At 42.5% G+C, this 102,120-nt stretch overlaps 3 protein-coding genes and 2 long non-coding RNA genes across 20 annotated transcripts; 3 read left to right on the forward strand and 2 right to left on the reverse strand.

Moving 5' to 3' along the window:
- Window positions 1–4,027: 4,027 nt before the first annotated feature.
- On the forward strand, window positions 4,028–11,362 carry LOC105495560 (zinc finger protein 302). Of its 5 annotated transcripts, none has more exons than XM_024797208.2 (4): window positions 4,028–4,712; window positions 8,705–8,825; window positions 9,080–9,166; window positions 10,135–11,362. In XM_024797208.2, the coding sequence occupies exons 1-4, from the start codon at window positions 4,704–4,706 to the stop codon at window positions 11,118–11,120; spliced, it is 1,203 nt and encodes a 400-aa protein (XP_024652976.2). In that variant the 5' UTR covers window positions 4,028–4,703; the 3' UTR covers window positions 11,121–11,362. The 5 variants fall into 5 exon arrangements, with proteins under 5 accessions (XP_024652976.2, XP_024652975.2, XP_024652977.2 ...); XM_024797207.2 differs by having other exon boundaries at window positions 4,033–4,712; window positions 9,080–9,178; XM_024797209.2 differs by having other exon boundaries at window positions 4,033–4,712; window positions 9,083–9,166.
- Window positions 11,363–34,007: 22,645 nt separating this feature from the next.
- LOC105495561 (zinc finger protein 181) lies at window positions 34,008–43,187 on the forward strand. 11 transcript variants are annotated; one of them, XM_011765277.3, is made up of 5 exons: window positions 34,008–34,280; window positions 34,916–34,993; window positions 39,059–39,179; window positions 39,424–39,522; window positions 40,843–43,185. In XM_011765277.3, exons 2-5 carry the CDS (start codon window positions 34,985–34,987, stop codon window positions 42,306–42,308), a joined length of 1,695 nt encoding a protein of 564 aa, XP_011763579.1. In that variant the 5' UTR covers window positions 34,008–34,280; window positions 34,916–34,984; the 3' UTR covers window positions 42,309–43,185. The 11 variants fall into 11 exon arrangements, with proteins under 11 accessions (XP_011763579.1, XP_070942361.1, XP_011763580.1 ...); XM_071086260.1 differs by having other exon boundaries at window positions 34,008–34,270; XM_011765278.3 differs by lacking the exon at window positions 34,008–34,280 and adding an exon at window positions 34,319–34,337.
- Window positions 43,188–58,411: 15,224 nt separating this feature from the next.
- Window positions 58,412–73,720, reverse strand: LOC105495563 (zinc finger protein 599). Its single transcript, XM_011765283.2, has 4 exons — window positions 73,431–73,720; window positions 70,033–70,159; window positions 67,955–68,050; window positions 58,412–60,911 (listed from the first exon to the last, which is right to left on the reverse strand). The coding sequence occupies exons 1-4, from the start codon at window positions 73,446–73,448 to the stop codon at window positions 59,386–59,388; spliced, it is 1,767 nt and encodes a 588-aa protein (XP_011763585.2). The 5' UTR covers window positions 73,449–73,720; the 3' UTR covers window positions 58,412–59,385.
- Window positions 73,550–95,832, forward strand: LOC139360210 (uncharacterized). 2 transcript variants are annotated; one of them, XR_011617408.1, is made up of 5 exons: window positions 73,550–73,688; window positions 90,225–90,340; window positions 92,819–92,967; window positions 93,553–93,682; window positions 95,121–95,832. It is a non-coding gene; the product is annotated as an uncharacterized lncRNA (long non-coding RNA). The 2 variants fall into 2 exon arrangements; XR_011617407.1 differs by having other exon boundaries at window positions 92,819–92,910.
- LOC105495565 (uncharacterized) lies at window positions 93,691–98,099 on the reverse strand. Its single transcript, XR_011617410.1, has 3 exons — window positions 97,889–98,099; window positions 96,848–96,886; window positions 93,691–94,221 (listed from the first exon to the last, which is right to left on the reverse strand). It is a non-coding gene; the product is annotated as an uncharacterized lncRNA (long non-coding RNA).
- Between the last annotated feature and the right edge of the window lie 4,021 nt (window positions 98,100–102,120).

Genomic DNA, 102,120 nt, shown 5'->3' on the forward strand with positions numbered 1-102,120 from the left:
ATTTCTCAGATTGGCCAACACTTAGGGAAAATAGAAAGAACTTACGTTGAAATATTGGGGATGGGTTCCCCTGATACAACATAAATATTAATGGAGAAAATCCCATGGAATCTACAAACAAAAATGTAGAATAAATGAAATTATAGTTTCCAGGGCAGACAATGATTTTTATAAAAATTGTACTTCTATGTATGATGATCAATTTGAAACTGAAATTTAAAAAGTACTTTTATTTTTGAGAAGGATTTTCACTGTTGTTGCCTAAACTGGAGTACAATGGCATGATCTCGGCTCACTGCAACCTCCACCTCCCGGTTCAAGTGATTCTCCTGCTTCAGCCTCCCGAGTAGCTGGGATTACAGGCTCACACCACCATTCCTGGGTAATTTTTTGTATTTTTAGTAGAAATGGGGTTTCACCATGTTAGCCAGCCTGATCTTGAACTCCTGACCTCAGGTGATGTGCCTGCCTCAGCTTCCCAAAGTGCTGGCTTTTTACAAGAGCATACAACATAAACTTGAGACATATAAGATGTGCAACTGAAATACATATAAGATGTACACTGGAAACTACAAAATATTGTGGAAGAAAATTAAAGATCTAAATAAATGGAGAGATACACCACATTTATGGATTAGAACACAAAGGCTTCCCTTTGTGGGTAACCCAACAATGTTTTAAACTCATTAATGTTTTAATTACTTAATTGAAAATAAATGCGACCAGGTGTGGTGGCTCACGCCTGTAATCCCAGCCCCAGCACTTTGGGAGGCTGAGGCGGGTGGATCACGAGGTCAGGAGATCGAAACCATCCTGGCTAATGTGGTGAAACCCCGTCTCTACTAAAAATACAAAAAAATTAGCTGGGTGTGGTGGCAGGCGCCTGTAGTCACAGCTACTCAGGAGGCTGAGGCAGGAGAATGGCATGAACCCAGGAGGCGGAGCTTGCAGTGAGCTGAGATCCAGCCACTGCACTCCAGCTTGGGTGACAGAGCGAGACTCTGTCTCAAAAAAAAAAAAAATGCAACTTTAAGCCACAATGGGTTACTATTTCACACCTCCTATTTCACACCTAGTAGATTATCAAACTTAAAGTTTCACAAAGAGAGTGTTGGCAGTAAGAGTTGGCAACCAAAATAACCATAAACTCTGGTAGGAGTGAAAATTGGTACAACTTTGGAAAACAATTCATCATTGTACAGTAAAGTCATAGATGGGAATATACTTTGCACAAGCCAGTCTTTCCTTATTACATACTCTAAGCCTTTAGAGGAAGCCAGCTGATGCCACAGTGTTTTGTAAAACTGTAGCTGCTATAGGAATTCACCACCACACCCACAGGACACACCAAGGTAGAAGTGTCAGAGGTGTTTAAACCAGAGCAACTCCATCTTGAATACGGCCTGGGTAAAATAAGGCTGAGACCAACTTCCCAGACACTTACCACATTCTAAGTCACAGGATAACATTGGAGGTCGGCACAAGATACATGTCAGATCATAAAGGCCTTGCTGGTTAAACAGGTTGCAGTAAAGAAGCCAGCCAAAACCCACCAAAATCAAGATGGCGAGGAGACTGACCTTTGGTGTCCTCACTGCTCCTTATGTGTCCAGAATGGGTTCCTTCCGGTGGGTTTGTGGTCCCACTGGTGTCAGGAGTGAAGCTGCAGACCTTCACAGTGACTGTTACAGCTCATAAAGGTGGCACGTCTGGAGTTGTTCATTCCTCCCAGTGGGTTGGTGGTCTCGCTGGCTTCAAGAGTGAAGCTGCATCTAGACCTTTGCAGTGTTACAGCTAATAAAAATAGTGCAGACCCAAAGAGCAAAAGAACAAAAACACTCCACACTGTGGAAGGGGAAACCAGGGGCTTGCAGCTGCCGCTCCGGTGGCCAGTTTTTAATTCCCTTATTTGGCCCCGCCCACATCCCACTGATTGGTCTATTTTACAGAGTACTGATTGGTCCGTTTTTACAGAGTGCTGATTGGTGTATTTACAAACATTTAGCTAGACACAGAGCTCTGATTGGTGCATTTTTACAGAGTGCTGATTGGTATGTTTACAAACCTTTAGCTAGACACAGAGCCCTGATTGGTGCATTTACAATCCTTCAGCTAGACAGAACAGTTCTCCAAGTCCCCACCTGACCCAGAAGCCCAGCTGCCTTCACCTCTCAGTTATATGCTAATTATATGCATTAGCATGCTAAGAGACACTCTCACCAGTGCCATGACAATTTACAAATGCCATAGTAAGGTTCAGAAGTTACCCTGCATGATTTAAAAAGTGAGGAAGCCCTCAGCTCCAGGAAATTGCCCACCTCTTTCCTGGAAAACTCATGAATAATCCACCCCTTGCTTAGCATATCATCAAGCAATAACTACAAGTATCCTTAGTCCAGCAGCCCAAGCTGCTGCTCCAACAGTGGAGTACCCATTCTTTTGTTTCTTTACTTTCTTAATACACTTGCTTTGTCTTTGCACTGTGGACTCCCGTGGATTTTTCTTGTGTGAGATCTAAGAACCCTCTCTTGGGGTCTGGACCGGGACCCCTTGCTGGTAACAAGCACCACTTCACGAAGATCATGCAGGTGAGTACTTACTAATTACAAAAAAGTCTATAACCACACTATTTGTCATTTTAAAAATAAGTCAATTGACATTTAAGTGTTAAAAAGAAAGTAAACAACCCAAATACACATAAGGAGTAGACTGCTCTGGCTTGCATACAGAGAGGTTCATTGCCCCTTTGGGTGGGCCGGGCAAGGTCAGGGCCTCAGAAGCACTTCTGGGGAGAGGGGGTGTCAGGCGCTGATGGCTGCGGAAGGAGTGGCTCCTCCCAGGATGGTTTCCGTCCTCCCAGCGCTCACTCAAATTCAGTATTTCTAAGTAATTCCAGGGGGCGTAACGCGCGTCAGAATGGTCACTGGTGTCACAGATACGTGTCCCCTTGCATTTCCAGGAAATGTCCTTGGCAACTACAGTCGTGATAGTCGGGTCACAGGGCGTTTTGTGAGCTATCGTCTTGGGCATATGAGGGCCAAAAAAACAAAAAGAGCTCTGAAGATGAACTGCATAGCAGCAGGCTTTGGGATGAGAGGGGCCCCCTTGCTAGCAAAGGCGAGCACTTCCGCGGTACCAGCAAGGGCTGCCCACGTCCCGGAGGGAAACGTTTGTGTGAGCGCAGGAATGACCCGGAAGACCTCGGCGCGGCTGCAGAGTTTTCTGGGAAATGTAATTTCTTGGTCCAGGCGCCATGACCCTTACAAGTAGAGGGTGTCCCTTGGTTCCGAGGTGTATCGTTCACCAGAGGACGACTGTGTGCCCCAGGACACTGCGCGTGGTCCTAGCTGGCCGGCTCTGGCTCGACAGCCCCAGGCGGTTTAGCTTCTTACGAAGCCGTGACCGGTTTACCCTCTGCGCACAAGGTCCGCGCAGCCGCACAGACCCTTGGGAAGTGTGGTCTTCCGGTGCCGGCCGTTCGCGGCACCGGGGACAGGTGTCCCGCACGCGGAGGATTCTGGGAAATGTGGTTCGGCCGTGGGTGCACGAGGTCAGTCCCGCGATAACCTCAGGGCTGGAGGCAGATTCCAAGCTAAGGAACGGTTTGGGGCAGTGTCGTTCCCGGAGGTCGGCGGCCGTTACCTGCTCACCAGCTACGCGGCGCGTCAGGTCTGCGGAGACGCGAGCTCCGGGCGCCTGCGGGGACGGTGAGGCCATGCTGAGGACTCCGGCAAGTGTGGGTCCCGGGGACGACGGCGGGGCTCAGGCCTTGCGTGCGCCCCGCGGTTTGACACCGGCCCGGGCTTTGGCATTTCCTGCCCTTGGTGTCGAGTCGTGTAAACGCGGGGTGATGACGGCGCCGACCTCTTGGCACCGTTGTGAGAGCGAAGTGGGTGCGAGAGCAGACGCCAGCCGCAGTTGTTTTGGGGTTATGTTGTCATCAAGCCGGCGCTTTCAGTTGTGTAACCTTGAACAAATAGGTTCTGTATCTCGGAATTTCAGTTTTGTCTTCATTTAAAAAAAAAAATACGGTTTAGAACTCCTGACCTCAAGCGATCCGCCTGCCTCCGCCTCCCAAAGTGCTGGGATTAAAGGCGTAAGCCACCGCACCAGCCTGGCCAACATGGCGAAACCCCGTCTCTACTAAAAATACAAAAAAAAAAAAAAAAAAAAAAAATTAGCTGGGCGTGGTGGCACGTGTGTGTAATCCCAGCTCTTCGGGAGGCTGAGGCAGGAGAATCGCTTGAACCTGGGAGGCGGAGGTTGCAGTGAGCCGAGGTCGCTCCATTGTACTCCAGCCTGGGCGACAGAACGGGACTCCGTCTCAAAAAAAAGAGACAAAAAGAAAAAAGAAATCTGGAATAATGTGAATGTCCACCGTGCAAAGTGGTGAAGATTGAACAAGCTGATAGTTATTACTGTTGTTTTATCAGTCTTTTATATACAGAATAACTGATTTTCCCCGCAGGTGGCACCTGGTAAACGGTTAGCCCTTGCAGAGAAACACCCTGTTAGTTCCCAGGGAGACACTGGCGCCCCGGAGAGTGATTACCAGTGTGCCTTTCCATTATGGTGTGTCACAGGTGCCAGCCTTATTTTTCATGACTACTGTTTCCTGTCCTTCTGTGCCCTCAGGACACTGCCCATCTGTAATATAAGAGCCTGGAAAGGGGACTCTATTGGCTACTGGAAATTGCAGAATAATGGCTCAGGTAAGTCGGTGTGTCCCCAAGTCTTCCTGAAACACTTCATGAGGCCTCTGTGTGTTTGCTTTGCTTCTGCCTATTCCCACCTAATCAAGTCCATTTAAGGGACTGGATCTATGGTTCCTTTCACTATAGGAAGGATGGAGCCCACAAGAGAACACCAAGGTATTGCTCTCTTCACCCAGTGTTCCTCTTTTCTACAGTTTTCTGCTAGAAGACTTTCTAGATTGCCAAAATTTTTAAACTGTAATTCACAATGCAACTTTGGAATGTAAGGTTATTTGGTTTATGGTTGTCAAAACTGTACCATGTGGTCTCAAGTGAAGAGATGTTTGGAGTCATCCTTGATTCTTCCTTTTGACTTATAACTAATATTCCGGTCCTCTAGTTGGATCTAAACGATACACCGTGTACAGCATCTAACCATTAGCTAGCCCATCACCACCACCACCCCTACCACCAGTCTGAGCCACCTGGATTATTGGGGTAGCCTCCTAGCTGTATTCCCAGCATCTGCCCTTAACCCACATCAATCTATTCTCAGTACAACTGTTACTGTGATCCTATTGTTATATAAATTCCTGTCATTCTTCAACCTAAAATTTTTCAGTGGCTCTAACTGAGTCACTTCTGCAGTGACCTATTTGTACAGTTAGGCCATTACCTGTCTGATCCCACCTTCCTTCTCTGCCTCCTCATTCCTTTGAGCTCTAGCCACTGTCACCAGTTGCTGTGCCATCCACGTGGAATATTCTTTCCCTACATATGCATAAGCTTGCATTCTTATCTCCTTCATGTATTTGTTCCGTGGTTACTTTCTCAGAAAAGCTTCCCTGAACGCCTATTTGCAATTGCAGTCACCTTCCCTTGACCAGCACTTCCACTCCTCCATCACTGCTTTGTTTTCCATGGCGCGTGTCACTCACTAGCTGATGTACTGTATGTTCAGTATATGCACCTGCTCATTGTCTGTTCCTGGTGGGAGGAATGTTTTTTCTTTTTTGTTGACTGCTATAGCTTCAGTACCCAGAGTGTTACCTGGCACCAAATAGATTAATAGGTAATTGTTGGGTGAATAAGATGAGTAATGAAGAACTGGTGGGGCAGAATCATGGCATGGAAGGTGAAGCTTGCACAGGAGGGGATGTAAGTAGCAGATGTACATGTTGGGTGAAGTCTGTTTTCCTGGAATAATTAGATAATTAGAACTGAAAAACTGGCATAGTGGTGCATGCCTGTTGTCCCAGCTACTTGGGAGGCTGATGAAGTGGGAAGATTTCTTGAGCCCTGTGGGGTGAGGCTGTAGTGAGCTATGATTATGTCACTGCACTCCAGCTTGGTGATAGGGCAAGAACCTGTCTCTTTAAAAAAAAAAAAAAAAAAAAAAAGGAAAGGCTAAAGTGAGCTAATACCAAAACCATTCATTGGTTCATCTTCTAAACACTTACAAAGTACCTGTTAGGAAAAGTTATACATGGATTTCAGTGTACACCGACACACAGAACTTCATGATCTAGTGCAGTATTGTCTAAGAGAACTTTCTGCAGTGATGGAAGTGCTCTGCATGTGTACTAGTCAGTACGGTAGCCACCAGCCCTGTGTGACTATTGAGTACTCGAATTTTAGCTTAAGCAACAGAGGAAATGAATTTTAAATTTTATTTTATTTTTACATTTTAATTAATTTAAATGTTGTAGCCAAGTTGGCTAGTGGCTCCTGTGTTGAAGATTGCAGCACTGGTAGAAAAGTAAGAAAGCATAAGAAATTTAAATAAGTGCTAGCATAGATATCCTATGTTCTTTTGGGGGCTCAGATGAGTGAACATCTCAAGCTGCCCGGGCAACTGAAGGGGAAGAAAGAAGCATTCTGGCTCTAAGTTGTAATGACTGGTTTGTCAAAGATATGAGAAATGTTATTTTTATTTGGGATATAGGCAATTAACTAACACAGTGGCAACTCCAATTAACAGGTGAATTTAGAATAAATTTTGTATAGCAAATTGAACTGTCAAATCTTACTTGAGGATAAGTTATTGTTTATTTGGAAAACATATGTGTTGGATTGTATCTGCTTGCCTATATAAAAAGATGAGATTTCTTCCTGTCCTTTTAACCTCAATAGTGGATTGCTTGTGAAGTGCCTCAAGGTCTGATTTAATGCTTATTCAGTAATAAAACCGTTTTCTTTTTGTTTCTACATTTGTGGAGAGGATTTTCTGCCATTGGAAGGAGGTTTGAATTTTAATTGTTTTCCCCAAACCTGAGAAAAGTAAATTCTGGCTTTAAAACCAAAGACCCATGTCACTTGTGAACATGCATGCAAAATATCCAAATAAAGTGCTACAATACTGAATGAACTCTCAGAGCTAAAAAATAACCACAGTAGAGTAGTCTGTTTTACAAATCACAGACAGTAATAATGCTGTATTAAATGGATGTACTTTTTGCACATATTGTAATTTGACTAGCCAATAAGCTACTATTGAATATTTAAGCTTCTAAAGTTTTACTATTTTAAATAATACTGTGAAATGAGTACTATTGAGAAGAATTTCTAAGTACATCTGTGAGCATTTTTTTTAGAATATTTTCTTTGAAATGTGCTCTTTTGTTTTTTTCTGTTACTTCCAGATCCTATTTAAGGACTGTCTATGGCAGGAGTCCTCAACCTTTTTGACACCAGGGATCAGTTTTGTGGAAAACAATTTTTCCATGAAAGTGGGAGGTGGTGGAGGTAGTGGTTTGGGGACGAAACTGTTCTACGTCAGATCATCAGGTGTTAGTTAGATTCACATAAGGAGCGTGCAACCTCGATCCCTTGCATGCGCAGTTCACAGTAGAGATTGCGCTCCTGTAAGAATCTATGCCAGAGCTGATCTGACAGCAGGCGGAGCTCCGGTGGTAATGCTCACTTCCCTGCCACTTACCTCCTGCTGTGTTGCCCCATTCCTAAAAGCCACAGACCAGTACCAGTCCGTGACCGGGTGGTAGACCCCTGATCTATGACATCTTCAGTCTTTTCACCCAGGAGTCTCATATTTCAATTATTAAATGTTTGTCAGTACTCAGTTTAAGTATACACCATAAATATATTTTTGTTTTTTGTTTATGAATCAGTTATGTGTATATTTTAGTCTATTTGTGCTGCTGTAACAGAATACCCCAGACTGAGTAGTTTATAAATAATGAAAATTGACTTCTCATGGTTTTGGTGCCTGGGAAGTCCAAGACTAAGGGGCAGACATCTGGCAAAGGCCTTCTTACTGTGTCATTTTATGGTGGATGGGCAAAGAGAAGAGAGAGAGGCAAAGAGGGGCCTGAACTCATTTTTTAAAATAAGGAACCCTCTCCCCTAATGATGACATTAATCCATTCATGAGGACAGAGTCCTCAAGGCCAATCATCTCCTAAAGGTCTCACCTCTCAATACTATTAGAATGGCGATTAAGTTCAATATATGCTTTTTTAGGGAATACAATCAAACCATATGTCTTATCAGTCTTTAATATAAAGATGTCTTTTTTTCTGAACCCATTTTTTGTGAGCTTTAGTGAATCTTCCTGAGTATCCCATTTGAGAGACAATCACTTTAGCCTTATTTTCACTTATTTTAATTACTTATTTTTAATTACTAGCACTTAGCTCTAAAAGATATAACTAAATACTTGACTCTGTGCTGTCAAATGTCAAATGTTGCCTTTTAAAAATTCATATAATTCTAAACTTTTAACAAAATTAACTCTACTGAAGTGAAGCTATCATATTTGTCTCTCATTCTTATTGTGTAAAAATTCTAACTACATAACTGTCCCCTTTATTGTATGTTAATTCCAACTACATAACTGTCCTGTTATTACTTAACTGAGATCACATTCCCAATCATTGTCACAACTCCTGAATCTTGTTTCATTTCTTCCACAAGCAGGCTGATTTTACCCCTTCTTTAGTGACAGAAGAGGCCTGGGCTATGACTGAGCTTAAATATATTTGCTATTTCAGGTGACATTTAGTGATGTGGCTATAGACTTCTCTCATGAAGAGTGGGCATGGCTAGATTCTGCTCAGAGGGACTTATACAAGGATGTGATGGTCCAGAATTATGAGAACCTGGTCTCTGTAGGTAAGGATATCACCCCTTCCACTCCAGTAGGGGACACCTTTCTTTTGTCACTCTGAATTGCTGGAGAGCCTCCTAAGTAAATGGCTGAATTTCTGTAGCATGTTCCCAAAGAAATGTGCAGCTCTGTTGTGCCCTGCCTGAAGCTTATCTTTCCATTTCAATGAACACCCTTCATCCCTTCTTGTGGTCCTTCTTGTGATGGCCTCTCATAATAGAGGACCACAGCTTAAACAATTCTATTTTCTTCCTGTAAGCAGGTCTTTCCATAACTAAGCCATATGTGATCATGTTATTGGAGGATGGAAAAGAGCCCTGGATGGTGGAGAAAAAACTGTCAAAAGGTATGATTCCAGGTGAGTCATGGTGAACGAGACTAAGGAAGTTTTTGTTAAAAGATGTTTATAGTGAGTGTGGAGGTATTTTACGGATACTGTCTTCAAAGATCTCAAATAGAAATGAAAAATTGAGGGATATTTAGCTTATATTTTCAAAACAATTACTTCTCCCTCTAAAATTATTATCTGTATCACTCATGTCATCTAATCAAGGTTAGAGATAATTAAAATTGTTACTATATTCATGACAAAGTAAGACAATTTATTCTTCCTTAATTCTACTTAAGCAAAATATACTAATAGTTTTAAGCTAAGAAAAGCTGTCTATTAGATGGAAAATCACTTTTTTAAATTTGTAGGTGAAATATGAACATATTAGAGGAAGTAAGGGACATATAAATATGTTTCTAGGAATAATATTTTCTAATGTTCAAGAAATAATATGATTCACACAGTTTCTTCATAACCTCAGAAAGCCTAAATCTTTGTCAGCTATAAAGAACATTTAGATTACTTTGTTTTTACTGCAATTGTTTAATGTAGTAGTATCAATTCTGTATTTTAAGCTTGATAATCCGGCAGCAAATTGAGATTAATGGAAGGTTGGAGAAAAAGGCTATGAGACAAAATGCAATCTTTCCCACATGAATATAGGCACAAAAAGATGATTTGTAATCCAAGAATGCCTTCTACATCTTATTTCTGATAGTTTCCTTTTTTTCAATACTATTTTATCCATTTTGTATAGTTTACCCATTTCCTTTATCACACTCTGTTCCTACTTCTGTGAACTTTCTATTCTCTGCTCCATTTGAGCATTGTTCAGAAGTCACTGAAATATTTTGAGTTGTCAGAGCTATGTGTTTTCTGGGGGCTTCATTTCTTATCCATTTCTCCTAATTACACTGTAGAAGTTTTCTTCAAGAAGTGGAAAAAAAAAAAAAGCAGTGCTTTGCTTTCTTGATATATTTCAGATTGGGACTCAAGATGGGAAAACAAGGAATTATCAACAAAGAAGGATATTTACGATGAAGATTCACCCCAAACAGTACCAATAGAAAAAGTTGTAAAACGACGTTTTGAATTCCCAAATTCTAATAAGAATTTGGAATATATAGAATGCAACAAATTTAGGAGCACCTTTCATTCAAAGTCTACTCTTTCCGAACCACAAAACAATTCTGCTGAAGGAAATTCACATAAATATGATATATTAAAGAAGAATGTATCAAAAAAGTCAGTTATAAAAAATGAGAGAATCAATGGTGGAAAGAAGCTTTTGAATTCTAATAAAAGTGGGGCAGCCTTCAACCAGAGCAAATCTCTTATCCTTCCCCAGACTTGTAATAGAGCTAAAATCTATACATGCAGTGAATGTGGGAAAGCCTTTGGCAAACAGTCAATCCTCAATCGCCATTGGAGAATTCATACAGGAGAGAAGCCGTATGAATGTCGTGAATGTGGGAAGACTTTTAGCCATGGCTCATCCCTTACACGGCATCAGATAAGTCATAGTGGAGAGAAACCTTACAAATGTGTTGAATGTGGGAAGGCCTTTAGCCATGGCTCATCACTTACTAACCATCAGAGCACTCACACTGGAGAGAAACCATACGAATGTATGAACTGTGGAAAGTCTTTTAGTCGTGTGTCCCTTCTCATTCAGCATCTAAGAATTCATACGCAAGAAAAACGCTATGAGTGTCGTATATGTGGAAAGGCCTTCATTCATAGTTCATCTCTCATTCATCATCAGAAAAGCCATACTGGAGAGAAACCTTATGAATGTAGAGAATGTGGGAAAGCTTTCTGCTGTAGCTCACACCTTACTCAACATCAAAGAATTCACAGTATAAAGAAAAAGTTTGAATGTAACAAATGTCTCAAAGTCTTTAGTAGCCTGTCATTTCTTGTTCAACATCAGAGTATTCATACTGAAGAAAATCCTTTTGAAGTTTAGAAATGCAGGAAATCCTTCAACCAGCTTGAATCACTGAATATGCATTTGAGAAATCACATTAGATTGAAACCCTATGAATGCAGTATATGTGGGAAAACCTTCAGTCATAGGTCATCCCTGCTTCAACATCACAGAATTCATACTGGAGAGAAACCTTACGAATGTATTAAATGTAGGAAGACCTTCAGCTGTAGTTCAAACCTTATTGAACTGCATCAATAAATTTCACTATAATCAGTTCATACAGAGTTTATACATCAGAATTCATACTGGAGAAAAGCCATATAAATGTAATGAGTGTGGAAAAGCTTTTAGCAAAGGCTCAAATCTTACTGCCCATCAAAGAGTACATAATGGAGAGAAACCCAATAATATGGTAAGTGTGGAAAAGCCTTTAGATCATATGAATCACTGTACATGTGAGAAATCTTACAGAAGAGAAACTATTTGAAGCAGTGTTTATCATGGTAAACTTCATAGATCCTCCCTTATTTAACATCAGAAAAAATTTATACTGGGGAAAAGTTGTATGAATGTGGTGAATATGGGAGACTTTTAGCAATGATGCAGACATTTTTATTTATCAGAGTTTATACTGTAGAGAAATCATATGAAGTCAATAAATGTGGGAAAGCCTTTGTCAGTATTAATCCCTTAATTGACATAAGTATACTCACACTAGGAAAAAACTGTGTACATGTAGCAAATGTGGGAAAGACTATAGGCGATAGGAATCTCCTACAAACTCCTACAGGAAAAAAGTTGTATGAATGTGGAAAATTTAGAAATTGAAGGAATTCTTCAGTTCCAAGTGCATTCCTTATTCTACAGGAAATAAACTGGAGAGAAATCTCATCATATAAGAGATGTAGCAAAGTGTTCACTAAGAGTGTTTATCTTGCTAGACATCAGAAGATGAATGGTAGAGCAACCTGAAGGATTTAGAAATTACATGTAAATCTGCAGTGGTGCTATTTGTAAACAGGATTCTATAGGAGAGCAAATAAACATAATTAAGTATGCCTTTCTTAGAGCAGTAGCTTGCAGTTTCAGTTGGGTTCTACTTAGAAATTCTTTTTAGCTAGTGGGCATGTGAAGATATTTAGTCACCCAGAGGAGCCAGTAAATATTATAATGTTAAAAATTAAAGCTGCAAAAGAAATAAAATGGTGTTAATAAAAGTTTGGTATCTAATAAGATCATTTTGTATATCATGAAGTCTTTCTCTGTGACTGTTTCTGGCAAAAAAAATTCACTAAGATTAGCCTTAGTATAGTCTTTAGTGGGAGACTAGCAAACTTCGAGAAAAATGGCCTGCTCTTTATACTAAGAATAGCAGTATTTTGGTGAGGATTATTCCGAGTCCATTTCCAGTAGGCTTAATTAAATACATTTCAAGAAAATTTACTGAGCATCACTCATGTGTATTACACAGGGATGGGATATAGGAATCCAGTAGTTCTGAGCTGTAGTGGTGTGTCAAAATCACTGGAAGGACTTGTTAAAGCACAGATTGCTAAGCCTCAATCCTAGAATTCTTGTATGAGTTGATTTGAATTTGCATTTTTCACACATTCTTAGGGGCCACTAACACTGTCCAGAATATAATTATAATGTTATGATGTCACTGACAACATATTATTTTCTCAGTCATACCTATTAACCATTCCTTGAGTATCTTCTGTGGACCTAATAGATAAGCACTTCATACTCTTTAAGAGCTCCGAGGTGTGTGTGTGTGTGAAGAGCGTTAAGCTTTGGAGTCTTGTTACCTGGGTTTAAATCCAAGTTGCATGTATACTGGCTTTGTGTGACCTTGGACCAACTTCTTCACTGTCATGCCTCAGTTTCTCCATCTGTAAAATGGTAATAAAGCTATTTCACAGCATTGTGAAAATTAAATGAGTTAATTGATACCCAATGTTTACAACAATGGCCTCTCAATAGCGTTCAATAAGTATTAGCTATTGATTTTATCTTCATCATATCCTCATGGTTGCTTCATCATTCTGGTCTCAGATGTCACATCTAATCACTTGTTGCTCTTATCTGTTTACTGTTTCACATTTTTGGGGGAGAGCTCTTACAAAACACCCCCGTTTCCTTCCAACAAATCCTTTAGTATCTGAGCCATTTTGAGGGAATGTTTCTTGCCTAAAATAACCTGAGGAGAAACAAAGAGACCAGGTAGGAGATAAGATGAGAATTCAACAAGTCTGTGAGAAGGAAGGAGGGTGCCCTACAGAGTTGGGAAATGGGCTGAGTGAAGGAGGCATCAGGCTTCCACATGGAGGAAAGGGGAGGTTTTACCCACTGAGACCAGAACACTACAGGTCTTCAGCAGCATCTGTGAGTACAGCGTCCCATGGACTAGGTGCCACTGCCTTCACTCTTCTGAATTGAAGTTACAGCCTGTCAATGAAGGTCACCGATGCCTGGAAAGTCAGAGTTTCCTTGTTAGCCTTGGGCCAGTCAGATGTGATTAGAGCTCAGTTGTTGATAAACACCTAGAAAGAAGCAAGGCACATATCACTGAGTACTTCCTGGGAGCTTAATTCTTTGCTGCTGACGGAGAGTCAGTCTTTAAACAAATTGCAGTTGTGTTAGAGGAAAACAGCTTTATATGCAGAAGTAATTGATACAAGATACAAGACAATGACAATGCTGTATGGTGCAGAGTGTAAGCACTCTGGCATCAAATAGGGAAAAATAATGATCATAATACAATACCGTTAATAGCAACAACTGCGCCTTATGTTTGTGTGCTGCATTCAGACAAATGCTCTCAGCTCTGGACACAAATTGCTAGGTGTGAATTCAGCCTATTGGGACTGTCACTTGCTTAATCTATAAATTTGGGGAAGTCACTTCATTTCCCAATTTCTCCATCAAAACAAAAATATTTCCCATCTTACCAGGTGGTTGTGAGAATTAAAAGATTTATAAAGCAAGCAACAAAGTGCCTCTGCATGGAAGTTTGTTGCTGTGTTTTCCCTGCTTTTAATAATCTTCCCACATACTGTAAGGTAAATATGGTCATCATCTTCATGCTAGTGACCTGAGTCTCTCTCAGAGTTACGCATCTTAGGAATATAGGCTACATTTGAACATTCAGTAAAAGACCAAACAATATTGACCTCCTAGGACAGATCTCAGAAGACGGGGATTTCTCTTGGCAACCATACAGGCTCTCTTGCCTACTTGAACAAAAAACATTTCCTTTGGTCATGCCGTTTCTTCTGCCTAGAATGTGTCCCATACCCCATTTATTACCACGCTTACCTAATGCCAATGGAGGCGTGCCTACCTTGCAAAGCTCACTAGGTGTGTCAAAGATGAACAAAGCTGGACGTTAATAACAGTGGTGAGAACAGACTGATTGATAACTATTGCAATGGGGAAAGGAATTTGGCATGAAGCGAACTCAGTTTTGATTTGTACAAAGGTGAATGAGTACGTTAAAGGGAAGGTGAAGAAATTGGGTGTGGTGAGGAGGGGTTCAGTGGACTCAGAAAAGTGAAAAATTACAAAACACAGGAAGGGAGGGGGCTGGTCTGTGTGCAGTGTATCTGGGTTTGCTGCTGGCACTTTGAGTTAGGCTCCTATCCTGCCACAGAGCCTGGGAGACAGGGGCCTTATCTTCAGGTGTTGACTAGAAGAAATTCTTTGGACAGCCTTTAGTTTTTCAGGCATCGTTAGAAAGTGTTAGTGTTGTGCCTGTGCCTTAGTCTGGGTGGAGGGTCTGCTGGTTCTAGAGCAGTGGTGGGAGTGCTTATTCTCCTCCCACCAAGTTACTATTATGACATGTAATTGAGCCTACTGGAAATAGATTTACATGTGAGGTGTGTAGGAACAGTAAAATGTTTTAATAAAAGGTTATAAGAGGCATAAAAATGTGAATTCTTGCATAGGGTTAAATAATTTTTTAAATTAGATAATATGAAGTTAAAAGTTCAAACAAGTGGTGGAAAGTATAAAAATTAATCTTGCAAAAATTCTGTGTATGAATATATTGACTAAATTCAAAAGCGTATTATATGGTTTTTCTGTAAATTCAGCATTAAAATAAAAGCATGACAAGGTACTCTCCTACCAAGGTCTTTCCCTGGGAATCTGGGAGGAAACCTTGTGAATGAGGAGGTAGAGAGGAGAGAGCAGACACCAATGATGCAGGGAAGGGCCAAGAAGGGAGACTCAGCTAACCCTTGAGCTTGTGGGCTGGCTCTGGCTGTTCAGCTCTGTAGGCTAGCCTGAGAACCTCCAGGACCTCCTGTGTCCACGGACCACTCAACCTCAATTTTACACCCTTGACTCTGACCTCCCTGCCTCCAGGCTCTATAGCACATGAGGCTATGGACCGAATCTTCTCCAAACCATGAGCCCTGTGTCTTTCTAATACAGGATTTATTAAGAAATTATTTTTTGGCAGCTAGAAAAGGTAAAAATTCTCAGTGGAATTTTCCTTTAATAAAAAGCAGCCCCAAACCATTTATTCTCCAACAGAAAGCAGCCTGATATATATGAAAGCTAGGAGCTTTCATATGTAAATGCCAACAGTGGTACCTGAAAGCCAGGTACATTCAATGTGTTGGTTCCTGCTCTCCTTTTCGTTGTCACCATGTGTGTAGGTATCATGGTGACCCACCAGGCAGAACCACATTTGCATAATAAAAGACTAGGGTGGAAAGACCAGTCTTTTTGCAGGCTATGCAAATGGCACATCTAGTCAAACCAATCCCCTGAGCCCTATGTAAATCAGTCACCACCTCCCCAAGCCACTGTGCAAAATCAATTGCATCCTGCTGCAAACTGGAGACCCTCTCTTGGGCAACCTGGTTTCTCAGCATGAGGAAGCATTTTCTCTCTCTATTCTTCTTTGTCTATTAAACTTTCTGCTCCTAAACCCACTCCTCATGTGTTTGTGTCCTGAATTTTTCTCACCTGAGACAAAGAAACAGGGTAGGCTGGGCATGGTGGCTCATGCCTGTAATCCCAGCACTTTGGGAGGCCAAGGCGGGCAGATAACAAGGTCAGGAAATCGAGACCATCCTGGTCAACATGGTGAAACCCTGTCTCTACTGCAAATACAAAAAATTAGCTGGGCATGGTGGCAGGTGCCTGTAGTCCCAGTTACTCAGGAGGCTGAGGCAGGAGAATGGCGGGAACCTGGGAGGCAGAGCTTGCAGTGAGCCAAGATCATGTCACTGCACTCCAGCCTGGGTGACAGAGCGAGACTCCATCTCAAAAAAAAAAAAAAAAAAAAAAAAAAAAAAAGGGACTATACCCCAGACAACCAAGCTGTTTCCTTTTGCGGTTCTCATCTAGGCTCAGGATCAGAATGGAAGATGGAAACATTAGACTGGTAGTATGGAGTGAACCTCAAATCTGTCCTCTAATCTCAAGGCTGTCTTCAAACCAGTTTTTTGTTTTGTTTTGTTTTGTTTTTTGTTTCACAGAGTTCCTAGCCATCACATCACGAGAGGCTGGGAGAAGTCCTAGGGCAACTGAGAATTTCTGTCCAGGGCCCACCCTGGCATTATTCAAAGGCTTCAGGATTGAACCCAGCCTCCAACAGCCCATCCAGGTGTTGGTCATGGATTTCAGCCATCCTGTCACAAAATTTTCCTTTCTTTTCTATCCACAGTCACTATGTCTCCTATCCTCTATGTGCAGTGTGCAGGAAATTTTACAGTTCAGGGAAACAGTTCTGTTAGGAAAGATCAGCAAACACCACATGCAGCAACTTAACAAGCCTCTCTCTATCCTTCCTCTGGTGAGCACATGGTATTTCTGAGCCAACAGCGCCACCTAGTGGAAATAGACATCCTATTCATCAGGCAAATTGATGGTGTTTCACAGCTGCATCTTCTCAATTCTCTCTTTTTGCACTGTTAGAAATCAGGCTCTAAGCTCCTTCTGTGAATGGGAAAGCTCCACCTTCAACAATTAGGAGGAAAATATCCTTCATAGCCAAATGTTAGCGCCGATACTGTCCCAACATCAGGAAAAATAGCCGTTAAGTCCCTATTTTCATTTCTGTCTCCAATGAGAGCAGTACTTAATTAGTAAAGTGATTTTAAGTACAAAGGTTAAACAGAACCGTTTTGCTAAGGGTAAATATTTTAGCACAGGCCAAAATAGCAGGTAATTTAGCACATTGACTCTCTTAAAGAAGCCTTGACCAAAGGGGACACACACTCTCCAGAGATCCATTTTTTTCAGGAAGCCAGGCAGATCACACAGATCGATAAGTCAAGGCTGTGTGGGTAAACCATGGTTAATCCCATCACTTAGTTCATATGGTTCCATGACTTGGAAGACCACGCCTACAACCATGGGCAGCACCTTTAACACAATGCTAGGACACAGGAACCAAAGAGAGAAAACTGTTGGGGGGACGCTCCCACTGTCTTCCTCTCCACCCTAGGTCACAGTGAAAGGACACTTAGGGAGTAGAAACAGAGGGACAAAAGAACTACAAGACAAACAAAAATGTTAACAAAATGGCAATAGTAAATGGTAGTAGGCTTCCACATGTCACATTTAATAAGAGACAGACCATCTAGACTGACAACCTACAGCAGACTTAAACAAAACCATAGAACAAATGGACCTATCAGACACACACAGAACTTTCCTCCCAACAGCAGAAGACATTCTCGTCAATATTACACAGTACAGTCTCCAGGACAGAACACACGTTAATTTGAAAACAAGTCTTAACAAATTTAAGAAGATCAGAATCATATTCAGTGTCTTTTCTGGCCACAATGGAATGAAACCAGAAATCAAAACTGACAAGAAAACAGTGAAATTTATATATATGTGGAAAAATTGAAAACTTTCTTGACACAATTGCTGCACTTCTGACCAAATGGCTCTTGGAGATATTTATAGACTATTTCATCCAACAGCTGCAAAATAATATTTCTTTCTGTAAGAACATTTAACAAAGAATGAATAAGGTTTAGTATTTGATAGGAAAACAGGGTGACTATAGTTAATAATTGTTTAATTGTATATTTTAAAATAACTGAAAAAGTATAATCAAATTATTTGTAACACAAAGAATAAATCCTTCAGGTGACGGATACCCCATTGACTCTTTTTTTTTTTTTTTTTTTTTTTTTTTGAGACAGAGTCTAGCACTGTTGCCTGGGCTGGAGTACAATGGTGCGATCTCAGCTCACTGCAGCCTCCACCCCCCCCAGTTCAAATGATTCTCCTGCTTTAGCCTCCCGAGTAGGTGGGATTACAGGTGCCTGCCACCATGCCCTGCTAAATTTTTGTATTTTTAGTAGAGATGGGGTATCACTGTGTTGGCCAGGCTGGTCTTGAACTCCTAACCTCGTGATCTGCCCACCTTGGCCTCCCAAAGTGCTAGGATTACAGGTGTGAGCCACCACACCCGGCATCCCATTGACTCTTATGTGATTTTTTTCTTTTTTTTTTTTTTTTTAATTATTATACTTTAAGTTCTAGAGTACATGTGCACAATGTGCAGGTTTGTTATGTATGTATGCATGTGCCATGTTGGTGTGCTGCACCCATTAACTCATTTACATTAGGTATATCTTCTAATGCTATCCCTTCCCACTTCCCCCACCCCACGACAGGCCACAGTGTGTTATGTTCCCCATCCTGTGTCCAAGAGTTCTCATTGTTCAATTCTCACCTATGAGTGAGAAAGTGCAGTGTTTGGTTTTCTGTCCTTGGGATAGTTTGCTCAGAATGATGGTTTCCAGCTTCATCCATGTCCCTACAAAGGACATTAACTCATCCTCTTTATGGCTGCATAGTATTCCATGGTGTATATGTGCCACATTTTCTTCATCCAGTCTATCATTGATGGACATTTGGGTTGGTTCCAAGTCTTTGCTATTGTGAATAGTGCCGCAATAAACGTACGTGTGCATGTGTCTTTGTAGTAGCATGATTTATAATCCTTTGGGTATATAACCAGTAATGGGATCGCTGGGTCAAATGGTATTTCTAGTTCTAGATCCTTGAGGAATTGCCACACTATCTTCCACAATGGTTGAACTAGTTTACAGTCCCACCAACAGTGTAAACATGTTCCGATTTCTCCGCATCCTCTCCAGCACCTGTTGTTTCTTGACTATTTAATGATTGCCATTCTACACTGGTGTGAGATGGTATCTCATTGTGGTTTTGATTCACATTTCTCTGATGACCAGTGATGATGAGCATTTTTTCATGTGTCTGTTGCCTGCATAAATGTCTTCTTTTGAGAAGTGTCTATTCTTATCCTTTGCCCACTTTTTGATGGGGTTGTTTTATTTTTTCTTGTAAATTTGTTTAAGTTCTTTGTAGATTCTGGATATTAGCCCTTTGTCAGATGGGTAGATTGCAAAAATTTTCTCCCATTCTTTAGGTTACCTATTCACTCTGATGGTAGTTTCTTTTGCTGTGCAGAAGCTCTTTAGTTCAATTAGATCCCATTTATCAATTTTGGCTTTTGTTGCCATTGCTTTTGGTGTTTTAGACATGAAGTCCTTGCCCATGCCTATGTCCTGAATGGTATTACCTAGGTTTTCTTCTAGGTTTTTTATGGCTTTAGATGTAACATTTAAGTCTTTAATCCATATTGAATTAATTTTTGTATAAGGTGTAAGGAAGTGATCCAGTTTCAGCTTTCTACATATGGCTAGCCCGTTTTCCCAGCATCATTTATTAAATAGGGAATCCTTTCCTCATTTCTTGTTTTTGTCAGCTTTGTCAAAGATCAGATGGTTGTAGATGTGTGGTATTGTTTCTGAGGGCTCTGTTCTCTTCCACTGGTCTACGTCTCTGATTTGGTACCAGTACCATGCTGTTTTGGTTACTGTAGTCTTGTAGCATAGTTTAAAGTCAGGTAGAGTGATGCCTCCAGCTTTGTTGTTTTGGCTTAGGATTGTCTTGGCAATGCGGGCTCTTTTTTGGTTCCATAGGAACTTTAAAGTAGTTTTTTCCAATTCTGTGAAGAAAGTCATTGGTAGCTTGATGGGGATGACATTGAATCTATAAATTACCTTGGGCAGTATGGCCATTTTCACGATATTGATACTTCATATCCATGAACAGGGAATGTTCTTCCATTTGTTTGTTTCCTCTTTTATTTCCTTGAGCAGTTGTTTGTAATTCCCTTGTAAGTTGCATTCCTAGGTATTTTATTCTCTTTGAAGCAATTGTGAATGGGAGTTCATTCATGATTGGGCTCTCTGTTTCTCTGTTATTGGTGTATAGGAATGCTTGTGATTTTGCACATTGATTTTGTATCCTGAGACTTTGCTGAAGTTGCTTATCAGCTTAAGGAGATTTCGGACTGAGATGATGGGGTTTTCTAAATATACAATCATGTCATCTGCAAACAGACAATTTGACTTCCTCTTTTCCTAACTGAATACTCTTTATTTCTTTCTCCTGCCTGATTGCCCTGGCCAGAACTTCCAACTCTATGTTGAATAGGAGTGGTGGGAGAGGGCATCCCTGTCTTGTGCCAGTTTTCAAAGGGAATGCTTCCAGTTTTTGCCCATTCAGTATGATATTGGCTGTGGGTTTGCCATAAATAGCTCTTATTATTTTGAGATACGTCCTATAAATACCTAATTTATTGAGAGTTTTTAGCATAAAGGGCTGTTGAATTTTGTTGAAGGCCTTTTCTGTATCTATTGAGATAATCATGTGGTTTTTGTCTTTGGTTCTGTTTATACGATGGATCACGTTTATTGATTTGTGTATGTTGAACCAGCCTTGCATCCCAGGGATGAAGCCAACTTGATCATGGTGGATAAGCTTTTTGATATTCTGCTGGATTCAGATGCCAGTATTTTATTGAGGATTTTTGCATTGATGTTCATCAGGGATAGTGGTCTCAAATTCTCTTTTTGTTGTGTCTCTGCCAGGTTTTGGTATCAGGATGATGCTGGCCTCATAAAATGAGTTAGGGAGGATTCCCTCTTTTTCTATTGATTGGAATAATTTCAGAAGGAATGGTACCAGCTCCTCTTTGTATCTCTGGTAGAATTTGGCTGTGAATCCATCTGGTCCTGGACTTTTTTTGGTTGGTAGGCTATTAATTATTGCCTCAATTTCAGAACCTGTTATTGGTCTATTCAGGAATTCAACTTCTTACTGGTTTAGTCTTGGGAGGGTGTATGTGTCCAAGAATTTATCCATTACTTCTAGATTTTCTAGTTTGTTTGCATAGAGATATTTATAGTATTCTCTGATGGTAGTTTGTATCTCGTTGGGTCGCTGGTGATATCCCCTTTATCATTTTTTATTGCGTTTATCTGATTCTTCTCACTTTTCTTCTTTATTAGTCTTGCTAGCAGTCTATCAATTTTGTTGATCTTTTCAAAAAACTTGCTCCTGGATTCATTGATTTTTTGAAGGGATTTTGTGTCTCAATCGCCTTCAGTTCTGCTGTGATCTTAGTTATTTCTTGCCTTCTGTTAGTTTTTGAATGTGTTTTCTCTTGGCTTCTCTAGTTCTTTTAATTGTGATGCTAGGGTGTCAATTTTAGATCTTTCCTGCTTTCTCTTGTGGGCATTTAGTGCTATACATTTCCCTCTACACACTGCTTTAAATGTGTCCCAGAGATTCTGGTATGCTGTGTCTTTGTTCTCGTTGGTTTCAAAGAACATCTTTATTTCTGTCTTCATTTTGTTATGTACCCAGTAGTCATTCAGGAGCAGGTTGTTCAGTTTCAGGTAGTTGAGTGGTTTTGAGTGAGTTTCTTAATCCTTAGTTCTAGTTTGATGGCACTGTGGTCTGAGAGACAGTTTGTTATAATTTCTGTTCTTTTACATTTGCTGAGGAGTGCTTTGCTTCCAACTACGTGGTCAATTTTGGAATAAGTGTGATGTGTTGCTGAGAAGAATGTATATTCTGTTGATTTGGGGTGGAGAGTTCTGTAGAAGTCTATTAGGTCTACTTGGTGCAGAGCTGAGTTCAAGTCCTGGATATCCTTGTTAATCTTCTATCTCGTTGATCTATCTAATATTGACAGTGCAGTGTTAAAGTCTCCCATTATTACTGTGTGGGAGTCTAAGTCTCTTTGAAAGTCTCTAAGGACTTGTTTTATGAATCCAGGTGCTCCTGTATTGAGTGCATATATATTTAGGATAGTTAGCTCTTCTTGTTGAATTGATCCCTTTACCATTAGGTAATGGACTTCTTTGTCTCTTTTGATCTTTGTTTGTTTTATCAGAGACTAGGTTTTATCAGATAAAATGTATTTTATCAGAGACTAGGATTGCAACCCCTCCTTTTTTTTGTTTCCATTTGCCTGGTAGATCTTCCTCTATCCCTTTATTTTGAGCATCTGTGTGTCTCTGCACATGAGATGGGTCTCCTGAACACAGCACACTGATGGGTCTTGACTCTTTATCCAATTTGCCAGTCTGTGTCTTTTAATGGGAGCATTTAGCCCATTTACATTTAAGGTTAATATTATTATGTGTGAACTTGATCCTCTCATGATGTTAGCTGGTTATTTTGCTCCTTAGTTGATGCAGTTTCTTCCTAGCATCAATGGACTTTACATTTTGGCATGTTTTTGCAATGCCTGGTACCAGTTGTTCCTTTCCATGTTTAGTGCTTCCTTCAGGAGCTCTTGTAGCAGCAGGCCTGGTGGTGACAAAATCTCTAAGCATTTGCTTGTCTGTAAAGGATTTTATTTCTCCTTCACTTATGAAACTTAGTTTGGCTGGATATGAAATTCTGGGTTGAAAATTCTTTTCTTTAAGAATGTTGAATATCAGCCCCCACTCTCTTCTGGCTTGGAGAGTTTCTGCCGAGAGATCTGCTGTTAGTCTGATGGGCTTCCCTTTGTGGGTAACCCGACCTTTCTCTCTGGCTGCCCTTAACATTTTTTCCTTCATTTCAACTTTGGTGAATCTGACAATTATGTGTCTTGGAGTTGCTCTTCTCGAGGAGTATCTTTGTGGCATTCTCTGTGTTTCCTGAATTTGATTGTTGGCCTGCCTTGCTAGGTTGGGGAAGTTCTCCTGGATAATAGCCTGAAGAGTGTTTTCCAACTTGGTTCCATTCTCCTCATCACTTTCAGATACACCAATAAGATGTAGATTTGTTCTTTTCACATATTCCCATATTTGTTGGAGGCTTTGTTCATTTCTTTTTACTCTTCTTCCCCTAAACTTCTCTTCTCACTTCATTTCATTCATCTGATCTTCAATCACTGATACCCTTTCTTCCAGTTGATCGAATTGGCTACCGAAGCTTGTGCATGCGTCACGTAGTTCTCATGCCATGGTTTTCAGCTCTATCAGTCATTTAAGGTCTTCTCTATGCTGCTTATTCTAGTTAGCCATTCATCTAATCTTTTTTCAAAGTTTTTAGCTTCTTTGCAATGGGTTCGAACATCCTGCTTTAGCTCGGAGAAGTTTGTTATTACCGATCATCTGAAGCCTTCTTCTCTCAACTCGTCAAAGTCATTCTCTATCCAGCTTTGTTCCATTGCTGGCGAGGAGTTGCGTTCCTTTGGAGGAGAAGAGGCGCTCTGATTTTTAGAATTTTCAGCTCTTCTTCTCTGCTTTCTCCCCACCTTTGTGGTTTTATCTACCTTTGGTCTTTGATGATGATGACTTACAGATGGGGTTTTGGTGTGGATGTCCTTTCTGTTTGTTAGTTTTCCTTCTAACAGTCAGGACCCTCAGTTGCAGGTCTGTTGGAGTTTGCTGGAGGTCCATTCCAGACCCTGTTTGCTTGGGTATCACCAGCAGAGGCTGCAGAACCACAAATATTGCAGAATGGCAATTGTTGCTGCCTGATGGTTCCTCTGGAAGCTTCGTCTCAGAAGAGCACCTGGCCGTATGAGGTGTCAGTCGGCCCATACTGGAAGGTGCCTCCCAGTTAGGCTACTTGGGGGTCAGGGACCCACTTGAGGAGGCAGTCTGTCCGTTCTCAGACCTCAAATTCCATGCTGGGAGAACCCCTACTCTCTTCAAAGCTGTCGGACAGGGACATTTAAGTCTGCAGAGGTTTCTGCTGCCTTTTGTTTGGCTATGCTCTGCCCCCAGAGGTGGAGTCTACAGAGGCAGGCAGGCCTCCTTGAGCTGTGGTGGGCTCCACCCAGTTCGAGCTTCCTGGACGTTTTGTTTACCTACTCAACCCTCAACAATGGTGGGCACCCCTCCCCCAGCCTCACTGCTGCCTTGCAGTTTGATATCAGACTGCTGTGCTAGCAGTGAGCAAGGCTCCCTGGGTGTTGGACCCTCTTCAATAAATGGTGCTGGGAAAACTGGATATTAATATGCCAAAAATATGAAACCAGACATCCATCTCTAATCATATTTTTCCTTAAATCAACTCAAAATAGCATGAAGACTTATATGCAAGAGCTGAAACCCAGATGGCATACAAATGGTCAACAGGTATTTTTCAAATGGTCAGCATCGCCAATCATCAGGGAAATGCAAATCAAAACCACAATGAGATTCATCTCACCTTAGTAGGAAGGGCTATTATCAAAATTGCAAAAGATAACAAATGCTAGTGAGGAAGCAAGGAAAAGGGAACCCTTGCATACTGTAGGTGGGAATGTAAATTAGGATAGCCATTATGGAGAATGATATGGAGGTTTTCTCAAAAAACTAAAAACAGAATTACCGTATGATTGAGCAATATCATTACTGAGTATACATCCAAGAAAAAAATAAAGAAAATTAGTATATCAAAGACATATCTGCACTCTCATATTTATTGGAATCAATCTCAGTTTCCATCAACAAGTGAATGGATGAAGAAAATACAGTATATATATGCAATGAAATACTGTTTAGCCATTTAAAAAGTACAAAGTTCTGTTATTTGCATCAACATGGATGAATTTGGAGATATTGTGTTAAGCGAAATAAGCCAGGCACAGAAAGATAAATGCTGTATGTTCTCACTCATACATGGAAGCTAAAAAAAGTTGAACTCATAGGAGAGTATACAGTAATAGTTACTAGAGGCAAGGAAAAGTTGGGGGAGAGGGGTTTATAGCCAAAGGTTGATTGCTGATACAAAATGCAACTAGATAGGAGGAATAAGTTCTAGGGTTCTATAGTACTGTAGGATAAGTGTAATTAACAATGTGTTGTTAAAGTACTGATAAGTCTAGTAATGTTGCAGGATACAAAATATATATACAAAAATCTAAGATATTTCTTTTTTTTTTTTTTTTTTTTTTTTTTTTTGAGACGGAGTCTCACGCTGTTGCCCAGGCTGGAGTGCAGTGGTGCGATCTCGGCTCACTGCAAGCTCCGCCTCCCGGGTTCCCGCCATTCTCCTGCCTCAGCCTCCTGAGTAGCTGGGACTACAGGCGCCCGCCACCGCGCCCGGCTAATTTTTTTTTGTATTTTTAGTAGAGACGGGGTTTCACTGTGGTCTCGATCTCCTGACCTTGTGATCCGCCCGCCTTGGCCTCCCAAAGTGCTGGGATTACAGGCTTGAGCCACCGCGCCCAGCCAAATCTAAGATATTTCTATACACTGATAATGAACTATCCAAAAAGGAAAATAAGAAAACAATTACATTTACAGTAACAACAAAAAGAATAAAATGCTTCAAAATAAACTTAGCCAAAGAGGTGAAATACTTGCACACTGAAGACTGTAAAACCTTGATAAAGAAAATTAAAGAAGACATCTATCAGATTCTATGAATCCCAATGGCATTTTTTATAGAAACAGGAAAAAAAAAATCCTAAAATGTTTATGGAATTGCAAAGAAGCCCAAAAAGTGAAAACAATCCTGAGTGAGAAGATGAGGCTGGAGGTATCAACCTAAAAAATGAAAGAAAACATTTGTAAATCATATATTTGATAAGGGGTTAATATCCAAACTATATAATTACCTCATACAACTCAATGTAAAAAATAATCCAATTAAAAATGGGCAAAGGACCTGCATACACATTTTTCCTAAAAAGACTTACAAATGGCCAATAGCTGCATGAAAAGATGTTCACCATCATGAATCATCTGGGAAATGACAATCAAAACCACAAGATACCATCTCACACATATTAGCATGGCTTCTACCCAAAAGATGAAAAATTATAAGTGTTTGCAAAGATGTAAAGAAATTGAAACTCTTGTGCACTATTGTAGAAATATAAAGTGGTACAGCCTTTATAAAAAACAGAATGAACCTTTCTCAAAAAATTAAAAATAGGCAGGGCGCATTGGCTTACACCTGTAATCCCAGCACTTTGGGAGGCCGAGACAGGCAGATCACCCTAGGTCAGGAGTTTGAGACCAACCTGGCCAACATGGTGAAGCCCTGTCTCTACTAAAAATACAAAAATTAGCCGAGCATGGTGGTGTGTGCCTGTAATCCCAGCTACTCGGGAGGCTGAGACAGGAGAATCACTTGAACCCAGGAGGCAAATGTTGCAGTGAGCCAAGATCACACCATTGCACTCTAGCTTGGGTGACAGAGCAAGACTCTGTCTCAAAAAATAAAAATAAAAAATAGAACTACTATATGACCCAGAAATCCCACTTCTACATATATATCCAATAATAATAAGATCAGTAGATTGGCACCCCCAGGTTCATTGTGGCATTATTCATAGTCACCAAGATAGGGAAAAAACCTAAATGTCTGTCAATGGATGAATGGATAAAGAAAATGTGAGATATATATATATATATATATACACACACACATATGTACACACACACACATACACATACACACAAAAGCTATCAATCACATATGTTTAACAAAATATACAATGGAATACTGTTTGGCCTTTTAAAAAAGACGAAAATCCTGCTACTTTCAACAACATGGATGAATCTTGAGGACATTAGTGAAATAAGCTAGACACAAAAAGACAAATCCTGCATGATCTCACTTCTATGTGTAATCTAAAATGATAAAACTCATAGAATCAGAGAGTAGAATTGTGGTTGCCTGGGGCCACAAAGTGGTGGTGGGCGGTATGAGTGAGAAGTCCTCAAAGGGTACAAAGTTTCAGCTATGCAAGATGCATCTCTGGAGGTCTAATGGACAGCATGGTGACCTTGAGTAATAATACTCTATTGTATAGAGGAATCCCCTTTATCCTCAGGGGATACATTCTATAACTCTCTGTGAATGCCTGAACCCATGCATAGTAATGAACCTTGTATACAATATACTATGCTTTTTTCCTATGCCTCCATGACTATCATAGAGTTTAATTTATAAATTCAACTAAGAAATTAACAGGAACTAATTATAAAATAGAACAATTATACCAACATACTGTAGTAAAATTTATATGAATCTGATCAGTGTCTCTCTCTGAATATATCTTATTGTACTGCCTCACCAATTTTTGAACCCTGGTTGACTATGAGTAACTGAAACTGCAGAAAGCAAAACTGTGAAAAAGGGAGGAGCCATCTTACTTGAAATTTGCTAAAAATTTTTAAGGGTCCTCATCAGTAAAAAAAACAAAACAAAACAAAAAACCTGTTTTCTACCCCTCAAAAAATTTCTTCTGCTGTTCCTTTGTACTCAAGTAATCTCCTCACCCTTAATCGTTAGTGGCCACTGGTGTGCTCTTATCTCTATAGCTTTGCCTTTTCCAGAATTGCTAATAAGTAAAATCACGCAATATGTAGCTTTTGAGTCTACCTGACTTCAATACCTTTTTATTTTAAAATTTGAAACATAATCAAATCTATGATGAATATGTTAATTACCTTGAGTATGGTGGTCACTTCACACTGTAAATATATATCAAATTATCAAGCCATACATTTTAAATATACACAATTCCTATTTGTCAATTATACCAATAAAGCTGGAGGGAAAAAAGAAATCTTATTATCTAGTTACTATATAAAAATACATTAAATATATTGCCACATAAGAACCTGATTTTTAAAAAATAAATTTGGTAATCTTATTTCCAGTAATTAAAACATCTGAAAAAAAGAGTATTAATAAAGATACTTGACACTTTAGCATTTTAAGATTATAGGTAGAATTTGTCAATGAGAAAATTATTGAAAGAAGCCAGACTCAAAAAGCTACATAGTACATGATTTCATTGATAAGCAGTTCTGGAAAAGGCAAAGCCATCGGAATGAAGAACAAGCTGGTGGCCACTCAGGATTAAGGGCAAGGAGACCATCTGCCTACAAAAGCATAGCACAAGGAGCGTCTGAAGTCAGGAAAGAATATCTCTACTGTAGTGGAAGTGCCTACGACTCCAGACACCCATACAAAACCTACATAAGACAGAGTTCTCAAAACTCATGGAAATGCACATCAAAAAGAGTGAATTTGCTTTATGTAAATTTTTTAACATTTGAAACTAAAAAAAACTGTATGAAGTATTGATACTCATAAGACCAATGAACTTGAAAGATTTTAAGTTCTGTGAAGGAAATCAGACCAAAAACAGTGCATGCTCTATGATTCCATGTACATAAAGTGCTGGAAAATGCAAACTAATCTATACTGGCAGAAACCAGATCAGTGGTTGCCCAAAGAGAAGGAAGGGGACAAGGACAGGCAAGAGAGAGGCACTTAAAGAGGCACAAGGAAACTTTCACAAGGGATAAATCTGTTCATATTTTGATCATGATGATTTTTCTGGTTTTCACAACTGTCAGAAGTTACAAATTGTACATTTTGATATATATGCTTCTTATATGTCATTTATACTTCATTAAAGCTGTTAAAATAAAAAAATAAGATTTAAAAATACAATTAGGAAAAACTTAATAGAATAAGGCATGTAATAATGGAGGAATATGCATTTTTAACTGCATGTGGATGATTAATAAAAATGACCACTTATTAGAGCATAAAGTAGGTCTCAACAAATTTCAAAGGATTTTAAAATTTCCAGAGGATATAATTTGATCTCAATGCAATTTTCATAGAAATCAATAACAAAAAGTGATTGCAAACTCTTCATATTTATACAAATTAATTATTCCAATTGGCCCACTTTTACTGTGTCACAAACAACCTGAAAATTCAATAGATTAAAATGACACTCATTGATGATGACTGACAATCATTGATCCCTCATGTGCTGTGGGTTGGCTGGTGTTTCAGCTGATATAAGCTGGGCTTGGCTAGATGGTGAACACTCAAGCTGTGGACCTGGTAGGAGTTGGTCCCTCCTGTAGGTTGGGCTCAAATCTGAGCCACGTCTATTCATTCAGGGGTTCACACCTAAGAACCAGCACTTCTAGGGGAAAGGTCGTCTCATAGTGACCACAGGAATGTGGGAAGGAAAGACTAACTGCATGGTCCTATTGAAGCAATTAACTGCCTATTGTCTGCTAACATCCCATTGTCCAAATCTAGGGACATCAATGGAGTGAGGGTACTTGGGGGACTGCGCCTGAACTGGGAGGGCAGTGAGTGGTGTATGGACACTGAATGACGACATGATTAGGATCATGTAGATCCTGTGTGGCAATTTAGCTGCACAAAGTAAATGTTGTGGAACATTAATCTACTACCAACTGAAAAACCTATGGGGAGGGAGACATTCAAAAGAAAAATTGAAAAGACACAAATAATGAATAAATTAATTTAAAAGGAGACCTTCTTAAAGATCTTTCAGCCATTAAAATAAGAGTATATTGAGGAGGCTGAGGTGGGAGTGTTGCTTGAGCCCAGGAGCTTGAGGCTGCAGTGAGTTATCACCACACCTGGAACAGCTCCTGCATTCCAGCCTGGGCAATATAGTGAGAGTTTATTTGTTAAAAATAAAGTAATGAAACATTTTAAATAGGATACTATGGAAACTTTGTGTTTGTTTTTTTTTTCTTTTCTTTTTTTTTTTTTTTTTTGAGACGGAGTCTCGCTGTGTCACCCAGGCTGGAGTGCAGTGGCCGGATCTCGGCTTACTGCAAGCTCCGCCTCCCGGGTTTACGCCATTCTCCTGCCTCAGCCTCCCGAGTAGCTGGGACTACAGACACCTGACACCTCGCCCGGCTAGTTTTTTGTATTTTTCAGTAGAGACGGGGTTTCACCATGTTAGCCAGGATGGTCTCGATCTCCTGACCTTGTGATCCGCCCGTCTGGGCCTCCCAAAGTGCTGGGATTACAGGCTTGAGCCACCGTGACCGGCCTGTGTTTATTTTTCAAATTAGGTGAGATTTTTAAATTCAAAAAAAACATTCAAATACTGACATGAGAAGATAGAGAAACCCTGAATAATCCTTAAGGGTGAACCATGAACAGGAGGCCTAGGCTCTCTCCTATATTCAATCCTAGGAAGACGATGTTGCTTTTATTTCCTCCAGCACTGTTTCTTCAGTCAGAATGGAATTAGATCAATGAGAAATGCTGCATTTCAGGCATTGTTTATTGTGAAAGCTTTGCTTGGGGAACTGCACCTGAACTGGGAGGGCAGTGAGTGGTGTATGGACACTGAAGGACGACATGATTAGGATCATGTAAAAGACAGGAAAGCAAGGCTTTCCTGAACTAACATGGACATGGAGGTGTCCTCCAATGTTGTAAGATGTTCTGGATCAGACAATGATACATGAACATTTCAAGGTGAACCTCATGCACATTAACTTCAATTCCCAAATAGCGATGCTACTGAATGGTGGTGTGAAATGTTAGACTGCTGCTGGACATCTCTCACCCCACCAATAACACTGAAAATGCTGAACATGCTTTTTCTTTGTCCTTTCATAAATCTACGTTAATTTAGAGTCAAGTGAACATTCACCTATTGTGTCTGTGAGTTTTATTGCCCATAAGAATCTGCAACTGTTGCTGGTGGCCATGCAGTCCTCTAATTGTCTATGAAACCAAATTAAAATTTTAAAAGCTTTTGCAAAGAAAATCCCAGGCAAATGACTTTTTCTGGGACATTCTAGCAAATACTTAAGGAGGAAACCAATCTTATACAAATTCTTCCAAAGAATAAATAATGAGGGTATCATCTCCCAAAGCCCTGCCCAGAACTCTAAAGTGAAGCCAGATTTGAGGGAGCTCCTCCCCCAGTGTCAACCTGGTTCCCACCTCCCAGTGCGGGAGAAAAGCAAAGCGGGTGAACTGGGAGGAGTGCAGGCTTTGGGGACAGGCCATTCTCCAGGTGCCAGCCTGGCCGTAGGGCCAACAGTGCCTGGCAGAGAACCACAGGGCTCAGTAAGCAGAGGCCACACAAGCCCCAAGGTCAGATTTGAGTGGGACCCAATGTGGCCAGGCGGGCAGGGGGCCTGGCTGAGGTGCCCAGAAATCCTGTCAGCACCACTGGGTCCCCTAGAAGAAGTTCAAGTTCCCAAAACAGCTCGGGGTTAGAGGTTAGGGATTAGTCAGACCTCACCTTGGACAGCAGCCCCAGCCCTGTCTCAGCCCCAGGGACACCAGGGCATGGGGCTGTCACAAGGAAGTAGGTGGCTCAAGGCCAGGTGCCTGTGCCTTGGCTGAGGGACACGGCTCAGGTCAGTTTGCTCCATGACTCCTGGGACCCTACAGACTTCCCTCCCCGTTCTGCTGCAGCCCAGTGCACAGCACGCTGCTCTGCTGTGCCAGGTTGTGTTGTGTTGAGTTGTGCTGTGTCATGTGCTGTGTTCCTGCAGACTCCCTGTCTGGGAGCTCTAGGGCCCTGGCCTCTAAGAAGCCCCAGCCCCAAGTCAACCTCAGGCAAGGCCTGCATCCCTGCTGCCTCCGCTTCCCTGGAAGCCTTGAAGCTCCCGCTGACCCCTCTGCCACTCATCTACCACCCATCATCCCCACTTAGAGGCCAGGAGGCAGCAGGGGCCATCTCCCCCTTCTCTCCACCCTTTCTCTCTTCTCTCTATCCTCCAGCACACACAAGTCCAACAGAAACCAGAAATCCTGCAAACGCTCTGACCCACCCACTGACCCCAGGGCACCTACTGCCCAGGTGTTTGGCACAGGGGATGCCCCCATACTGGCCCCATCATGTACCCTCATGGCCCCGAGGCTGCAGCACAGGATTCCTGTCTGGCCCTGGACGTGCCCTGGGCCCTGCTCTCTGCCACACCTCACAGGACAAACCCAAACAATTACTGTCCTCCCTCTGAAATGGTGGGTGTAGTGAAGGCCTTGCAACCCTCCTGTGCCTAGGCCCCTCACCCCCACACTCTGGCTGGCTGCATCTGCTGCCCAGAGCCCTTGCTCAGAAGGCGTGCAGCCCAGACCACGGTGATGGCAAGGGAGGCCCTTCCTAAACCTAGAGATGGTCTAAACCTTCATGGAACTGCTGGTGCCAGCCAGAGTCCCAGGTGAGGCTGAGATGGCTCAAAGTGGTGCATGGGAGATGTCTGATATCAACCCTCTCCTGGAGGTAGATGATGTCTCCAGCCTGGTGACTTCCCTGGCCTCCAGCTATCACCACCCCCAGTGTCCCTAAGGCTGAAGGTGCAAGCCTGCCCTGGCCCTAGCATAGAAAGTGCACGACCTGGTCATGTCGTGCAGGTGATGATACCTGTGTGCCAGGTAACTTCAGGTGGGCATGGTGGCGCATGTGGGGCAGTCCTGTAACCTGCAGTGTGGTGGGTGGGACGGATGTGTGTGACACAGGCAGGAACTTCCCCTGACGGCAGCTGAGGACCCACATGTGTATTGGGTGGGCGCCGATGGGAGTGGCTGGGCACGGGCAGGTGAATGAGTGACAGTTACACAAACTCCACCACTGAGCACGTCACTCCCAGGGCAAAGCACATCACAGCCACAGGCCCAGTCCTGGGAGGCCCAGAGGGGCCTGAGGTCCCCAGGAAGCCTCCTGGCCCTCTTTACCCTAGGAGGACCCCCACTCCTTCTAAAGAACCCCCGCCCCCGCAAGCCGGCTCCGCCTGTAGCTGTGGGCGTGGGAGGGGCACAGAGTGCTCTGTGGGCCAGAGAAGGAAGGAAGATGGACGGAGGGCGGACCTCTGCTCCCTGACTCTGCTGCTGGGCCCTCTGCGGCCCTCCTGGAGCCCACACCTTTCAGCTGCAGTCTCCCAGCCTTTGTCCCCAGGACGAAGCCCACTAGGCCAGTGCTCTTCCACTGCAGCTTTATGTTCCCCTTGGGGAGGGTTCCCAGATTGTGCAAAGTGAGGAAGGGTCCCCTATCCCTGTCCCGCAGGGCCCCCACTCCAGGCCTCCCCTATCTCTCCCTGTCTCTCTCAGAGGCAGAGGCAGCATTAAATTAAAATTTAATTTAAATATTAAAAAGAAAGTAAAAAATTCAAATATACACCAACAGTAGACTGCTCTGGCTTGCATACAAAGAGGTCCATTGCCCCTTTGGGTGGGCCGGGCAAGGTCAGGGTCTAAGAAGCGCCTCTGGTGAGAGAGGGGGTCAGGCTTGATGGCTGCGGGAGGAGTGACTCCTGCCAGGATGAGGGTCTGTGTCCTCCCAGCGCTCTCTCAAGTTCCGTATTTCCAAGTCCTTCCACGGAGCTTAACGCACATGAGAACGCCCATTTGTGTCACAGATACGTGGCCGCATGCATTTCCAAGAAATGTCCTTGGCGAACTACAGCTGGCACAGTCCAGCCCAGGGCGTTCTGTGAGCTGTAGTCTCCGGCAAGTGCATTCCAAAAAAGCCTCAAATACCACAGAAGCTGGACAGCGTAGCAGCAGGGTTTGGCAAGAGAGGAGCTCTTTTGCTAGCAAAGGCGAGAGCTCGCGCGGTACCACTAAGGTCTCCCCACGCCCCCGGAAAGAAATATTGGTGTGCGCCCACGCTGACCCAGAAAGAGTTTGCCATGGCCGCACGGTTTTCTGGGAAGTGTAGTTTCTTGGTCCCGGCGCTATTGTCCTCAAAAGTAGAGGGTAGCCCTTGGTTCCGAGGTGTATCTTTCACCACAGGATGACTGTGTGCCCCAGGACACTTCGCGCATGGTCCTAACTGGCCGGTTCTGGGACAATAGTCCCAGGCGGTTTAGTTTCTTAGGAAACCTAGACCGGTTTGTCCGCGGCGCGCCAGGTCCGCGCGGCCGCAGAGACTCCTGGGAAGCGTGGTCTTCCGGTGCCGGCGGTTCGCGGATGATTCTGGGAAATGTCGATCGGCTGTGGGCTGCGCACTGGGTCCGTCCCGCGGTAGCCTCAGGCCTGACGGCGACTCCTAGGCTCAGGGACGATTCTGGGCAGTGTCGTTCCCGGAGGTCGGCGGCCGTTGCCCGCTCACCAGCGACGCGGGGCGTCAGGTCCGCAGAGGTGCGGGCTCGGGGCGCCTGCGGGGACGGTGAGGCCCCGCTGAGGACTCCGGCTAGTGTGAGTCCCGGGGGCGGCGGCGGGGCTCAGGCCCTGGGTCTGCCCCGCGGTGTGACCCCGGCCGGTGCCTTGGCTTTTCCTGGCCGCCTTGTCCTCCTGTGTAAACGCGGGGTGATGACGGGGCCGACATCTTGGCGCTGTTGTGAGAGCGAAGTGGGCGCGTGAGCAGACGCCAGCCACAGTTGTCTTTGGGTTATGTCGTCATGAAGCCGGCGCTTTGCAGTTGTGTAACCTTGAACAAATGGGTTCGGTATCTTGGAATTTCAGTTTTGTCATTGTTTAAAAAGAAATCTGGAATAATGTGAATGCCTACCATGCATAGTAATGAAGATCGAACGAGCTGATAGTTGTTACCGTTGTTTTATGAGGCTTTTATGTACAGAATAATTTATTTTCCCCGCAGGTGGCACCTGGTAAACGGTTAGCCCTTGCGGAGAAACAACCTGTTAGTTCCCAGGGAGAGATTGACGCCCTGGAGAGTGATTACCAGTGTGCTTTTCCATTATGGTGTGTCACAGGTGCCGCAAGATAAACCTGATTTTTCATGACTGCTTTTCCCTGCCCTTCTGTGCCCTCAGGACACTGCCCATCTCTAAGATAAGAGCCTGGCAAGAGGACTCTGTTGGCTGTTGGGAAATTGCAGAGTAATGTCTCAGGTAAGTCAGTGTGTCCCCAAATCTTCCTGAAACACTTTATCAGGACTGTGTGTTTGCTTCTCCTGCCTGTTCCCACCTAATTAAGTCTATTTAAGGGATTGAATCTATGGTTCCATCCATATATATAGGAAGGATGGAGCCCACAAGGTATTGTCCTCCTCACCCAGTGGTCCTCTATTCTACAGTTTTCTGCTAGAAGACTTTCTAGTCTTGCCAACGTTTTAAAACTACAATTCACAATGCAACTTTGGAATGTAAGGTTATTTGCTTTATGATTGTCAAAACTGTACCATGTAGTCTGAAGTGAAGAGATGTTTGCCGACATCCTTGATTCTCCCTTTGACTTATAACTCTTACTCAGATCCTCTAGTTGGAACTAAGTTATACGCTGTATACAGAATCTGACCCTTAGTTACCCCATCACTACCACCACCACTACCACCCCGGTAGTGCTAGCGATAAAGCCACCTGGATTATTGCGGAATCCTAGCTGGATTCCCTCCATCTGCCCTTAACCCTCATCGGTCTGTTCTTAGTACAGCTGTTATTGTGACCCTACTGTTATATCAATTCCTATCATTCCTCAACCTAAAAGTTTTCAGTGGCTCTGAGTTACTTCTGCAATGACCTGTTTGTACAATTAGGCCATTACCTCTCTGATCCCACCTTCCTTCTCTGCTTCCTCATTCCTGTGAGCTCCAGCCACTGTCACCAGTTGCTGTGCCATCCACGTGGAATATTCTTCCCCGACATAGGCACAAGCTTGCATTCTTATCTTCTTCGTGTGTTTGCTCCGTGGTTACTTTCTCAGAAAAGCGTCCCTGAACGCCTATTTGCAATTGCGGTCATCTTCTCTCGCCTAGCACTTCCACTCCTCCATCACTGCTTTGTTGTTTTCCACGGCACGTGTCACTCACTAGCTGATGTACTGTATATTCAGTATACGCACATGCTCATTGTTTGCCTCTTTCTGGTGGGAGAAATGTTTTTTCTTTTTTGTTGTCTGTTATAGCTTCAGTACCCAGAGTGGTACCTGGCACCAAATAGATGCTTAGTAAGTAATTGTTGAGTGAATAAGATGAGTAATGAAGAACTGATGGGGCAGAATCATGGCATGGAACGTGAAGCTTGCACAGGAGAGAACATGAGTAGCAGATGTACATGTTGGGTGAAGTCTGTTTTCTTGGAGAAATTAGATAATTAGAATCGAAAAACTGGTGTGGTGGTACATGCCTCTTTTTCCAGCTATTCGAGAGGCCGATGAGTTGAGAAAATTTCTTGAACCCTGTGGTATGAGGCTTCATGAACTATGTTTATGTCACTGCACTCCAGCCTGGCAACAGCAAGAAAAAAGTAACAGCTAAAGTGAACTCATGCCAAAATTATTAATTGGTTCATCTTCTAAACACTTGTGAAGTACCTGTTAGGAAAAGTTGTAGATGAATTTCGGTGTACACCGACACACAGGACTTCATGTTCTAATACAGTATTGTCTAAGAGAACTTTCTGCAGTGGTGGAAGTGTTCTGCACATGTGCTGGTCAGTACGGTAGCCACCAGCCCTGTATGACTATTGAGTCCTTGAACTGTGGCTTAAGCAACTGAGGAACTGAATTTTAAATTTTATTTATTTTATTTTTACATTTTAATTAATTTAAATGTATGTAGCCAAATTGCCTAGTGGCTACTGTATTGAGGATTGCAGCACTGGTAGAAAAGTAAGAAAGCATAAGAAGTTAAAATAAGTGCTAGGACAGATATCCTATGTTCTTTTGGGGACAGAGATGAGTGAACACGCCAGGCTGCCCAGGCAACTGAAGGGGAAGAACTTGTAATCCCTGGCTCTAACTTGTAATAACCTGTTCATCATAAAGCTATGATAAATGTTTTTTTGATTTGGGATAAAGGGAATTAACTAACACAGTGGCAACTACAATTAACAGATGAATTTAGGATAAATTATGTGTAGCAAATTGAACTGTCAGGTCTTACTTGATTATTTGGAAAATGTATGTATTGGATTGTATCTGCTTGGCTATAAAAAAGATGAGATTTCTTCCTGTCCTTTTAATCTCATTAGTGGATTGCCTGTGAAGTACATCACAATTGATTTAATGCTTATTAAGTAATAAAACTGTGTTTTTTTCTACATTTGTGGAGAGGATTTTCTGCCATTGGCAGGAGATTTGAATTTTAATTATTTTCCCAACACCTGGGAAAAGTAAATTCTGCCTTTAAAACCAAAGACCAGTATCACTGGTGAATATGCATGCAAAATATCCAAATAATGTAATACAATACTGAATTAACTGTCAGACCTAAAAAATTACCACAGGCAAGCAATTTGTTTCACAAATCAAAGACAGTAATAATGCTGTATTAAATGGATATATTTTTTGTACATAATATAACTAGCCAATAAACTACTATTGAATATTGAAGCTTCCAAAGTTTTACTATTTTAAGTAATATTGTGAAATGAGTACTATTGAAAGGAATTTCTAAGCACATCTGTGAGCATTTCCTTAGAGTATTTTCTTTGAAATGTTCCCTTTTATTTTTTTCCCTTTCCTTTCAGGTCCTATTTAAGGACTATCTAAGACAGTGGTCCCCAACCTTTTTGGCACCAGAGATCAGTTTTGTGGAAGACAGTTTTCCCACAGAAGTGGGAGGTGGTGTTCTGAGGATAAAACTGTTCCACCTCAGATCATCAGGCATTAGTTTAGTTCACATAAGGGGTGTGAATTGATCCCTTGCACGCGCAATTCACAGTAGCGATTGTGCTCCTATGAGAGTCTAATGCCATAGCTGATCTGACAGGAGGTGGAGCTCAGGTGATAATAGTCATTTGCCTCCCAATCATCTCCTGCTCTATGGCCCAATTCCTAACAGGCCACAGACCGGTACCAGTCTGTGGCCCAGGGGGTTAGAGACACCTGATCTATGATATGAAACCATCCTTCAGTCTTTTCACTCAGGGGTCTCATATTTTAATTATTAAATGTCTGTCAGTACAAAGTTTAAGTATACACCATAAATATATTTTTCTTTTTTGTTTATGAATCAGTTATATGTATGTTTTAGTCCATTGGTGCTGCTGTAACAGAATACCACAGACTGAGCAATTTATGAACAATAGAAATTGACCTCTCATGGTTTTGTAGCCTGGGAAGTCCAAGATCAAGGGGCAGGCATCTGGCAAGGGCCTTCTTGCTGTGTCCTTTTATGGTGGAAGGGTGAAGAGAAGAGAGAGAACCAAAAAGGGGCTCAAATGCATTTATTAAATAAGCCAGTCCTAATGATGATGACATTAATCCATTCATGAGGGCAAAGCCCTCAAGGCATAATCATCTCCTAAGGTCTTACCTCTCAAAACTGTTACAATGGCGATTAAGTTCAATACATGCTTTTTGGGGGTCACAATCAAACCATAACAGTGTATGTCTATCAGTCTTTAATATAAAGATTTTTTTTATTTTTGAGACAGAGTCTTGCTCTGTTACCCAGGCTGGAGTGCAGTGGCACAACCTCCGTCTCTTGAGTTCAAGCCATTCTCCTGCCTCAGCCTCCTAAGTAGTTGGGATTACAGGTGTGAGCCACCACACCTGGTTGCCCATTTTTTGTGAGCCTTAGTGGATCATCCTGAGTATCCCATTTGAGAGACAATCGCTTTAGCCTCATTTTTTTAATTACTTACCTAGCACTTAAGCTGTAAAAGATATAACTAAATACTTGACCCTGTGCTGTCAAATGTCAAATACTGATTTTTTAAAATTCGTGTATTTCTGTAACTTTTAGCAAAATTAACTCTCCTGAAGCAAAGCTCTCATATTTGTTTCTCACCCTTATTGTATAATAATTCTAATCACATACCTGTCCCCCTTATGGTATAGTAATTCCAACTACATACTGTCCTATTATTACTTAACTGAGATCACATTCCCAATCATTGCCACAATTCCTGAATCTTATTCCATTTCTCCCACAACCAGGCTAATTTTACCCTTTCTTCAGTGACAGAAGAGGCCTGGGCTATGCATGAGCCTAAATATATTTGCTATTTCAGGTGACATTTAGTGATGTGGCTATAGACTTCTCTCATGAAGAGTGGGGATGGCTCGATTCTGCTCAGAGGGACTTATACAAGGATGTGATGGTCCAGAATTATGAGAACCTGGTCTCTGTAGGTAAGGATATCACCCCTTCCACTCCATTAGGGGCTCTTTTGCCACTCTGAATTGCTGGAGATCCTCCTAAGTAAATGGCTGAATTTCTGTAGCATGTTCCCAAAGAAATGTGCGGCTCTGTTGTGCCCCTGAAGCTTATCTTTCCATTTCAGTGAACACCCTTCATCCCTTCCTGTGGTCCCTCATGTGATGCCTCTCATAATAGAGGACCACAGCTTAAACAATTCTATATTCTTCCTGTAAGCAGGTCTTTCCGTAACTAAGCCATATGTGATCATGTTATTGGAGGATGGAAAAGAGCCCTGGATGGTGGAGAAAAAACTGTCAAAAGGTATGATTCCAGGTGAGTCATGGTGAACGAGACTAAGGAAGATTTTGTTAAAGATGTTTATAGAGAGTGTGGAAGCATTTTAGGGATACTGTCTTCAAAGATCTCAGATAGAAATGAAAAATTGAGGGATATTTAGCTTAGATTTTCAAAACAATTGTTCCTCTATCCCAAATTATTATCTGTGTTACTCATGTCATCTAATCAGGGTTAGAGGTTTTTGCCATCATAATAATTCAATTGTTACTCTGTTCATGACAAAGTAAGGCAAATTATTCTTTCTTAAATCTACTTAAAGAAAAACCTACTGATAGTTTTAGGCTAAGAAAAGCTGTCAATTAGATGAGAAATCACTTTTCTAAAGCTGAGCCTTATAGATGAAATATGAACATATTAGAGGAAAAAACGAACATATATAAAGATGTTTCTAGGAATAATATTTTCTAATGTCCGGTAAATGACATGATTCACACAGTTTCTTCATAACCTCGGAAAGCCTAAATCTTTGTCACATATAAAGAGCATTTAGATTATTTTGTTTTTACTGAAACTGTTTAAAGTAGAAATATCAATTCTGTATTTTAAGTGTGTTAATCTGGCAGCAAATTGAGATTAATTGAATGTTGGAGAAAAAGGCTATGAGACAAAATGCAGTCTTTCACACATGAATATAGGCACAAAATGATGGCTTGGAATCCAGAATGCCTTCCACATTTTATTTTGATAATTTCCTTTTTTTCCATACTATTTCATTCATTACATATATTTTTCCCATTTCTGTTATCACACTCTGTTCCTACTTCTGTGAACTTTGTATTCTCTGCTCCATTTGAGCATTGTTCAGAAATCATTGAAATATTTGAGTTGTCAGAGCTATGTGTTTTGTGGGGGCTTCATTTCTTTCTTTTATTTTTTTATTTTTTTTTTGTTTTTTTGAGATGGAGTCTCGCTCTGTCGCCCAAGCTGGAGTGCAGTGGCCAGATCTCAGCTCACTGCAAGCTCCGCCTCCCGGGTTCACGCCATTCTCCTGCCTCAGCCTCCCAAGTAGCTGGGACTACAGGCGCCCGCCACCTCGCCCGGCTAGTTTTTTGTACTTTTTAGTAGAGACGGGGTTTCACCGTATTAACCAGGATGGTCTCGATCTCCTGACCTCGTGATCCGCCCGTCTCGGCCTCCCAAAGTGCTGGGATTACAGGCTTGAGCCACCGCGCCTGGCCCCGGGGGCTTCATTTCTAATCCAGTTATCCTAATTCCACTATAGAAGTTACTTTTCAAGAAGTAAAAAAAAAAAAAAAAAAAAAAAAAGCAGTGCTTTACTTTCTTGATGTATTTCAGATTGGGAATCAAGATGGGAAAGCAAGGAATTATCAACAAAGAAGGATATTTATGATGAAGATTCACCCCAAACAGTAATAATAGAAAAAGTTGTAAAACAAAGTTATGAATTTTCAAATTCTAAGAAGAATTTGGAATATATAGAGAAGTTGGAAGGGAAGCATGGAAGTCAGGTAGAGCATTTCAGACCAGCAACTCTCACCTTTAGAGAAAGCCCCACTCCAGACAGTATTTACACCTTTCATTCAAAGTCTACTCTTTTTGAAACACAAAAAATTTCTGCTGAAGGGAATTCACACAAATATGCTATATTAAAGAAGAACTTACCAAAAAAGTCAGTTGTAAAAAATGAGAAAATCAGTGGTGGAAAGAAACTTTTGAATTCTAGTATAAGTGGGGCAGCCTTCCACCAGAGCAAATCTCTTACCCTTCACCAAACTTGTAATAGAGAGAAAATCTATATATGCAGTGAATGTGGGAAAGCCTTTGGCAAACAGTCAATCCTCAATCGCCATTGGAGAATTCACACAGGAGAGAAGCCCTATGAATGTCGTGAATGTGGGAAGACTTTTAGCCATGGCTCATCCCTTACACGACATCTGATAAGCCATAGTGGAGAGAAACCTTACAAATGTGTTGAATGTGGGAAGGCCTTTAGCCATGTGTCATCACTTACTAACCATCAGAGCACTCACACTGGAGAGAAACCATACGAATGTATGAACTGTGGAAAGTCTTTTAGTCGTGTGTCCCATCTTATTGAACATCTAAGAATTCATACGCAAGAAAAACTCTATGAGTGTCGTATATGTGGAAAGGCCTTCATTCATAGGTCATCTCTTATTCACCATCAGAAAATCCATACTGGAGAGAAGCCTTATGAATGTAGAGAATGTGGGAAAGCTTTTTGCTGTAGCTCACACCTTACTCGACATCAAAGAATTCACACTATGGAGAAACAATATGAATGCAACAAATGTCTCAAAGTCTTTAGTAGCCTCTCATTTCTTGTTCAGCATCAGAGTATTCATACTGAAGAAAAACCCTTTGAATGTCAGAAATGCAGGAAATCCTTCAACCAGCTTGAATCACTGAATATGCATTTGAGAAATCACATTAGATTGAAACCCTATGAATGCAGTATATGTGGGAAAGCCTTCAGTCATAGGTCATCCCTGCTTCAACATCACAGAATTCATACTGGAGAGAAACCCTATGAATGTATTAAATGTGGGAAAACCTTCAGCTGTAGTTCAAACCTTACTGTACATCAGAGAATTCATACTGGAGAAAAGCCATATAAATGTAATGAGTGTGGGAAAGCTTTTAGCAAAGGCTCAAATCTTACTGCCCATCAAAGAGTACATAATGGAGGGAAACCCAATAATGTGGTAAGTGTGGAAAAGCCTTTAGACCATATGAATCACTATACATGTGAGAAACCTTACAGAAGAGAAACCATATGAAGCAGTGTTTATCATGGTAATTTTCATTCCTAGATTCTCCCTTATTTAACATTAGAAAAATTTATACTGGGGAAAGTCGTATGAATGTGGTGACTGTAGGAAGACTTTTTAGCAAAGATGTAGGCCTGTTTGTTTATCAGACGTTATACTGTAGGGAAATCATATGAAGACCATACATGTGGGAAAATCTTTGTCAGTGTTAATCCCTTAATTGACATAAGTGTACTCACACTAGGGAAAAAACCCTGTACATGTAGCAAATGTGGGAAAGACTAGGCAATAGGAATCTTTTACAAACTCCTACAGGAGAGAAGCTGTATGAATGTAGAAAATTTAGAAATTGAGGGAAGTCTTCAGTTCCAAGTGTATCCCTTATTCTACAGCAGAGAACTCAAAATGGAGAGAAATCTCATTTAAGAGATGTAGCAAAGTGTTCACTAAGAGTGTTTTATCTTGCTACACATCAGAAGATTAATGGTAGAACAACCTGAAGGATTTAGGAATTATGTGTAAATCTTTGCAGTCATGCTATTTGTAAACTGGATTCTACAGGAGAGCAAATAAACATAATATGCATTTCTTAGAGCAGTAGCTTTCAGTTTCAGTTGAGTTATACTTAGAAATTCTTTTTAGCTAGTGGACATGTGAAGATATTTAGTCACCCAGAGGAGCCAGTGTTATAATGTTGAAAATTAAAGCTGCAAAAGAAATAAAGTGATGTTAATAAAAGTTTTGGCATCTAATAAAATCATTTTGTATACCACAAACTCTTTTACTGTGACTATTTCTTGTAAAAAAAATTTCACTAAGATTAGCCTTAGCATAGCCTTTAGTTGGAGACTAGCAAACCTAGAGAAAAATCACCTGCTCTTTGTACTAAGAATAGCAGTATTTTGGGCCGGGCGCGGTGGCTCAAGCCTGTAATCCCAGCACTTTGGGAGGCCGAGACGGGCGGATCACGAGGTCAGGAGATCGAGACCATCCTGGCTAATATGGTGAAACCCCGTCTCTACTAAAAATACAAAAAACTAGCCAGGCGAGGTGGTGGGCGCCTGTAGTCCCAGCTACTGGGGAGGCTGAGGCAGGAGAATGGCGTAAACCCGGGAGGCGGAGCTTGCAGTGAGCTGAGATCCGGCCACTGCACTCCAGCCTGGGCGACAGAGCAAGACTCCATCTCAAAAAAAAAAAAAAAAAGTATTTTGATGAGGATTATTCAGAGTCAATTTCCAGTAGGCTTAATTAAATACATTTCAAGAAAATTTACTGAGCATCACTCATGTGTATTACACAGGGATGGAATACAGGAATTCAGTAGTTCTGAGCTTAGTGATGTGTCAAAATCACTAGGAGGGTTTATTAAAGCACAGATTGCTAAGTCTGAATCTTAGAGTTTCTGTATGAGTTGATTTGAATTTGCATTTTTCATGTGTTCTCACCGTCCAGAAAGCACATTTTGATAAGCATTGTAATAATGAACAAAACAAATGTGATCTTTTTCTCACAGGGATGTTATCTGACAAGAAAGATGGATAGCAAGTAAATTTGAAATAATTGTTTACAAGTGCTATGAGGACATAACCAAGAAACAACATACTATAAGAGATCAGAGCAGGCTGAGCTGGATGTGATTTTTGAAATGAATCCTAAATGATGAACACTAATTATGTAATGAGTACTACTCATGTAGCTATGTGCATCCCTGCTTGTGCCTTTGCATGTGTGTATGTGGTGTACTGGGTGTTATTCTAGGTAAAGTGGACAGTCGAGTTCTGTCATGCTTGCTGCAGCTGGACTCCATGTTCCCATGTCTAGTTTCAGATTCTGTGGCTTTGAGGTAGTACTGCTGGCAGCATCATTGGTTTCAGCAACCATTATTTCTCTATCCCTGGATCATAGTTATGGGAGTTTACATTGAAGTCACTAGTCCAGAAGTGTTCTCATTACTTTTACAGCCTACCTACCAATTTTGAAAGCACTAATTTACAGCAATATATGCCTTGAAATAGTTAAGAGAGTTTTTGTTCTGTGCACTGAAACTTGACAGACAATTATGGTTTGTAAGGAGGGAGGATGGCTTCAGATATTCTAACTTCTAGATAAGAAATGGAACAGTCTCACTGGCCCTGTGATTAGAATCCTATCTTGTGATTAAAAAGGTAATACAGATCAATTTGATTTGGAGTGTATGGACACTGATGCAAGTGAAGGGCTGTGATATGGATTGTGCTTCAGATTTTGTTCTATATCTTGGGTGAGTAGTAAGATACGTTGTTGTTTTAAAAAGGAACATTATAGATATAATTCTGGTGTGGAATGAGTGATAAGGTTTCTGACTTGCAACAAAATATATCTCCTCTGATATATGTGCAACCTTAACTGAAAGCCAAAGCACAGAGGCATATCCCAATAGCAATTTGCAACAGAAAGTAGGTTTGGAATGGGGTGGTAAATTTTTACTATTTTGCAGGGATTTTATCTTACATTTGATTTATTTTTAATCATGAAATTTATATTGAAATTCTGTGGAACATTGAAGGATCTTTGGAAGATTTATAATTAAGGAAGGGCCAGATGTAGTGGCTCATGTCTGTACTCCCAGCACTTTGGGAGGCAGAGGCAAGAGGATTGCTTGAGGCCAGGAGTTCGAGACCAGCCTGGGCAACACAGCAAAACTCATTAGTCTGTTTAAAAAAAAAAAAAAATTACCCAGGTGTAGGCACACACCTGCAGTCCTAGCTATTCAGGAGGCTGAGTGGGGAGGGACTGCTTGAGTACAGGAGTTTTAAGGTCACAGTGAGCTGTCATCACACCACTGCTTTCCAGCCTGGACAGAAGAACAACACAAGAAGAACAACGTCATGCTTAAGGAAGCATGACGTGGTATCAAACAGTTGTGTATGGATAGACTGGCTACCACATATATACTTATGGGATAATGAGAGTAGCTTTCTTTTCTCCCATTCTGTGTCCTTTCTCTGCTCTCCCAAGCAACTGGTACCACAAAGATGAAGTAGCCCTATAATGCCCAGATTTTGTTTCCACTACACGTAGTTTACTGCTACCATGTCACTTTGTTATGAGAGGATTCATCGAAATACCTGTGCTTTGTCATTTAAAAAGCATGAGCATACATATGATAATGCTTTACATTTCTGGATTTAAAGTGCCTTCACAATACAGAACTAGGAAAAAGAAGGCCATCTTTTTAAATGAAGATGGTTTTAAGAAAGCAATAAGAGACTTACTTTGCTATGATAGAAAGTTTGGCTGATGTCATGATGATGTTATGATGTCGCTGACATTGTTTCCTCAGTTATACCTATTAACCATTTCTTGAGCATCCACTGTGGGCCTAATAGATAAGAAACACTCCATATCCTTTAAGAGCCCCAAGGTGTGTGTGTGTGTGAAGAGCATTAAGCTTTGGAGTCATGCTACCTGGGTTTAAATCCAAGTTGCATGTATACTGGCTTTGTGTGACCTTGGACAAACTATTTCACTGTGTCATGCCTCAGTTTCTCCATCTGTAAAATGGTAATAAAGCTATCTCACAGCATTATTATGAAGATTAAATGTATCAATTGGTGCAAAGTGTTTATAACAGTGCCTGGCCTCTCAATAGCATTCAATATGTATTAGCTGTTGATTTCATCATCATTGTCTTCTCATGGTTGCTTCATCATTCTGGTCTCAAATGTCACATCTAATCACTTGTCATTCTTACGTGTTTGCTGTTTAACATTTTTAGGGGAGAGCTCTTACAAAACCCCCTGGTTTCCTTCCAACAAATTCTTGAGTATCTGAGCCATTTTGAGGGAGAGAATGTTTCTTGCCCTAAATAATCTGAGGAGAAACAAAGAGACCAGGTAGGAGATGAGATGGGAACCTAGCAGGTCTATGGGAAGGAAGGAGGGTGCCCTACAGATTTGGAAAATGGGCCGAGTGAAGGAGGCATCAGGCTTCCACATGAAGGAAAGGGGAGGCTTTACCGAGAGACCAGAAGCCTACAGTTCTTTATCATCATCTCTCAATACAGAGTCCTGTGGGCTGGGTGCCACTGTTCTCACTCTTCCTAAATGGAGGTTACAGCCTGTCATTGAAGGTCACTGATGCCTGGAAAGTCAAACAGTTTCCTTGTTAGCCTTGGGCCAGTCAGATGTGATTAGAGCTCAGTTGTTGGTAAACACCTAGAAAGAAGCAAGGCACATATCACTGAGCACTTCCTGGGAACTTAATTTTTTGCTGCTGAGGGGGAGTTAGTCTTTAAACAAATTGCAATTGTGTTAGAGAAAAAAGCTTTATATGCAGAAGTAATTGATGCAAGAAATAAGACAATGACAAGGCCATATGGCCCGAGAGGTGCAGAGTGTAAGCACTCTGGCATGAAAGATAAATAGGGAAAAATTAAAATGATCATAACACAATATTGTTAATAGCAGCATAAACTGAGCATTGTGTTTGCACTATGTGCTGCATTGAGACAATTAAATGTTCTCAGCTCTGGACCCAAATTCCTAAGTGTATTGGGACTGTCACTTGCTTACTCTATAAACTTGGGAAAGTCACTTCATTTCCTGATTTTTCCATCAAAACAAAAATAATTCCCATCTTACCAGGTGGTTGTGAGAATTAAAACACTTACAAAGCAAGCAACAAGGTGCCTCTACATGGAAGTTTGTTGCTGTGGTTTTCCTGCTTTTAATAGTCTTCCCATATACTGTAAAGTAAATGCTGTAATTATGTTCATGCTAGTGACCTGAGCTCAGAGTCACACATCTTAGGAATATAGGCTAAATTTGAACATTCAGTAAAAGACCACACCATACTGCCCTCCTAGGACAGATCTCAGAAACGGGTTTCTTTTGGCAAATAAACAGGCTCTCTTGCCTCCTTGAACAAAAAATGTTGCCTTTGGCTATGCTGTTCCTTCTGCCTAGAATATGTCCCATACCCCATTTATTACCATGCTTGCCTGCCGAGGGAGGCCTGCCTACCTTGCAAAGCTCACTAGGTGTGTCAAAGATGAACAAAGCTGGATATTAATGACGGTGGTGAGAACAGACTTTAATTGGTAGTAACTATTGCAATGGGGAAAGGAATTTGGCATGAACTGAACCCAGCTTTGATTTGTACAGAGGTGAATGAGTATGTTAAAGGGAGGGTGAGGAAATAGGGAGGGAGTGGAGAACGGGCTCAGTAGAGTAAGAAAACTGAAAAATTACAAAACACAGGAAGGGAGGGGGCTGATCTGTGTGCAGTCTATCTGGGTTTGCTACTGGCACTTTGAGGCTCCTATCCTCCCATAGAGGCTGGGAGACAAGGGCCTTATCTTCAGTGTTGGCTGGAAGAAATTCTGTGGACAGCTTTGAGTTTTTCAGGCTGGCACTTTAACAGTCATTAGAAAGTGTTAGTGTTGTTCAAGTCTTAATAGGCAAAAGTTGACAGGCCTATTGAAGAAGGCTCAGAGGGGCCTGGCTAGAGTTTGGTCAAAGAAAGAGAAATCTTTGTCAGGTGTCACCTTAGGCTTCCCCAACCCACTGAGGAAGAATGGAGGTGAAGAAGAAAGAACATAGCCTCAAGGGATCAACATACAGGGTGTGAGTTTCTGCCAAGAGTTGTGTGACCCTGAGAAGGTAACTTAAGTTATCCAAACCTCAGGTTCCTTTTCTGTAAAGCAGGAATAATAGAACCTAACTCTGAGGAAACTGGGATTAAATGAACTGTTACATAACCAGGTACCCTCAGAGCTCAATAAATGTAGCTATTATTGTTATTTAGCCTCTTTGCTTCCACACCACCCTGGAAAACCCAAACAAGTCCTGATCTCTACTTTTGTAAGTGTGTCACATTCCCTGCACAAAGATTCCAGAAGATGAGAAATACTTAATCTAGAACTAGCAAGGCCAAAGGGGGAGGAGGGGGAAGACTCTCCTAGTAGGTGACATTTGTGCAGAACAGGGAAGGATGCAAGGGAGGAGAGGAGAGGGAGAGGCACTGCGGTGATCTGGACTCAGTGTCACAGGCAGAGAGAAACCCTGGGAAGTGGGAAGGAGCTTAGAATGATCAGCACAGCTTGGCAGGAGAGCAGTAAGCAAAGGAAGATGGAGTAGAGGACAGATTTATAGGCCTAAGGATGTATCTCCCTAGAAATAGCATCTAGAGGGATGTTCCTTGCACAATGTTGGGCACTGGGAACACACATCACACATTTAGCCATCTCTGATACTCTCATCTAGAATTAAGATGGTTAATATTTCCCCTTTAAGCCTTCCTTGAGGAAAATGGAGGTGAAGGGTAGCAAGGTAGCTTGCACAAGGCCACAGCCCTGAGATAGGGCACAGCATGATCCAATCATGTCTCTGGATTCTGTAGGCCATGCTCTCCTGAGGATCTGCACATGCCACTGTACATGAATGGGGGATACTAAGAAGTTATAGTTCATACTTCTCCACTACATACCACCGATTGCCAGAAAGAGGAACTTTCTCTTGTAATACCTCATGTAAGTCTAGGACTCTGGACTGAGAGTGACCCTATCAGCAGGAAGAGAAGGCCTGAAGAATCCCAGGATGCCACGATCCTCCATGTCAGTGTGCCACAGCCATGTGGCTGAGGGTCCAAGAATATGAGAGTAGTTAACACACCTGTGCTAGGACGGAGGTGATGGCATCAGTACTTCAGACTCAGCTGAACTCTCTCGCAGGCCCTACAAAGGTGTCTAGATGGATCCTATCCTCCTTACTGGCCTTCCTAGCTTGGTCCCAAAGAGCCACCTGCTCCCCCAGGGTGGTGTGGTCAGACAGGTCATGTGACAAATGAAAGTCCACCATAGCAGTGCCAATAATGCAACCCATAATAATGCAGGCTGCAGGAAGCACTTCTGTCCTAGGGTCTCACTTGGGCATATGAAGCACATCCTTCTAGGTAATGTAGCTTTTCACATTCTTTGAGGCAATGGCTAAGTAGCACCCAGAAGACCACTAGGAAGGAGCATCAAAAGACTCATGAAGAGAGTGGTACTTCATTTCTTAAAGGTGAGTACCCAGTTTTCCATATTTTACTGTCTGCAACAGATCACATAAATATTTAGAGAGAGATTATTTCAGATACTATGAAATACTACAAAACCAAATATGTGGAGTATGATTTCAGGGAAAATGACCAAATAGAAAGTGCTACGAATCTGCTACTATACCTGAAAAACTATTCTGGCATCTCTCTGAAGTGACAATTTTGGAACTCCAGAGTTTCTTTGAATGCTTGTAATTTCCAGCTTGCCTAATAAATTACAATTTGTGTTGATTGCAGCCATCAGAGTGGTATTGTCTACACATTCCTCACTCCCAGCTCCATGGCAAGCAGCTTTGTGGATGGGAATGTCATTCTGGTGCAGATTTCTGGAGCCAGGGTGGGCAATAAGTACCTTATCCCACAGGTACTGAGGTTCTGTGTTCTTACTGTGGATTGGTGCTTCTGATCTTGTGGGCTTGTAGGCTAGTCATCATTGTTTCAACCCCTACTGGATGAAGTGACTCTCACGATATATAAAAGAATTGCACCTATTTTTTTGTGTCTGTTCAAAAATAACTACATATATGGAAGAATTCAGAAAGCCACCTCACATGCCCAAGGACAGATACAAGCACTGAAAAGACTTTCTTCAGCTTTCACTTTAGGCTGATCTCTGGCACATAGTTATCCCATAATAATAAAAACAAAGGCAAAAATGCAGCAAATCCAGGGAAAGGTGGGGGGAAATATGATTTCCAGAGTTATCACATGGTAAGATTCAAATGTCCAGTTTTCTACAACAACAACAAAAAAAACCTGAAGGCATGCCAAAAAACAGAAAAGTATGGCCCAATTAAAGGAACAAAATGAATGGAGACAAAAAATACTTGAGGAAACCCAGATGTCAGTCTCACTAGAAAAAGACAACTGTCTTAAAGATGCTTAAAAAGCTAAAGACATGAACAAAGGAAAAAGATGTATGAGCAAACTAAGGATAGAACTAAAGAGAGAAAATTATTTTAAAAAAAACTAAAAAGAAATTCTGGATCAAAATTTACAGTAATGGAAACAAAAAATATGAATACAACAAAGGGATTAAAAAGACATGCAATCAGAGGAGAGATTCAGCAAACTTAAAAATAGGAAAATATAAATTATCAATATAAAAAAGAATGAGGAAGAGTGAACATAGCTTATTGGAACTTTAACACAACAACAATTTGGGAATCCCTGAAGGGGAAGAGAAAGAAAGAGGCAGAGAAAATATTTGAAGACATAATGGCTGAAAAATCTCCAGATTTGATAAAAGACATGAATTTGCAAATCCAGCAAGAGCTCACCATGAATGAACTCTAAGTAGGAGAATTGCAAAGAGACCCACACTGAGATACATCATCAAATGTCAAAAGCCAAAGACAGATAATCTTGAAAATAGGAAGAGAGAAGCAACTCCTCTCATACAGGGGATTCTCAAGACTATTAACCAGTGTCTCATCAGACCTTGGAAGCTAGAAGGAAGTGGATCAATAAACGTAAAGGGTGAAGAAAAAAAAGCTGTCAATAGAGAAGTTTATATTCAGCAAAATGTTCTTGAAAAAATATGTAGAAATTCACATATTTCCAGATAAACAAAAGTGGAAGGAGTTATCACTAGACCTGCTCTGCAAAAAAAAAAAAAAAAAAAAAAAGGTAAAGGAAGTCTATCAGGTTGAAATTAAAAGAAGCTAAAATGTACCCAATGACAAAACTCCATGGACATAATCAGTACTGGAGCTCAAATTACATTTATACTGGGGGATCCCATTAAATTTAAGCATTGTGCCTCTCCTATAATCTTGAAGTCACTATATATAAAATAGAGAAAAAGTAGCAATGCCTCACTTTAAATGTAGCCTTGCCTATATTTCCCAAGTCATAATACCCATTGCCCTAAAATATCCCATATTGGAGCATAGATGCTCTAACATAAATGATAAATTAAGGTAGGTCTTTTACAAACTGGCTTGATAAAATGGGACCCCATGAATACCCAGTTAAAATAGTTAATCTGGTCCAATATAGGGTACAACAGGGCCTTCAAGAGTTAAAACCTAATTAATAAAAAGGCAGCTACCCCAACTGCTTTTCTATTTGATATCCCAATCTTGCCAGTTAAACCTGGGGGATAAAAAAGGTAAAGTGCCTCATGGTGCATTACTACAACCTTAATGTGTTCCCACCAATTAGGCTCCCCATATAAAATAGCTAATATTATTAAAATTACTGATTCTATTAAATCAATAACCAGCTCTTATAGATTTGGAGAATGTGTTCTGTTCCAGGCCTATTTCAATAGTCTGTCAACTACAGTTCACCTTCATTTCTGAAGGGACATAATACTCCTGTTTCAGGCTACCTGTGGGGTACTTCAGCAGCTCTGCCATCACACACATTCTTTGCAAGATAGATCATAGCTGCATCCATTTTTCTCCAGGAGCACGGGGCGGAAGGCTGGATTGAGGGTGCTTATTTCCCTTGGACTCAGTGACCACAGAGACTGTCCCATGGTTCAGGCAGCTACTCATCTGCTATGGCACCCATTTGAGCCTAGACTTCCACAAAGAAAAACAGAAGATCTGTTAAGTGCACTGCACACCATTCTGGTAACTATTGGTCTCCTTACTGCTGGTTGGGATGATTCACTGGTTTTCAATTCAGAGGTCTAAACTCCCCAAATAAGCCTCAACCAAACATGGCAAATGCTGAGTTGCACATCACCCTGAGAGGGTACCCATTTAAAAAGGACACCCAAGTTCCATATCTCAGATGATTTCACCCTTGCCCAGAAGCTCACTGCTGGAGATGACATTGTCCCAGCCCAAGTCTTTGCCATTGTAGATGACTTTACCTCTTGTGCCAGGGACAGCTTCACCCCAGATATGAAAACCTGTGTCCCCGTGGTGCCTATGGAGTGCCTCTCCTAAGGCATGCATTAAACATGGGATATTTATGCTTTTCTCCCTTGGATGTTAAAGGTTCTACTATGTTTCTGAACTTGCTGTCTGTCTAACCTATGATTCTGGTATATTCCTTGCTCTCTGCCAAAATGTACACCCTACACTTCCATGTCTAACAGTAAATCTAGTAGAGGTTACTACTATCTATGCCATTCTAAAAATTAGTGGAAATTATTACTTTCCTCAGGAGGCATCTGCCTCAAATCAGTCAACCCCTTCTCCCCCTAGAAAGAGTACAGTTTACTCCCTGATGCCTTTTCCTACTCTCACCCTGTATCTCCTACTATGATCACTCTTTCCCCTTGATCACACACAAATACCACTAACCTTTACATATACCTTACTATCATTTCATACCCTCCAACATTACAACTGCCAAACCTGTCACTTTGACCTGAACGTGTTTCTAATGCACTTAAAACACTACCAAGATATTGTTAGTGACCCTAAAGATTTCAGAACTACTGTCTTGAATAATGCCATATAAATAAATAAACTCCCAAAGCGCTATTTGCTTAAATCCACCACCTGCCTTCATCCTCACCAGGGATGACTACATGTTATGACCAAGTCAACCTATGGGCTTACTATTTGTGCCCAGGAGCCAGCCACCAGTGGCCAATTCCCTACCCTGAGGCCTTCACCCTCCTTACAATATTCTCATGGGTACAGTACACTCTGAATAATGGCACATTTGGGTTTTTTGGTGCCTCAAAATCACAGGCACAGCACCTTATGTATTTTTCCTTGCCAATCACCCTGCATGTTTTCCCTGATACAATCTGGTAAACAGTGGTTACACTGGGGATTGCCATGGTTCAAAGACACAAGGCAAAATGGGCAGTGTTTATCCCTATCTTAATAGGACTTGCCATAGGCACAGGACCCACCATTGCTGACACCAATACAGCAGCCTTTGTCGAATAAGATCATAACTGCCAAGCAGCATCATTAGGTGGCCCTTTCAGATCATATTCAAAGGCTGTACAAAGTACTGTCCTTAATACAACAAGCCTATTAGTCTCTAGCTCAAATGGCAATAGATAACAGGCTGGCTCTTGACTATTAGCCAGGGAAGGAGGAGTTTGTGCCATTCAGGATACCTCCTACTGTATGTACATTAATAACTCTGGACAGGTACAGGCCAACTATGAGGAATAGGTCAAGAGGTAAAGGTTTTTCATGACTTAGCCAAATATTCCAACAGATTCCCTTAATCCAAGGGTGCCTGGCCTGTTCTCTTGGCTTTCTTCCACAAAGTGGGATGCCTCGTTACAAACTGGATACCAAACCCTCATCATATGCCTAATAGAACTCTTCTGAACTGTTACTTTTATTAAAGTTCACCTTCAGTGGCTAAGTCATGTTGTCCCGGGCACCTTTAACATCTCCGCAACCCACGTGGCAAGTGTTATCCATCTGATTAGTATTGTAATGATGTTGAGGGACCACAGGGCAAACTGTAATGTAAATTTTAAAGCACTGTACTTTCCTGCTGCCTTGGTATTCCCATAAACAGGCTGTGAGCCCCCAGCCAGCTATACCAGTGTGATTAGGCTGGCCCTGCCACAAGTTCTGTTGTGCTGTTTGTGTACTCCATCCTGGCTGCCAATAAAGGCACTTCCGCATAGGTCTTCATTCTCTTGGCTCCCTAACAGCTCAGTTTAGCCAGCCTCCCTGATGCTGTCTGTGCCCCCTTGGTTCCCTTGGTGTGCAATGACTGTCTCTCTAGGACCTGTTAGTATTATAAACTTTGTTCTTTGACAACCCTCTCATGTGTTTCCTCCTTTGCCTACACCTGACTGACAGTCCTATGAGCACACAATTTAAATAGTTCTAACAACACAGGAATCGTGCAAAATATTCAATCCAAAGGCAGGAGTGGGGTCAGGGGAGAAAATAAAGAGTACAGATTAAACAAAGAGAAAAACCAATAGCAAAACGATAAATTGAAACCCAGCAATCACACTAAATTAAATGAGCTAATTAAAAGGCAGAGATGTTCAAAGTAGATAAAATGCAAGATCCAATAATGTTTCATACAAGAAAACATTTTCAATATAATGACAAAAATTATTTAAAACTGAAAGGACATGGTTGGGCATGGTGGCTCATGCCTGTAATTCCAGCACTTTGGGAGGCCAAGACAGGCGGATCACCTGAGGTCGGGAGTTCAAGACCAGCCTGACCAACATGGAGCAACCCTATTTCTACTAAAAATATAAAATTAGCTGGGTGTAGTGATGGGCACCCATAATCCCAGGTACTTGGGAGGCTGAGGCAGGAGAATCGCTTGAACCTGGGAGGTGGAGGTTGCGGTGAGCCGAGATTGTGCCATTGCACTCCAGCCTGGGCAACAAAAGCAAAACTCCATCTCAAAAAAAAAAAAAAAATCAAAGGACACAGATACACCATTGTAATAGTAAGCAAAAGAGCACTAGAGAGGCTGTATTAATATCACACACAGTTAACTTCAGAACAAAGACTATTACCTAAATATTTATATACCTAATAAAAGAACTTAAAAATGATAGATATGCAAAGAGAAATAGACAAATCCATAATTACAGTAGTTTTTTTTTTTAAAAAAAGAAAACACCATTCTCTACATAAGTGACAGAACAAGTGGAAAATCAGGACTCAGAAGACATGAGCAACACTCTCAACTATTTGACTTACTTGACATTTATAGAAGACTCCACCCAACAAGATCAGAATGCACATTATTTTCAGTAATAATGTGTAAACATTCCTCCAAGATAGACCACATTCTGGATCATAAAACAAACCTCAATAAATAGAAAAGGGTTCAAGTCATGCAACGTATGTTCTCAGACCATAATCAAACTTCATAGATCAAAAAAGAAAAGGGAAATTAAAAATTATTAGAACTGATTGAAAATTATGTCAGAATTTATGGAATGCTACTAAACCATATTTGGAGTGAAATTTATAGCATTAAAGGCCTATATTAGAAAAAGAATGAAAGGTCTCAAATGAATGACTTCAGCTTTAGAAGGTTGAGAAATTCTGACCCAAGTGTAAAACATACAACTGTTAAATTTTTAGAAAAAAGGAAAAAAAAATATTTTGTGTATCTGCTAAAATTGTCCCATGACTTCACATAACAATTAGAATTAAATCAAAATTTCATGGTGCCCTGTCTGTGCATATGGCCTGCTACTCCACTCCATCATTAATTTCTATTCTCCCTGTCAAGCCACACTACCATCGAGCTGTATCCTCAAGCTCTTGCCACCCTTGAGGTCTTAGATATGTGGTTCTCTCTTCTGGGCTCCTGCATGCTTCCTGGGTCTGCATATCACCTAACATACTGTACATTCATTTTCCCATGTGTTTAATGTCCACCTTCCTTCTCTTACAGAGAGTAACACAGCTCCACGGAGAAGTGCATGACCAAGGTCACCCAATGGGTCATGAAAACACCAAATGATCTGAAATTACAATCTATCATCTAGGCTCTTAGCCACCAGGCTCAAGATTGGTACAACCGATCTTGAGGTGGTCACTTTGCGGGAGGATGAGGTCTTCAGCTCTTTCCAGTGAGTACAAAACTAAACTGCCGTCTGTATATATGAATGTGAATTCTGTATTTGAGAATTCACCTACTGAAATTTTGTTATAACTCTCAGATCAATACTTTGAGGTTTTTGCATTTTTGCAGTCATTTGCAGATTATGTGCAGAGTGATGAAAAAAATGATTCATCAAGCCTGCATGTCACCAGCTGAGGTCAAAGGTGATGCTTACTTTCTTGTTTTGGCATTCATAATATAGTGTCATTTTCAGTCATTTAGTGCACAATGGCTCACGCCTGTAATCCCAGCACTTTGGGAGGCTGAGGTGGGTGAATCACTTGAGGTCAGGAGTTTGAGACCAACCATGTGGTGAAACCCCGTGTCTACTAAAAATACAAAAATTAGCTGGGTGTGGTCGCAGGCACCCGTAATCCCAGGTACTTGGGAAGCTGAGGCAGCAGAATCGCTTGAATGGGTGGAGGTTGCAGTGAGCCAAGATCACACCATTGCACTCAGCCTGGGCAAGAACAGTGAAACTCTGTTTCAAAAAAAAAAAAAAGATTCATTCAGTCATGAGTTATATGCTGTTGTCTGTGAGTTCAATGTTTACAAATCAACAATACAATACAACCAGAAATAGGAGGAAATTCACCTGTCTGTACATGAGGCAGCTCCTAGAAGTATAAAAAGGAACATCTAAAATGCATGATGAAGTTATAGAAAACATGAAAAAAAGGCTAAATTTATGGGTGAATCAGATGATGACCAATAAAAAATAGAGGACAGCATTATTATGAGGCTTAAAGCCAAAGAAATTTATGGTCATGACACCTAAGTAAGGAAAATGCTAACCCTGCTTAGCTAGTGCTGGCTACTTACACATTTCAAAAGGCACTACAACATAAAAGGTATTAAACTTGCAGGCAAATTCTTCTGAGGGCTGTAGAAGAATTTAAATAATATCCACTAAATGTTATCCAGGAAAAGGGTTATGAGAAAAGACAGGTTTCAACACTGATGAGAGTGGCTTGTTTTAGAAGGCAATGAATCTATATAGCACAAATGGCCTCCAAAGTCCCTTACTTTAAATCAAAGATCCTGCAACCTTGCTACTGTGCATCAGTACCAATGGTAACTATAAGTGCAAACCACTAATGGTGTACAGAACCCCAAATCCATAGGAACTTAAAGAGAAAAACCTGAGCCATATTCCAGTCCACTGTAGGTGGAAAGAAAAGCATGGGTGACTTCCGAAATATTCTGGGATTGGTTTTACAACTGCTTCATCCAAGAAGTTGAATGCTATCTCCAAGGCAAAAACTTTGCCTTCGAAGTTTAATTAATTTGAAATAATGCTCCAGTTCATTGCCATAAAGAACCTGAAAATTCCCACTGCAACCTAGATATAATTTTTATGGCCACGAACACATCTGTCATACAACCCTTCAATCAGAGCGTACTTAAAAGCTTTCAAGGTGCACAACATGAAGGACCTTTATAGCAAGGCTTGTGAGGCTCTCAACACCAACAAGGAAACCACGATTTTGGACTACTGGAAGCCAGTCACTGTAAGCAACGTTATTGAGGCATCAAAGTCAGTGATGATTAAAGATTGTGATGAAGGTCAGCCTAAGATTCCAAGAATTGTCCTTACAGCAGCAAAAATATCAAACTGAAATCCTGCCTTGGAAACATTTTCAATTACATGGAAGAATATGACCCTATACTCGAACGTAGCCTCAAATTTAAGCCCCTAACCTCCACTGCACTCCTTTATACTGGGACACTCAGGTGGGGCCGGGCACAATGGCTCATGCCTGTAATCCCAACACTTTGGAGGCTGAGGAAGGAGGATCACTTGAGTCCAGGAGTTTGAGACCACCCTGCGCAATATAGTGAAACCCCCACCTCTACAAAAAACAAATGAGCTGGGCATTATGGCACATACCTGTGATCCCAGCTACTCAGGAAGCTCAGTTGGGAGGATTGCTTCAGCCCAGGAGGCAAGGCTGCAGTCAGCTGTGATCACTCCACTGCACTCTAGCCTGGGCAACAGAGTGAGACCCTGTCTCAAAAAAAGATAACACTTTAGGTGAAAAGCCAGACAAGGCTGATGCAATTTTTCATGCCAGTTCAGGAGGGAAAACTGCTGATGCTGTCAACAAGTGGCAAAAGTCAAACTCCTGAAGTAAAAATTGCCAGATGTTGATATGGCACCCTCAGAAATGCCTTCCTTTTCTGCAGAGTAAGTTGCATCAACCTCTTCCTTAGTTTTCTGGGGGTAAGTCAAAGTCAAGAAGTTTAATCATACAGTGCGCTGTCCCATCTTGCAGCTCCATCAAAAGTACATTTTTAATCTTTTTTTTAATCTTTAATGTTTTTCCCCCAGGACTATCTTTATTGGCATGACTGTACTGTATCATATAGGTGTTCACAGTACCATTTACCATATGAGTACTGTACAGTTTACTATGTTTATTGTATATGAATACTGTATATGTGTACTGTGTGTACATAATTAAGAGGTAAAGCAGTATAATATACTGAGTACATTACACAAACATGCTATAATTAAAATATTTTTATTATAAAGAATAGTAATTATAATTATTCAAGAAACACTGATAAGGTGTCTTTAAACAAACAGACAAACAAACAAACAAATACCCATAGAAGAAAGTTATATGTTGACTGCTTGATAAAAATGTTTGGATCCAAGGCTTATAGAAGCTAACCCTGTATTTCCTCTAGCAACAATCATTCAGCATTCACTAATTCAGTGTGCACAGAAAATTCACAGAACCTAACTACCACGAGTAACAATTCACTGCATATATATATATAAATGAATGTGTGTACATGTGCACATGTGTTACATATTTCATGACTCAAGCCTTTATATTTCTCACAAAGACTTACACTCCCTCAAGGGTAGAGATGGCAGTTTTGGAACAATGAATACTTCTAATAAATGTTGGCAGAGCTGCCCTCAATGGTCCAATTCTCCTTAGAGAGAGATATATATAAGACATACAAAGGGGATGAGACTTTTTCAATGTCTTATTCCCTGTTCCATCCCCCAACCCGCCAAATGACAAACTGTCATAAACAGGGAAATTGGAAACAAGTTATGCACGTCTTTTTCTTTTCTCTTCTAGATTGTTTCTTCCATCTCTCATTATTTTAAAATATGCTTGAGATGGATTTATAGTATTAATAAGAGGAAAGTTGTTGCTGACATTTCACCTAAATGCATGTTAACCACCAGGTCTCTCCTCTCTATTATTCTCAGGTACAGTGTAAGGCTCTAAACTGGGTCAATCTTTAATATAATTCTTTGGATGATAAGTGATTACCTGCCATAAAGATTTCACAGGGACAATTTTGTTTCTCGTTAGTATAAATTCTCAGATACTAAGACATTTCTCTAGCCAAAAGATTTCCCTCAATAGTTACATTCAAAAGGAAAGGTATGTCACCACTATGAGTTCACTAAAGGCGAACACACTTGTAAAAGTCCTTCCTGTATCTTTTAAACTCTGGTATGAATCTTTCGATGGTGAGTGAACGATGAACTGTGGCTGAAGGTCTTTCCACATTCATTGCACTCAAAGGGTTTCTCTCCAGTGTGAGTTCTCATGTGCTGAGTTAAAGCAAAGTTGTCACAGAAGGCTTTCTCACATTCTTTGCATTCAAAGGGTTTTTCTCCAGTGTGGATCCTCTTATGCCGAACAAAATTTGCAGGTTGGGTAAAAGCCTTCCCACATTCTCTACAAACATAGGGTTTCTCTCCAGTGTGAATCCTCATGTGTCGAGTGAAGGAAGAGCTATAGTAAAAGGCTTTTGCACATTCTTTGCACTCCAAGGGTTTTTGTCCACTGTGGGTCCTGTTGTGTCGAATAAAAACAGAATGGTGTGTAAAGGCCTTTCCACATTTACTGCACTCATAAGGCTTCTCACCAGTGTGAATCCTCATGTGTTGAATTAAGGAAGAGCTGTCACAAAAGGCCTTCCCACATTCTTTGCACTCAAAGGGCTTCTCTCCGGTATGGGTCCTCTTATGTCGGATGAAAGTGGAGCGATGAGTAAAGGCCTTTCCACATTCACTGCACTCATAGGGTTTCTCTCCAGTGTGAATCCTCATGTGCTGAGTGAAGGATGAGTTGAGGCAAAAGGCTTTTCCACATTCTTTACATAAAAATGGTTTTTCTCCCGTGTGGGTCATATTGTGCTGGATAAATGTGGAGCGGTGCGTGAAGGCCTTTCCACATTTACTGCACTCATAGAGTTTCTTTCCAGTATGAATCCTCATGTGTTGAGCAAATGAGGAACTGTAGTAAAAAGCTTTCCCACATTCTTTGCATAAAAAGGGTTTTTCTCGAGTGTGAGTCATATTATGCTGGATAAAAGAAGAGCGGTGGGTGAATGCTTTGCCACATTCTTTGCACTCATAGGGCTTATCTCCGGTGTGAATACGCTGGTGCTCTGTGAGGTGAAACCTGCGTTTGAAGGCTTTCCCACACTCAATACACTTATATGGCTTTTCCCCAGTATGAAGCCTCATATGTCGAATGACATCAGCCATATAACGACAGGCTTTCCCACACTCATTGCACTCATAGGGCTTCACTCCAGCATGAATCTGTTGATGCCGAACAAGGGCCCACTTCTTGCTAAAGCCTTTCCCACATTCCATGCATGTGTAAGGGTTATTCCTTGCATCAATTATGGGGTCTTTTTCTGGTCGTTGAGAGTCATGTTCATGGACAGCATCTTGTGGAGTGACTCGTTCCTGTAAAACCCTTAAGCCCAGACTATCATCTGGCTCCAAATCGTCATGTTTATAGCTCAACTTCCCAGGGCATATCTCTTTGTGTGGGTTTGTTCCTGGCCTCAAGTTCCCTTCCTGAATTTCTATTAGCTTTTCCTCATCTCTAGCTTGCCCAAACCTGGAATCTCTTGAGGATCTCTGTGCCAGAAATTCCTGGAAAGAGAATTCCTCAGAGAAGGCCAGCTGAGAAACAGTAGGCTCTGTAGTCTTGGGTTTTGCTTTTTCACCTGAAGGAAATCCAATATAAAAAAAACATTAGTGATGTCAACATAGAACAAACAAAATCACTATTTTAGCAGAAGAATGAAGGTGACAACAGTGTCTCTGATGTCTACTGCATTTTTTTTTTTTTTGAGTCTCGTTCTGTCGCTCAGGCTCGAGTGCCGTGGCACGATCTTGGCTCACTGCAAGCTCTGCCTCACGGGTTCACACCATTCTCCTGCCTCAGCCTCCAGAGTAGCTGGGACTATAGGCACCTGCCACCACACCCAGCTAATTTTTTTATTTGTAGTAGAGACGGGGTTTCACCATGTTAGCCAGGATGGTCTCGATCTCCTGACCTCGTGATCCGCCCACCTTGGCCTCCCAAAGTGCTGGGATTACAGGCGTAAGCCACCACACCTGGCCGCCTACTGCATTTTTACATCTCTCAAAACCAGGCTTGCAAATTCTTTCTTAATTCTTGGACTCTTGAGATCTTTAAAAGGAAACCCAAAGGAAAAGCAAAGGCAGAGGACAGAGAATCTGGAATGGAGACAGCTCCTCACTCTCCCAAATGAGGGAGATTGGGCAGACTAATAATTACAATGTATGTGATGAATGTGCTCTGACAGAGGCAGTCTCATGGCACTATGGCAATGCAGGGAAGGTATACTTAACATGGCCCAGAAGAGAGACAGAGACGGATCAGAGGATGTCTTGGATCACAGCACCAAGAAAAGGTGCTATGTGAGCTTTCTTTAAAAAGAGGAGTAAGAGTTCCCAGACAGAGGAATTAGGAGGGAAACTTTGGCAGATGAAAACAGAATGTACAAGGGTTGAAAGTCTTGAGAGAATGCTGATTGCTGAATAATGTAAATGGAATGAGATGATGGAGATGAGGATGGAAAGGCAGGCAGAGACAGAGAAGAAACATATTCTCAGGATTCTTGCCTGTAAAAGTGAGGAGGGTGAGAAGCATCTGGATGAACATAATGAGTCCACAATGTCTGAATAAAGACTAAGTGAACATACACAAAATAGGTAAGATCTACATGAAGAAAATTATAAAACTTAATGCACTAAAGATCTATATGAAAAGAGATTAATCAATATAAAGTTGTCACTTCTCCCTAAATTCACTTCTAAATTCAGTACAACATCAGATAAAATCTCAATAGGGTTTTTCATAGATATTGACAAGCTGACTGTGGATAGAGACCAGTCAGCTAATACAGAGAAGTAGGATAACTCTGAAGAATAAAGCAGGGGACTTATCCTATGAGGAATTAGTATTATGATGAAACTATATGCATTCAGGCAGTGTGGTTAGGCATAGATATAAGACAAACGGTGAAAGGGAAAAATGAAATGGAGAACTCAGAAATGTATATATGTAACTTTGATATATGATAGAAGCAGCAGAGAAGGCCATTGGGAAAAGGAGGAACCATTCAATAAATGGATTTAGAACAATTATTTGCCACATGGAGAAAAATGAAATAATATTCCTACCTCATACCACATACAGAATTACCTCCAGAGTGATTAAGATCCAACTGTCAGAAGCTAAACATTAAACACAAAATAAAAATGAGTATCTTTTGAGAAAGATTTCTAGAACAAGATATAAAAGCATTAATCATAAATGAAAAATTTGACTAAAGTAAATATAATAAACAAAAAAGCAAACAAACAAAAAAGGTAACGTTAGTATCAGATAGCAAAGACCTAAGAAAATGAGACAAAGAGGGGCATCACAAGATAAAGAGAAGACCATGGCACTAGGAAGACAAAATCATCTTAAATCTGTATGCACCAAACACCAGAGCCTCAAAATACATGAACCAAAAACTGAGTTGAAAGGGGAAATAAACTCACAATTATGGTTGGGAACTTCACTCCACCCCAAAATGAAAAATGAACATTTTATGCACTGATATTCCACAGAAGATATACATTGACCAATCAACATGTGTTCAACTTTCTTGGTAATGGGGGAAAAACAAATTAGGACCACAATGAGATGCCCCATTTTATACTCACTAGGTTGAAAAAACTAAAGGACCTGACAGCATCAACTATTGAAGAGTATGGTGTTCTATGAAATCGTTCAGATACGGCAAGGGAAGTGAAATGGGTATAACCATTTTAGGAAACAACGGAGCATTATCTAGTAAAATTCTTCTTTTGCTTATCTTATAATCCAGAAATGCCAGTCCAAGGAACTTTACTAAGAGAAACTCCTATAGATGTGTCTGAGGTCACATATATGAATTTATGGCAGCATTGTTTATGAGAACAAAAAACAATAAGCAAACATTTTTAAGCTCTCCCTGAAAATGAATACATTGTGTTATATTCATGCAACTGACTATAGCAGGAAAAAAACGAGTGAACTACAGCTATATGCATCATGAATGTTAGTAACTTACTGTTGAGTAAGAGTGAAAACCCTAGAAGACAATATAAACCACAATACACTTTTTATAATGTTCAAAAAAAGCAAAATACACACAAGAATACAATGTAACAACCTTTTATTTTTTTAGAAGGTTTATCAGTTTTAAATGGCATTATAAAAAGATATATAGATATGTTAAATTTATTTTTCTGATTTTTATTGTGATAAAATATATAATTCACCATTTTGAGATGAAACAATCTTAAAAAGTAATGGGAAGACAAAGATAAAGTGGGCAAATATTTTAAATCACTCAAATTACCAAAACTGACAAGCAAAATCAGAATATCTGAATAGCCTATATTTATGGAAAAAACCTGAATCTTCCTACAGAATAAGCAATGGAATAACAAATCTTAAATTGGCCATGTATGCAAGGGAGGCAGCACAGGAATGGGAAAGGAAAGAAACACATCAACAGATGCAGGAAGCAGGTAATGTTCTTGTACTTGGCGAAAGTTTGTAGGTGTTCATTGCGATCTTTTTAAAGGAGGATGAATAAATAATAAAATGCAATGAAAGAAAATAAAACAAAAAACCAGGACACGCATTGACTAATGACCACAATGTGTCATAAATCACTATTTATCATTTTTCTAATTCTGCACACCTAGGGACAATTATGAAAGTCAGAGGGGGGTCCAGGTGTGGTAGCTCATGCCTGTAATCCCAGCACTTTGGAAGGCCAAGACAGGCGGATCACTGAAGGTCGGGAGTTCGAGACCAGCCTGGCCAACATGGTAAACCTCTTGTAAGAAGAGACACTAGAGAGCTTCCACTGTGTGTGAAGGCACTGAGGGAAGGCCATGTGAGCACAAAGTGAGAAGACAGCTGTCTGCAAGCTGGGAAGACAAACCTTATCAGAACTCAACCATGCTGGTACCTTGCCCTTAGACTTGCGGCCTCTAGACCTGAGAGAAAATACATTTCTGCTATATAAGCCATGCAGTCTATAGTATTTTATTACAGCAGCCAGAGCAGACTAACATACTTTTCTAAGACTCACTTTCCTCATCTGAAAAACTGGGATGTTCTGTTCCTGCCTACAAGCTGTTAGGAGAAAAAGCATATAAAACATTTGTTTGTGGCTGGGTGTGGGGGCTCACACCTGTAATCCCAGTGCTTTGGGAGGCTGAGGCAGGAAGATCACTTGAGGCCAGGAATTACCAGCCTGGCCAACATAGCAAAACCCCATCTCTACTAAAAATACAAAAAAATCAGCCAAGTGTGGTGGTGTATGCCTGTAATCGCAATTAGGAGGCTGAGGCACAAGAATCACTTGAACCCAAGAGGCAGAGGCTGCAATGAGCTGAGATTGTGCCACTGCACACTAGCCTAGGCGACAGAGTGAGACCCTGTCTGAAAAAAAAACAAAAACCAAACCAAAGTTCATTTGCGTGACAAAGGGTAAATGTTTGGTAAACTGTAGACCACTGTCTATTATCATTATTATAGTTGAATTTAGCAATCAGGATGGCAACAGTGACCTGGGTAAGAACATATTAAGTGCTGTGGTGCTGAGCAACACCACTACCAGGCATCAAGGAATAAAGGGAAAGACACCAACTGCTCAGGCGTATGTGGAACAATGAAGGCTCTCATACATGGCTGGTGGAAATGTGAAATGGTGAGCTACTCTGAAACTGGTGGTTTCGATTAAAGCTAATCTATGCCCACACTTGATCTGGCCAGTCCACTTGTATGTATATTCCCCACAGAAATATGAGTTTATATCCGACAAAAAATAAAATCAAGAATATTCGTAAGAGTAGTCTTCATAATATTCCAAAAATGGAGACCAAATCAAATGGCCATCAATAGGAAAATGGGTCTATGTAGTCTATTCATTCAATGATGGTAATGAACTAACTCCAACGATATGCAACCACATGAATGAATCTGAGTCATAAAGATTATCGAAAGAAGTCAGGACAGAGTATATACTGGAAGGTTCTACGTATATGCCTTTAAAACTAATGTATTGTGATAGAGTGTAAACACTGGCTACTTTTGTAGAAGGGGATACTGACAAAGAATGAGCACAAGGAGCCTGTTAAGTGCTGAAAACACTATTTCTTGAACTGTGAGGTGGTTTCTCTGACTTGTACATATATAAAATTTTAAAGAAATGAAACTTTATGATTTGTACACTTATTATGTATAAATTGCACCTCAGTACAAACATAAGGGAAAAAATAAAGGAAGGTCTTGTGTAGATGTCTCTTCAAAGAATGAGAAGACTCCTCCAACAAGCTTGGCTATTCAGGTGAAATAGAGTCAGCAATATTTAGATGCTGCTGGAGACGTAAGAGCATTAAAAAAAAAAAGTTTCCCCCAGGTATCAGAAACATCATCATTTTTTTAAATGTTGAGTACAGCGGGGATGAAAATAGAGAAGAGGCAGGAAATAAGTGAAGAAGCATGTTCCCTGATGCAGCAGAGAGATTCATGTATGGCTTCTCATGATCCCCAAGTCATGGTGTTCACACCCTTTTGTAGTCCGCCTTTAGAATATTGGCAGGACCTCGATTTGCTTCTAAAGAATAGAATATGGCAAAGATGATGGAATGTGCATGATAAAATATATGTAATTTTATAAGACTGAAGCATCAGTTTTGCTGGAGTCTCACATAGTGGCTTGATTTGAAGAAGTGAGCTGACTGTGATGAGCTATGAGCTGCCTATGACAGTCCTGAGAGGACCTGGCTAAGCTGTGCCCGGACTCCCAATCCATAGGTGGGAGATAATAAATGAGTGATGTTTCCAGCTGCAGGGTTTGTGGTAATATTGTTACATATGAATAGCAGTAGATGGCTAATACACCTGAGAAGGCAGAAAGTGTAATCTAGATTATGCTGGAGAAATTAGCCATGGCTAGGATGAGAACTCTTCCACGGAAGTGAGAAGGAAGTTGCAGGATGAGTCAGATGCACGTGACTCAGTAAGTGTCAAAAAACAAGAAAATCAAGTGTGTAGGCTTTATTCATAAAGTAGGTCAGATGCTCTGACATCAGTGGCAAGGGAGGCAGTGATACATGGAATATGTGAGTGGATGCAGATATAACACACAGGGCTGACCAGAGGCACAGAGCACATGTGGGGAAAACAGTGAGGAATATGGCAGCATTATGCAGGCAAGAGATAATCACTTGGCCTAGAGTACTAATGCTGGAGCTGATGGAACTGGTGAAGGTGAGGGATTCAGGAGACATGGATGATGTAAAGCGGTCAAGATTCGGGGATGGCTGGATATTGGGTATGAGGGAGATGGAGGTATTGAGGGGTTGTCCACGTTTGTTTTTAGCCTTCTCCACTCACTGAAAGGGGCATTAGCTGAAAATGGGGAGATCATGAGGTCCTTTTGAAGCATGATGAGTGTGAGGTGTCTCTGAGACATTCAAGTGAAGATGTGGAACTGGGGAGAGGGGTGAAAGCTGGCTGAGCAGGCAAGAAGGACATTAGAGGGGCGAGATGGTGAATCTGCAGTGTCACAAATCCAGCTGCTTGATGGCTCCAGCTCCCTTTGGCAGCCCAGATGTGGGACTGACAAAGGCAATCATCACCTTGAGGTTTTAGAAGACAGGAGGGCCAGAAAACAATAGGGCTAGGGAGTGCTTCTGGGTATCTGATACACAAATGAAAGGATGGATGGATGGATGGATCAATAAATGACGGGCTGGAGAAGGTGAAAAATGGTGGGATGCAGAGTGTAGTTTGAAATAGTAATCTGCAGGAAAAGAAAGGACTGTCTTCTGAATGCAGAAGAACGTCCGAGCTATCACTATTCCTTATGACTAACGCTACATGAATATTACTAACAGGTAACTTCTGTTGAGCCACTCTGGGTCAGGCAGTGTGTTAGGCAGTTTCCTGTTATGCAGTCACATTCCCAAACAACCCAGTCATGCAGAAACTATCATCACTATCTTTCAAATGTAGGCTAAGTTTATCAGATAAGTGTATGTTCACTATACCCATGGGCTCTTCTCCTTGGGCATAAAAAAGCTAAACCACATTTCCCAGCCTGATAAAACGTGTATCCTAATACCTAGTTCTTGTCAATGAAATGTGAATGGAAGTGATGTGTGTGTGCAAGTGGAAGTGACTACTGCCCACCTCTCCCATTCCTCTTGGCCGGGGCAACCTTAAAGCTGCATATTGACAACAGAATGCATGTGATCCCTAAATAAATACAGGTACATGGCTTTCCCGCTGACCCACACTGGACTATGGCATGGATGAAAAAACTAAACTAAACTAAATCTGTTGAGTCGCCAGGATTTTGGAGTTTATTTTTCAGAGAAGGTAAATAACTCAGCCTAACTTATATACCAAAGGCACAGTGACATCACACAACTCCTCCAGAGTCATGAGGCTAGTGAGTGGCAAATCATTAAAGCCTAGAATCTGTCTCCTACTGAGCATATTCCAACCTGAATAAAGGTGAAGAGTGTGTGATGGAGTGGGAAGATGGGGAACCATGGGGTCAAGGGCTCCATGACCACTCAAGACCACAAAATAGCTGCCCATGGCATTTCAGACACAGTGATGCCTGGGTGGTCTGCAGGCTGCCCTGATACTCGCTGCCAGACTCTCAAAGTCACCAACCTGCACAAGTGCTTTGGGAGAGGCCTCTCTTCACTGTCCACAGGTCCTGTCCATGTTCCAGTAGGTAGATCAGCTCTGGTTTGGGAACAGGATGCCCTGTGCATGGAGAAACAACTGGAGTATGGTATATAGGTAAAGACAAAAAGAAAAGTCTGAGGTGGAAAGGAGTATATACATTTAACATACTGCAACGAAACCCCAGAAGGGGCCCTCCCCCGCCTCACCAAAACTATTTCCTAATTAACCTAAGCTAGTAGGATTCAACCACCCTGTGCATCAAAACTACCTAGCAACACCCAGTTCCAAAAACAGAATAAATTAAAACAACTCTCTGAGCAGAAGGACTGAGCACTGGTAGTTTTTAAAGCTCCCCAGGTGATTTTGGTGCCCATGATGGTTGAAAAACACAGGACTAAATTGCCTGATGAATGGCATCTATTGATAGTTGTGTAAGGCAGGCCAGGGACTGAAGCTGAACATGGAGGCCTACTGCCCCACAAGGGTACTGGCCAGGGCCCTAGACTGAGGAGAGAAAGCAGATAGAGAACTGGGTTAGCATGGATTGGCATCGACCAAGCCAGGAGCCAGCAGCACCTCAGGGCTTCTCATCAGGTGAAGTAATAAATTATTTTCAGGGTGAAACTGGCAGGAGGTGGTCTTCTTCCACATGCAGCCACACACATTTTGCCAACTGGGAAGGCTAAAAGACAGAAGACTCTGGAGAGAAGTCAGTGACTGACGCACCAGGACCCAGAAGCATCAACTGGAAAATCTTGTCCTGGCATGCATCCAGCTGTCACTTAGCAAATGTTCACCACAGGATTATGCACACTTCCATGCCACATGCACACTCAGCAAACGTTCTGCCATATGCCTGGCACTGAGCTGGGTGATGAGCAGTGTTAAAGGGGAATCAGGCCTGCCTTCATCTCTGTTAAGGAATCAAGCACCCTGCTCCCACACGGATGCTGCTCATGTCGGTCCCTCCTCCTGGAATGCTGTTCCCCATACATCTCCTTTTCACAGCTAATCACAGTTGTCATAAAATAACACCGCGTTTACTTCATTAATGACTCATGGGAGAGCCCAGTGACGGTAACCATTTGAACATCTGAACGAAGCGAGACGTTGGGCCTCCATTAATTTCTACTCAGACCAACTTCTGGGCAAACTGGCTATTAGACGTTTAGGTGGCAGAGCATTTGGTATTTATTAATTTGTTAAATGTAGCAAACACATGTGGAAGTTATTTTGTTTCCAGCTCTATTCTAAGCACTTTACGGGTATTAGTTAACTTGCTGTGACAGGTTACTATAAAAATGGCAAAATCAAAACGGTATCAGGTCCCAGCAAGTTCCTGCTGCCTGCTCGAGGCTGGGAGTTTGAGGCTACTCTTTCTACTGAGGAAGAAATTCACCAACAGCTACCGGAGTGTTAAAGATTCAGCCCTAAGCCAACACTCAACATTCAAGAGGCAGGAAAGAGAAAAGAAACAAAGAACAGCTTTCTCAGATAGCATACACCCATGCCATTTGAGAATGTGTCTATGCCCCCTTTACATGATCATCTGTAGCAGCAGAGGAGCAAGGCACAGGCCTTAGGAAGTAAGGGTTACCTGTGCAGGTGCCAGGGGCCAAATAGACTTTTCAGCTGAGACTGTGTTGCTGAGAAAGATACCAGCAGCACTGATAACAAGCACCTTCTTAGTACCTGTGTCAATCACCCGCTGCTTGCAGAACTTCCCATTATCCACAGGTCCTGCTAACTGGGCTGTGAGGACATTTGACTCAACCAAGCTGGGCCAATTACCTTTTGTGGCAGTCTGGGATAAGCATATCAGACTGAGGCCAGCTGTGTTAGACAGCGGGATGAAAGTGTTGAGGAGGACTATGTTCCTTACACAACAATCTTTGATGGAGACGAAAGGAAACCCAGCAAGAGGAGGTCAGACCACAACGTGCGGAGGCTGCAGGGATCAGGGAAGGGTGTGTCCTGAGGCTTCCGGACCAGCCAGGCCTAGAAAGGGTGGATTCAAAGAGGCTGTGGGTCCCCGACATGGGAAGGTAATGAGGTCTTACCCAGTGAGACTAGGAGCCTGCAGGTCTCCAGCATCACCTCCTGGTACAGGGTCCTCTGGGCCAGGTCCAGGTGCCCCCATTCCTCTCCAGTGAAGGTCACAACCACGTCTTCAAATGATACTAATGCCTGGGAAGTCAAACAGAGGTGACAGGTGGCTGTGGAGCTATTAGGTGAAATTACAGCCCATTTCTTGGTTACTGGCAAAGGGTCCAGAGGCCCTGAATCACTGAGCAACCCCTGAGAAGCACTGAGCTCTGTGGAGGAAGATGGTGCTGCTGACAGAATACAAAGATGTGGGAGAGAAAAGCCTCCTAGGTTGGAAAACACTGGAAAATGATACAAGACAATGATAATCCCATATGACTGTGAAGAGCAGACAGTAACATCCTAGGATGTTAGAAGAATGGGGAAAAATAAGAATTCAAACAATAATCACAGCAGCAGTAGCTGAGCCTCACTGGTCTGCACCATTTGCCTGCACCCGAGGGCTTTACATGCTCTGTTCAAGCAACTAAATGTCTCCAGGTCTGGAATCAGGCTCCTGAAGTTTAGATCCAGCCTCTTGAACCAACCCATGCCAGATGTGTGACCTTGGAGAAGTCTCTTAATTTCTTGGAGCCCCAGTTTCCACATCAATACATTAATAGTTCCCACTTCAACAGACTGTTGTGAGAATTAATGAGAAAACATTCATAAAGCAAACATGGCAGTGCCCAGCACGTGTTACAATGTGTTTGTCAATTTCAGTAATCATCCTATAGCCCATGATGTAAATGCCATCATCATCTCCATTTCACAATCAGCAAATTGAGGCTCAGAGTCAAGTCACTCAGAGGTGTATGTCTAATAAGCAGAAGCAGGATTTGAAGCCACATCTCTCAGGTCCAGGATCTATGAGTGTGACCCCGGTACTCCTCCATCACCACAGTGAATCCACAGTGACAAGTGCTAAAAATATTTCCTATAATTTTTACAATTAAAACAATTTCAGCCACTCCTGAAAATACTTCCATAGATATGGAAGGAAGAGCAGAGCCTTTCTTTGCCTCATAGAAGAGGTACCTGAAGAGGTGCCAACTGCCTAGGGCTTAGGAGGGCTCAAACAAGGTTTCCCTGCCTTCAGGCAGCTGGGGCTTGCAGACTCCCTGGAATATCCCACAATGAGCAGCAACCTGTTCTTTTTCTTCCTGAGCCACGATTAGCACATTTCCCTTAGGTACCAGGTAACACAAGTGGCCAAGGGCAATGCAGGCTGTGGCTCTAAGAACCTGGGCAGTTGCCTTAAGCACCTTGTCTGTTCTGGGTGAGAATGGGATGTTGGCACGATGATCATGAGATGATCACACAAAATACATGTCAGCAGGTGACAAGCCCTGGTGTCATTCTACGTCTCCTCATGCCTCTGCCTTTGTCCATACAGTTCCCCTTGCCAGAAAGGTTCCCCTAAGACCCCTTCATTCCAATGCCCACCTACTAGAGAGAGGCCTGCACCTTCCCCTTGCAAAGTGTACTTTAGCTGTCGCCCCAAGGGATCTCCAATTCACTGTGGGTGAAATATTGGTTAAAAATGTAAGCTTATGGCTGGGCATGTTGACTCATGCCAGTAAGTACTTTGAGAGGCCAAAGTGGGAGGATTGTTTGAGTTCAGGAGTTCGAGGCCAGCCTGGGCAACACAGTGAGCCCCTGTCTCCACAAAAAATTAAAAAATTAGCTGGGTGTGGTGGCACACACCGATAATCCTAGCTACTCAGGAGGCTTAGTGGGGAGGATTGCTAGTGAGCTGTGATGGGGCCACTGCACTCCAGCCTAAGCAACAGAGCTAGACCCTCCTTCAAAAAATAAATAAATAAATAAATAATGTAGGCCTTTGTGCTCGACATACTGGATTGTTTCTGTTACTTGTGACCTATGCAACCTTGGGTAGTTGATCTGAGTCTCCGGTTCCTCTTCTGTAAAGAAAGGAAAATGAAAGAATTTTACTCTGAGAAGAAGGGCATTAAAGATAATACGCAGAAACTGCCTCTCAGCACATTATCAGTGTGCTCAGTGAAGACCAGCTATTATTTGTTGCTGTTAGTATTTTTCCTATTTGTTCCAGTAGCACCCTAGGAGAGATCAATGCAGCACACATCCAGGAGAAGGCTTGCAGAGATCTGGGAACAATGTGACAGGGAAAATTGTCCAATGAGCTTGGCATGTGCAGGAGAGAAGAATGGGAGGGGAAGTGTCCTGGTGGACTGGGCAGTGACTCTGCAGCCATGGTGGGGTGTGGGGTGGGGTTGGGTTAGATTAAATCTAAGTAGGATGGGAGCCCCAGAGGGTAGAATCTCATTCATTAATCACTTATCGACTAAGTGGTACAGGCCCAGAACAGAACAGTTTTGGGGCTGGGGATGGAAAACAGAAGCTCACATTCCGGGGTTAGGGGACAGATCCTCAGCAATAAACAATCAAGATAAAGTCAGAAGACTCTAGAAAACAACACAAGAGTGAGAAGACCACAAAGACTGGGAGTGACTTTACATGATGAAACCAGGGAAGCTCTCTCTGAAGAGACCCTGGAACAAGGTTAGATTGAGGTTAGAGAACAGGCCAGGTGAGGAAAAATGAATAGACAACTCCTGAAGGTGATCAGAGTTATGAGGAGTAAACAGTGTGACATGCTGGAGAGTAACTTGGGGCCTGTTATGTGCTCACATTCCAAGAGACACACATTCACGTACACTGTCATTAATGAATATTGAACTGGATTTGCTTTTTAAATACAAGAGCATGTGTTAAACAGGAGCACGGATTCCCTGCTGTTAGGCGTCATGCCAGATTCATTTGTAACAAACAAGGCATCCACAAAGACAAATCCAATGAGCTTCTTGCCTTCTAGCCTCCTGCCAAAAATGCTGCTCCCGCCTCACCTCTTGCCCTCGAGGCTCTCATTCCCTCTCCTAGCTTTTGGTAGGGCCAGACTTCCGCTGGAATGATTCCCTAAAACAACAGCAGGACCTGGGAAGTCCTTCTTCAAAGACGGCACCTAGAGTGATGCTCTCCGAGCACTGAAAGGGGACCACGTCACAAGCGTACCAGCTCCAGTTCCCTCCACAGAGAAAATTATTGAGATTCGCATTTTAGACCCGAGGGAATGGAGGCCGAGGGCAGCGAGGCGACAGCTCAAGGTTAGAGCCAGAAACAGGGACCTCTCCTTCCAACTCCTGTCCTGGATTCAGGACCCTAGGTAGGAAGTGATTACACCTGCCCTCTCACTTCACCCTCTCCCGGGATCTCCATATACTAGGGCATCAAAAGCGAGAAGCGCAGAGTCCCGAAATCCCCCGTATTACAGAGGATGGGTGCGTGCGGGCGGTGACTCCAGCGCGCGCGGGCTGCGGAACCCTCCACTCACCAACGCCGGCGCCGCCATAGGCCCAGGGGGCGGGGTGAGGCCGTGAGAGTCGGCGAGGAAGCCGGTCCTGCTGGCTCGGCCGACCCCGGGCTCCGGCTCTGGGCTGCGAGGGACCTCAGTCCTCGCCGCCGTGTAAAATGCGCACAAGGGTCGCGGCGCCGCCTCTGCGCGCCGTGGGGACACAGGGCTGGCGCCAAGGCCCCAGGAAGCGTTTTGCAGACGCTTGTGGGGGTGAGATCGCGGCTGACATAAAAGCGTGTAAGTGGGTCCTATCCTCCTCACTGTCCGTCTCTACTTGGTCTCGAAAAGTGACCCCTGTCTGGCGTTGTGGCCGGTGTAGCGTCGGTAACAACAGCATCTTCAACCTAACGGCGTCCAAAGACTCGACGCCGGAAGTCCCGCCCACGCCGCTACGGGAAACGCCCCTCTGCGCTTTCCGTCTATGGCTTGGGGCCGGCTTCCGTCCCTTGTAGCACTGCCTTCTGGGTAATGTAGTTTGACAGAATCCGAGTGGTACCTGGAGCGCACTCTGTTCTCGGTGACGCGGCTTCTCAAGGTTCCCAAGAAACGGATTGGCTTCACCTCCTCGTAAAGGATAGGTACACAGATTTCCGTGGAAATCATCTGGAAATTATCTGAGGCAATGACCCACTCTCATTGGGTAGCCCTGCTCTGCAGAGGTAGTCACAGAGCTGTAACACTGCCTTTTCAATAAACCTGTTTTTGGCCGGGCGCGGTGGCTCAAGCCTGTAATCCCAGCACTTTGGGAGGCCGAGACGGGCGGATCATGAGATAAGGAGATCGAGACCATCCTGGCTAACACGGTGAAACCCCGTCTCTACTAAAATACAAAAAAAATTAGCCGGGCGAGGTGGCGGGCGCCTGTACTCCCAGCTACTTGGGAGGCTGAGGCAGGAGAATGGCGTGAACCCGGGAGGCGGAGCTTGCAGTGAGCTGAGATCCGGCCACTTCACTCCAGCCTGGGCAACAGAGCCAGACTCTGTCTCAAAAAATAAAAATAAATGAATTTAAAAATGAAGCTGTTTTCTTTTTTTTTTTTTTTTTTTTTTTTTGAGACGGAGTCTCGCTCTGTCGCCCAGGCTGGAGTGCAGTGGCGCGATCTCGGCTCACTGCAAGCTCCGCCTCCCGGGTTCACGCCATTCTCCTGCCTCAGCCTCCCGAGTAGCTGCGACTACAGGCGCCCACAACCGCGCCCGGCTAATTTTTTGTATTTTTAGTAGAGACGGGGTTTCACCGTGGTCTCGATCTCCTGACCTTGTGATCCGCCCGCCTCGGCCTCCCAACCGGCTTGCCCTTGAATCCTTTCCTGAGTGAAGCCAAGAACCTTCACAGGCTGAGCCCCACTTTGGGACTCACCTGTCCTGCATCAGTTTTATATTTTATACTTCAGTCTGTGATCCACTTTGAGTTAACTTTTGTAAAAGATATTAGGTCTAGGTGGGGGTTGTTTTGGTAGAATAGGACGAATGTGTAAATATAATAATTACAAACAGCTATAAATTATCCTACTAATAATCTGAGGAATTTGGTTAGTTGTGATTTCCTGTTTTGCAATCATTTATTAGAATCACAGGAATGGCAGTGAATTAATCAATAGAAACAACGTCTGCCTTGCTAATTAGGTTATACAACTCCAGAACTTTTTTTTTTTTTTTTTTTTTTTAGTTTTTGAAGAGATGAGGATCTCGTTGTGTTGTCCAGGCTGGTCTTGAACTTCCAGCCTTAAGCAATCCTCCTGCCTTGGCCTCCCTAACTGCTGGGATAACAGGTGTGAGCCACCGTGCCCAGCCTAGACCTTTTCCCATATTCACTACACTCATGAGAACTTTCATCCGAGTGAACTCTCTGATGTTTACTGAGGTTGGGGCTTTGGATAATTTCTCATATTTGCTGTACTCATAAGGTTTTTCTGTGGTGTGAACTCTTTGGTGTTGAAAGAGATCAGAGTAGTAGCTGTCAAATTTAACCACTGCTCCAGATGGAAAGTCAGGATCTCCAACTCACATCTCTTAGGAGATGCACTCATAAGACCTTTCTCCACTGTGGATTTGCTGATGTTGAATAAATCTCACTTGCTGTTGAAAGGGTTTAATTTTCTCTCAGACTTTTCTTTAGTGTGAACTCAGATGCATATTGAGAGTAGAGGCTTGTCTAAAGAATTCCCCATATTCTCTACACCCATAAGGCCTTTCCCCAGTGTGGACTCTCTGGTGCTATACAACTGTGAAATTGTGGCTGAAGGCATTTCCAAGTTGACTGTATTGGTAATGCCTTTGCACAATGAGAAAGGCCGCTGCACATGGTACGCTCTTGTGTGGCTCCCCCATTCTAGGAGTGACCTGATGCTGGAGAAAGCCTGCTGTGGCTAGAAAGTCCCCATCCTCCCTGCGTGGGAAAGGCTCTTCTGATGTGTGGTTGCTTCGAGTCTTCACAAGCAAGGTCCTCCCCTACTCCTTTCTGATGGACTTCTCTATATTCTCTGCACCTGTTGCTGGGGAAGGTTTACACTCACTCAGAATCTTCTCCACATACCACATGTGTATGATGATTTCTGCCCTGGGTGTGTTACTTGGTATCCAGCCAGGTGCAAAGTGTCTTTCAAGAGTAGACCACATGGCCAGGTGCAGTGGCTTATGCCTGTAATTCCAGCACTTTGGGAGGCTGAGGTGGGAGAATTACTTCAGGCCAGGAGTTTGAGACTAGTCTGGGCAACATGGTGAGACCCTGTCTCTAAAAAAATTTTTTTAAATAAGCTAGGTGTGGTGGTGTGCACTTGTAGTCTCAGCTACTTGGGAGGCTGAGGTGGGAGGATTGCTTGAGCCCAAGAGGTTGAGGCTGCAGCTGTACCAATGTACTCCAGCCTTGGTGACAGAGTGACACCCTGTGCAAGAAAGAGAAGAGAAGAGAAGAAATTAAGGAAGGAAAGAAGGAAGGAGAGGGACAGAAAGAAAGAAAGAAAGAAAGAGAGAGAGAGAGAGAGAGAAAGAAAGAAAGAGAAAGAAAGAAAGAGAAAGAAAGAAAAAGAAAGAAAGGAAGGAAGGAAGGAGAAAAAAAACACAGGGAAAAAGAAAAGAAAAGAAAAAGAGGAAGGAAGGGGAAAGAAGGACGGGAGAGAAAGAGAAAGAAAAATAAAGAAAAGAAAGAAAGAAAAAGAAAGAAAAGAAAGAAAAAAGAAAGAAAGGAAAGAAGGAAATGAAAGAAAAGAGAAAGAGAAACGAAGGAAGGGAGAGAAAGAAAGAAAGGAAGGAAGGAAACGAAAGAAAAGACAGAAAGAAAGAAAGGCAGAAAGAAGGAAAGAGAAAGAAAGAAAAGAAAGAGAAAGAAAGAAAGAAAAAGAGAAGGAAGGAAGGAGAAAAAGAAAAAATAAAACCACACACATGGCAGGTGTAGGTTCTGGGTGAAAGGACTTGCCTGGGATTCTTGACACGTGACACTTTCTCAACATTATGGTCAGAGAGAGAGGTCTTCCTTACCTTCCAATCCATGCCAAAAAGCTGAAAGCAATGAAATGCTGGTACAATTCTTGTTAGCTTTAGTGGGAGAAAACAGCCCCATCACAAAGTCTGACCCAGGAATGAGCCTGTGGAATTGTCAGTAAGACAAAAGTGCTGAGGAAGCGGGAGGAAGCATCTGCTGGGCAGTAGTAAGACTCTCAAGGTGACAGAATAGAGGAGGCTTTAACAGTGCCACGATCTTCCCAGAGCCAAGAATACCAGGATGCAGTGCAGACGTGATAGAGGCAGGGTCTCCAGCTCACTTCTCCATAAGCACCCTCCAGCAGGGCTTTGGCTGCTGGTAAAACATGAGCCCTAAAGGTGTGTCCAGGCCCAAGAAAAATGCAACTGCACCTGAGTTGCTGGTGTTGAGGGACTGTTAATGGAAACGCACATCTCACAACCCATGAATTGTAGGCCAGTGTTGGAGAGCACTCCAGCGTGAGCAGTGGAGAGGGTGAGACGTGGAGACCAGGATGTGGGGGGCATCCTGGGGCCCAGTGTCAGAATAGAAATGACAAGTGCATAAAGTTTCAAGAATGGGGAAGGAGTGATATGGATGAGGTATGGCCATTAGCTTTGGAACCCAAACAATGGTGAACAGGGACAGGTTACTGATAATGTGAACCTAGTCCTGATGTCACACTCTCCTCTTCCTACTTCCCAAGGCCAAGACCCCTCTAACCACCTCTTGTCATGGTTGTCACGGTGTCTGCTCTGTTCAGGCACCCAGGCCTATTCCTCCATCTCCAGTTGGGCAACTAAATGGTTGAGGCCACAGGTTCCGCATCCATGGATTCGACTAACTGTGGATTAAAAATACTTGGAAAAAAATGGTTGCCTTTGTACTAAATAAGCATAGGCCTTTTTTTCTTATTATTCCCTGAACAATACAGCAGCACAACTATTTACACAGCACTTACATTGTCCTGGGTATTGTAAGGAAGCTAGAGATGAGTTAAAATATATGGGAGGAGTCAATGTGTAGGCTATATGCAAATTCTATGGCACTTTATATTAGGGACTTGAGCATCTGTGGATGCGGTATCTGTGCAGGATCCTGGAACCAATGCCCCATGGATCCCAAAGGGCGACTGTGTATGATTTCTCCTCCACACTCAATACTCTCACCTCCTCTTTTATGTGACAATCCCATCCAGTCACTGTCCCCATCTCAATGTTAGAATTTTGGTTCATATCCTAACCTAAGATCTGAAGGCTATGAACAAAATGGTAAGTTATTTGTCACCACTCACTCCCAAAATATAATTGTGACAAACAGGATACCAAGTGAAAGACCCTAGACAAAAAGCCATGCACACCATGTGAATCCATACATGTAACCTTCAAGAAGAGGCCAATCCAATGTATGGGGAAGGAAATCAGAACAGTGATGCCTTTTGGGGGAACTGACTGGGAGATGCAGAGGGAACCTGCTAGGGATTGAGAATGCCTGATAGCTTGATCTAGTGGAAGTTACTATAAGTGGGGACACAGATTAAATATGAATTGAAATGAACACTTAGGACTGAACATTTTGCTGAGGTATGCCTTATGGTATACCTCAAATTAACAAGCATATTAAAACAATAAGTCATGCTCAAAAATGTTATTGTTCTCTTTGGGCAGCAGCTTCCTAGAGGGAAGCCAATTGGGTCTAGAGTCAGCAGCTTTGGGGAAAAGTCCACACTTTACCAGGGATGTTGTGAGGACTATCAGTGGAGCAGGGAGAGTGCCTGGAACAGGGCCTGGCACAGGGTCAGTGCTCAGGGGACGTTGGCTGTGACCATTCGTATAAACTGCTATTCTTTAAGTTGACATGCATTTTGTTTACTTAAATTGATTTCTTCATAAAGGGAATCTTGTATTACTTATAAAAGAAAAAACTAGTTTCACTTTTCACAAATCAGTTTCCATCAAAATACAACATTGAAATAAAAAGAGTGCTGTAAGTTCTGGTAAGCTTATGTGGCCTACCTTGTGCATCTGATGTAGGTGAACCTCAAAATTGGGGCTCAGCCCAGGAGGGTTCTTGGTTTTGCTCTGGAAAGAATTCAAGAGCAAGCTGACAGAGCAAAGTGAAAGCAAGTTTATTGGGGCCACAGAGGGCAGGAAAATGGCTGCTCCGTAGTAGAGTAGTAACAGGAGCCCACGTGGATCACTGGCTAGCTATATTTACGGCTATTCCTGCATTGTATGCTAAATAAGAGCTGGGTTATTCACGAGTTTTCTGAAAAAGGGATGGAGGTTCCAGTAACTGAGGGTTCCTCCCTTTTTAAAATCATATGTATTAGTCAGTTTTCACGCTGCAGATAAAGACATATCCAAGACCAGGCAATTTACAAAAGAAAGAGGCTTATTGGACTTACAGTTCCACATGACTGGGGAGGCCTCACAATCATGGCAGAAGGCAAGGAGGGGCAAGTCACATCGTATGTGGATGGCAGCAGGCAAAAAGGGAGCTTGTGCTGAGAAACTCCCGTTTTTAAAACCATCAGATCTTGTGAGACCCATTCACTATCACAAGGAACACAGGAAAGACCCCTCCCCACCGCCCCATGATTCAATCATCTCCTACTGGGCCCCTCCCACAACATGTGGGAATTATAGGAGCTACAAGATGAGATGTAGGTGGGGACACAGAGCCAAACCATATCACCACATAAGGTGGCTTCTGGGAGTTGCATGGCATTTGTAAACTGTCACGGCACTGGTGGGAGTTTCTTTTAGCATGTTAATGAGTTATAATTAATGTATAATGAGCAATGAGGGCAACATCTTGGTTTTAGCTGGTTTTGGCCAGTCTCTTTGCTACATCCTGTTTTGCTCAGATCCTGTTTTGATCAGCGGGGCCTTGTGACAGGTGCTCAGAAAACAAGTCCCACTGATCTTCACCTCATTCCTCCCTCAGAGATTATATACTCCTCCTTAATCTTTTTTTTCTTTTCTTTTTTTCTTTTTTTTGAGGCAGAGTCTTGCTGTGTCACCCAGGCTGGAGTGAAGTGGTGCAATCTTGGCTCACTGCAACCTCCGCCTCCTGGGTTCAAGCGATCCTCCTACCTCAGCCTCCCAAGTAGCTGGGATTATTACAAGTATATGCCACCATGCCTGGCTAATTTTTATATTTTTAGTAGAGACAGAATCTCACCATGTTGGCCAGGCTAGTCTCAAACTCCTGATCTCAAGTGAGCTGCCTGCTTCAGCCTCCCAAAGTACTGAAATTACAGGTGTGAGCCACCGTGCCCAATCTTTCCAAGTTTTTAAGAGGGCTAAATATCTTGGGTGAACAGGGGAGCCATTCTTTTCCTCTGTGGGAAAGGGTAATACTTTATTTCCTTATTCTTGGAGAGCTTTTTGAACCTGGCCCAAGTTGATAGTAGGAGTAAGCATTTTATGCCTCCTCATCAAACAGGAGGTCTGAAGTTAAAAAGGACCTCCCATAGGTCATATCAAATGGGCTAAGATTTAAGGTTCCCTTTGGAACTATCATTATGCACAAAATGGCTATGGGTAGGAGAGGACCCCAGGGTCTCTGGACAAAGTTTTGCTAGTGTCCTTCTGAAAACATGGTTGGCTTTTTCTACCTTACCAGAGGATTGAGGCCTCTAGGAGGAGGGAAGGTGATAGCTAATGCCTAAGGCTGAGGAAACCTACTGAGTTGCCTTAGCTGTGGAGAAAAGTCCATTATCACTTAGCAAACTTTTTTGTAATCCAAACTTTGGGATGATTTCTTTAAGTAAGAATCTGACTTGGCAGGCTGAGGCAGAAGGATCACCTGAGCCCAGGAAGTTGAGGCTGCAGCAAGCCATGACTGCATCACTGCCCTCCAGCCTGGCCAACAGAGCAAGACTCTTTTCTACCTGGTGATAGTTCCTATAAGTACTAGCAAATATTTGAGTCCCCTCTAAAATGGCATCTGGGTGCAATCTGTTTGCCAGTCTTCCCCAGAGTATGTTCCTTGGTGTTGTACAGGTTTGAGGAGGAGGGAGGTACAGGGTTGCTCCCTGGATCATCTTGGGCACAGAGTTCACAGGCCCTGGTGACCCTTTTACAGTCTGGGACAGTCGCTTCCTTAAGAATATTTGGGAAACCGATTTGAAGAGAGACTGTCACCCAAATGTGAGAAGTCATGGAAATGCCAAATTGTTTTCCATGGCTCAGTCTTGGGGAGAAAGTTTGTTGTTTCCTAGTAACTGCCCTGAGGGGTTCTTTTTCAAGCCTTTTTTGTTCAGCCCATTTATTATAATTTCCTTAGCTGTATAGTATGGGACCACTGACGTGGGTGGAGCATTAGATATTAGTGTAGTGGCCTGTAGTATCCATCTTCCTTTAGCTGTGGCCTTGTTGTTCTGTCTGCCAGGGCATTTCCCTTAATAATGGAGGAGTCTCCCTTTAGGCATCCCCTGCAATGATTAACCACTATTTCCTTTGAGAGTTGATCATCTTTACATAAAGCCAAATCTGACATAGAAAAAGGCACATGTACTCTGATTGTCCCCCATCTCTGTCTGCTGCCTAATGGACATAGGTTTGAATTTAGGGGCTGCTATGGGGTCCCAATCCTGGCAGTACTGATAAGGCTTACTTCCTCAGGCAGCAGGGATATAGGTGGATAATGGGGAGGGATGCCTGATGACCATGAGGAGGGATTTCGCACTGGAGAACTGGTGGGAGTCCCTCCCAGATCAGAGCTGGGGCACTGAGGAAGCTCTGGGGTGGGGAGGTAAGGCCTCCTAGGGCGATTAGCTTGGAGGGGTCATCTAGGGTGTCTGGAGTGGCTTCTTGGTGCCTTAAAGTGACATGACCCAGGCACATTCTATAACTATCCCTTAAGTCAGGATCCTCATAGAGGGCCATGAAAGCCTATACATAGGGGATTTCTCCCCATTTTCCTTCCCTTTTACAGAATAAATACAATTGTAACAGTATTATAGTGCAAAGAACCATTTTTAGAGAGACTAAAATGGTCTCTCTAGACCTAGAAATTTTGGGGGAGAACAATTTTCTTGGTCTCCCAATTTGTGTTGGTCCCAAATGGTGTTGCAATATAAAATTAATTTCCTTTCTTTAAGCTGTCTAATTTGAATTTGCTCCAATTGCCTAAAAAGCACCCTGGCATCAAGTCCTCCAGGAGTCCTCTGTAGAGGAAAACTACAGACAGAAGTTTTTCTAAGTCTAGCGAGAGCCCAGTTATTTTTTTTCTTTCAAATTCTCATCTCCCTTTTTCCTCAAGAAAGGGCAATTGCCACCAATCCCTGCAAAGAGGGCACGATTACAGTCAGCAAGGGTGCCGCAAAGCTGAATTATGAGATATGGGTGGGCAGCAGAGTGATGACTGTATCCACTAGTAAATGGATGTGACAAAAGAGGTGTTTTCATAGGCAAGAAGTAGAGAAGGAGAAGGGAGAAGTGAAAACAGGGTGACAGAATTCTAGTACTCTGAATTCCACAAAAAGTTAAGAAATCATCTTGGTTTTGGGCAAAAGAAGGATTAGAAGAGGTTACCCAAAACGGGCGGTATGACAAAGGCTAACAAGGTGCCAAAAGCCAAAACCCCAGAGCATCTGGGTATTGGTCAATGAGAATGCCTCCAAACCAAATGCCAAAAACCCCCAGAGCATCTAGAGGGTGACCAACAGTGAACTCCAAAGGCACAAGATCGAACACAATTAGGACCACAGAACAATGTGACTCTCGTGTCCCAGAGTCAGCACAATGGGAGAACCTCTTAAAATAACAACAAAAAAGAAAGAATTCATAACAAACAAGGAAAGTGTCCTGCCGTACACAGAATAGAAACAATTGCCCAAATAAATAGCCAAGGCAAAAACTACAAATGCAACCACAAAATAAATGTCAGCATGCATTTTGGCACTAAAAGTGGAAAAGAAAAATGGCCAGTCCTTAGAAAGTAAAGAGAAAAGGTCTGAGAGAAAGGGCAGCAAGGCAGGTTACAAAAGACATGGCTGGCCAGGCATGCTGTCATCTGAGACCCCATTCCCATTTCCTGGTCCACTCTAAAAGGTAAAGGGAGAGAGAAGAGAGTGAAAGGGAAAGTAAATCAGTTAAAGGAAAAGGAAAGAGCATGATATTGAGGGGAAACAAAGGGGACATTCACCCATCTGTGGAGGCCAAATGGTGCCCGTTGGTCTTTAATTTGGGGTCTGGGTGAAAACCTCCCTCAGGTCCCTTCAGTTTGTTAGTCCCTTTGTGGTCACCAGGAAGGATGATGCAGGTGAACCCCAGAGCTGGAGCTCAGTCCAGTAAGGTTCCTGGCTTCACACTGGAAACAATTCAAGAGCAAGCTGCTGGAGCAAAGCGAAAGAAGTTTATTAGTCCCACAGAGGGCAGGAAAATGGATGCTTCATAGCAGCATAGTAGCAGCAGCTCTCATGGAATTTTGGCTTGCTATATTTATGGCTGTTCCTGGATGATATGCTAAATAAAGGGCAGGTTATTAATGAGTTTTCTGAAAAAGGGGTGGGAGTTCCTGGGAATAAGGGTTTCTCCCCATTTTAAACCATATAAGGTAACTTCCAGGAGTTGCCATGGCATTTGCAAAGTGTCATGGCACTGGCAGGAGTTTCTTTTGGCATGCTGATGCATTACAATTAATGTATAATGAGCAATGAAGGCAGCCAGAGGTCATTTTCATCACGGTCTTGGTTCTAGTTTTTTTTTTTTTTTTTTTTTTCTGCATTCTGTTTTGATCAGATCCTGTTTTGATCAGCAGGGTCCAGTGCTTGGAGAACAAGTCCTACCTTACTATGAGTTGGGGACTACTCGCTCTGCTTAAAAGCGAAATTTTTAAAATTAGGAGAGGTTGCCTGTAATCCCAGCACTTTGGGAGACTGAGGCAGGCAGATCACGAGGTCAGGAGATCGAGACCATCCTGGCTAACATGGTGAAACCTCGTCTCTACTAAAAATACAAAAACTTAGCTGGGCATGGTGGTGGGCGCCTGTAGTCCCAGCTACTCGGGAGGCTGAGGCAGGAGAATGGCGTTAAACTAGGAGGCAGAGCTTAAAGTAAGCCGAGATCATGCCACTGCACTCCAGCCTGGGCAACAGAACAAGACTCCGTCTAATTAAAAAAAAAAAAAAATTAGGAGAGGCATCAAAGACTCATCAAACCAAGACTGACAACAAGCAGAAAGCAGGAAAGGGAAGGAAAAAAGGAATTGCTTTCTCAGGATATCCATTCAATATAATGTCCTGTCCCATGGGGGATTGTGACCCTGGCTTTATGAAGCAAGGGATGATGCGTAGGTATTGGGGAAAAAATAAGCCTTTTAATGGAGACTGGGTAGTATAGAAAGTTGCCAGATGGCCTGTTTGACTCATGGATTTTTTAGAGAATGGCCTATCATTCACAGCCCCTGCTAACTGGGTTGTAGGAACACCTAACTCATCAAATCTTAACCATTAAGATTTTATCTGGGAATAAGGAACTGACATTGAAGCCAGCCTGTGCTAGGTATTAAAATGAGAGTGTGGGCTTGGTTTAATTCTTGGCTTAGTTCTTGAATTCAGTTCCTGTATTTGGACCCTCATGGTGCCTGGCTAGACACATGGAGACCAGGAAAGAGGAAGTAAGACAGAATCACAGAGGGAATTATGGGTAGAAGTCAGGGTGGTATCCAGAGGCCTTCTCTATCAGTGAGACCTGGAGTGAGAGGGTAAAAGAAGGCTCTCCCCACATGAGAGAGAGGTGAGCCTTACTCAGTGAGACCAGGAGCCCACAGGTCTCCACAAATATCTCCCCATACAGGGTCTTCTGGGCCTCATCAAGTTGCTCCCTTTCCTCCCAGGTTGCAATCATGGCCAAGTACTTGAGGATCAACAACACCTGGAAAATCAAACAGAGATGGACACATTAGCCTTGTGGTTGTTGGATGAGATTAGAGCCTGCAGCCTGGTCACTGGTAAAGATGCAGAGATACCCAAGGCCTGAATCACCTAAGTGATTACTGAGCACCTCTAGTAAGCTGAGTTCTGTGCTGTGCTCATTATAGAGGCAGATGTTGCCTTTAGAACTAGTACAATTGATCCAAAGAGAAAAGCCTTCAATGGGGAAGACACTGGAGAATGACACACGGTTAGAACAAGCCCATAGGCACTGCAAGGTGTAGACAGTCAGTGCTCTAGTATGCCAGAGAATGGGGAAATAATGATTAAATTTCCAACAATAATAGCAGCAGTAGCATCTCAGCCTAACTGGTCCTCATTATGTGTTGGCACCTTGCTGAGGGCTTCACGGGTTGTGGTTAAGTGTTTGAAAGTCCTAGCTCTGGATCCAAACCTCCAGGCTTCAGTCCAGCTTCTAGAAACTCAGACCTGCAGAGTGCATGATCTTGGGGAGGTCACTTCATTTCTTTTAGCGTCAGCTTCCCCACTGATACAATAATAGTTCCTACTTCACCAGGTTGTTGTAAGAATTAAAATGTTTCAAAAGCAAACACTGGAGTGACTGGCTTATGTAAGGACTGTGTGTGTGTGTGTGTGTGTGTGTGTGTGTGTGTGTGTGTGTGTGTGTGTTGTGTTGTGGTGTGTGTGTTTCTCTTATTTGTAATCAGAAGACATTTTTTAGAAGTTTCAGATTTACAGAGGAATTCAGCAAACACAGAGTTCACGTATTAGCACCCTCCCACACATACAGTATCACCCATTATTATTAATAGCTTACATTAGTATGGTACATTTGTTACAACTAATGAGCCAATACTGATACATTATTAACAATTAAAGTCCATAGTTTATTCATATTTATTCATTCTTTGTATTTATCTTATGCAATTTTTCTATTTTATGATCCCATCTGGGATACCACAGTGAATTAATTACATCTTCATAGGATGATTTTAGCTGTGATGGTTTCCCAGACTTAGCTTATTTTTTTTAAGATTTATTATATATACTTAAGTTGTACAACATGATCTTTTGATATATTGATACATATAGATAGTGAAATGTTATCTATTCTTTTGCTACTTTTTCTTTTGCTTACTATAGTCAAGCAAATTAAAATATCCATCATTGCACATAGTTGCCCTTTCATTGTGTGTGGCAAGAGTATCTAAAATCCATACTTTCAGCAAAAATCCCAAACACAATACGGTATTAACTATAGTCCTCATGTTGTACATTAGATCTCTAGACTTCTTCATCCTACATATCTTCTACTTTATATTCTTTGACTTACATCTCCCCATTTTCTTCTTTACTGAATTCAACATAGACTGGGGCAGCTACTGTGGAAAGCAGTTTGGAAGAAATTAAAAATAGAACTACCATAGGACCCAGCAATTCCTCTTCTGGGTATTTAGCCAAAGAAACGAAACCACCACCTTGTAAAGATCTCTACACTCCCATGTTCATATGCAAACAACTAAATTGTCTGTTGATGGACAAATAAACTGTGGTTTACACACACACACACACACACACACACACACACAGAGAGAGAGAGAGACAGAGAGAAATATTACTCAATCTTAAAAAGAAAATCCTTCCATTTGCCACAACGTGGATGAACCTGAAGGACATTATGCTAAGTGAAATAAGCCAGGCACAGCAAGAAAAGTACTCCAAGATATCACTTAAATGTGGACTCTAAAAGAGGTAAGTCAAATAGAGAATAAAACAGAGATAGAGAATAAAACAGTGGTTACCAAGGGTGAAGCGTGGACATGGGGATATGTGGTGTTTGCTTGTTTTTGATGATCTTAACAGTTTTGAAGAGTATTGATCAGGGATATTGTAGGATGCCCTTCTACTGGAACTTGTTAACGGTTTTTCCTCATGATTATAGGTTTTTCTCATGGGGTTATGGGTTCAGGAGAGGTAGTTGAGAGAAGAAGAATAGAGTACCATTTTCATCACATGATATTAAGGGTACATACCATCAACATGATTTATGACTACTGATGTTGAATGATCACCTGGTTGAAGCAGTATTTGTCAGACTTCTCCACTGTAAAGTTAGTCTTTTCCCCAATTATCCATATTGTGCTCTTGGAAAGGAAGTCACTATGCACAGTCCACATTTAAGGAGTGTGAGGTATACTCCTATCTACCTAATTTACTTGGAATTCTTCAGCACAGAAGACTTGTCTCTTCTTCCCCACTGATTAACTTATTTGATCATTTATTTTTATCAGTATGTACTCATATACTTTTATATTTTATACTTTGGATTATAATGCAATACATATGTTAATATACTTTGGCTCTGTGTCCCCACCCAAATCTCACCTCAAATTGTAATCCCCACGTGTTGCCGGGAGGGGCCTGGTGGGAGGTAATTGAATCATGGGGCAAACTTCCCCCTTGCTATTCTCGTGACAGTGAGTGACTTCTGATTAAATCTGGTTGTTTGAAAGAGTGTGGCTCTTCTCCCTACGCTCTCTCTCTCCTGCCAACATGTAAACCATGCCTTGCTTCCCTTTTGCCTTCCACCATGATTTTAAGTTACCCGAGGCCTCCCCAACCATGTGGAACTATGAGTCAGTTAAACCTCTTGTCTTTATAAATTACCAATCTCAGGTAGTTCTTTATAGCAGTGTGAAAATGGACTAATACAATGTATAGATACATACTTATGTATCTATACATTATACTATACACACAAACACACATTTATTTTTCTCAAACGACTCTATTTTTGGCCATTGGGAGCCCTTTCGGTTGGCTCCTGTGTCCCTTTGATATGCCCCCATCATTGTGGTTTTCTTTATTTATTTGCAGCACTTCCTTATTTTCTGGCATTACTAGTTGCTCCAAGCTCATGTTGTGTATTTTCTTTCCCAGTCCTAGAATCAGCCATTTCTCCAAGGGACCCTGGTTTATTTTATATTGTGGGATCTGGCCAGGAGCTCGCAATGCAATGGGGCTCTTTGTTTGTTCCCAGGTGGATCAGCAGGTCAAGAAATAAAAGGCACACACAAGATAGTGAAAGCTGGGTCCAGGGGATCACCACCTTCTGGTCCTGTGATGCCACCAATGCACTGGATATACCAGCATTTATTATTAAGTTTAGTCAGGGTGGGGGTAGGTTAGTGAGGAATTTAGGATCATTTGATTATGAGGTGAGATGGTCACATGGGGATGAACATAACATAATGTCGGTATGCAGAAGTACAGTATACAGAGATAAGAATTTACAATATAGTGTGTGCATCAGCAATTTCTAACAGAGCCTTAAAACAGAAACACAGTCTATCCATAACCTATGTTTAGTAAGATACTAATCAGTAGTAATAATTGCAGCAAAAGCTGGTTGCAAACAATCAACAGAAGCAGGATGTGAAACCAGACAACCAGTTAGACCACACATTCTCAGAAGGGAGTATGTCTTAACCCTAAAGAGTCCTAGAAGAGCCATGGCAAGATAAGGGTGTTTATAGCCGTATCTCATCCATATGAACAGGTGCCCCTCATGCATCTGTTTATAGGCTCTCCACAAGGGTCACATCTCATTCCCAGAGCTATGAACATCTGCTTTTCTGGAATAGGAATCTTGGTGATGTGAAACCTCCCTGACTCCACATCCATTTTTAGGCTCTCTGCAGGGGGAAGCACATCACATGCTGTTGGCTAATTCTGGCAGCCCAACCTTGCATTGTCTTTACACAATCCTGCATGCAATTTTGTTTTTACAATAATCAGGAGCATTTCATCTTTTATTCCGTAGCAATAGTTTCAGTGGGTCTCCCTACAATTTTATTAGATAAATGCATTACAATCAAGATTTAGGCATCAGATGTGCTCATTGCTACTGGGGTACAATTTCTTTGAGGTCTTCTCGGCGACACAGCAAATAAATGTATGTGTATATACTAACCATGTGTATGCCATCTGTAGCTATATTAACTTAAACATGTATTCTTACTGATGATTCCAACTCTAATCTGGTACCACATAGATCATTCTAGCATCCTCCCCTTGCTAATCTGTAAATTCCTACTCCAACAGTGAAAACCTGGCTCCCACTGTCCAGCATCCATTTATTTAATAGTTCAATTCCAGTATACATGTATAGCAGTATCAGAATTGTTAATCTGTACCCTCATTTGAAAAACTTTATCAACTAGTGTACACTGCATATTTGTAATTTATTTTGCCTTTAGTCTTACAGACTCCATTCATTTCTAAAGTTACTTAGGTCAGCACCTTTCCCTCTACTCCCTCTGTGAAGTTGCCTCATACATTTGTAATACAGATAGATTCTCGTGTGACAGCCTAAATTATTTTCTGGGATCCCCTCAACATCTGAATTTATTACATTAATTTGCATGCATTAAGATTCACTCTGTGTTGGGCAGGTCTATGAGTTCTGACAAATGCAAACAGTATCATAGGGAGTAGCCTCATGGTGATAAAAATTCCTTGAATTTCACCCATTCAACCCTCCCCCAAACTCCTGGCAACTATTGATCTTCTTACTGTATCTACAGTTTGTCTTTTCCAGAATGTCACATAATTGGAATCATAGCACTATACATAGCACTATTTTTTTTTGGAACAGGGTCTCACTCTGTCACCCAGGCTGGAGTTGCAGTGGCATGATCTCAGCTCACTGCAACCTCCACCTCCCAGGCTCAAGTGATCCTCCGACCTCAGCCTCCTGAGTAGCTGGGACCACAGGCATGCACCACCCCATCCTCCTAATTTTTGTGTTTTTGGTAGAGACGGGGTTTTGCCACGTTGCCCAGGCCAGTCTTGAAGTCCAGAGCCCCAGTGATCCTCTCACAGAGCTCAAGTGATCCTCTCGCTTCAGCTTCCCAAAGTGCTGGGATTACCAGTGTGAGCCACCATGCCCAGCCTCATACTATACATAGCATTTTCAGACTGGCTTATTTCACTTAGCAATATGTGTGTAAGAATTCTCTGTCTTTTGGTGCCTTGATAGCCCATTTTGTTTTATCGCTGAATTATATTCCATTGTGTGGATGTGCAGCCAGTTTTTATTTCCTTTTTATCCTTTTATCCATTCACATACAGAATGACATTTTGGTTGCTTTCAGTTTGGGGAAATTATGAATAAATTGGCAATCATCATCCATATGCAAGTTTCTCCGTGATCTTAAGTTCAAAATACAAAGCCCTAATCCCAATGTGACTATATTTGGAGAAAGGGCCTTTAAGGAGCTAATTAAGGTTAAATGAAATCATAAGTGTGGTGTTCTAACCTGCTAGGACTCATGTCCATATAAGAAAAGGAAGAGACATCAAAGATTGAGGCCTCCCCTTTTACTTTCTCTTCCCTGTCTACCCTACAGAACCATGTGAAGTCACAGCAAGAAGGCAACTATCTGCAAGCCAGAAAAAGAGGATGGAGGGCCAAAAGAACAGAGCCACTATTATCTACTGAACTGGGGGAGACACAATTCAGTTGGTAACAATGGCTATACTACTTTGCATTCCCAGTATCAATTATAGAGTTCCTTCACTCTACATACTTGTCAGCATTTGGTATTGTCAATTTTTAAGATTTTAGCCACTTTAATAGATGTGTAGGCTAATGTCTTGTTAATGTCTTCATTGTATTCCCTAATGACATATGATGTGCATCTTTACATATTTATTTGCCCTTTGTATATCTTCTCTGGTATTTGTTCAGATCTTTTGACCACGCCTTGGGTTGTTTTGTTTTCTCACTGGTGAGTTTAAGTGTTCACTTCACATATTTTGATGCTCTGTTATGTACATAAACATTAAGGATTATTATATCTTCTTGGAGAATTGACCACTTTATCATTATGTACTGCCCCTCTTTACCCCTGAAATTTTCCTTGCTCTGAAGTCTGATACTAATATAGTTACTCTTGCTTTAGTTTTTATTTTTATTTTTATTTTTTGAGACAGAGTATCACTCTGTCACCCAGGCTGGTTGTGCAGTGGCACAATCTCAGCTCACTGCAAGCTCCTCCTCCCAGGTTCACGCCATTCTCCTGCCTCAGCCTCCCCAGCAGCTGGGAATATAGATGCATGCCGCTACGCCTGGCTAATTTTTTTTTTTTTGTATTTTTAGTAGAAATGGGGTTTCACCATGACAGCCACGATGGTCTTGATCTCCTGACCTTGTGATCCACCCACCTCGACCTCCCAAAGTGCTGGGATTACAGGTGTGAGCCACTGCACCCGGCCTACTCCTGCTTTTTTTTTTTGATGAATGTTAGCAAGGCATATCTTTCTCTGCCCCTTAACTTTTAACCTACCAGTATCTTTATATTTAAAGTGAATTTCTTGAAGATTGTTGGGTCTTATTTTTTATTCAATCTGATAGTTCATATCTTTAATTTGTACTAAGTTTCTACTTACATATCTTCAAGCTCATTGATTCTTTTCTCCACTATCTCCAGTCTACTGATGAGCCTTTCAAAGGCATTCATTTATGTTAACAATGTTTTTTATTTCTAGCATTTCCTTTTTTTTTTTTTTTTTTTTTTTGAGACAGAGTGTTGCTCTGTCACCCAGACCGCAGTGCAGTGGCGCGATCTTGGCTCACTGCAAACTCTGTCTCCCAGGTCCAAGCAATTCTCCTGCCTCAGCCTCCGGAGCAGCTGGGATGACAGGCATGCACCACTGCGCCCTACTAATTTTGCGCTTTTAGTAGAGATGGGGTTGGCCAGGCTGGTCTTGCACTCCTGACCTCAAGTGATCTGCCTGCCTCAGCCTCCTAAAGTGCTGGGATTACAGGCGTAAGCCACCACACACCTGGCTTCTAGCATTTCCTTTTGAGCTTTTCTTAGCAGTTCTACTTATATTACCCACCTGTTCTTAAATGTTGTTTACCTTTTTCCAATAGAGCCCTAAATAGAGCACTTGATGTATATTAATCAGTTATTTTGACCCAATGTGTTTTTGCTACTTTTATCAATCCTTCCACATCTCTGCGGTAAACATGAGCACCTTCTCCATATCACAGTCAGTGATCTGAGGACGTTGTTGTTGTCCAGAGTATCTTAATCTAACAAGCAGGGGCAGGATTTGAACGCAGGTCTCTCTGGTCCATGGTTTATGTGGGTAAACCTCATACCCTTCCACTATCACAGTAACAAGGATGTGAAGCATTTCTAATATCTGTTGCTCCTAAATTCATTTAATCCATCCCTGAAGATACTTCTGTGTACATGGACAAAGAATTTTCCATTTTTGCTGCATTCATAAGGCCTTTCTCCAGTGTGCATTCTTTGTTGTTCAGTAAAACTGGAACTTTGGCTAAAGGATTTCCCGTGTTCCCTGCACTAATGAGGTCTTTCTCCAATGTGAATTGACTGGTGAGGAACGAGTCCATATTTGCAGCTGAAGGTTTTCCCTACATTCACAGAACTCATAAGTCCTTTCCCCGATGTGGACTCTTTGGTGTTTGACAAGTAAGGGTTTGTATTTGATAGCTTTCACATATGTCCTACACTCATAAAGCCCTTCTCCACTGTAGACTCTTTGGTGCTGAACAAGTGTGTGTTTGCAGTTCATGGATTTCCTGAATTCGCTGCACTTCTCATGACTTTTTCACTGTAAATGGCTGCCCCACACTCAGTGGTGCTGTGTGGCTTTTCCTGTTATGTGTGGCCTGGTGCTGGAGAAGTCCTGAGCCAACCAGAAAGTACCTTCCAACCTTCTCAAAGGTAAAGGACTTCTTTGGCACAAGAAATCTGCAGCCGTTCACGAACAAGCTCCTATCTACATCTCTTTACTGAAAGGATCATCTCCCACATGCCCCTAAGTGTACGATTTCTTCCTGGGATACTTTCCCCTGTCCTCAGCAAAAGGCAAAATGTCTTTCAAGATCAAGACATACGTATCACAGAAGTGGGCTTTCTGAGGAAAGGGCCTCGGGGGGCTCTGACCTGTGACAATTCTTTTACAGAAAATATCAGCCGAGAAGGTGCTTCCTCATCTTTCACTTCACGCCAATAACCTGAAAGCAATGACATGCCAGTGAAGTGCACATGGACTTTGGTGAGAAGGGGCACTGCCATCACAAATGTGTATCTGCACACCAATGCATGAGTCTGTGTGAGTTCCCAGGACTGTTTTCAGGAGGAGAGAGTTTGGGTCGGATTGAGGAAGCAGCTGTTATGAACTCATAGTTTTCAAAAGGTCACAGCATGGGGGAAGCCTCACTAGGCAAAGGACACAAGGATGAGGTGCAGCACAAAGAGGAGAGGTGGGGTCTACAACTCCCCCCTCTGCCAATGGTTTTTGGTACTTATCTTTGCTGATGACACGAGACGTGTGCAGAAAGGTATGTCCAGGCCCAAGAAAATCCAACTGCAACAGAGTGGCTCACGTTCAAAGACTACTTAAGAATATGTGTGCATCTCATAACACAGTATGTGTGGGCCAGTGTTGGAGAACACTTTGAGAGGGAGCAGTGGACAGGACTGGGTAAAATGTGCAATACAGAGATTTGGGGATTAGCCCTGGGACAAAAGTCTGACTAGAAATGGCAAGCTGCTAGTGTCAAGAATGGAAAAAGAAAGGTAGAAATGAGGTGTGACCACTGGCATTGGCGCCAAAATAGTAGTGGGAACAGGCCTGGTTCATGGTATGATTTGAACACAGCTCTGATGTCATGCCCTCTCACCTGCCACTTAATAGGGCCCCAGCTGAGAACAGTACTCTTCCCCCAGCTGAGAATAGTACCTGGATGATGCAAGAACTAAAGGAAAAGACTGAAGAAGGGAGGAGCCAGCACTGGCCCAGGGCAACTTGGAGCAACAGACTACAGGTAAGAAAACCAAATGTCACAAAAACAACCTCAGAGGAGGACATAAATAGTGACCGTGTCAGTAACTGCAATTCCTGGCATAGGAAGACATGGGGATATATTAACTAGAGAAAGAGGGGAGAACCTGGGGCAGAGACGTCACCTGGCCAGGGAAAGGGAAAAGTGGGCTTAAAACGGCTGACGGTAAGACTCCTGATCCCCTTCCAAGTAAGGCTTTGGGGCAGCAGGTATTGAGGCTGGTTGGGAAGAGGATAGGACAGTACAATGGCTCAGCCCCACCAACCAGTGAACCTACCCAGGAAACTGAGGAAAGAAGTAGAGTCCATTGTCCTAATGTGAGAAGGATGGATCCGTCCTTGGGGAAAAGGAAAGGCAGAGTCTAGTCTAAAGCATCTGGGTGGGTGTGAGGGTCTCACCTATAGAGGTGAAAAGTTCTCCAGCATCACACTGCAGTATAGGAGTTTCTGAACATCATCAAGGAGACTCCATTCCTCCCAGGAGAAGTGCACGGCCACTTCCTCAAAGGTCACACTGCTCTGCTATGATAGGGATGGATGAAACCATAAACAGCCTCTCTCTTGAGGACCCCCAGTGCATCTTTCTATAAATCCACCCCATATTCATACTCCTCCCAAGCTCCACAACCCAGAGGATGTATCAGACCTTGGCGTCATTTGTGCCTGCTCCCTCCTATCACCCATTAATCGCTGTGTCTGTGCTCAACAAGAAGAAGCAGGTGGGCAGATAGACACCATTTAAGTTCCAGGCCTGCCACACCGGGCCCCACACCCTCTTGCCAAGAAATTACCAGGAAGTCCCCTAGATGGTACCTTCCAAACACAACCAAACTTGGGCTCACTCTTCATCCTTAAGTCCCCAATACCAAGGCCCTAGGGCACACTCCCTCTCCATGTGCACATCATTCTTTAGGCTGTACCTCTCTCATATCTCCAGATCCCATGGATATTGCTATCTTCCTGTCCCAAACTATAGATCCCTCCCTAGCCTCCCCACATGCTACTCACCACATGGCAACAAGAACGTGCCTGGCAATTCAAACAGAATCTAGTACTTCCCCAGACCTCCAATGGCTTTCACCGCCAGGGGCAACCCTTAATCCTGCTATGAAAGCTCTTCTGGCTCTGTTTCATTAATCTCAGTCATCCAGAAAAATATGCAGGTTTTAGATACCTCCCCGCAAACCGCTGCCGTCCTAGTGCCTCTACCAGACAACTACATTTGCCCCTGTACTAATCCACTAGCTTGGTGAGTCTGTAGAGCTGTGAAGTAAAGGCCCTGGCCTCAGTATCATCTTTCTTCAATTACTCCTATGCTTCTGTATCCACATGAATGTCTATTCTTCCCTTAGAAGCCCTGGCCTCCTGCCAGACCCTCATTTCCCCAAACCTGCCCTTCAGGCTCAGTTCTCTCCCTTCAGATGTGCCTGTGATGCCCATAACACCCAACCAGGTGCTCAAGCAAGAGATCTAGTCCTCGGCCCTCACTCTCTCCTTCTTGGCCAGCTGAAAGCTGAAGATCATGACCTGAATATTTCTTCTTCTAAATGTGATGCACAGCTTCACCTCAAGTCTACAAAGTGGCCACCACCTTCTGGAGGTCTCTATTCTGAATGACTCCCTAGAGTTCCAGACCTTTGTGTCTATGAGTCCACTTGATGTCTTCACTCAGTGTTCTCTGAAATATCTCACTCTTCACATGGCCAAAACAAAACTCACATATACCCACTGAAAATTACTTTTACTACTAACTTCCCCTTCATTCCTGTGGAGTCTTAATTAGGCAAAAGGAGTCAGGCTGATGGGACTAGGAGAAACCAAAAAGAGAAAGCAGATAAGCTCTAAGTCTACCTTTCTTCATGGTCCAGGACACACAGCCCTCCTGCACAAATAACTCACAATCTTCCGTGCCCAACTATCACCAGACACTTGCATGCTAGCTCACTGCAACCATAGCGTTATCAGTATTACACAAAACCTTCTTCAGCACACAGCATAAACACTATCCTATAGAATCTCAAGCAAACCTTTGTTTCTTGGCAGTCAGCTTCTCTTCTGCTGATCCTGCCTATTCCCTCCCTGGCAACGTATCTTCCTACTTTCTCTAATAAATCTGCCTTTATTTACCTACAACTGTCTTGGTAAGTTCTTTTACTCCCACACCACTGGCCCAGATAGTCACTGCTCACCTGTGACACTTCCTTCCAAAACTCTGGAGTAATCCCTAAGTGCTACCTTTTTCTTTTTCTTTTTTCTTTTTTTTTTTTTTTTTTTGAGATAGGAGTCTCAATCTGTTGCCAGGCTGGAGTGCAGCGGCACAATCTCGGCCCGCTGCAACCTCTACCTCCTGGGTTCAAGCAATTCTCCTGCCTCAGCCTCCCGAGTACCTGGGACTACAGGCATGTGCCACCACACCCAGCTAATTTTTATATGTTTAGTAGAGACAGGGTTTCACCATGTTGGCCAGGATGGCCTCAATCTCTTGACCTTGTGATCCACCTGCCTTGGCCTCCCAAAGTTCTAGAACTACAGGCATGAACTACCGTGTCTAGCTGCTGCCTTTTTTTCTCTCACCCTCAACATTAGAAAATCCGGCATTCAGCCCTATTTTAAAAAAAGATCTGGAATCCGGATACCACCAACACTTACCTAGACTATTGCAGTAGCCTCATCCCTGATCTTTCTGCTTCCTCCCTCACTCTCAAAATGTGTTCAGTCTGCAGCCAGAGGGAGCCTATTAAGACCTGAGTCATGTCACCTCATTGTTCCCATGCCATTGCTCCCATCATCTCCAGAAACCACCCAACTTCCCAGATTGCCATTCTAGATCTGGCCCCTACTCTCCTGCTAGCGACAAAGAGAGGAGATCTGTGATTCTCTGAACACTCCCTTCTAATCCTTACCTTCAAGCATTTGGAGATGGTGGTACCTGTGCTTAGGATAACCTTCCACACCTCATTCTATCAGTTGCTAGATATACACAAGGAACTATTATGTATACTCCCTCTGGCCCAGGACCCTGGGCTTGGGGTTTCTTAAGCATCCCCAGGCTCAAGGGCTAGAAGAGTCACACACAGGCTGAGTCTCAAGGCACCACAATCCCATAGACACGTGGATGGAAGGTTGGGACCAGTGAGGGCTCACTCACCTGTGTATGATCCATAAGCACTTCTGTGGCCACAGGAACCTGTGGGAAGAGGTAGACCTCGAGAAGCAGGCAACTATGGGAGGGCTCCATGGGCTTAGGCCTCTCTTGAACATCCGCCCAGTGGTGGAAACACTGGACTGACGGTACAATCTCTGTATTTTAGTCCTCAATAATGCCTTTTACCTGTTTTTAACTTTGAACAAGTACTCAATCTCCCTGTACCTCACTGTCCTCCTTGCGCCTCATCCAGTCTTCTTCCTCCAAGCAACTTTTGGGAAACTTTAAAACCCTTAACTTAGACTGTGTTCCTCCTCTGTTCGCAACCCTGCATGGCTCCAAGCACCATCAGAAAGTGAAACCGTGCCCCAGGGGTAGAGAATTTGTTAACCAGCAAAATTTCCTGAGCTTGTTTTGCAGAACAGTGGAGAAGTAAATCATTTGTTACAGTCCCCTCTGTTTGCAATAAAGTTGGCTGATGAGCTGAGACTGCTTGGGACCAATATGGCTGACTGGAGTCTGCACAGAATAGACTTACTCATCAGATGAGTGACCTTTTGAGGTTAGAGGACTGAAAACACCTCCAGATCATGCTACCACCATTTTCTGAACATATGACCTGTAAAGCAGCATGTAGGGGCAACAGTGCATGCCCAAGGGACTCTCCAAACCTCTTTTTCTTCCAGCCAATCACTGTCCAGCCCAAAACCCCACCGCAAAATCTCTCCCTCATGTGTATGGCGGCCAAGCTAGTACGAGGAGACAGACTGGCCTCCTGTCTCCTTGACTCTTAATAAACCTTTATTGCTGCAAAAACCCAGTGCTTTGGTGTTTGGGTTTCTGGTGTTTGGCTTTCCTTTGTATATGGGCAAACGGGCCCAGTTTGGTTCTGTGACAAATCAAGGTACACCTTCTTGTCACTGTAGGTGTGACTTCTCTTCACACTCTACTCTGTGTACACACAGCCCCCAGGCCAGCCCAGTTGCCCCTCCAAGCCTTTGCACATCCTGATCCCTCAGTCTGTAACAATCTTCTGTGACTCACCACACTGCCTTTCAGAAATGGCTTCATCACCCATGAGCTCTCCCGTTTCCCCCAAGCCTAAACACCAGGGCCTAGACTGAAGTGACCTGAACAGGCTCTCATAATGTGGGGCTTAAGTTTTGAAAGTAGGAGTCGGGCGGGTGAGGGCCCAAGGGACACAGCACCAACTTGAAGCCACAGTGATGCGAGCCTGTGGGTGAATGGTGCCAGAAACTGCAGGTGACTAGGATGGGGACAGCCACATGGCAGCCTCCAGCCCAGCACTGACACGAGATCACAATGGGTGGCACCTTGGCCTAGCTTCAGAGCTTCAGTCTTACCTCTGTGTGCTAGGGACAAGGCTTCCTGTTGCCTTCGCCTCCTTTTTCCTCAGACCTGACCCAGTCCTCTGCAGTTTCTGAAAGGGTGAAACAGCTGCAAGGCAGCCAAAATGACCGCCACAAAGCAAGACAGGAAACCCTGCCCCCATCTTCACCCCTAAACCCGGAATCACCCATCTTTCTGTGCTTTCATTGGATAAGCGCTGCTGCCACTCAGCAGAGCATTCTGGGTAAGGGTGACATAGATCTCACACCTCCATGCCGTGAAGAGCTTTCCCCCTGCAGCCACACCCTCTTGAATAACCCTCATTCTCAGGCTCCGAGGTGGGGAAGTAGCTATATCTCTGGAGGTATCCAGCAATGATCACCAAAGTTTTGAGACATTATTTCAGACTCTCTGAAGCTCAGCATGCTCCCAGGGCCATATTTCTGATGTTCCCAAAGATTACAAATCCAAATGGAATGATCATTCCGTAGTGTTACTGACACCCAAAGTATGGCCACGCATAGCTGGAAACTAATTACCTTACTGATCTTCAAGTGACTGTGGCCTGAACAGTTAGAGTCAGTTCTGTGAATTTCCGTATGCTCCGTTAGGGAGAAGAGAAAAAAGCCTCCAGATAGGGCCACGATAGGGAAGGCAGAAGAGTGATATTGGGCTGCCCAGAATCAAGTGGACAAGGGTGGCGCTAAAATTTTCTTGTTTTCTTGGGGAGTTGCCCAGCAAGATCCTCTGCTCTCCAACCTTTAGAGTGAGAATCTGCTGGAGAAGCCATGGGTGGAAATCTCCCAGGTTAGTGAAACCACTCCTATAAACTTTAAAAACTGTATCAGGGAAGAAGGGAGAAACGAAAATAAGCCAAGGTTGCAGCACATTCAACATTAATCATTCCATCATCTTGCTCTCTGACCCACTTTCTTATAGTTGTTTTGTGCTGATTGTCTTCAAACAATGTGGGTTCAACCTTTTGGATTCCTGGGCCACATTGGAAGAAGAATTGTCTTGGGCAACATGTAAAATACACCAACACTAATGATAGCCTATGAGCAAAAAAAAAAAAAAAAAAAAAAGGAAAAAGGTCTTTGCACGATTTTCGTGATATCTGCCACCATAGATAAGCTAAAAATTCCTTGCATTCAAAGACTCAGACACCTGTGAACCCTGTTACAAGATTATAATTCCCCTTAACTACTCCATAGATAACAACTTGAACATTAAGAAACATTGGCCGGGCGCGGTGGCTCAAGCCTGTAATCCCAGCACTTTGGGAGGCCGAGGCGGGTGGATCACGAGGTCAGGAGATCGAGACCATCCTGGCTAACATGGTGAAACCCCGTCTCTACTAAAAAAAAAATACAAAAAACTAGCCGGGCGTGGTGGCGGGCGCCTGTAGTCCCAGCTACTCGGAGGCTGAGGCGGGAGAATGGCGAACCCGGGAGGTGGAGCTTGCAGTGAGCCGAGATCGGGCCACTGCACTCTAGCCTGGGCCACACAGCGAGACTCCGTCTCAAAAAAAAAAAAAAAAAAAGGAAACATTAAGTTTTCCCCTTTGAGATATTCCTTGAGGTCCTGCATACCAATGAAGCTACTGACTCAGCTGGTCTGAAGGATGCCACAGGAGCTGACTCACCAAAGAATGCAATTTCCACATCCTGATGATTTTGTCTCCCTAACCCCAACCAATCAGTGGCCCCAATTCTCCAGCCCCTTGCACTCCACGGTCTTAAAAATCCCAGCCCAGAACTTCTAGGGAGGTGGATTTGAGAGTCTCCTCCCATCTCCTTTCCTGGTGCCCTGTAATTGATAAACTCTTTCTCTGCTGCAAACACTGTCGTCTCAGGGTAACGGGGCTGTTACTGCCCAGCAAGCACATGAAAACCTCTTTGTCCTATAACACTAGTGAGCCTGCAAGTTCATGGCAGCTGCTTCCAAAAGTTCTCCTTGGCCAAGAGAGTACACAGCCTGTGAAGGGAATAGTGGAAACCCAACCTATGGAGTGAAAGATCAAGACTTAGTCCTCTGGGCTGAGATCCTGAATGACTTCCTGAGTAAATGGTAGGGACTAGACTTTTGGGCAGGAAGTGGGGGGCTCAAGTCCAGCCTGGGTCAGCACCAGATCTCTGCAGTGTTGTGGATAGACATGCATTGGTGAGAGCATAGGGGCCCCTGGGCTATACCCTGAGCATAGGGCTATGCCTTGAGCATAGGGCTACCTGGGCCACCCTGCCCTCACTGTGGGCTGCCATCAGTTGTCTGGGCATGTGTAGTCATCAAGGGTGTTGTATCTCTCCTCACCACCATTTCCAGCCAGACTCACACTTCTTCTCTTTCTTTCTCTCTCATGGTCCCCTATGAGGTGTGACCTCAGATCAGATGTGGATAGAACCTAATGGTCAACACCAGAGTCATATAACTCCCCATTTTGCATGTGCTTTCTTTAAACTAGCCAATTCACAACCCCCACAAGAAAGCATAGGGATAATGGACCTGATAGGGTTTGGATTTGTGTCCCTCCCTGACCAAATCTCATGTCAAATTGTAATCCCCAGTGTTGGAGGAGGGGCCTGGTGGGAGGTGATTGGATCATGTGTTGGGGGGAACTTCCCCCTTGCTGTTGTGAGTGCTCATGAGACCTGGTTGTTTCAAAGTGTGTGGCACCTTCCCCTTTGCTCTCTTCCTCCTTTTCCAGCAATGTAAGGCAGACCTGCTTCCCCTCCACCTCCTGCCATGATTGTAAGTTTCCTGAGGCCTTCCAGCCATGCTTCCTGTACAGCTACAGAACTGTGGGTCAATGAAACCTCTTTTCTTTATAAATTACCTAATCTCAGGTAGTTCTTTAAAGCAATGTAAGAATGGACTAATACATGACCTTAAGGCCCATGCACCTTGGCAGAGGTCTAATCCCACAGGTCCTTCTCCCCTCGACCACCCCCTCCCCACCTCCTGCACCTGGTAGTTGAGCTCCTTTTGCCTCCAGACATCCTGTTGCCTCGCCCTCCCCTGCCATTGGCAAACCTAATGTTTCTGGGACTTGTGCATAATAAATTTATTCTGTTTCATGCGTCCTGGTTTCACTTCCTCATTGTGTCTCACCTGACACACACCTGAATGTAATTTCCACCTGGTCAGGGTTCTCCTAGAGAGTGGCTATCTTGGCCAATAGCCACTCCAACAGAGGGATCTCAAGACCAAATAGAAATAAACCATAACAAAAATCATAACAGAGGTAAAGATGTTGGATCTGTAATGTCTACTAGACATCTAAAAATAGGTCACAAATACAATATTCTTTCCCTTTTAAATTTTTTTATTTCTACACAAATACAAAGAGAAGACAAGAAGAAATACAATATTAGATATACGACCATGGAGTTTGGAAGACAAGCCTGGGATGGAGATATACATATAATTTTTGGGCTTGTAGTGGTATTTGCAGCCATGACCTTGGATGAGATCACCAACAGAATATTTGTAGATTGAGAAATAGATCAATTTGGAGGGAATTGGTATTTATGCATGGCGTCTACTATCTCTACTAAAAATACAAAAATTAGCCATATACAGTGGCACACACCTGTAATCCCAGCTACTCAGGAGGCTGAGGCATGAGAATTGTTTGAACCAGGAGGCAGAGGTCAGTGAGCCGAGATCATGCCACTACACTCTAGTCTGGGCAACTGTGTCTCAAAAAAAAAAAAAAGATTCTATCTCCAAATGTGGTCACATTCTGAGGTGCTGGGGGCTAGGACTTCAACATATACATTTTGGGGAGACACAATTCATTTCCTAGCATTAGGAAATATAGCATACATATAGAAAATTATTATTTATGTAGATTTTAATAAATTTTTCTTAAGTTGATACTGATGTAACTACCACTGAAGGCAATACAGAGTATTAGTGTGCTCAGA

Source organism: Macaca nemestrina, chromosome 20, assembly GCF_043159975.1.
Source record: "Macaca nemestrina isolate mMacNem1 chromosome 20, mMacNem.hap1, whole genome shotgun sequence".
Lineage (NCBI taxonomy): Eukaryota > Metazoa > Chordata > Mammalia > Primates > Cercopithecidae > Macaca > Macaca nemestrina.

Coding starts and splice junctions, on each gene's coding strand:
- LOC105495560 (XM_024797215.2), top strand. CDS start 5,787: ATGAGTAATGAAGAACTGGTGGGGCAGAATCATGGCATGGAAGGTGAA. Junction 8,826..9,082: donor TGAGAACCTGGTCTCTGTAG/GTAAGGATATCA, acceptor TCCTGTAAGCAG/GTCTTTCCATAACTAAGCCA. Junction 9,167..10,134: donor GGAGAAAAAACTGTCAAAAG/GTATGATTCCAG, acceptor GATATATTTCAG/ATTGGGACTCAAGATGGGAA.
- LOC105495561 (XM_071086261.1), top strand. CDS start 36,072: ATGAGTAATGAAGAACTGATGGGGCAGAATCATGGCATGGAACGTGAA. Junction 39,180..39,423: donor TGAGAACCTGGTCTCTGTAG/GTAAGGATATCA, acceptor TCTTCCTGTAAG/CAGGTCTTTCCGTAACTAAG. Junction 39,523..40,842: donor GTCAAAAGGTATGATTCCAG/GTGAGTCATGGT, acceptor GATGTATTTCAG/ATTGGGAATCAAGATGGGAA.
- LOC105495563 (XM_011765283.2), bottom strand. Junction 68,051..70,032: donor CAGGCTCCTAGTCTCACTGG/GTAAGACCTCAT, acceptor CTCCATGCACAG/GGCATCCTGTTCCCAAACCA. Junction 60,912..67,954: donor CTCCCAAAGCACTTGTGCAG/GTTGGTGACTTT, acceptor GATTTCCTTCAG/GTGAAAAAGCAAAACCCAAG.